This window comes from Dermacentor variabilis, chromosome 5, assembly GCF_050947875.1.
Source record: "Dermacentor variabilis isolate Ectoservices chromosome 5, ASM5094787v1, whole genome shotgun sequence".
NCBI classification, from domain to species: domain Eukaryota; kingdom Metazoa; phylum Arthropoda; class Arachnida; order Ixodida; family Ixodidae; genus Dermacentor; species Dermacentor variabilis.
The window spans coordinates 32,116,021-32,260,199 of NC_134572.1; the positions used below are offsets into that span (position 1 = coordinate 32,116,021).

Here is a 144,179-nt window from a genome sequence, read left to right on the forward strand (position 1 = left end):
GCGCTTAAGCCTGCTTCACCTCTGCCGCGGGTCGGCCCAGCAGCGTATTTCCGCCGCTTTCATTTTCTTGTGTTGCCCTCTGCCGCACGCCGCTGAAAACGTTTTGGAAGGGTCCCGGATCTTTCGCCGGTTGATTTGTGTACCTGCGCCCACATTGAGTGCGCGTCGGTTCTGCGTTTCGTGGATCGCGAATCATTATTAATGGCTTCTTCGGGACAGCATGTACTTCCTGAAGCCATGTAGCACTCAATGACTACAGGGTGAGCAGGCCTGAGTGCGCTGTTCTGCAAAAAGTGCGGCCGATAAAGGCACGCTGAGTTCCGTTTGGCGGCACGGCTGCCTTGGAATTTGTCACTGATTTCTGCATTTGGACATCACTTTTCGTATTCTTTTTACGCATTGTTTAGATGTTTCGCATATTCAAAAAGTCTTCGAGCGCAGCCTTCAGCGACGGATTTATTAAAGCGGTGCAATTGTTTACACCGATATCTACAGCCGCAGGTCGTTGCTATCGTCAAATATTGTGGAAAAGGTCCATCGCTGATATAAAATAGTGTAAAAATGTAGCAAAACATGCATATCTGCGCATATGGCACGCATGTTGTTACTCCCTGAGACGAGTAAATATGAGCGGCCGAACCACTTAAACAACAGCAACTGTGATACAGATACATATATTACGGGCTGTTAATTAACTCATTCTCGCTTTTCTTTAGCTCCATCATACAGCTTTAGCGTGCCATAGAGCATTATTAGAGAAAACTGTGCTCGCATAAGTGCTCATTTGCAGGCCATGTTGTTCTCTCACGAAAACGCGCGGATGCCATCGCTCACGCGGCGTTGGTATAAATAAGGCGGTTGTTTATGCTGCTGTATACCGAATACACCGTTTCTTGTTTGCCGCTTGACGCAGAGGCAAACAGTGCATCTCTGAAATTGAGAAATGTGTCGGCAAAGCAACACGTACAAGCTCACCGATATACGTAGCGCATGCGGCCGACAGCCTACAGGTACGGTGACGTACAGATGTTGGCACAGTGCTGTGTCGCCGCTTACTGCTTATTGTGTACGCGCCGTGCGAAGTGAAGTGTAGCCGATTTCAAATCGCTAAGGCCAGAATTGAACTATAAACGCAGTTTCTTTCTACCTAACTGCTCACATTTCAGTTCAGGTCCGCCGGTAGCGAGTGCACGAACTCGACGGCGCCAGGTTAACCTTCACTGAACAGGATCGGCATTGGCTCATACATCGTGGGCACGGCTTGAGAGGGTTAAAGCTTGTGCATTTCAACTTGGTAGGCGTGGTTGACTCATTTTGAGCACGATTAATTATATATATACAAGCGAAGGCGCTGTCGCTATTGTGTTGTCGGTTCGACGGCCGATCGCGCGGGGTTCGGTCGAACGATGGTCGGCACGCTGATTTTGCCGCTGCCTTCGACAAGAAAGCCTGTCGCAGTACAACTCGCGCTCGTCGGTTGCGTCGTTATCGAACTGGTATGATAAAAAGGTTTCGGTGACGCACAATAGTCGGTCAATCATTGGAGTGAGCGTCTTGTCGGTCTCGTATCGACCCAGTGTTGTCGGGCCTTACGGGTACGTGCAGTCAGGAACGCGTTGCCACCACCAGCAAGTGAAGACTGGCGCTGCAAAAAAGACTTCGTCAGCAACTTGATGTACTTAAGTGTCGCCCAAGTGTAACGCACGGGTTTTTCGTTAAATTAGCGAGCCATTCATCAAAGGCGGCAACTACCTGGCTCACGGTGCATTCCGGACAAACTTGGACGATGCCCTGGCCGCTTTCTCTTTTAAAGTGGAGTTGCGGTCTTACGCTACGCACGTTTTCGGCACCGCACCGACGTCGAGCTACCAGTAGAGTTTCAACTCGGTCCACTGCACCAGTGTTTGCAGCAGCGCGCGTCCGAGCGCTTTTCTTTTTCGGGGGACTTCCCGACGCGCGGCCACGCGCGCGACCCTTCCAAAACGTTTCGCGACTAATCCGCTAAGGGCAGGGCGCATGCGCTGTCGCGCCATGAAAGAGGCTAGTAAATATAGCGGGGCGCGGCACTTGCGGAAACGACGGACGTTTGCGCGCATGCGTGAGTAAGAGCGGGTGCGAGAGAGGAAATGTGGGGAGTTTTGCTCCTTGAAAATACGACTCTGCCTAGGTACTACGGAGGAGTTTCTTGGCGCGCGTTGTATGCGCTTGTGTCGGCAAAGGCATGCCCTAAGCGTGCTGGCAGAAGTCGCGGGGCGCGGTAGTGCTGAACTTAGCATCGCAAGTTGACGGCTCGACGCAAATATATTTATTCGATCATGTTTTTACTAATGAAAACAACGTGTCATTATTTCGCATTATTGGAGGCGCCTCCAGGACACCAAAGCGGCAACGGGGACATCAAAGCTAGAAGCCGGACTGGTCCGTGGGTTGGGGCTCGCAGAGGCCTGTGCGTGCCAGGGGAGTATAAGATCGGCTATCCGCCATCGCGGATAGCCAATTTTTTATGCCAACACCTCCTGGCACGCTTCGGCCTCTGGGGCCCCAACCCACCGGCCGCCCTGCTTCCCGCTTTGATCCCCCCGCTACCGCTTGGGTGCCCCGGAGATCCTGCGCCGCCTGCTTTATTATAATCTCAGGTGCTCTCCTGAGGCCTCCATTTGCCGGTTACATGTGCCCTTCTGGAGCAGTGCTTGTAAAAAAAAATCCGATCTCTCGTCGCGACGAAAAAAACGACCCGCGACTTATACATCATCAGTCAGAACATTGTCCCTTCAGACACAGCGATCACCAAGCGGCGTCCGCGCCCACTGCCTCACCGCGCGGGCAGCCAGCGGCGGAGCGTATAAACCAACTCGACCGCACTCCGCAATGCCGGCATGTCTAGGGGACAAACGAATACAACGCGCTCTAACAAACCTCCTCCGTAGTGCCTAGGCTCAGTCATATATTCAAGGAGCAAACGCTCCCAGATTTTCTCTCGCATCCGCTCTTACTCGCGCCTGCGCAGAAACGTCGAGCGCCGTCAAAAGCGCCACGCCACGCTGTACCTACTAGCAAGTGTAAAAACGCTGCCGGACTGACCAGCGGCGGCGGTGAAGCAGGCGTTAATCACTCGCCATGCGAGGGCGGATCCCTAAGATAGAGAAATGCCTGGCCGATCCCTAAGATAGCACAATGCCTGCTGACCTGCGGCGGAGGTGCAGTTCGCCATTAAGGGCGAACTGCTATCTTCGCCTTCGCAGTGTGGAAGGGCACTGAGATTTTTTTCTTCATATAAGTACCGTTTTGTCGCGACGCTTATCTGCAGTGCACGTGTGTACGTCCATCGGCTCCGATCCCCACTACAGCGACTCCGCGCCCAACAGGCAATAGTCAAGTCCGGCCCGTGCCTTCTCTCTTCCAACACTGCCATGCACATTCTGCCATTCCACTGAGTAGGATTTCAACACTGGCGGCTGTGCTCTCCTCAGTTTTCATCGCTCCTTCCGTCTCCCCTCGTGCAGTGTTCCGGTTGACGTGTAACACCTCGGGCAAAAAGGATGCTCAAAGACCATGCCTAATCGAAACGCAGGATGGATTCCTAATTTGCTATGGTTGTCTCGAATGGTTGCCGGTCTGGCTGGCGCCCCGCAGTGATGACAGGTCCCTTTGTGCGTGCGCGACTCTGGGGGAGAACCCTTTTCACAACCTGTGCGAGTCTAGGCGAAGACCCTCTCCGCAAATTGTGCGACCAAGGGGAGAACTTTCCGCGAACTGTCCGACTCTGGAGAAAGGATCAGCCACCCATCCCCGACCAGTCTACGCGGGTTACCGCCCGAGGAGGCAAGCACGTGTAACATCGCCCGGGAGAAAATTAGCATCCGCAAACAACGACGGGGACGTGCAACATCGCCCAGGAGAGAAGGAGCAGCCGCAAAGCAACGACGAAGACGTGCAACATCGCCCAGGAGAATAGGAGCAGCCGCAAAGCAACGACAGGGACTCAGTGCATGTCACGTGACGTTGACGTGAGCAAGATCCCGCCTACAATTTTAGTGGGCCTATTTAAGGTGCCGCGCAATGTACTTTTTCAATTCATTCATTCTCTTCTTCTATATCCTTCACCAACCATTGAATAAACCGTGCAAGTTTTGCACTAGAAATCGTCTCGTCCCTAGCTGCCTGGTCACCATGATCTACCGGACGCCCGCAGCCTGCCAACAACGCCACGCTATCCAATAGTAACGCCGGTCGAGGTTCGAGAAACGGCGTCGCAACAGCCGGCGCATGAAAAGTTCTTGTACTCGGTCCTAGTACGGCTGCCGTGGCCGGAAATGTAACCCTGGATCTCCTGTTCAGCAGTAACGCGGACATGCCTATTACACGACTATTACATGCCTACACGACGTTACGTCGCCGCTTGTGAACTTTGCCAACGACGCAAGAAGCCTTCCCAGCCCCCCGCTGGTTACCTGCAGCCGCTCGACATCCCTGCCGATCCCTACCATCGTGTTGGCTTAGACCTTCTCGGCCCATTCCGGAATCTACATCAGGAAACAAGTGGGTTGCAGTCGCGGCTGACTACGCGACCCGCTACGCCGTAACCCGCGCTCTTCCGACCAGTTGCGCAACTGACGTTGCGGACTTCCTTCTACATGATATCATTTTGATGCATGGTGCTCCGCGTCAATTGCTAACAGACCGTGGCCGTCCGTTTTTGGCGAAAGTCATTGACGACATCATGCGGGCCTGCTCCATTCAGCATAAATGTACTACCTCCTACCACCCTCAAACGAACGGCTTCACTGAGCGTTTAAACCGCACCCTTACAGACATGCTATCCAAATACGTTTCAGACGACCACCGTAACTGGGACCTAGCTCTACCCTACATTACCTTTGCATACAACTCTTCCCGTCTCGAAACTGCCGGCTTTTCCCCGTTTTACCTCTTGTATGGCCGCGAACCGACGCTACTACTAGACAACGTGCTTCCGTCCACCACAGCTTCAACTAGCGCTTATGCCCGTGATGCAATCGCCCATGCTGACCATGCTCGTCAACTTGCGCGCGTTCGTCTACAAGTCTCTCAAGACAAACAGAAGCGACGCTACGACCTCCGTCACCGTGATGTCCATTTTGCGCCCGGCACCCTCGTGTTGCTTTGGTCACCATCGCGTAAACTTGGCCTTTGTTAGAAACTGCTTTCATGTTATACCGGCCTATATCGCGTGCTCCGCCAAGTGACCGATGGCACCTATGAAATTGTTCTAGCCACGCCCACTACGTCCTCCGGTGTGACAACCAGTGACATTGTCCACGTCACCCGACTCAAGCCCTACAGCTCTCCATGTGCCTTGGATATTTAAAAGCACCGTAACGGCGCTTTTGCCGCCGGGGGGTAATATTACGATATTATCGGTAGATACCCGAGAGACGAGCCGCCGCGAGAACGACGACGAAGGGGGGCTGTGCTCTTGGCGCGAGAAAAATGTCGGCCTGGTGCTCTGGCTCCAGTCCATTGTAAATAGCTTGTAAATAGCCTCTTCCGTCTGTATCTTTCTACACGTAACAATATATATACTCGTGTGTTCCTGCAGATGCGTGGCGCCATCTCTCGAGGCGACGCAAAACCCGCGCCGCGGAACTCATGGACCGCTAGCGTTCAAAGGAGCACAGGCAACCCCGTCTCAGCGCCAAAAGATGAAAATGAAGTGTATGATGCCCTGCACCTGCCTTTTGAACGTCGCTATTGGAAATGACAAATAATACTTCAGCGTACTAGAAGTTACAGCTTAAGTGACAGTGTGAACAAAAATTAAGAACTCGTAAGCAATATTTTTGGTAATTTGTATGGGCAGTAACTAGCGTATGTAATGTGGTCTTGTACGAAGGGTTGGGGGTCAGAGACCGCATTTTCTTAATTTTTGACTGATTCCCCGGATGACCTCGTTTTGTTCTTGTTTGAGTACCCGGATAACCACTGGTTTTTGGCTCAAGGTTAGTTGAAGGCCGCCGACAACGGAAGCTGAAAGCATGTCATGCTTAAAGGGACACTAAAGGTTAATATTAAGTCAACGTGGACTGTTGAAATACCATCCCAGAAACCTCGAAACGCTTGTTTTTTTGCGAAGAAGAGACTTGTTTTAAGGGAAAATGCATTCTGAAGCGTCCGCATACCTCTAGCGCAGTTCAAATCACCCGCCCTCCGATCGAGGAGTATTGACGTCATGGTCTCATAGTGACGTTGCGCCGTCGGCGAGTAAAACGGCTCCCGCAGACGGCGCTACGGCTTTTCTGCGCAAAATGTAAACGCGCGGCCAGAAACAGCCAAGACAGAGCCGACATAACGCGAAAGCGGAACTATGGTCGCTAGCGGAAGGGAAAGCGCGCGACGATAAGCTTGTTCTTTATTTTATGACGCCAACTTCGACGCTCGTTGCAATGGACGACCCTGACAACGACACATTGACTCGCGATGCTGGGCTCGAGTTCAACGATTTAAGCACTGATGAACGTGACCTGCTGCTGAGGGCTCGCGCTGCCGGCGTCGTTGCGTACTACTACGCCGGCGGCCTGCTTTGAAAGACACTCCACGCGACTTCAGTAAGTCGGCGTTGAACTCGTAATCCTCTGGACGAAAGTGCAGCGAGCACATTATGTGATTTTTCGGCTCTTTGCCAGCGCGCTGTGACAGAGGTACGGCACTTAACCATTTCGAACGGAGAGGTTCACCCGTTGACACACAGTAATAAGTAACGTTGGATTCGCCGCTGCAAACGGCCCTTAGCAAAGTTCCGCGGACCGTTCGCGCATCCCACGACATCACATGGACGTGGCATTCTCGCTGCTTGTTCCAAATGCAAGTTTCGCGAGCCAACAGGACCACCGCAGCACGACGCGATAAAGAAACAACTGAAACTCCAAAGCGCGCGTGGCGCGAAGTCGAGCGCGCAGAGTCGAGTGAAGACGAAACCTTTCGATCACCCATACTACTCACGGGTAACGTCAAAATGTTATTTTTTCTTAGAATCGAATAGAAGTAAGCAAGCAGCATTTTCTTCCTTCTTATAATCTAATGAAATGATCTTTTTAATACGAGTAGTTGAGTACTAGTGAAATAAATTACGATGAGGAGTGCTTTCGTCATCGGGCTAGTACCGGAATGTCGCTGGGGGGTCTCAAATCGCGTCATGCATTTACCTCAATTTCTCGGTTACTAAAGCTCTGTTCGTGATAATATTGACGCCTTAGACGTTCTAGAGCATTGCTTTATCACTTGAACTTGACTTTCTGGTAACCTTTAGTGTCCCTTTAAAAAGGTATCTTGAAACGGTTCAGGGCATTTTTCTGCCGTCAAAGCTCCGTTGGCCTGACATGTTGACACGCTTTCCGAAGCGACTATGCCATTTTAATGCGGTTGCAATCACACATATTCAAAACTCGGTCTTAGGTTTGTATACCTTTATCTTTAAAGCGGGGCTATCCTGGAAGCGGCGTACACTCTTAAGCAAGATTACACCCTTTCGGTCGTATCTTGCCACACAACGACAATCGTCATCTGTCTTGCCCGCATTTGCTTTCTTTAACGATGCGAGCCTGGAACTTTCAAGTCACGAACGGCATGCGCGTTATCAGCATGACAGAGCATTCTCGACAGGGAAGTAGCGAGCGCGGCGTTTCCAAGAAAGTAAAAGCAAGCAAGACAGATGACGATTATTGTGTGGCAAGTATACACCCCAAAGGATGTACTTACATTTGTTTAAGAGTGCACGTATTACACTCTAAAGAAAGTTTACAACCTTTCCTAGTGTAGCTAGTGAGGTTGCAAGGCATAGCGACATAAACGAATTTGAGGATGGCACCGTTATAGAGATATGCGCCGTCAAACTTACGGTAAAAATACACTGTTATTCCACTTACTTTTTAAAAGAAAACGCTGTTATACACATTGAAGTAAGAAAGTATCCGGAACGCCAATGCATTTCGCCGGACACTTTGAAAATTAATATATCGAAACTAGTGTAGTCCTGACAATTCGTTCCAAGTGGATATGCCTTGCAATCTCATTAGCTACAAATTGTAGATTGAAATATATGCAGTAACGTAATTAGCTAAAAAGATGATCATTAGTGTAAATATGGCAATAATTCAATTGAGCATCTCTCGAGACAAGTTAGCTCAAGAGCTAGAATTGTGCTATTTATTACAGGCAATTTTTAGAAACTTGATGGAGCTAAGAAAAATAAAGAAAGAAACGTAAGCGCGCATGTTATACAGGGTGATCATTTTCAATCTCTACGGAATTAAAAAAAAAATGCCTGTGACAGATAACATAAATATTGTCCTTGAGCTGAACTATTCGAAGAGGTAGACACGAGAAATCGAAATACATGTCTATCCAATTAACAACAAATTGCTAATTTACTTAATTACATTATGGCACATGTTACGATGAGCGAATTTAGCCGGTGAGTTTGGAAGACGTATCTACTTGAAATGAATTTCCAGGATGACACCAGTTTCGGGATATTATTTTCCACAATGTTGGGCGAAATAAGTGAGCATTCTAGTTACTTTTGAGCTTCAATGCATAAAAAAAAAATGTTATGGTAAAAATGCAAGTTGACCAAAAGTGCATTATTGCGGCGAGTTTTATGGCGCGTTTCCCCAAACTGCCGCCATTCTGGAAATTAATTCTGCGTGGATACGCCTAAAAACCTCACCTGCCACAATTAGTAAATTGTAATATATCCCGTCAGGTAATTAATTAAGATGTTAATTAGTGATATTTTGATAATTAGTTCAAGATTGGGTTTCGATTTCTCGTGCAGGCAATGTCCGCTTTCCTGAAATATCCAGCTCAAGGACTAGAATTATGTTACTTGACAGGTGATTAAAAAATTCATAAAGCTTAAGAATGATGTATTTAGCGATATGGTCTGTGTGAAACGAGTTCTGTAGCGAAAGTTGGCATGAAACGTTATATAGTGATACATTCCATGTTAAAAACCATCAAGAAAGCAGCTGTGAACTTCTGGGGTGTAGTCGAGCATAGGTGACGACGTATACGCTATTAGCAGCAGCGCTATAGACAGCGGCCGTGTAACGAGAAACACATAGCTGAGTATGGAGTAGAAGTCGTATGGTAATCGACAACTATTCACCACATGACGGGATCTCGTACTTCTGCCTCATTAAAGTCTGTCGAGCGGAGCTAAATACGTCTGTTTTCTTTTTTCTTCTTCTTTATTTGTGTGTGGTCAAACTAGCTCCGGGGCCTTATCACTGTCTTCGCTGACGCGATCAACCCACCTCGGTCGAGTCTTCTCCGCCGGCGGCTTCGGCTTGTGCAAACGGCTCAGGAAGCCGATCAGCCTGAACCGCCTGCCCCCACTCGCCGGTGCGCTGGCGTCGGCGTCCGAGGCACCGTTTCGACGTCGCCCCAGGCGCCCGGGCGCCTCCTCGGGCCCGCTGTGCGTGTAGCGAGGGTCGGCCGGAACCTGGAGCAGTTTCTGGCAGCACTCGACCAGCTCGTCCGTGATGCCGTCACCGGAGCCGCTGTACTGGAAGCCAGTGACACTGTCAGTTTGGCAAGAGCGGCTTACGTAGCAGTTGGGCTCTACCCCAGCCATGCCCACCACCGGTTCGCTGCGCGCCGTCGGTGCTGCAGGAATTCTCGGCTTGCGCTACTCGTGCACGGACCGCTTGACCGCCGCACGCATTCGATGCGTCTTTGTCTTTTCCAATGGCTGTGAGCTCGTGTCCCATTCCGCGAAAGCTGTGCCTGCTTGTGCTGACGGCGGTGGTTAACCGCTAAAAAACGTGTGACTACCGAAAAAGAGGCGTCAGCAGTGCAGGCCTTTGGTAGCGCTTCGAGGTTTTATGACTTTGCTCGGTCGTTGTAAGTTTGCACGCAAGTCCGCCATAATGCGGTGGACCACAGTTGTTGCTGCTGTCGGTGCTGTTGCCCAACATAATCGAAGCGCCAATGCCCCGCTCCCTTTTTCCACATTATTTGCGGAGTTAGGGGAAATATGATGCGCGTAGAAGAAAAGGTAGTATTTTACTGTGATGCTTGAGGAATTTGGTTTACATATTCGAGCATTTTATTAAAATTGAAGATCACCAAATATCAAGAAAATCGTTATGCCAGATTCGTAACTCTCCGACGAAAAGGGCTATTGCGTCTTTTTAAACAGCATGTGACAAAATTTAAAGATGTTGTACCTGAGTAACTTAGTCTGATAAACAGTACGAACATTTTGTAAAAAGAACTTAGGACGAAATTACGTAACCGATGTGACAAATATACGCAACCGGTATAAGTCACTTTTCTACGACCATCAGCCACAAGAATTCGAGCTTTTCTTCGATATGCAACAAATTTCGTTTATGTCCGTTCTGCAGTTGCATTACGAGGGCATATTTTTTTTTAATTTTCACGTGAGTTTGTATAAAGGACCGGAGCTAAATGTTAGCTTTTTGCCGATATCATGTTGCTGGCTGGCGTTTCCTATACGCTTCGTGCTTATATACACGCAATTCAGGCTACGAAGCTGGCGCTCATTTTAATTCCTCAAATTAAGCGTGCGACTCTTCATATAACGTGTCTCGAGCTCTGTCGCTTATTGCGATAGCATTTAAGGCGAATCACACGATTTATATGGGCTTGATTCTGCGGATTTTCTGGATATACAAAGCGACGTCTGCCGGGAGCACGCCAGAAGTGCCGGAAAGTGAGATACAACGGGCTTATATTGTGCAAACTGAAAGGGGTCCGTCTGCATCAGCTAACTGCCAATGTGATAAAACACTCGTGCCTCGAGATTTAATCCTGTGTGTCAAACCGAAAAAAAAAGACAGTTCCGTTTTGGTTCGGGTTCAACGCGCTCCGATTTTGTTCCGGTCCAGTTCCAGTTCGGAGAAATGAAAATTTATAAGGATTCGTGAACCGGTTCGCAACACTGAACCGGTTCACAATCCAGTTAATGGTGCAGTGCGTTTCATCCCTGGCAATATGCTGTATAGTACTATCGACTTGTCGACATGGAGCATGTGCAAGTTTCACCAAAAGGAGGCATAAATTTACGAATGAATACAGATACGGCGGAATTCTTATGTACATATATAAGACGGAGGTAATTAGTGAGAAACCCTGTGTCAACGTATAAGCTAGGTCCGTGTAGCTTCCATACTCGTTACTTTTACAGTAGCAGAGCCAGTTAATTTTCGTTTTTTTTCCTACAGGTTTTTACAGCAGGACTGGTGGTGAGTGCACTGTGGCATGTGACCTATGGTGTCGAAGACAGCGCGAATTCGCATTGTATTACATAAATCGCAACTTCAAACTTCTAGTATGTAGCAAAGAAAGAAGCCAGAATTTGACATCGAACAGCCTGCTGCTTCTTTAGAAGCAGGTAAGAACATTCATGCTTCTGTGTAAACAAGGCGTGGTTTGTGCTGAACCATGGGTCGATATTTCGTGTGCATCTGCACGGGGCGCATAGTTTTGCGCTGGCTAAGAGCGGGACAAAGCAGTCAAAAGCACGCACATTGTGCCCCACGAATAAATTGATTATGGGGTTTTACGTGCCAAAACCAATTTCTGATTAGGAGGCACGCCGTAGTGAGGGTCTCCGGAAATTTTGACCACCTGGGGTTCTTGCACCAGGTGGTCGTGCACCTAAATCTAAGTACACGGGTGTTTTCGCATTTCGCCCCCATCGAAATGCGGCCGCCGTGGCCGGGATTCGATCCCGCGACCTTGTGCTCAGCAGCCCAACGCCATAGCCACTGAGCAACCACGGCGGGTCACGAATAAATCCTACAACTCTACCAAGGTTATACTGTGCTTGGCTAGGCACCAAACGTTCGTTGAACCGTGGCACGTAAAAAAATCACATTTGTCTTGCCGTTCATACAACCGCGATTACCGCTCACTCAAGGTGATGTTATTCGTTAGCGACCACAGTGTTATGGTTACAATAAGTCATTCAGCATAACTTTTTGATATCCATCCCTTTTACCCAGTTTTAGTAACAAGTTGACTTAACGGCCGAATTGGGAGGTTACCAGAAATGTTGATTCCGCGAAGCCCTTTAAAACAACTTTTCGGGCACGGAACATAGTGGCATGGCCGACTTCAAAAGTGCAAGCGTCTTTGTCAAGGTGTCCGTATATAGTTACCACAACGTACCCATCGTCTATCCCCATTCTCGTACACAACGCAACTCGTGAGTCGTAACAACATGCTAGTGAGGTGCGCCGATTGAAGTTGTCGCCTTATATGCTTGAACCAGTCTCCTTATATGTTTGAAGCATTTCGTGTCGAACCGGTAGCTGTCATATTTTTAGGTTCAGGCACGCTCAAAAAATATTGGTTTGGGTTCAGTCAGTATCACCGTTGCGGTTCGGGTATCGAGTTTGGATTCATCATCAAGGATGATTGTGATGATTTATTGGCATCATCTTTGAAACGGTGCGGTGACAAATAACCCCCTTGCCTGCTTGAGTTAATCAGATATGCTATTCATGCTTTTCATTTTAGCGTTTTTTTAAACATCTTAATCTTTCTCTTCCTCAAAAATTCTCTACCTCGTACCACTACCTATGCGGTACAAATACGCTATCTATGCGCTATGAAATTAGTCATCGCCAGTGGGTTTTCTCATTTCCGCCGGTTACTGTTAACATGCAAGCCGCGGAGTTCCGCATGCAATCAACAGCACTTAACCCTTGAGTGATCAAGCCAGGAAACACGGATGCTTTTCACGCCGTCGATCCTTCAGGTGACGGGACCATTTCTCTGACGGCCATGGAATAACGTTACCTCGTGCTGTTATTTCGACATAGTTTGGTTTTGTGACAGCCATAGAATACGAACCTTCGGGCTAGTTCCATGGATGGCGGACTCGCCACTGCTATTATCAACATTCCAGGACGCGGCTCGCGGTAGTTAGCAATAGTTGTAAACCTTTTTAATGTAACAGTTGTAAAGCTCATACTTTGGCATTTCGCGATGGATTCAGAAAACTACACAATAAGGAAAATTGCACCCTTACATGTGTTGTCTCGTGTCTATATAACTCACCCCCTTACATACATAGAAAAGGGCGTTTAGGCAAGCTAATACCTTCATTTGAAGGGTGGTTTTTTGAATTGTACCCTTTCCCCAATGTGTTTTGTCAAAACGCACTCTACGTTTAATTCTCAATTGCAGGGATATATTTTGTTCTGTCGGTGCCCTAATCTATTGGACGTCATCAGAGGTAATCTCGAAGTGTTTTCCGAGACGCTTATAAAAAAGTAAAGCAAAAAGTAAATATAAAAGCCGCACAGCCTGGATTTCCAGCTGCGGACTTATAGCTTGCGATTCAAAGATGTTTTCTTTTGACCACTCCACCTTTTCTCTTTATTGCATGGGAGCGGAATTTTTATCAAAACAAGAAAGACAAAGCGCTACAGACATTTAAGGTGACTGAAAACTCATTTTAAGAAATTGCCGTGGTTGAACACGGTTAAACCAAGTTTGTTAAACAAAAGCACGGTTTTGCTTGTTTAGGGAAAGGACACAGATGCTACTCGGTGCCGTCAGCAACTACCGCATCTACAAGTACACCACTAGACAACACACCGGCGCAATTCGGCGCGGCAGCTGCAGCGAGCAAATTGACCTTCATGCTGCGTCTCGCTTCAACCTGCGTCTCGCTTCAACACAAACTAAGCGTTGAAAACACGGCGCATACGAAGCTGCCAGCACTCGGCGCACTTGGTCCACATCGCAGATGGCTTTCAATATATGGGCGCTCACCCAGCGTACGAAGCAGCCGCCGCTAGTGGCAGGCCGTTTGACCTTGGCTGAGCTGGAAGGTGAAATCTACGGAAGCAGGCGTTTTCGGAGTTTGTACCTGGAGTAGTAGAACTACCATTCTAAAAGCTATGTCTTTTCACTTCACCACCACTGACGCCATGTACACGAAGTAGCAGGGGCGCGATCGGAGATATTTTGTTCGATACGCGTTCTGTTCAGTTGCTGCAACGTCACAGAGTTGCAGTATGCAAAATTTGTGACAGCGGGGCGGAGAGAGCAGCCAATCAGGAAGCGGTGACCTCCCCGGAAGTTTACTTGCGTCGTTTGTCGTCTGCTTGCAAACAGTGTACTACAAAACCAAATGTTTCTCGTCTTCCAAGTGAATTAAATCTTTATCTAAAGAAATGTATTTGTTTCTTCTCAAGCCCAAACACGTTTTCAAATAGTAGTACGTGTGACTACTGCAATTTATAACTATTAGGTTCTTTGCGTCGTCCCTAGGTGGTGTCGCCCACAGCGAGAAGGAAAAAAAAACGACGGGAAGAGTGGCGCACATTTCAAGAGGCAGCGACAACATCCCAGTGGCTCGCTGGCACCGATGATCTTGTCGATTTCTCTGTACAACCAACGAATTATTTGTTTCGAGAAACAAAAACGACGCCGGAATTCACTTTCTGCCATCTCTTCAAACGCGTTTCGCACCGCCACCCGCTCTCCTCCTTCCTCTAGAAAAGCCAGCGCAACAACCTAAGTTTCCAACGGAAGCGCCATTTTCTAGAATTAAACTATGAATTGGATTAAAACCTGCCATATCGCAGCCGAAAAGGCCGCCTGTTGGATCCAATCCAATCCACCAGACGCGCCATGCGAAGCCGTATGATCGCTCCAAACTTCTCAACTCCCGTCGCGTTCGGACGAAATGCTCGGTGGGCGGATGATTGACAGGAGCGTGTCGTCATTTTGACGTCACCAAAAACGGGGCGGCGCCCCGCGGCTGGCGACGTCGGCGCGGAGTAGGCCAATCGCGCGCACCGGTAACCGAACGAACGCGCCGAACAACCATCTCCGATCGCACCCCAGGTTGACATCCATAGCCTACTGCGAGCATATGACGTGCTCGAACAAGGATTTGGCGCAAATCACTGGAAATTACACACATGGCTTTCTGATGCGAAGGCATCAAATGGCTCATTGAGCGAAAAAGACGGCATTTGTAGCAGTGAAACGGCGCCTAAATTCCCATTGGCTCCGACACCTCGTCACGTGCGCGCCTCGACCCCACAGCTCGCTCCGCCCCGTAAATCTCTCCCTACCCCTTCCCCTATTACCAATTCGTTATCAAATCCCGATCGTCTAATAGAAATAGCCCGCCTACGTCGTGACATGGAGGCGCGCTGTGAGCGCCTGCAAAAACAAATGGACGCGCTGGTGGCAGACATGAGCACTAGCATGCAGGCAGCTCTGGACAGGATAGAACGCCAAATGGAGGCCCTTCAAATAGGGATTACGGAGCAGGTGAAATCATGTATAGCGTGTACTTTCGCACGCATGCAAGTTCCTGAGCTTAGCGGTAACAACGAAAGCGTACTTTCCGACCAAGGCTCTCGGCCGCAACCTTCAAATGTGGGCACCCGGCGCCCGCATTCCTATGCACGACCGCCTGCTTCCTCTCGCGATGATGATGGCGCCGCGTAACGCGGAGCAACTAGTGGTGTGGCAATGGAATTGTAGGGGATTCTGCCGAAAACGAGGTTCCCTACAGCAGTATATCGCCACATCCACGAGCCCTCCCGATGTCATCCTCTTACAGGAAGTCAATTGCACCCCCTCTTTATCCGGCTACAGCACGCTCTCGGGTGTCTCTCCTCTTGTGGGAGCCTTAGTTTCGAAACATGTTGCATGTTGCATGCATGCCACTAACATTGACATTCCTCACCAAATATCGGAAATAATTACGCAAGGTAAACGCAGCGAGAGACTGTTTATACTCAATGCATACACTTCCCCCCGTTCGCGAACGCACTGGTTTCACCACCTACTAACAGAATTTGGTGGTGGCCGGCGACTTTAACGTTCCGCATACTGCATGGGGTTACGTTAAATCGCAGGCTAACAGAGTTTGGTGGTGGCCGGCGACTTTAACGTTCCGCATACTGCATGGGGTTACGTTAAATCGCAGGCTAAAGGGACCCGCTTATGGACTGCCATCTGTAACATGAGATACACACTGCTCACAGACCCAAAGCACCCCACTCGGATAGGCAACAGCGTATCTCGTGACACCTGCCCTGACATTACCTTCGTGCGCAATACTGGCCCAGTCGTTGCGCACGGGCCTTTAGAGGAGCACCTTGGTAGTGACCACTACATTGTGGCGACCACCTTGTCATTACGGGGTGCGCGCAGGCCCGAGCGAAATGTACGTATAACGGATTGGGCGAAATTTAGGGAACGTCGCCAGGACCCACCTGAGCGCCAAGGGTACGAACGCTGGCTTGACTCTCTCGCACAAGATTTAGAGGCCACCACGAGCACACTGCGCACCACAACCGAGACACCAGACAGACCCGCATTCACTTCATCTTTGGAACGCCCGCAGAGGTTTGACACGACGATGAAAACGACAACGCCTCAATCGAAAACTTAGGAAACGTATAGATCAAATTACACGGGAATCTCAGGAGTATGCAGAGATCCTTACGAGGAATAACTGGCGATAATTTTGCGATCGCCTCTCAGGCACATTGAGCACAGCAAAAATGTGGTCGATTCTTCGCTCACTCATAGATCCCACCACAACAAAGGGAAAAACATTTCAACAGCTGCACATCCTAATACACGAGTACAGGGACGATGTCTCGACACTCCTCAGAGAGCTAGAGAAGCATTTCATACCCACAGGCCCGCCGCCGCAGTACCTTGACTATCCTTATGTAGGCGAGACGAACGAATTGCTCGATGCAGACATCACAACTGACGAGGTACGGGTGGTCTTACAAGACCTACGCCGCAACACGGCACCGGGAACCGACCACATCCGATTCGCCACCCTTCGTAACCTCAGTGACGCGGATATTAACCACCTCACCCATATCTTCAATGATAGCTGGCGCAAGGGCATGCTTCCCCAAGCATGGTGACACGCCGACATCACACTGATCCCCAAACCGGGCAAGCCTGTTAAGGTTGAAAACTTACGACCCACCTCCCTTACATCCTGCATTGGTAAGCTCATGGAGCATGTGCTCTTGCGGCGTCTGCAGCCCTTCCTCGAAGAAAAATCATTCTTTTCTAACTCTCAATTCGGATATCGGGCTCATCTGTCTGCCAAAGATGTGCTTTTACAATTGCGGGAGGAAGTCATAGGACCTCCGTCGTCCGCCCAAAGGAGAGCACTCATCGTCTTAGACCTAAAAGGGGCATTCGATAATGGTGAACATGAGCTCATCCTTCACAATGTTGCACATTCACATTGTGAAATTCGTATGTACAACTATATCCGCGCATTTCTTCGAGATCGCACAGCCACCGTAGGAATGGGGCCACATCGATCTGGTACGATTCGCCTTGTAGCACGTGGGACACCCCAGGGCTCAATTCTTTCCCCTACTCTATTCAATATCGCGCTCGCAGGGCTCCCCCGGCTACTTGACCAGATCTCTGATGTCGCCCACTCTATTTATGCGGGCGACATTACTATCTGGTCTACACGGGGTTCCGACGGAGCCATCCAGGACCGACTGCAGCAAGAAGTCGATACAGTTTCCGAGTACGCGAGAAAATGCGGCTTAAGATGTGCTCCGGAAAAGTCGGAGCTCATAATCATTCGCCCCCAGAGCCGTTCCTCTACTCCCCCTATCACTGTGCACGTGGATGGCACACCGATACCACAGGTTAATCGTGCTCGTATCCTCGGCCTACACGTCCAAGCGGATGGCAGGTCAAACTACACTGTTTCCCTTCTATCCAGACAGATTGAGCAAATTCTGGTCATGATCCGGAGGGTCTCCAACAGGCGCTCGGGCCTTCGAGAAGAGGACCTGCTGCGCTTGGTGGATGCATGCGTAATCAGCCGTCTTACATACCATCTCCCATTTCAGCGGTTGACCCAAGCGCAAAAACTTCGCATAGACGCAATGATTCGCAAAGCGACGAAGCTGGCCCATGGCTTCCCGAATTTTGCTTCCACACGCCGTCTCCTTAACTTAGGGACACATAACACACTAGGCGAGCTGCTAGAGGCGCATTGGGCGAGCCATCGCCAGCGCCTCCTACTCAGTCCTACTGGCCGCCATCTTCTCACACGGCTAGGATACTCTGTCCCACCCCTTGAGTCTGAAAACCGTCCAATGATCTTGTCGTCAGCGATACGCCAAGCACTAATTATTCATCCATTGCCACGTAATATGCACGCCGAGCATGACAAAGGGCGGCGCAAAGCCCGTGTACGATACATTGGCCGCATGATTGCAAACATCCCGAAAACACATACTTTATACACGGACACACGCACTCAAGAGGGCTATACCTCGGTAGTTTTGGATGGCACCGAATCCCTGAGAGACTCTGCTGCAATGCGCGGAACAAATGCCGCTTACGGAGAAATTGTCGGTGTTGCTCTTGCAATTCGATACGCCATCCGTGTTCCCGAGGAAGTGTATATATTGACGGACTCGCAACAGGCATGCCGGGCGTTCCTATCAGGACATGGAATCCCGAGAGCGGCGCACCAAATTCTCAAACAGATCCCGCAAAATACACCAACCACACCTCCCCGCATCCACTTACTCTGGACCCCTGGTCATACCTCGCTGCCGGGTAACGAACGCGCACATGCGGTTTCCCGAGAAATTTCCCTCCGGGCGTCTCGGCGTGGTGAGGCGACTAGTTCAGAGTGGGGGGATCCCTTGCTCCGTTACAAAGACATACTCCCTCATTATACACGCATTCGTCTCACCCACGCCCCACCACCGCCGCCCTTCTCGCGGGAGGAAGCAGTGGCATTACGCCAGTTACAAACCGCAACTTTTCCAAATCTTGTCTCTCTCAATAAATTCTACCCACACTGTTATGCAGATCGTTGCCCTGGTTGTGGCAGCTCGCCCACAATCTTCCACGTCACAATTGAGTGCACTGCAAACCTCTTTCCTCCCTTGCCAACTCTCCTTTACCCCCTACGCAACAAAGAGCTGTGGGACGATGCCCTCCGCGACGGACCTCCCGAGGTCCTCCGAGCTGTGATACAACGGGCTCGAAACATCGCCGGAATCATCTTGGGGACCCTGGACTGAGGGTTCCTCCCACACTGCTCTCGCCATTCAAATATTATTAATAAAGATGTTTTACTCTCTCTCGATGGAGCAGAGAGGGCGAGAGGGAACACTTTCTACAGAGCTGGGGCGCCAGGTGTCGCGTGAGGAGAGAGGGCATCCCGCAACGCCACGTCACCCTCCCTCTTGCGAGTCTGTGTTACCCTTGCGTTCCTTGTCCGCGCAAGTTCTCACCTGCGTTCTAACTTCACCTCGGTAATGGCTATAAGGAAGTTGATCCATAAATTAAGAACAATGAATTAGAAAGGACAAAATGGCAGGTGATCCTAATCTTTGACATAGGTGTCTCTTAGTGGGACTGGCCAACACCTTCTAGACAAGAAGGTTCTGTAGTTCTCTAGAGGATGTTGGACTGGCACGTCGGCGTTTGTGTTCATTAGGTTAAGCGAGCGAACATCTTTCCTCTGGCACGACATGCGGGCGAGGAGCGAGGAACGGTGAAGAGGACGCGCCCCGCATCACCTGGCGGAGCATAGCCCCCTAACGAGAGGCGTACGAAGCGTACCTTACGCGCGCTCTCAGGTGCTGACGTCAGAGCGTGTAACAAGCGCGTGCAGCTGTTGCGGGCAAGCGAGCGAGCAGGTGAGCGCCGGGAGAGGAGAAGCGAGGGAGGAGGGAGTGACGTTACGTCGGCTTTGCCAAGCAAATGTTTTGCATTAATTAACCGGTTAAATATGCCACCTTCATGTGCGTGACGTCATTAGTGACGTCAATACTTCCGCTATCTACTTCCGGGTTTCCAGGAACCTCGCCAAAGTCGTGCTCACGTGACGGGTCTCTAAGGTATACGAGTCTGTACTTTGGAGTGTAGTAACCAGTGATTCCTAATTAATTCCAATTAATAATTAATTAATTCCAACTTATGCAACTAAACTTATGTTCTGATATCATATCTATAATGAAACCCATGAACTTTGTACTCTACTATTTTTTCTGATTTATTTTTAATTTCGTCCCCTGTCGTCTCAGGAGATGAACCGGAAGTGCTGCGCAAAAAACAAGAGTGTCACTCGATGCTCGTGCAACTAAAACGTTGGTGGTAGAGAGTTTCCAACCTGCGAGCCCACGCTCAGAGGCCGATCCTGTGCAGGAGGTTATTTCGGGTTTTCAAGTAAGATCGATGTGGCATCCGTGGGCATGTGAGTAATGCCTTGCAGTGTTGTGCTTTTAACGTCTTGCTTATGTTCTAGTGACGCCTTCTTGTTTTCCTTATTAGCAGTTCCACTTTTCTGCGTGCAGGAATTTTAGGGGCAAGGGAGATAAGGTGCTGCGCCGTACTTCGCTATGTTCCTTACCGTGTGCATTCTGCTCCTAAGGGAGACGAAATCATGCAGAACATACACACAATGGTACAGAAATAATGGTAGCTATATTTACATAACGCTAAGCATTATTACCACGAATTCATCAAAGCAAGTCACAATATACTCAATACACAACAGAAATTCATCGATGTTTAATCATCATTCAGTAATGCAAAATCGCCAATTATCAAAACATCAATCCACTACGCCCGACAAAAGAACCCGCAACAATATTACTCTTTTACAATGGTCGAAACCTGGAAGCGCCGAGATATCAGAACCGACAGTTGGTGCTTATATCACCAATGCAGTCCGCATCGTTCGCTTATGACCAATAGCGTAAAAAATGCAGGACTGTCTCTTAGTCTGTATTGTGAAGAGCATGGGTCTCGTGTTTGGCGTCCACCGCATAATTCCCAGACCGATCGATGACAATGCGCTCGTTAGCGGCTCGCGCCCTTATCTTTATCACCGATCTCTGCACTCGATGCGGAATCAAGCCAGCGTGCGCCACAACCGCGGTTACAGACCACCACTCATGTCTTTCGCAATAGACTTCTGGATGGAAGACGGCCGTTTACTCCTGCCTGATTGCGTCATCGCTGATAGCACCGGTAGTTGCCACGAGATGGCACGGACGCACATTGCCCATACTGCCTGCCGCAGCTCCCGAGCCTGCCCGAGCTTAGTACGTTATCATTGCTGCAACAGTTGGCGAAGCTTTCACAGGAGATCTTAACATAGCGTCCTCCTGATCCGGACCTCACGCTATAATGAAGAAACATCTGGTGAGTAAAATATTGCATCTGCAAATCCGAAAATCGGCTGGCTTTAATAAGGGCTTTTTGAAATAATTTCATTTCATTCACGGTGGTTTGAATCGTGTAACGGCGCAGCAAGATTAAATGACTGGGCGAAAATTTAAGCATTCTTAGGGTTTTGAGCTTGAGAATTTCTGTGTAGAGTTGTCATCAATTAGCTTCTTCTAGATCGTGCCTGCAAATTATGTAAACATGCATTCTTTTAGTAAGCCAGTTGATCTGAAGGCGTGTGCACATTCAGAATTCTGGCGATCCTGCGCTGCACTACGTCGCTTTAAAAATTGTGATGCGAGTGCTTGGCAGACACACGAGATTTTTGTCCGCAGTGTGTGGTAGACACACTGCGGACTTGTTTTGTAGCATTCTTGTCGCGTATCTAGCCTGAAAATGTCGGCGCACTAGCATAGCTCTTGCGCGAAGCAAAATAAGTTAACCACACGCGTGTCTGGCATCCTCTTATTTGGCTCGAGAGCGTTGTTGTCGGTCTGATGAAAGTCTGCAATCTGCTTTTCTGTGTCAGCTGACCGCACCTTGAACTTACTTCCAAAACAAGGTGCAGCAATTAGTGACAACCATATGAAATTAACAGACAAGCTTACGGGAAATAATTATGTCTAGTTGAAGCGTAGAAATAGTAAGAAAACGTTGAAGTGCATGGAAAGACAACTTGCAACAGGCGAGAGCAGAGCTCGCATCTTCCACATTACACGTGCGGCGCTTTACCGATTAACCTACCGCTGCGGCCATTTTTGGATACAATTTCGTAGGTATTTGCGTATGTGTACTGGAGCAGCCCTGGGAGTCGCCAACGCCACTCATGGCTGTGGCGGCGATATGCGCACTCCAGCTGTAGTTTTGAATGGAAAAGTGCATACATCTAGTGGTCGGCGTTTTCAAGCGCCCGTTTGGGTTCTACAATTCTGCAGAGCTTTGAGGAAAGGCACCGCGGCGCAACGAAGATGGTCGCTTTATTACACAACTGAAGCGTGCGTTTATATCTCGGTGTAGGATATACCATTTAGGTATATAGCGCGCCTTGCAGGAAGGCCTGATAAAGTCCCTTATTTCGAAAAGTCGCCACCAGATGACTATCCGATCACAGGTATATGGTGTCACAGGCGGTAATGCTTTTTTTATGATAAATGTCTGCTGTTCTGACGTTGTTTTGTGCAAGCCCCCTCCCCCCCTCCCCCCCCCCCCATCTTCTTTTACGCGATAGCGTTAAAGAGCCCGTGTTGCAGAAAATCCGGCATCCCGCGTCGGCCTCCAGCGTCCGGCGTGTATATATATATGAAAAGGCCGCGTCGGAGTTGGGCCCGAGCTTAAGCTTCCTCTTAAGAGGAAGGTTTAGCTCGGGCCCAACTCCGACGCGGCTTGTTCAAATGCGTGTAAAACGCAAACACGCTTTCCTGAGATAACCTCTGGACCGATTTTAATGAAATTTGTTGCATTTGAGAGATAAAGTGAAATTCTAGTGACTGTTTCAAGCAGAATTTCGATTTAGGGTTTAATTTTGTTAGAAAAATTTTCAAAAATTTGAATGTTCGATAAACATAGAAGCACGATATTTACAAATTAATAGCTCTGCATCAAGAACAGCTATCGCGTTTCTGTAAATGCGATCCATTAGATCATTCAAGGTGGACAAATCCGATATAACAATCTATATATTACGTGAATTTGTTACGTTGTTTACAAGTGTTTTGCAAAAGCTGTATTTACATATTATTGAATTTCTTTAGATTCATATGTAACATATCACTTTTATCCGCTTTAGATGTACTATCATATGCAATTCACAGAATTGTGATATCATTGTTTTCTTGCTCAGTTAGAAAGTTGTAAACTTGATAGCTTTTCTTTGGAAATTTTCGATCTTTGCCAATTTTTAATAAAAGATTGACGATCTAAATAAAAAATTTGAAACCAACAGTCACTTTATTGTAAGTATTTCTTTTAAATGCAACATACTTCGTCAAATTTGGTGCAGTGGTTGCCGAGAAAAACGAATTCTGCTTTTACGTGTATCTTGATAGGAGCACCCGAGCTCAAGTTTCCTCTTAAGCGTCCTCAAAATTTTTCTTGTGCAACAAATAAAATGATATGAATGTGCTGCTTCGTCATATCTTCGTCTTCAGCGAAAGAAGTCCAATCTAGGAGCCACATAGAGACATACTTTTGGCGCGCTATTCAAGCAGATTCCGCGAATAACCATCTGCATCGTCCCATTTTGCCGCTCCCCAAGGCGTCACACCGGGCTGGCGCCACACGCTAAAGACAACGGCGTCCCGGCCACTGACGAAGCAGAAACATTCGCACCGGTCCTGTGCGCGGTAAGCGAGCGTACTGTTTGGCAGTTGCCCATGATGACTAGACCATGTACTTTCGTCCTTCTTTTCGCTTGTATGTTGACCCAATTTTTCACCGAGTGACGGTGCGATCGTCGGTCTGATTAAGGGCTATATATTTATGCACTCCTTAGGTGTGGATACGTCGCAACAAATGGCGTCGCCAGAGCGTCCAGTCTCTTCACGATGTCGCCGACAGTCAGCAGACCGAAATGGGTGCCCGGTCGGCATAGTGTGAGTGAGCTTTAACCGACCGAGCTTTGAACTCAGTTGAATCCTGGCCCAAACCACGAATCCTGGCCACGAATCCTGACCCAAACCAGGTGCCCAAACCACGATTTATGAGATACGCCGTGGGGGGGGGGGGGGGAGGGGAGTGGTACTCCGGATTAATTTAGATCACCAGGGGATCTTTAACGTACCCCTAATGCATCGGACACGGCCGTTTTTTCATTTCGCCCCCATCGAAATGCGGCCGCCGCGGCCGAGATTTGATCTTGTGATCTCGTGCTTAGCAGCGCAACACCATAGCCGCTAAGCCATCGCGGTGGTTACCGGCCTAGCTGAGGGAGAGCGTCTAGTAGGGCCTTGAGCAAGTTCATTTGCACTGAGTAGATTTGCTCAGATGTACTGAGTTCCAGGGTGCATATTAGGGTAGTCGGGCTGGGTTGGCCGTAAAGATTCGGCATCTAAGAACAGGATGGACTACTTGCTCGATGCCTTTTTCTAGAATCGATGCAGCCATGTTTGCAACCTCGTCCTGAAGAGAACAAGCTCATGTATGCTCTATGGCTTGGGTTGTCTTAGCCAAACTTCTTAATCAACCTGCTTTTGTTAGGTTCATGTAAATGAACGGTAAATCTTTAGAACAATTAGCATACTCCTGTCTGTTCTCGCTGTTATTTGACTGGGAATGTGTACCAACTTGCGTCAGCGGAAATTCTATAGATCAATACGCATTGTCATGTTATGATTTTTTGTAATTACGTATATACCGGGTGTCCCAGTTAACTTGGACGAAGATTTAAAAAAAAAGAAAAGAAACCGAGAGCCCAACGTGAACGACTCTCCCGCACCGCAACTGGCAGAGTTATTCTAAGTAAACTCGGGCTGAATCCCGTTATGAATTCAGCAGGAAGAACAACATTACTCGGTGCGGTCAAAAGCCGTTTGGTTATAAAACCATTACCCAAGAACATGCTCTCTGGGAGACACGACAAGAGGCGGTCTGCCAGAGCCAAGGCCCTTCAGGAAAGGTACCAAAACAACCAGCACACCGCTTATGTCGATGCAGCAAAGCAAAATCACCAAACTTACGTAGTGAGCGTCGTGACCGGAGAGGGAAGTATCCTCAACGCCGCGACCATAAAAACAGCGTCCACCGTGGAAGCGGAAGAGACTGCCATTGCTTTGGCCATCATGAATCCCTCCGTGCAAACAATCATAAGCGACTCCAAAAGGGCAATAGTCAACTTTTCGAGAGGCAGCATAGGCGTATGTGCAGCGCGAGTCCTACGGGACTTTAATAATGAAAACACTGTTGAACTCGTATGGGTCCCTGCCCATTCGGGGAATCAAGGGAATGAGGAGGCGCACTGGGTAGCCCGAGGTCTAATCAACCGGGAGATGTGCCCCTCAGACTCGGATCCCATGGATGAGGCACCGACGACATACCAGGAAATAACAAACTATTACAAGCAAAAAAGGCGAATTTACCCGCCTCCAAACGCAAGCCTCACGCGAGCGCTAGCCTCGATCCTGCGTCGAATCCAAACTAAATCGTTCCCCAACCCACATTGGCTAGCCATAATTACCAAGGGGCAATGGAACCCAATATGTCAAAATTGCACAAATCAAACATTGGCTACCCAAAATCACATTCTTTGGGGGTGCGAGGGCTTACCCCCTCCCAGGTCGCTCCTGCCAGCTCCCTCACAACAGACGTGGGAAGAGCTGCTCAGAACGCCGGAAGAAAAAGTACAAAAAGCCCTCGTTGCCTGGGCCGAAAGGGTCGCTCCTCGTGAGGGGCCATTCTAGGACTCGGGCCTGCCAGGTCATAACTGAGCAGGGTGTCAATAAAGTTGTTACCACCACCTCTAGAGAAATCCTACCGACTGCATAGTTGCAGCAGTCGTGTGTACTTACAGCCAGTTTTTTTTTAATCACGAAGTATTAATAAATAATGATTTCTAATTAGTGAAGTCCTTAATTATTGCTTGAATCGCAAACATGTCAATTACGAAGTTGTAGGGCACCTTAAGTAACCTCTGAATCAAGCATTTATTTCGTGCTGAAGTGTGCCTGGTTCATGGTACCTCATGGTACAAGGCTTCGTCATGTAGGATGGCTCGAGAGGTTTCACGATTTAACTAACGTGATGCGATAAGCGTCAGTATCTGCAGACGCGAATGTTTCTGCTTCGTCAGTGGCCGGGATGCCGTTGTTTTTAGCGTGTGGCGCTAGCACGGTGTGAAATATATATATATATATATATATATATATATATATATATATATATATATATATATATTAGTGCGAAAGTGAGACGATACTCGTAGATACAAGGGAAAGTCAAAAAGTTCATGGAATGGTGGTTCAGCCTGCTAATGTTACAACCCATGGCAATGCTTACCTAATCACCTTCGAAGTCCAGTCTTTTCTTCCACCGCAGGGTTCTACGAATACTGTCCGCTACAATGCAATGGTATTAAGCATGTCATCGTGACGGGATTTCAGGAAAGTTCACCTTTCCTGCTTTCTAAGTGCGGCGAAGAAGATGTGGATATGTGGTGTAACAATTGCCACAGTATAACACCGCGTGGCACCATGCCAGTTCAAACACGACGAGCGCGCGTTTGTTGAAGGTGTGGCGGAAGTGGAGCAGCGCGCGGGCTGTACTTCAGCCCTCATTGAACTCTCTCCTGCGTCGACGGATCCACGTTTTACGGAACGCGTTTCACGCACGGAGATTCACGTAAGCTCGGTTTTCACGTAAGCACGTAACGCGGAAAACATTTCTTGCACATTTACATACGTTGCTGCGTCGTTGTGTTTATTGCACGCTGAGCGACGCTTACCGCTAAATCTCGGATGAATTTTCGCTTTAATTTGTTGTTACTTTAATGCAAGTTTACTCGTAGCGGTATTCAGGTCTGATATTGTGGCTAATGCACGCCAGGACTATACCGGCCATATCGTAGGCGCTTTGTGAGTCAGGGTGTATGGCACAATGCCAGATAACACACACGCACACACGCACTAACGCACGCTATGAAGTTACCAGTCAGTGTTCAGGATGTGATATGGATATAACAAGGTTCAGTGTTTTATTCTAGGGGTACTGCATCCGGCAGTCAATAAAAGATTCAAATAACTATACAACAAAGAAGACGAGCATCACACCCACGTAACGCTGGTACGCCTTTCGCGCCACTTACGACTAGGGATGCAGAGCCCGCATTCACCAGACATCTCTTACGCAAGAGCCTTTCCTCTTTAGCCAGCGCTCGGGAGTCTGACTCTCAAGGAATCAATCGGCGTGTTACGTGGACGACCACCACGGTTACGGCCAATCGCAGACGGCATCTAATTAAGAGAAGTTTCGTGAATATGAGCCCAGAACGGCAGCTGCGTAAATAAAACCAAAAAAGAAGATGTCACGCACTGCTGTAATCGTGTGGCATCGTTCCTGTGCACCAAGAGCGCCGCTAATAGCGGAACGTAGCATTCTCATTAAGACTCGTAGAGCAGGAAACGTTAACTATAGCATGGTGGCAATACCGTTAGTAAATAAAGAACAGATAACATGGCTCAGAAACAATCAACATTAAGGCATGGTGTAAGACCATAACTTGGGTTGTCAAGTGGCACTGGTGAAACCGTAGAAAAAATATAGCGCCTATTGCACGCGCACGCAATGTTAAGAAAGACATAGCGAAACAAAAACGCTTAACATGTGCTCCTATGCAAACGTCAACAAATAAAACCACACCACGACTGTACAACATACAAAGTCACTGTGCATTTGTGGAGTCACGTATTCTGAATACTGCAGATTTGCAACCATTTGCTGTCCTGGGAACAGTTATAAGATTCCTTGTGGTATGTTTTAGAATCCGAATGCCCAGGAAATTAAGGTGATGTGCTCCGCAATCGCCTGGGTAGTGATTACAACGGGCCTCTTTTTGAAAGCCGCCCTTCAGTAGGAAAGTGTGTTTTACGAAACGCGCATTTTCAAACACGTCCAAGACAACGGTTAAAGATGAAACATAAACAATGAGTGCTTTGCGGTAAAGCTGACATTGCTGACACATCTTTAGCATACCTTATGGAGAACCACGACACACACGCTGCCATTCTTAGCAGAAAGGCGTTACGTTGAGAAGGAAAGAACAAAAAGTAGCAGTGTTTTTTTTCCTCTGCAGGTTGAAATAATGCATACTTAACTGTCTTAGACGTGTAGGTTAGCAGAAGAACGTGACCATTAAATTTATACTACTGTAGCCTAATTACCACTACAGCGCAACTTTTCACAAGCGTTTCTCATGTTTGTAACAGTAGTCTGCAAAAACTGCAGAAAGGTTCAATTCTGCGTGAAAACAAAACATATTTCTTTGTACTTGCTATGTCGATGCGCACCGTTTATGTGCTACAAAACATACCCGCCTATCGCTTTTACGTGCCAGAATTAATTCAGGCACAAGGGCAACAACCGGAAGAACTTTGGCCTGGCAAGGAAACAAAATAGTGATGGCCACAGATTTTTCCACAAGGAAAGACGTATAACACTATGTCGTTGGTGTATCCAACTTAGGGTAGCAACGAGACGCCTGGTTAACGTTCCTGCCTTCTCCCTTTCTTTCCTCCTCCTCCTCTTCCTCCTGCATCTCAAGGTGCACTGAGCTTTCCGATGTAATGCGAGTGGGACGAAATACGATAGGAAAAAGCAAAATTTGTTTCGGTTCACCACTGTTGTGCAATGGTTTAAGTCCCCAGTTGGAACACGAAACGAAGTGGTACGAGCATCTGGGTTAGATGTTGTATGACTGACAGTAGCCAAACATTACAAAATGACGAAAGTGGCAACACAAACAAGAACTATAGTTCACTGAGTTCTTGTAACACGTCGCTCTCGGAGAAGAAGTCATGTTCCGAGGATCTTCGACGGTAACGTCAATGTGATCAGCGTCTTTGAAGCTTCACATCGATGCAGAGGCTCGGCAGTACTGGAAGCTATGGGTTGATCTATAGGCAGCCAGTCAAACTGAGGCACATTCTCTCGTGCCTCCTGTTTTGGCACTTGGGCAGATTTGAACAGTGGGTCGCGCCCTCAGCCGTCTAACTTGAAGTAGCGCCTCCAGAAGTTGCAGTTCTCTTCCTGCGGTCCTTTCTTGATGGTGAGGACCTTGAGGTTGATGTCCACCATGTAGGGTCCCGCCGCCGAGTACCGGGGCCACGCGATCTTGCCCAGCGTTGGCATGCGCCTGGAAAATGAAGTGGGAGAGGGAATGTCAGGATACGTTAAGATACTTAGCAAGTTACCGAAGAAAAATTAAGAAAATTGTAATTCTCTGATTTCAAAAGCAATGTAGAGGTAAACCCTGTGTTGCAAATGTGACAGGTGTTCTGAGAAAAGGTATGCACCTTAAGCGTATTATGTCACTGTATATACCTCTCTCAATGATTGAAATGTGCGTTTTTAAATATATGTTTTCTATGGAAATCACTTGGGCGACGATGCAACAACGAAAAGCAGCCAACCGAAACTCTTCGTTCCGAACATAAAATACTCAGCACAGTGCCAGTGGCGTATAGCTGACATGACAGGCAACCTACTGCAAATCAGTGTGGCGTTTTGCCCATATACGTAGATTCTCCTGCCCTTGTTTGTCCGAACGTGAACCTTTGGCGTAGCCACGAGCTTGCTCAGTTCAGGCTGGCTTTGAAGAGAAGCTTTCTCGGCGAAACCTCGCACACTTTCCTGAGCGTATCTGCTGCTGTTTTCTGAATGGGCGCGTGCCTCTCGTTGCGTAGCACGTTTGCGCGACTGAGCGCGCGCGTGCGCGCCACCTTCCTTTAGGCCATGGACGCAGGAATTAAAGGGGTAAAATAATGGTCGCGTGTTGTACTTCTCCTTGGCATACATCTCCGTCCTCACCCTTCCTCCCTCGACAAACACCACCTTCGTCCTCGTGCCATCACTGCGTCTATGCCTCTCAGTGTGCAGTCATGTGAACTGCTGTTTTCTTTTCGGCTTGCATTGTGAACGGAGAAGCGCATAAGCATTAGGAATGTATCACATCAATGTTGTAACCGGTGCCGTGCATAAACATAAACATTGCGTGATACTACGTGTCGCATGTATGACAATAAAGATAATTGTACGCATCGTATTTAGTTTTATAGCATTTAAGTAACCGCTTCGCCATAGCTTCGCGTCACAGAGATTCCAACATGTACATTGGATCTGCATACATAAATTTTATTATCATTGTTACGGATCTTTTGTGCGTATACGTTAACGTCGACTACATTATAATAGATAGAGCCTCTTGGCTAAATCTTTCTGCATGAGGGTGTCTGCTCTAAAATCATTTCAGCTTCACACATATGAGTTCTTCGTTGAGGGCGCCTTCCCTCTAATGTAAGCTTCCACTTCATTGTCGTTAAGGTCCTTCCATAGTGTATAAGAACTCGATAGGGATCAAGGAACAGTTGAACGCATTTTAAACCGCTCATACAGTAGAACCTTCCACCATCGCCGCTGATTCACGTTTCCTCATGTGGAGTTTCCGCTCTTTCAGGTAGCACAAAAATTGAGTAACGTCAAGCCTCCCCGAATAATTCGCGACGTCGTTACAAAGCGGCAATGTTTTCACCTCATGTCGACATGCCGGCGACGCCGCAATCGGGTAGCTGCCGCCAAGGTCACAATACTCCGCCCGATGATTGAGCTCAGCTATAAGAAAAAAATGACCGAAGGCGGAGTCGCGTGTGTTTTGCTATTTTCTTTGACCTATTGTCTATGCCTTCTTGCGATGATTCTTCAGCTCTTATTCGCATTTAAGTGTAGTCGATGTCAGAAGCTCACAGACCGTGGCATTTGAGAAGAAACAGTGCCCGTATTCACAAAAAGCTGTTTAGCTAGAATTCTGAGGAAGAAGAAAATTGCAACCAATCTTGATGCTGGATATATCATTAGCGAAGGTGGCCGCTCAGTGACAATGAACACTTACGAACGAAAAGCTTTGTTAATGCTGCCTCTTATTAGTTCCTCATCCTGGGAACACAGCCTGATATTTGAGGACCCTATTCACAAAAGAAGGTTCTTACATTAGAGAACGTAAATATTATTAGCGTAAAAAAGTCCTTACGTTTGAAGTGTTCGTGAGAGCAGATGCTGCAGTCAACGCTGATGTCATACATATCATTAGCTAAGGTGGCCGGCCAATGACAAACAGCCTTTAGGAACAAGAACAGTGGCAATTCTATCCCCGATTTCCAACCTGCGTTAGACTGTACATGCGAACGACATATTGTCGTACTCTTTTGCTCGTTATAATCAGAGACTGCTGGGGGATTCAACGTTTTCACAGATCGAAATTTTGACGCCATCTGTAATTGTGAAACTCATTATACTCATTATTCAGTCGCCAAACCAACTTGAATAGAATTTGTTGCTGAAAAAGAAAGAGCTAAATTCCAATCGCTTTGCGGCATATATCATTTATTTACGTTTCTTGAGAAAATAGAATTAAAGGTATCGACGAATTGTTACGAAATCGAGGAATGAGTTTTATAGCTTTCTAACTATACCAGACAAAAGCACATGTCGATATTCCTTAAACTACAGAGGATATTGAGTTGCTGGAACACAAATCGGACTTATCAGTTTAAAAATTACGTTCAGTATAGTAACATATAGATTAACAAGGTCTAACAACATTCTTATTAATGATATAGAAGTGTGTTCGGCACTCACGTATTATATGCTAACCTCATCCTTTTCATACGCCTTAACACAAATCACTTTACAAAATGTGAAACCTCTTTTTGCTGAAAAATATAATGCATAACGTACACGTTATCAACGTGTAACACATGTTTTTTTTATTCGGCTTGGATTCTAGTGTCCATTCAAAAGTTATATTGAGTAGCAGGAACCAAACCTTTGCAACCTGTTCATCTGATTCTCCAAATAATATTACTTAATTTGTAAAGTTGATGTTCTATATCTTAAAGTTTCGAACATTTGCCAGTTTAGGGAAATGTATTCCATAGCATACATAAAGAAAAAGGAGTCTGCTGCCACCAGAATTAGTCACCAGAATTTGATTTCCTTTCTTCTCATCCGACAAAGTTTATGCATATTGGTTCAGCCGTTGCAGTATAATAGAAAGTCAGTGAGAAGGATAAATGAAAGGCCAGGACTAAGCCCTGCTGGCTACCCTGCACTAAGCGAAAGGGGAGCAATATATTGACAGCAAAATGAGAAAATCAACAGCTGACGTGCACTGAAATCGCCGGCGTAAAGAAAATTCTCAGCGCATTCTCGCGAACGGTCGACCAGTCCGGTTGCCTTCAGGAATTGCCGCAGCGCTTTTGTGGCCTTCTGCAAACGTGATATGCGAGACCATGTTCTCAATATCTCCTACGACGAGAAAGGTGTCTTTTACCTCGTTTAGAGCGGCACGGAGTGCGGACCTTTCATTTTAGAAGGACAGGCAGCAGCATAGAGGGCGTTTTAAAGTTTCTTAGTCATGACAGGCATTGCGTCGGCCTCGGACAAGAGCATTTATGCGCTTCAGGTGTGTGTGGGTAAGGAAAGAACGAGTTGAATTTAGGCTTCCTGACTTTGCCTTGTATGGCTAATGACATGTTCGCGGCACCTCCTGACGGCCTGCTAAAACGTTTCTCTGGGAAAACATAGGCCGCGTATGTCACGGTCTAATGTTGCACAGCCTCTTACAATAACACGGTGCTTTAGGCATAAAAGAAGTCGTTACACATGTGCGGTGTCTGTCTAGATGATGCTTCCTCGTCGATCGATCCGTGGTTTCCAATACACCAGAATGAACTATTCCTAATGTTCTCATAGACACTTAGTGAACGGAGAGGCTTCCGGGCTCGTATTCGCGAAAAGCTGTTACGCTATAATTGTTCGTGTGAGGAAAGACAAGTTAATCCTGATACTGGACATCCTGCGCAGCCTCTCATTATCAAGAAACACTTGCGAACGAAAGGCTTTGTGAATTCGGCCCTGTATATAGGCGCAAGTTACGCTAGTTTCCAGCGCTCAAGAACAGGAACTCCTGTACAGCGAACGCACGTGTGGCCTTTCTAAGTGAAAGTTTTGTTAGTGAGTGACTTACTGTTGACATACTGATCACGAACGTAGCAAACGACCAAATATGTACCCTGATATCTCACTTCGGCTCCGTTACGGCCCAGAATGGCATTTCTTTTCTTTATTTAACGTGGAATGAGTGTGCTTCTCGCTGTTGGCATTCACAAGTGCCATGTAGTTTCATTTGTGCCCGTCCCTAGGCAGACGCCGATTTCAGTTCACCGCACATCTGGCCTGAGGAAACCATCATAACCATTATGCAGATTACCACGATAACTTCTTCCGCCGGAACTAAACGAAACGCTGGAGAGATAAAACGCCGAAGCTTTTTTCCTATTCGTTATTGCACAAATTCATGACATAATATCGCTCTTAGTTAATTACTCCGTCTTCATCACGCATATGTCCTCGCACCTGAACGTGAATCACGTGAATTACGGGTGACAACATGTGGTACAGATAGGCCCGCGAACGTGCTCCGGCTTGTACAAATTGTTCGAGTTTCATGCCGGTCTGACGACATCCACAACCCTTTGAGGAGATAATCTACTGCGTTCTCCGAAAATAAATATGATCTAGTACTTTGCCCGGGCATTCGTCGAAGCGGCGCTGTAACAAAGCAGCTGGTGGCTAGAAGGCGTATACCGAACACTCCCGTCATGCGTCGTTGAGTAGTGCATTGTATTCAGATAGAGGGTTCAATTTTGCCCCGAAATTCTTTTCTCTCCATTTATGCCTGCGCACGAAAACGTCCGGTCACCTGATGTAGCCAGTCGGGCATCGTCGTTTCGGAGAACGCTGTTACTTCGTGACAAAAACAAAGAGGGCATCTCGGCGCTCGTAAACCCGTCCGGGAATGAGTTGCCCGAGGCGCCGCTTTCACGTGCGTTCACAGCTATATAGTCACGGTCTCTGCACTGCGTTAAAGTAGCGAGAGTGTGGCGGCGACTGTGAGCAGCCTTGAATTTCGCCCGCAAACAGCCGTCCGACCACAGCCGTTGAGCGTATGCCGCACGGCGGTAATTGCGGCTTCATATGTCTCAGAAAACGCTGACCACGAAGCGTCATGTCTGTCATTCTCAGGGGTCTACTCGTACCGAGAAGAAGGCGCTGTTCGTGACCTCTGAAACGACTGATCCGGACCGTCTTAGCTGCCAGCTTACTAGAGGCATATTCATGTTTTATTTTTATTTTTTATTTTTTTCGCATCCGAGATCGACGGGTGCAATGTCTCAGTAAAAGGACTACGAAAATAAAAAGGAGAGCTGTCTTTAAAAACTTTCCCGCACAGACTTCGATCTGATTGGGGTGAAGGTAACACGCTTTTCTAACGATGCATTAATAGGAAGGGTGCTTGAACACGTGTCTTCTCAAGCGTGGTATTTGCGGCCTGTCAGTAACGTTGTGCCAGCGCATACGATAGTCCTTCTTGCGAGTGCGCAAACGGTGGTTTTTAACTGCCGTCTGTATGAGTGGGCTGTACATTTCTTTATTTTTGTGCAGTGCGTGGGAACCCTCACTGGCCTTGTCCTACACAGCAGGCGTACGCGTTTTAAGAATAAAGCGCTAAGGCAAGACCTAAGCACCACTTTATATGGGTGGCAGAGGCAGCCACACAATGCTAATGGAGCATTGTAAGCTGTAGAGTCAACAGCGGCTCTGCGTGGGATACGGAAGGAGTTTCATGCAGTCAGTCCATATCTTTCATACACGTCTGATGCATCGCGCAAGAGCAAATGTTAGTCTTCCTCGCGTATACTCTGCAAATCACCGACGGGCATGGCAGTGCGCGCTTGGTTTTCGTCTCCATGCGCCCCTCGAGAAGGTGTTTTCACTCGGGCTCTGCTGGCCTCACTTTCCTTTTGCACCTTCTAACGATAAAATGGGATAAATTTGACAAAGATTTTCTTTCGTATAAGCACTTAGTCATTGGCCGGGATTGGCTGGAAGTTTTTTTTTTACGAACAGTTCAAGGGGAACAGCTTCTTTGTGAATATGGGGCGTGGTATTAATCTCTCGCGCATAAAATGAGTAGTATTAGATCGTCTAAACTGCGTCAATGAACTTGTTAATTTCTTTCTCTTCTTCTCAAAGTAGTACGTATTGCAGCTGCTACGCGACTTCCTGTAACGAAGGCTGCACCTATCGAACACCTACCATGCATGAGATGTGCTTGCAGAAACAGTTGATGTAATTGTTTGTTCCGTAAGAGGAAGCTTTATAAGGGGGGCTCCGATACAAATACTTGGGAATCGAGAATTCATTTTTCTCTTCATCCATTGGATCAATTCTGATGAGGTTTGTTGAACTTAAAAAAAGTAAAGATCTAGTGAGTATAGCAATCAAAGTTTATTTTGCGCTTGTCGTCGTCTATCACACTGTGTACGTTGCGTCCTTTACTTAGCTATAACTCTAGATAATTATGGCATACCAAGTAGCCCAAACCACTACCCTGTACGGCTTTATTTTAGGCCATTACTTTCTTTAACGATAATTGTTTAAACTACAAACTTGTAAAGAAAAGTGATGAAATTCATGCACAAAGTTTTAAACTGTGTTAGTCAGTAATGAACAACGTTATCAAACTTATGTAGACTCCACCCTTCAAGTCATCTATAAAGGACACATGATGCGTGTACTATACAGCGCTCTGAAATACACCGATACCACTCATTTGTGAGCAGGACTTTTGAGAAGCCCTCGTCAATATCGTAACGATTGCACGGAAGTGGCATACTCGTACAATAAATTTGTCCGACTTAGACGCTGTAAAAGATGCGGTTTACAGAACATGGAGTATCCGTGTTTGGGGCAGAGTTACGGATTTGTAAATTTTATGATGCTTCGATGTTGTTGTATTCTAACCTACAGATTTTCAGCAATACTTGCAAAAAAAAATTTGAGCTCACAATCTCAAACTTTTTTTTATATAGTTGCTAGAATTTAAATTCATTTCTCAAATTCAACAAATCTCATTAAATTTGGTCGAACGGTTGTTTCATGAGATCGCTGCGCTTTACACGTGTCTGACTAGGGAAATGGGAGATTTCCATTATTACATCTGCAGGCCTGTTCGTTTGTCCAGCCGTTAGTCGCCTGAAATTCCTTCTCGCACATCTACTCGACTTCATAACCATCTCAGTTTCAGGCGCATTTTTGGCCGCACACAATCATTCAATGACTCTGCATTATCGAGCGCCATCGCACTATGGAATAGCCTTCCAAATGATATTGTTTCATTAAAAGATTGTGCCAAATTTCGTGAACATTTGGAACTTACTTGACTATGTTGTACGACTTTGTATTGTATTCGCCTTTGTATCGTTTTTTGTCTTTGTTTTGTATTGTATTCCCTTGACTTTGTTTCTTTTTCAATGTTTACCCGTGTTCCTTTTTTTCCATTGTACAAGTTTACTTGTTTCTCCTACTATGTAGTTCCCTTTTTGCCTTAATTATTGTCACTTTTCTGTAACCCCCCTACGCGATGCTCCTCCGAGCCTGTAGAGTAAACTGAATGAATGAATGAATGAATGAATGAATGAATGAATGAATGAATGAATGAATGAATGAATGACAGCCGGGTGACCAATCTGTGATACGAACTCAGCATTTGGATTCCGCTGTCACCGAACTGCCGCGTCTTCCTAATTTGCCAGGAATGTCACAACAAAACTCGTTAAAAGCAGCTGAGTCTCATGGTATAGGCTAAGTCGCTATGAATCCTGGAGTCTACGACCCGTTCATTGATTTCAAAGCTCTTACCCGTTAACATTTAACAGTGAAGAAAGCTTCAGGCTATCTAGTGAATTCAAGCCTTGTAACACTAGCTATCGCTGTGACAATTTTATTTTGTAGCAGCAAAGATCCTATAGCGAAATGGTAATTTGAGTGCTCGAAACAAGTCTCGAACGAAGAGATGACGATGACAAACACTAACGCCAGTGCTAGTGATTTTTTACAAAGCGTTTGTTATTGTATCACAAGTGGCTATTGTTCTTGTTTTTTTTTTCGCTTACCACTACTTCTTTGGTTCCATTGCGTTGTAGCTAACGCTTAACAAGATCAGCAGCTGGAAGTCAGCGTGCATATTTGGGCTTCGTCGGTGTCTCAGTTTCTGAAGCAGAGTTCATACTGCGACGTATCAACTAGTTCAGTCCCCCAAGTTGTGGTCTTAGCGCAATGGAAGATCGAAGGTGGCCAGGCTAGCTGTGTGAAAGCAACAGCTTTAGGTAAACTCACTGATACCTCCTAGGCATGTTTCCCGAGGCATACAACTGCTCGAATGCGGCGATAACAATGATATTGGGCGAGAAAAATCACTGGATGTCACATAGTTCCTTGCGTTTTTCTTCTTTTTTTTCTTTCTCCCAGCAATGGCTCATACCCATCACTGGCGATTGGTGAAGAAGCAGGTGGTTCTCCAAGTGCCTTCTTTGTTTAAATTATATTATAATCAAAATCAAAAATAACATATTAGAGCTCAGGTAAAAGAAAAAGAAAGGAGAGTAAAGATGAAAAGAAAGGCTACAAGCAATTTTGAGAGAAAATTATTTAAGATTAAATAAATGAAATGAAAGAACCAATAGATAATTTTCTAGAGCAGCAGTCCATTCCTACTTATCGTGTAACAATAAAGAGACGCCGTAAGGGCCCGGCGCACGATGGCTTGCGTAAAAGGCACACTCAGGCACTCAGGCAGCCTCCGCTTTAATTGAAGCGCCGCGCGGAAAAGCGAAAGAAGCAGCCGCACGGTCGCAATATTAGGTGAAACAAGTTCGCCTTCGTTTTTGTTCGTTCGTCTATATCGCCGACACGCTAGCTGAAAATGAGAGCAAATGGATAAGGTTCCTCGTTTATGTAAGCAGGGTAGCAAGTCGAACAGCATTCTGACAGCCAGCACAGGACAGACGCGAATCGTGATCACGGAGATCACTCTCACTCCTCGGTTTAAGTATGCCAGGTGAAATGATGTTCACCTTTCTGCTGTGCGCCCCGTTTGCCTTCGTTTACTCTTCATTTCTTACCCTTGCTTTTCGCGCGCTCAGTGAACTGACTCGCATTCGAAGCACGTGTGCGTGACGCTGAGAGACAGAAACGCGGCATTGTTGACCGTAACAAACGTAAAAGAGGAAATCATGCGCAAGGTTGACTGCCCACCTAAATCTACGTCACCTCGGTGGGCCTAACTACTATATGAGGAAAAGTGAGGGTACGATGAGAGGAAAGCTGTCGGCAGAATAGGAGCAACCTTAAGGAGGTTAAGAAGCCTAACGTGTAAAACCTTTGCGACAGCTCGGGTGTAGAAATACCCTCTGCCAAAAGTTGGCCACTCGACACCATTGTTTATTTTTATTTTGTAAGGGACACGATGTTACGACATCATTACTGTGCTATGCAAAGTGCGTCGCGTAGCACCGCTACAAAACTAGGGCAGACGTTTTGATGTTCTCAACAGGTGGAAGCCAGCATTCGTTCATGTTTTTATACCGAGTAATGTTCCGCAAGGCTTTATTTGAAAGAACAAATAAAAGCGAGCAAAAGAAAAAAAGAAAGTAATAGAAATGCGTGGGATTCTGCGCTGCAAACTCCGCAGTGCCTTTGCAAACTAGCGCTGCAGTCGACTTTATGCAGTCGGCGTCACTTACCCGATTTTGGCAAATGTCGTCCAGATCTCGACCAGCTGCCTGCTGAGCGCGACCTCCTCGGGCGTCACCAGCTCTGGAAAGGCCATCACGTGGGCGAATACGAACGGGAACTCGTCGAAGTGCGTCGCGCCCATCCACGGCGGCCATACGCTGAAGCTGGGCTTGTGCGAGAACTGGTAGTAGTACACCGGCTGACCCTTGCGCTGGTACTTTTCCGCGAAGTAGCGGCTGGGACACGTGATAAGGAAGTCACCCACGGCGTCCGATCCGCGCTGCAATACCACTTCGGGATCGGTGCTGTTCAGCTTGTCCAGGTAGAACTCGCGGATTTCGTTCACGCCTGACTGCAGCATAGTCCGGAAGAAAAGCACCATGTAGAAGCCGAGCTCGTCTTTAGTGATGTGCGCCAGATTGTGGAACTTGAGTCCCTTGGCGAGGAAGTTGTAAACGAAGTAGGTGCCTTCGTTTTTGTTGTTCCCGATGAGCAGTTCCACTCCGGAACTCTTCATGGCGTCCATCAGAACATTGGCGTCGTCCGGAAAGAGCTCGCCGTCGCGACTTGGGAAGAACGTCTCGGCCTGGGGCCCCAGCACCGCCGTGGCCACACTCACGATCTCGCCGGCATCTTTCGAGCGCAGACAGGCCATCACCTGAGGGTCGTCGATAACCTTGTCGAAGCCCGTCGTGCAGCCGAGCGCGTTGGCCAGCGAGAAGCTCTTTTGGAGCGCAATGTCGCTATTGTCGTGGAACATCCAGAAGGGACTTCCGCTCTCCATGATGGCCCGCCGGAACAGTCCACGGCTGAGTGGCGACACAAGCAGGTAGCCCACGGAGATGGCTCCCGCGCTCTGCCCGAACACGGTGATGAGCTCTGGGTCGCCACCAAAGTGCTTGATGTTGGACTTGACCCACGTGAGCGCGAGGATCTGATCGTACATGCCCTGGTTGCCGTTCAGACCATCGAGTCGCGAGCTGAAGAAGCCGAAAGGCCCGACCCGGTAGTTCAGCGTGACGACAACCACATCTCCAGTCGCAGCGAAGTGGATGCCGTCGTAGAAGGACCAGCTGCTGCTCCCATACGTGAATGCCCCTCCGTGGATGAAAACCATGACGGCCTTGGGGCCACACGTCTTGATGTCGCGGCAGTATCTCGCGGGTGTCCACACGTTCAGGTAGAGACAGTCCTCCGTGGAGTTTCGCGTCTGTATCGTGTAGTTTTGGTGCACGAAGAAGTCTGGCTGCTTGCACGGGAACGGCGGCGCTGACGCGTCGCGCAGGCCCTTCCAGGGCGTCACTGGCACGGGCTTCTGGAATCTGAGTTCATCCAGCGGTGGTTGTGCGTACGGTATTCCGTAGAACACGTCTATGGGCCGACCAAACGCTTCTTTCTTGAGCCCGACCAGCTTTCCTGAGGTCGTGTACACGGCGGGTCGGTATATCTTCGCGCCAGAGGCGAAGGCCACTGCGGCGGCGGCCGCGGTTAGGAAAATGGCAAGCCGTGTGGCGCCCATATTTCCTGCGCAAGAAAAAAGAAACATACGCTTCGTCTCACTGATTTTTGCACTTTCATGTGCATTACCAATAATGTGTGCCTTTGCATCTAACTAGCGCCATTCGCTTCCTCTTGTGCATAGACGTCTGCCTAGTGCGTCAGATAGGACTTTCTAAATTACGTCTTGTTACGAAAGAAATGTTGCAGTTACAGTTTCTTTATTATGAATTAGTGGTTTGCTTTATGACTCAACCATACCCCATAAAGTCACGAATTATGATTCAGTGCGCTTAAAGCCTGCAAATATTTTTTGGAAATACGATCGAAAGGGTGCAGAAAACATTTTGGACCTGTTACATGAACATTCAATTCAGTCGAGTCTCTAAATTAAAAAAAGATATTTGCGCTTGGTGACCTTTTATAGGGTACGCATTGTATCAATAAAAGAAGTGGCTGAAAAAAATACGGGCGAAGACCTTCTGACTCGCCTTCGTAGATAAGGAGAAGCATGAAGCGGGGGCACAGCATGTTCAACAGGTTTTTTATATTTATTTACTTATTTTTTGCGGTTTGTGCTTCCCGTAACTATACCAGCGCTCAAAGCTGGTCGAATTTTATGGCCCAATCATGGCAGACACTGTATTGCTGAGCGAGAGGGCAATGTGCTGAAATATTCGCGCCGAGACAACCACCAATGCAGTGTCGAAATATTACAGGCGAAGAACGCGAAACTGCGGCCCAGCCAAGGAGGCCTCAGTAGACTAACAGGTCTGTAGCAATAAATGAGTTTAACTTGGTGGTATGTTGGCTTCCACAAGAGCTAATAAATAACAGTCACACACCGCTCTGATGTAGACTTGCTGCCCATATACGGTGAACTGAAAATTGCCACTTGTAAAGGAGCGCCGTCGGTTCTAGGTGACTAAACAGAAAAGGAACTGCGAAATAAAATCAACAATAGTAGTCTTTCACTGCATATCAGCGCCTTTTCTTTTTTATGCTTTCGGCTCCTCGCGGTTCTCCCGACTTGTCATTACGAAAGGTATGAAGCGTTCTTACATTATTTTAAAAAAGCTTAAATTATTTTCTTTCACTCGCGAAGCTGAAGGCCGACGACAAGTTTTGCGCCGTTATCCTTCGTCCTTGCGTTGTCTGCCGTTATGGCAGGAACTCTCAAGCACGTACGCTTGTGCTACGAATTGCTGAGACTCAGGAGTTCGGAATATGCGAAGTTTTACACCACTTTCACATTGAGCATATTTTCCTAACGTATATATATTGGCTAGTGTTCCTCGAGCACAAAATAACGAATAGACCATTCGTTATTCTTGCGCGAAAACTCCAGTATGCTTAACCAACTAGCCCTCTGGAATTTTTTTTTTAATGGCGCATGCGTACATATCGCGTCGCGTAATGCTTGTGGCGTTTCACGAGCCTTTAGGTTCGAACTAAAAGGAAGCGTTAGATTGGACCGTCCCTAATCAAACACACGCGGCTCTCAGCAGACATGCGCCTAACTATAATCTAAATAATGTTTGTTGGATTTGATACCTTAAAAAGAATAATTTAAAAAGAAAGCTTTCGGGAACAACCTGAAAGTGTAATAAACACAGTTACGCCTCGTCTAAATAATTTCCTGCGGTGTTAATAATGCAATGCCATCTTTAGTACTATATTTAGCTCGTCTGAACAATCCTTCGAGGGATTTCGCAGATTGTTTGAAAATCTCGTCTGCTTTCTTTGGTGAAGGGCCTCATGAATGCCCTCCTACATATCTACATTACGCAATTTCATTAATTTTGTTTCAATGAAAAGGCGATAAACCTCGTGGCATCAGAATTACACATCGTGCTAGCACTACTCTAATGCTGCAAGTCTGGAATAAAACATACTAAGTGGGTGATAAGGGCAAATGCTTTTACGTTTGCTGCTTTTAGCTACGACCGACTCGCAAATACATGATCGGCGTGACGCCCACGCTGAAAATGGTTAAGCCTAGTGCATCGGTTTGCACTGTAGCCCTCTATCAGTTCCGGCGACTTCTAATAGAATCAACTACTGTTCATTAGAAGAGCTCCATGACCACTGGGCCGCCGCATCGAGAACATAAACGCACGACATTACAAAACTCACCTGAAAAAATGCAAAGATACCCAAACTGCACAGGGTGTTACCATGGAAGCCGTAATGAAGGGCCCCGGAGAAACGCTTGAAAGGGCGAGCTTCAGCGAAGTGCCACTCACTTGTAAGTCAAATCAGACGCCGGAGGGACTGGCAGCCTTGGCGTATGCGTTGACTGTATTGGTCGCACGCTATGTACACCAGTGATACGGATGAGCCGCTTCCGTGGAGGGACCGTCGTGCCGCAGGCTGGGGCCGCCTGTGCGCGGCTGGCTACCGACCGCGAGTGCTGCGCGCGACCCAGTGACGTACGACCGGCCGGCCCACTGCCGTGCACTTCCTTAGCCTCCGGCGATTGCTAACCGCCGCAGTGCATGCAGCAGCAGCTAGCAGCTCCGGGATGGTGTCCTCCTGCTGCCGGCTCTGCAGTGCTGCCGGCTCTGACGGTGGCTGGCCTCTTCCACGGCGCACGCACGTGCGGCAACGCGTGGTGGTGCGGTGCTGCCTACGTCGGAGGTCGACTCGCGGCAAGGGCCCCGGCGCCAAGCTACAGCCGCTTCCGGATTCGCGCGCGCTTTCCGAGACTCACTGTTCCGACGCAACCTCGAGAGCACGCGGCACGCGCGCGCGTTTGCGGTCGCTCCCTTATTGCCTCGCGGCCCTCAATTCTGTCGTTTCTCTTTCTTTCCTCTTCTCAAAACCGGCGACGCTGCATTTTTTTCGCCGAGTAAACGAAAGCGGTCGCGGCAACGGCGCGCGCGAACGATGGTGAAAGTGGAACGCCTGGTACCCTTCTTGCCCCTTTCTCCTTCTAGAAGTAAGCATGCTTGTAAATGCGTGTGTGTGTGTGTGTGCGTGCGTGCGTGCGTGCGTGTGTGTGTGTGTGTGTGTGTGTGTGTTTGTGCGTGTGTGTGTGTGTGTGTGTGTGTGTGTGTGTGTGTGTGTGTGTGTGTGTGTGTGTGTGTGTGTGTGTGTGTGTGTGTGTGTGTGTGTGTGTGTGTGTGTGTGTGTGTGTGTGTGTGTGTGTGTGTGTGTACTTGTCTGTGTGTACTCGTCTGCGTGTAACGCTTTTTCAGTCGCTGCAACCGATGCCGGCACTGAAGTACTATACCAACCGCCCTCTCACCTCTCCCATTTCTTCTGAATCTGGCTCAACGTGCGCTCTATCACCTCGGGTGGATTAGTGGCGAGGGTGCATGCAGTAGGCGCGGTGCGCGCTTCGCCCGCCCGCCATCAATTGCGTCATTTCGCGCGATCGACCGGGAGCCTCCGAGACGAAGCTACATCGATGCGATGAAAGCGCGCGGAGATGATATGCGGGCCGTAGAACCGAGGGAAAGCGCGCGCTGGCTGGCGCCCTCCACGATGCCGATGCGAGGTAACGAGCTATCGGTAGCCGCGATGAGTTTTTTTCTTGTCTCTTGAGAGAAACAGGCAGCCTTGCAAGTGGCTTGCGACACCGAATCAGTATCCAACTCGCTCATTTTGCCTTCTCCAGTTCCCACTTCATTGCAGCCGTCAGCACGAGAACGACTAGAGGGTGTTGTGATGTGTCGTGCCTTGTAGGGCCAGCGTTGGAAATATAGACGACCTCTAGTGTGTCGGGGTGGATTCACAACATGGACATCTGTCTTTGTGTTTGCGGGGAAAATCTTTGTCGAGTCTATGTAACTTACCAATGCACGCAGCGTCCGGCAGACGCGGTCTCGCCGCTACTTAATGGCACAATCAACAATTGGTCGTGGGAGGCGCGGTTATCTGAAGCGAACTGACGACCCTCGACCAGGCCCGGTGAGCCGCAGTACCCAGTGGGGCCCTGGAGGAGGGCTCCACCTGCAGTAACCAAACACAGTCTTTATTTCAATAAAGTGGCTTCTCTCTGTCTCTCTCTCTCTCTCTGTAGAGAGAGGTGTTGCAGAAACTTGCATGGCGTTTGCCATAAGTGTTTTTCGTCCATGTTATGTGCTCGAATACAGTGCCCCCCTCACTCACTCACTCACTCACTCACTCACTCACTCACTCACTCACTCACTCACTCACTCACTCACTCACTCACTCACTCACTCACTCACTCACTCACTCACTCACTCACTCTCTCTCTCACTCTCTCTCTCTCATTCTCTCTCTCTATCTCAATCTAGCTCTCTTTGTATCAAAACAGGTGTTCATCAAGCGCCATGTTCTTGTCTAACGGGCGTTTTCACCGCACATGACATTATTAGACGTCCTTTATTTCCATACAATTAAGAGCGAAAGCTTATTGCCTATAGCCGGCAGATAAGCCGATGGTAATTAACCAATAACTTATTGAATGTGGCGTCTTTGTTTCCTATTAGTATATCGCTTTTCGTCCTAGCCCCAGCTGCGAGAGCTGAGGTACGAACCCTTTTTACAGCAGCGGCAGTTTGCATCCCACATATGGGCTCTTTGTGTCCATCCGCTCCGTTACGCAGACGTCAATTTTATTCATACGAGTCACCTCCTCAACCGCAGCTTCACTTTCCTCGAATTAAAACACATCTTTGCGTATACTACACCCATTGGGAATAGAACTTACTCCCCTGCGCCAAAGTGCAGCTGAGGGCTCGATGCGCTAAGCACCGCGATTTCGCGCAGCTATGCAGTTTCGTAATTAGTGCGTTTTTTTGGGGCACCACACAGAATCCGAAAATGTTTGCGTCTGCGCATATATTTCGGAGGCCCGAACAGGCAGTGATGTAGCGGACGAAGAAGACGTTACATGAATGGCGATGAACCACGTGATAGGAAACAACAACAACAACAACAACAACAACAACAACAACAACAACAACAACAACAACAACAACAACAACAACAACAACAACAACAACAACAACAACAACAACAACAACAACAACAACAACAACAACAACAACAACCGATTCATGGCCTATCCTCCTTAGTGGGCTGAGCCATAACACTAGCCACGAAACCACACCAAACCAAATCCTGAGGAGGTAGTGGTGCCCGCTGTGTGAGCCTGCATGATGTAAATCAGAGCTGAAGAAGTCGGTGAACTCTGCTGATTTTCGCTTGACGCGTCGCCAATTATATATAAAACGTAGTGATAGTAGAAGTGAAGCAGGCTTTAAGCACTTCCCATACGTGGGCCGATACCGAAGATAGTGAAATACCTGGCCGACCCGCGGCGGAGGGGCTGTTCGCCATTAAGGGGCCCACATACGCAGCTTCACTGGTCATCCTTCTTCACAAAGTGGAAGGGCATTGAGTGTTTTTCGTTATTTTTTGTATGTGTATATAATCTGGGTTGATCCCAATAAAAATTCAGTTATGAGACAGCGCTCGTGTTGTGCACTTCCTTTCTTTTGTCCTTTCTCATTGCGCTGAAGTATCGTAAGCACGAATGCAACATTACAACTCGCCCGATTAGCAGTATTGATTCACCTCTCTATATTGTTTCACGTAACCTGAAGTTTCTGCTTTTCAGTTCGCTTGTGATCGCTCAACCAATACTGTCTATTTGGGATTTCAGTATCTGCTATTCTTGGTAATGTACGCTAGGGCTATAGCTTGGAGGTTCAGAATCTTCAACGTACGATGCCTTCAGCGATTTTTCTTATCCATTAAGCAACGTTTAATTAACTCGTTATTAAATCAGTCTGATATATAAAGTGCTCCATTTTAAACACAATAAACTTTTGTCAAGCAGTGGAACATTTTCTTGTCGAGATTGCGGTTGCGAGCAGCACGTATACTCACACGTCAAAATGGTAGTTGGGAATCAAATTAATTGTTTGTTCGTAATGCATTTTTTCCTTCCAGCACGCGCTGAAACAGGGTGACATAACAAAGAACAGTTGGAAGGTTATTCAGCCCCCAGTTATTATCGATGAAAGACGATGTCTTCCTGAGTGGGATGGTGGTGAGAATTAGGGGGAAAGAATGAGAACAGCCCTTTATGCGTCACTCCTCGCGTGAGGTGAGTAGGAGGAATGTTGCGCTGGTTAAATTTTTTTACTGCACTACCTTCAGGTTCGGTCTATATTTAGACTGTGCACCCATTAGAAGAAGTACACGGGCCACAGGGTTGCCGAAAAAACATAATTTCTTCGTAGTTAACATGCATAAACAAAAACCCACGAGTGCACTAGAAAATTTGTAATGCCAAGTTTGGATTGCAGCATTTAATTTCAAGTTGCTTTCACAGACAGAGCAGACAATGAGTTTTATCGCGGAAACCCTGGTCCGTGTACTTTTGCTCACGGGGGTACATACCAACGGAGACGGCCCACATTTTAGCATTGCTTTGTCTTCGGGATCGACCCACATTTTATGGCTGCACTATCTTCGGGATCGGCGCACGAAAGAGGCTAGAAACCAATACATCCGACACGAAAAAGCGTAGGTAACTTTCCGAGGATGACGTTCTCATTAATACTGTTTTCTACTGATGTGAAGTACCAATGGGAAGCGCATGGGCGTTCCTAGCACAACGCACTCGGGGAGGAACGTCATCAGCGATTGTAAGCAGGAAATGTGTAAGGAATGGAGAAAAAGAATGCCACCACGGTAATGGAATCCGCGGCCCTCATTTGTTATGGCCGTGGCGTTACTAGAGCGCTTAAGCGTATGATAACAGCGATCGGTAGCTGTACATATACGAAAGTGACGACGCCACTATAGGGCAGTGTAGAGACACTGCGCGCAAAATAAAATGTATAATTGAAAAACGCGAGGTAGCACTTGCCGAGCACGTCATCTCGTTGTTAGTGTTAACTATTCAGATTGCAGTAGCATTGATAGCTGTTGCCGGGATTTTCGCTGCCGAGGTGACGTTGACAAGCTCCGAGGGTATCCCCTCACGCCGACTGACAGACGTGGTATGTTCTGCAAGAACAACGGACCGACACGTCAGTGAGGTCGTAACTCTGCTCGCTGAATTTTCTGCTTGCTGAAATTTTCGATTCCGTGCAAGAAGGTACTCTCGCGTCAGTTCAGCAACGTAAGTATTTATATTGTTGCTTTGTACAAGCAGCTACATTCTGCCAAAAGTTTAGTTCGGTAAGTGTCGTGGTTTAATGGGGGAATTTTTTATAAAATTCTAGCATTTGAAGGGGCAAAACGGGACAGAAAGGCGTTGAATCGGCATAATGTTTTTTACTAAGCGAATCATTTTTCTACGAACATCATATAATATTCTGATTTGTTCGGGATAGTGCTGACGTACAAGAGAAAATCATCTGGATTTCAAAAGTGTGGTGCGTGGCCATTTTCCCGCGCTGTTCTAGATGACCCAAAGTTTGACGAGCGGCCATGCACTACCCTAACAAGAGAGAATGTGGAAAAAAGATTAAAACACTAGTGCTGACATAGCCTTGTCGAGTGACACCAAGAACAACCAGAAAGTTATTCTGACAGGTTTCACTTTCCATGGGATTTCGTCACTGCCTGAATTAGGAGAGACCATGGCAAGGAGATAGATAGATAGAATAAACTTTATTTTCCAACGGATAAGGTGGTCTACCCACCCCCGACACGCAGGTCAGTGGGCGAGTGCCGCCGCCTCAGATGCAGGCTGGGAGGTCTTGGGTCCCAGCAGCCTCTTCAGCCAGTTTGACGAGCCGGAACTGGAGCTCAGAGTCCGAGCTGCGCAGCAGGGTCTCCCAGGTATCTCTACTACCTATTTTGTGCGTTCCCCCGGGAGAGTACGGACATTCCCATATTATGTGGTCGAGGGTCCCTCTCGCCCCACAAAGATTACATCTATCGCTCCTGGCCTCGGGGAACATGTGGTTCGCCATAACCGGGTGCGGATACGTATAAAGAACTCTGAAGCTAGCAAAGTTCTAACTTCATCGTCTCACAAAGCCAAGTTGATCATGATACAAGCCGTGAAACGCCTGCGCAGCTCTACATCTAGAAAACAAGAAGAGGCGAAAAAGACTTGTGAGAAGTGATCTAGCCTTCATTCGTTGAATGAGTCAGTAAAGCGCAAGAGTCCAAAAAAATGAAACAATAGCACTAAGAAGTGGTGGTGGTGTTTGACCTACAAGCCCTGGTGGAGAACCACAGTGCCAGCCTCTGTTTGCATTCATTTCCTGGAGTGTAAAGAGTGGGTTCGTGAAGACTGCGTAAGTGCTCGCGGAGTGAACTTCAAGTGCTCCTCCTGCAAGAACTGACCTACCTAAATTTTTGAGACGGTCTCGTTCAGCCCCACGCAGTGTCTCATATTACCCCGCAGGTTGGGGCGAAATGACACATTTGTGTCATTTCTTATTTTTTCTTAAACGTTTGAACAGCGGGAACATAGCCATTGTTAATGTACCGCATACCTTGTACCCAAGAGTGTTTCTGTTTTGTTGTTTTATGGTATTGGATGAAATAATAAAATAGTCACCATTTGCAAATTTCTGTCGCATTTTGCGCCGCCTTACCCAACAATGCAGAATGCCGAGCTGCTTTGGTGAGCAGCCAACGCTATATAAGCTTGCGTCTAGTCCGATAGTACCACTTTGCTTGGCATTATACATATTAAGTAGACTTGTTATAGACCCATGGGTTTGGTAGATTTATATATAATTCGTAGTATACCTCAAGCCAGCGATAAAACGCTCACAGCCGTGTTACATTTGAGCTTCGACATGGTTCCCGTGGTAAAATGTGCTCAGCGGCCACATGACGCCGCTAACATGTGAGAAATTGGTTTCACACGCTGTTAGTATACGCTGTTGACGCTTTGGCCATGGGCATGGGCACTGTCTTGTAGATAATAGTGAACGCGGCTTTACATGCCTGAGTCGTCTATTTTTGCTGCAAAAGTTTTAACGAAGCAGTGCTCAGCGTGCTTTTCAATTAGCTGAAATTAAGAACATTTTGTTTGGGGGAACAACAAAACTTATTTGCATTCATGCTGTTAAAGGAAGTTGCAAGGAGCGCGGGCTGACGAAGATGGCGCTCAAACGCGTGCTATTCCAGTTTCAGACGAGTGCATGCATAGCTTCAGAAATCGCACTACAAGTATCCGCTTGCAAGATGAAGGCATTTCTCAAACTGAGGGTAGCGGCGCTGATATAGTAGCCGTGACAAACCCCGCAGTTTGTGAACTGAAAGGAGCGACAGGAAAAGACTTTGTCACGCCATGCTTTCTCTTCTGTGTTGCGTCGCTAACTAGCCCGTATAGTGACAACCCATGAGTTGTTTTCGTGCGCCTGGCGAACAGCCTTTGAAAAGCCTGGCCTATAGACGGCTGTGAATCACGACAAATCCTTAACAAAACATTCCTCGTGACGCTTTCACGCCGATTTCACTTGCGACGATCGAAGTCGGTATACTTTCCACATCACTGGCTGCCGGATCATGCGGAGTACTCCGACTGTATTAGCTGCGATATAATATGATAAATTCCACGCGTGACATTTTTGCATTGCTGTTTATTCGATCCGAAATAGAAAAGTCCGTGGTACCGAAGAAACCGAAAGATAGGGAAAGGGATCGTGACCTGGTGTTTTATGTTTAAGAATCCTAATTATGTAACTTAAGAAGCGACAGATTTATGGAATTTATATGTAGATATTGTAGAGATTGGTCGCAGCAGCGAAAGTGTTTGGAGTGACCTCGGAGATTTCGAGATGACGTGTAGCGCAGTTTTTGTAGATGGCGCGGCGTGTAACACGACAGCCTCACACCGTGGAACGCCAAGCGGACCCCGCGTTCTGAACGTAAAAAAGTATAAGCCTTTCGTGCCAAGAACTGCAGACGACAAGGTTATGTACACGGAAGCTCCGTTCACATTTCGTATTTCACTTTGAAGAGCGACAGGTGTGGCCTTGGCTTTACATCTGCGTCGTGCATTGTGACTGAAGAGGCTTACTTCCTGCTTCTGTAATCCATTAACATCTTCAGACATCATTCTGATTAGCCTCCAAGTCGCTTTGGAAAACGAGAGACTCTGCAAGAATTTATAGACTCCGCCCCTCGCACAAAACGAAAAAGTATCCACTTACACAACGAACAGCTGTGAACATATGCAACCCTACATTGCTATCTACACCACAGCACGAACTTGTTCGTATATTGTGTAATAAAATGTATGTGCGTGTAATAAAGAAAGAAAGAAAGAAAGAAAGAAAGAAAGAAAGAAAGAAAGAAACGAAGAAAGGAAGAAAGAAAGAGCAACACAACACTCCCGCTATTGGGGGGTGACATGTGCCAATGCAAACCATTTGAGAGCAGTTGAAGTTGATCGCACAATAACTTATAAGAGATCATGTTCGAAACGGAAGCTGAAGCTCAATGAAGCGGACTCCCGTGTTCTGTGATTACTGTGCACGTTATTCCCCGTGTGCTGAGAGCTAACCCGGAACAGTTGAATAAGCAGCTGATCAGAATTTTACAGTTTTGGCATGCCTCTTGGCTTTCATTTCATATGGAACTTCATTGTTTAATATCAGTCAGTAAACATATCTAGCACACGGCGCTTCACCGCACTAATGTTTATGTTCAGCGTAAACAATACTTGTCAACAAGGTATCGCAATGCAGCCACCTTGACCAAGATGCTATACTTTTGGCTTAGTGACGCCCAATCGTAGTTGCATGTCTCTTTTACTCATACACGCTTGTAGAGCATTTGAACTTTATTACGCCAATCGAGACGGCATCGTGAACCTCGAGTAGCGAGCTGCTGCCGAAATGGTATTATTGGTTAGCCAATTGAATCGCAGCCCGCGCGTGTAGCGCCGACTGAAGACGAGCGAGCCATCGGCAAATTGCTGTCTTCACGTGTTGCTTAACGTAAGTAACGAAGTCAAAAATGGCGCAGTGGCCGACTCGCCGGTCTACATATGTAACTTCCAGTCGGACTTTTGCTCAGCTGACGCGGGGTGGCCTTAATCTTTGTTGGTATGCCGCGAACACGATGTGTCTTAGTGTAAGTTGTACCCGATGCCTCGTCGTTTTGAAAAGTATTTTTGTTCGAAATTTAGTCTTGCGGCATAAAACGGATGACGCGTCTTCTATGTATACATATAGCTTGTTCTCTTCAATAAAGTCCAGATTGGATCTAAATATAAAGGTGAAAGTGGCGAGTTAAATGGCAGCATTCGATTAAAGTATAAAGACTGAAGGCTCCAACAGATTCTGATGCCCAGTAACTGAGATAAGCAATGCGAAACGCTGTCTGCACAGTTGGTTAATCTGAGAATCGTTTAAAGAGAATTTAGAGAACGACGCTCTTAAGACCTCTTTGCGAGCTCATCAGCGTTAGTTACTCCTTGTTAAGAGCGTAGACCGTGTCAGAAGACGAGGCAGCCGCCCATGCAACAAAGTGTTCTATGTGGCGATTTATTTTTCCCTCAAGAGAGCGGTAGCATAAGATGACGTGTCAGAGGTGAAGGTAATGTCGTCACACATGGAAAAACGAGGCAATAGCTCGGGTTCTTCCAGCTAGGGCATGGCGATGAGCATTATTAGCTTGCGCAAGTAATGGAGTAACAAACATTTCCGCGTATTTGCAGAGAGTTAGTATTTTGTACCCGCTTGTGCTTCTTTCCACCGCAGAATGCATACAAAAGGAATGAATGTTGGCGCATTAAATAGATAAGGTGGGCTCCCCGGGCAAGAACACAAGATAAAGTGAAAATAAACTGGAACTTCACTTGTGGCTGTGCCCTGACTCTCAGAATATAACAGCCGAACTATGAGTTTCTCCTAGAAGTATATTTGTGAGAAGCAAGAACGTTGGAAATTTTGGGTTTTAAGAAAGTACTTTAAGGTAATATGCAAGCGAAAGCGACAGAAAATACCGATAGAGTGAATGCTACACGACGACGAGTCTAAACGCCTCGTCTATGCAACGTCATGGCAGTGTACAGCTGCCACGAGACTTACCCCGAACAACGAAGATACATGTCTAGTGGTTTAATTTTAACAAATACATGCTGTAAAGACCAAACATCAAATGTATTGGAAGAGTATCCGTTAGGCTAACACTATTCAATGCTCCCGAACCCCAAATATGCAGCACTCTCTGCACGCGAAGCAAAAAGGCGCTTAAATGATAGACGTTGTTTACCCATCTGGGTTACCGCATCCGTGAGCAGTGCAACGGATCGTCGGCAACTACTAAAGAGCGAGTGCGTCTGTTGAAACACTTCACCTGAAAGCGATACTTGATACTGCCTCTTACAGGCTTATGTAAATAACTCCTCGCAGCTTCAGCAAAATAAAGCTGCCACTGGGTATCAGAGCGACCTACTTTAACTTGTAGACAGTTGTGGGATTCAGGTATCCATGGCGGCAACAATTCTCCGTCGAACGTACCGACAGACATTCTTTTGTGTGTGTTTGTACGTGCATCAGAAACCTCTGCAGAGAGTTCTCATTTAGTTCTTGCTGATGCAATCGAGGGGAGACCCAAACGGTGCATTTTTTTGACGAACCGCCTAGCATCTGCCTCTGCAGTCCTGCCGGTGGAAGCGAGAAAGGGCTGAATAAAACAAGCGCTTCTTGTCTGATGGTGGAGACCCTCTTTGCATTTTCATCTTGCTTATCGATACCTGAGAGCCGGGTGCCCTTGACGTTGTTCTATCCGAGCATTGTGCTGTATCGAATGGTACGATGGAATCGACAGCACGCTGCCGGCAAGGTTCTCTTAAAGAAAAAAAAAGGAAAGAAAGCAGTTAATTGGGGCAGGGTTAACAGCTTCTGGACTTGACGGTGTCCGCAAAGACACGCACTCCGCTTTTAAAGAGAGTATAAGGGTGTAGAGGGGCTTGATGCATCGATCAGGCAGTAACAAAAAGGAAAATACCGGCCCTTCAGCGACTGAATACGCCGTAGACGCAACCATGAGCCAGAACAATCTACCTCGTGGATTTTTTAAAAGTTTTCTACGCTCCCTTCATGCTTTGCACCTGAACCAGTGCATCACATGTGCAGTTTGTGATGGGTGTCAGGCGCTTAGAGAAACCGTGACCAGCGTCGGGGGCTCGCTGCCTGTGGTATCCTGCTGCTGAGCACAAGATTGCGAGTTCGCTACCCGGCGTTTGCCACCACATGCCGACTGGAACAGAACGCAGGGACACCCACGTAGTTAGATTAACATGCACGTTGAAGAATCGGAGATGCTACAAATTAACCCGTTGTCCTCATCCTAATCTTCTCGCATAGCCCCAGTATTAGTTCGACCTGCGAAACCTGGCCAATTTATCAACCCTATCACCTCCACACCACTCCACCAGAAAAAAAAAAAAAAAAAAACCACCATGAGCTGTATTACGAAGCCTGGTCTAGGCATATGGAAGAGTTAATCGAACAAAACACTGGTCAATTATAATAGCGACACAGATTGCAGCACAAATATTGGTCGGGAAAAACAGCTGCGAGCGAAATGTGTTTGAGTTTCCCTGCTGTTTCTTCGTTTTAAGACCAGTATGCATTGCTAACTTTTGTCGGATCAGTAGTTTTATTTTCTTTATGCTGTAATGCTAAAGGATTTACGTTCATAGACCGATGAAAATGTCATGTGGTGATCAATACTGAGTCTACTTCATATATTTGGATTGGACGTTGCTTCACAAATCACTTAGGAGACGAGTTTTTCTCGCACCATCTGGCAATGGCTAGCTTTCCTGGAACCACTATAACCATGCTCTCTCGCTACTTCACCTTTTATTTGTAAGAACTACACTGAAACTTGAAGTTTGCCGCAAAGCGTAGTGTACAGTGAAGCTACGATTTAGAAGAAGTGGGAAAGGTGAGGTAATTAACAGTAATTTTTCCTCAGTTGCTGACAGAAAGCTATAAAACGAAAGTATACAACGCTCCACAAAAAGTGACATGTTGTAACTCTTAATCTGAACGAAAGTTGGGTCGACAGACATTTTAATCTTCTGTCTGAATTTCAGGGTTTATTATCGAAGAAAACCTTCGACAGTTCTCATTCTATACTGTTCAACGTGTTAGTGAAGTATATGAAAATATGGTGAGATTTCTTGTCATTGCGAACAGCTGTGCGTTACTGACCATCCCAACTGTTAAGTCTATATCAAGGAAGCCTACAACGTCAGAAGGAGTAAATGGCTACCAAGCTGGAAACGGCGCGCTCGCAATTCGGAACTCTCGACGTGTAGCGCTGTTTGTCTTGCAGAATAAAAATGCTTGGGAAATGCAATGCGCACCGCAAGGAAGGACGTCGCAACCTCGTTTCTTTTGCTCAGCTGGTGTCCGCGTGCAAGGTCACAGGTAGGCGGCTGAAATAGCCGGAATGCACGGCAAAGAAAAGACACTGGGTAATTTTCCAACAGGCGCTTGACCAGCTTACTGACTGCAAAGAGACTCGAGTAAGGAGAGTATTCGTCTTTTCTTTGAATGCAAACCACTTATACTCTAATGAGTTAGCGGCAGGGTTTGCGTTCCAGCGTAGTTTATGTCTGCTTCATATCTCTCACGTCGCGCCTATGCATCGTTTGCGGTCGTGGTCATCGTCGTTGTTGCTTGTTTGTTTATTTGTCGATGTTTAACAGTGGTAACTACTGAGCGGACTACATCTAGTTAAAAGAAGTCGCCATACGGAGAAATGTTCTTCCTTCCATTACAAAATTCGACCACCAGTACTAGCTGCGATAATCACCATGCCGCCGTCGTCTTGGTCGTCGTGCCATTGGCAATGTCCTTATCGTCTCCGGCCAGCTACTGGCGTTATCGGGGCCACTTTGCGTATTTGCTTTAAGTGGTCCTCAACCATGTTTTATTCGTGTTGCAGTTTACTGTGCACAGTTTGAGAACAGCGTACACCTGCCACTGCATAAGTATATGCAGTTATAAACCGGTGTTTCATTAGACGAATTTAATGTCCATTCGTCCGCCTATTTGCACAGATTGACAGGCTTTTGCCAAACATTTTATTGCGGTAGCAATTATGTGGACTCTCCAGACGAATTTTTGCCGTCATCTTCGCCGTGAAGTTCCGTATATATTTAGGTATACGTATTCTATATGCCACGCCGGTATCTGCGCTTTATATTGCCAAACAATTCTATCACCAATGTTGCTCATACAAGGTATTACGTTCTCGACAAAATTAATCCTCACAATTTTGAAAATAGCAGCCCACAAACAAATGTCATGAAAAAAAATCCTCGTTAGTAATGAGTAAGAAAATAAGTACAGTAATCTTGAAAGCAGAGTCAGGAGTACTGTTTCATAACAGTTTCTTTTAAGTGAGTGCCAACTTTAGAACACACACACACACACACACACACACACACACACACACACACACACACACACACACACACACACACGCACACGCACACGCACACACACACACACACACACACACACACACACACACACACACACACACACACACACACACACACACACACAAAAGGCTGCTATCGCTCTCGGGTTGTTTACGGCCACGCCTAGTAATGGCGCCGCATTGTTTGGCGGAACGCGTTTTTACTGGTACTGGTCAAGTCTTGTTGTCTTGCCTTGGTCCATGGTGCTTAATCTTGTTATTGAGGTTGCAATGAATTTCTTTACTTGCACTTAAGTTGATTGTAGATGCTGTTTCCAACAATAACAAGCTGCTTATGTGCATGCATATTTAAGTTAAGAAACGCATGCTTTGCCTGCTGACTCCCGATCGCCATCGCTGCCAATTTGAAAAAAAAAAACAATTTTCTTTCTCGTGTAACAGCGCGTCGCCAAAATGACACTCAGCGCGCTGAAGTGCACTTGCTTAAAGTGCACTTTAGGTTGCCCGTGTGACAGGGGTATTAATTACACTTCGTGTAATATTCTAACATGTTGCTCTCACACTGATTGCTTCGCGCTTACGGCGAAACTGCGATATTAAAAAAAAAAAAACTGACGCGCATCAGGCGCACAGGTAACCTTCCAAACTGCCCTTTCCCTTTCCACCTAAGGCGACATTGGTTAAAAGGTGTGGCCTTAATTATGTAAATGGTTGCGTCTAAACAGCAAACAATGTAGCCGTCTAGGTTTCTAGCTGCTGACCATGGTGCTTAGAGTGAACCACCTTGGATGCTTGATCATCTTGGAACTGACCGTGGGGGAAAGCTTTTACTTGGCGTTTGCACACCACGCAAAGAAAGGAGATAACTCAAAGCAGAGAGATAGTGTTTGCAGGCCAGCAAACATCCACGCCGAAAGAAAGGAGAAGTCGGAGGTCGTTTCGTTAGCAACCTCCTCGCAAACAGCGGGCGCAGCCTGAACGAGCCTTTGTTTGCGTTCAGAGTTTTTGCTACGCCCGAGCATCTCGCTATGTCTACTATCAGACGAGGCGGTCGGTTCTCATTGTGTAGCTCGTGCTCGCATGCAAGGCCCTTCCCGCGCCGCGATGAGCGCTGCGTCTCAGCCGAGACGAGACACTTGGCGTGGGAAAGGGTAAGAGCGAAAAAGGAAATGTGAGAGGCCAAGATACCGCATTTACTCACGCAAGGCCTCCCTTCGCACAAGGCCTGTAGCCGGTATATCGGAGTTCAAAATTGAGAATAAGATATTACAAGCTCTCAACGAAGATAATATTGGAGATCGCCCAAAATAATATATTAGCTTAATTTAAAGAGGTAGCCAATTAGCTCAACTTCACAGGCTAGTCACCGCCCATGAAGTTGTTCATGTAAAAACAGTTTATCCAACCGTGGCTTCGACGGCAACAACGATCTGGTGAGAGGAAGGCGTCCCTGTAAATATACACCTCTTTTTCATTTTTCTGTGTATTATTTGATGTTATCGTTACCTTCGCGGAATGTTGGGAATAGTTTATTGGCAAGATGTGTGAATGAATGTGTCAGGGTGCAAAGTGATCCATGACGGTTACCGTCGTAAATGTTTGCGTAAAGGACATTGCACCAACAGGGAGGGCAGTGTTCGGCGATAGCGACGAAGAGTATTTAATAACAGTTTTCGTGCTCTATGGTTATAGCGGCTGCATATTCCGTGTAGGAGCCACTATGCATTATACAGGTTTTCCCAGCTAATATGGACTAATATTTCTAAAGCGATGAGTCATTTCGCACGAACTAGACTAAGTACGTGCATTGTCCATTCCAGTTAAGAAGCCACCAGTGTATTTTTGTTTGACATTCAATTAGGTGATAAGCAATAATCATGTAACGCACTAATTACCATCCTGATCGAAAAGAAGTTACTTGCAATACACAAGGTTCATAAGGAATATTTCATGTATCGCACGCTTTCGTTTTCAGTTGAAAAAGATTAAGCGCTCTAATTGTACCTTGCTGAAAACATCCCGGATCGATGTTTCTTATAAGTGCCTACAACTAGGGTCCTCATTTACTACTCTTACGAGAGTTACGGGGTTCCACCTATATATGATGCCCAACATGTAACCCTTCGTGCAATAAAGAATTTATTAACTTCTTTATTAAGCATTCTCAATTAGGAGACTAATTACCAGGTTAGGACTCACGGCGGCTTCTCAAGTGAATTGTTGACGCTATCTACTTGGCTTTGTACGCTTAAAATGGTCTATCTTTTCTGAAGACTCGCTCCTTATTAGCTAGGGCACCCTGTGTATCAGGATATAACCATAAGCTTGACTTATGTATCCAACCCATTTCCTGCGAAGACTTTGAAAAAAGAAACAGGAGTATTCCACGAGAAAATACGGTGCAAGCTAGATGACAGTTACTTTCTTCTTTTCATTTTGTGCAGCGAGGCCATTAAGCTACGGGAGTATAATACATACATGCCGTGCTTGCTATATTAACGTCGAAATGCACTTGTACAATACGTTGTTGTGGTTCTATATATAGAGAGTTACATCCGTGTTGCTTCTTCGAGGCAAACACCGACCGGCAGCTTCGTAGCCTGTGTTGCGCAAGCAACGCGCGATGAGTGGACATTGTAAAAAGTAAACGAAGCGAAATGAAGACTTTTGCTTGAATTATTGAAGCTGTCATCTGCGGGAGTGTGCCGTATGTATGACTGAGCGAAACGTGCGCCAAGGTGGCGGTAATTTCTCTGGAGAGGCGGATATAAAAGCGCTGGTGCTGCTGTCGCGAAGAATAACACGAGTGAATTTGGCTGCGGTCGTAAAGAAGGCCCTTACATAAAGATGAACATTACTTAAAGACCTATAGGCAAATGGAATGAGCGTTGAATGCCTAAGTGAAAAAAGAAACAAGTACAAGGTTGAGGGATTCGGAACGGTGGGCAAGCGTATAGGATTTTCATTTTTAGGTTTCGCTTGCAGCTGTCTTTCGCAACCTGAGCGATGTGCTGAAGCCAGGAAACTTCAACAATTCTGCGCTGGTATATGTGTGTTTGTCGTACGGTCTACCACTGGCGTTGAGTTAAGCATTACTGAACGCTCGGGTTTACGAGACAGACTGATCCTGTACGTATAGTACAATTTCGCAATGCCTCAATTGTCGGTAAGAACGTGTCCGTGGAATCTGATGGCAGATACTCTGTGCCGCAAACGTTAGCCTAAAGCTCTCCCTACCTGACCGGGCGCAAGGGTGTTTAATGGCACTGTCGTCACATAGGCGGGGCTGATCTAGCGTTATAGAGACGTCTAGACTCTTGTATAGCTCTAAAGCATATACATACCTTAGTGTCGTCGTACGAATACACAGCAATGGGGGTCATAGCGCTGGAAGACGCGGACAAGAGCGAGACACCAAGGATGAGCGCTGTATCTAAACAACTAGCCCAAGCAACCATACTTCTAAACTTCATTTATAGTATGAATACATGCCGACTGCGAGTACTTTAACGTGGGAGCTCTCGCGACAGATAACAGCTGACGGGAGAGCGATAGCACACTGTATAATTACACTCCCGAACAACTTTGTTCTTCAGCTTCTGTAATTCAATTTTTAGGCATAATTCGCTGAACACCCGGGCCCGCTTCATGCAAAAAGACTGCTATATATACGTGTACGTATTGCAACATGCTTCACCCAAGTTCAAAACATGCTTTGTATAGAAAGGAATGAACACTCTACATATAGAGAGCATGAGAAGCTGCTCTCGTTTTATTCGTTTTCATGAGGCGTCTCCAACGATGTGCTTTCTCCAGTACCGGCATCTGTGCTCGTGCACACCGCGGCCCACGTGGAAGTGCTTCGGGTTGAGTTCCATGTAGTACGGGGCCTGCTCCGAGTACTTCGGCCATTCAGTACCATTGACTCTGGGAGGTCTCCTGCAGAAAAGGTACAAGGAGAGACAAAAAAAAATGGAATCACGTTAGATGGTCATACAATTTCTTCTTGTCTACTTCGTTTTGTCTTCTAAAGAAGAAATCGCAATAAACAACTTGACGTCTATGATTCCTACAAGAAAGTAGTCCGAGGAGCCTGCACTAACTGAAAGTCAGAGAGTATTTATAATAAAGTGGAAGCGTTCTTGCCCGGTTCTCCCTGTTATACCTTTTTACAAAATTCTTAATGCAACACGCCTTACAGCTGTAGCACAGTTCAATCACAAAACCATGTCAAGGCGAGTTATAGCGCAATAAACTACGAGGCAGAACACATACAAATATGACACATTTAATGCACACGGTAAAATGTGCCATATCTGTAAGTAAGTGCCCCCTGGGTCTTCACGTGTTCTCAAGGTGATTTTTTTTTTTACAAGACGAGTCAACAAGCCCACAACGAAAACATGGTAAATCACGAAAAGAGATTTAAATAAAGAATCACTATCTATACCTCTTTCCGAACAGTGTAAAAAGTTACTGCTTTCACTGCAATAAAGTCAGGCAAACTTTGCCAACTGCGCGTCCCTTGTGTTTGTTGCTCTTCTTTCCGTTCATAAAGTTTTTAATTAATATGGAATTTAAGAGTTGGTTGGCCCCATTACAGACGGCGGCTACTCCTTTTCGCAGGGTAAGCAAAACTAAAAGCACCAAGGAGGGATATACACAGGCGACAGTCAAATGGCACGAACATTCGCAAAGTTCTACTCCCAGAAGAAAGTAAAAGCACATCTAAGAGACATAACCCAGTTTCGTAAACGAGCGAAAGTGTACAGAAGAGTCTGAAAACATGCACATTAGTTAGGTGCATATATGCACTTAATTATAGCACTCACATCAGAAGTGAGCTGTACACACGTACCACATAGTACACAACAACTGCGCCATTCAAAGGAAATGTAATAGTTGGTCGGTAGTACCATTCACTCCGAAGTTCCTTAGGGGCTACTCTCGTCTTGTCTATATTAAGGCGAAAGCCTTAAGCGGCTCATTGCTATGGCTCATACCGGAAGAACCCGTCGTCCCCTCCAATGGTGCAAAAACTATCATCATCAGCAATGGCACATATCCCTTAAGAAAGCAAAAAAATGCTAGGCTGATCCCTCTCACAGCAAGCTGGGAGAGTTAGCGCTGCCCACCCCTAGGAATATGATCCCTTTCGTAATGCAGAGACTACAAGCACTCACCAAAGTTAAGCGTGCAGTGCATACATTCATTAGAATCACGCATATAACGTACGCAAGAGCGTCACTACAAACAGGGGAACATGCGTAGACGTGGTGTTCCGTAACCACGACGCCGTTAAAAAGTTGCAGTACATCGCCTGCTACTTCACAGACCGTAAAGCCATGATTACGTCTCTGAACGTCGAGAAGCCACCGCGGAGCCCTAGTGAACGTGTGTGGTTAGAGGATCGGTTACCACCAGACGACACTAAAAATAGACTTTGACAAATAAAGAACCATGAAGTACGACAATCATGTGTGTCTTTAATTGCGTGCTGGTTGTGTTACACATTCGTAACTGGCGATAAGCAAGCTGCGCCTTTACGTAGTGCATTAAGCGCTCGCAAGTGTCGTTTAGGAGGTCGACCTACAGCGCCTTGCGTTTGCTTCACAGTGCGGCTCGTTATATCACGCAAGCAGTCTGACCCCTCAGATCGAATAGACTAATGCGTTACCAAGTGTGCTGCAGGCTTTCACCTTCACGTGTTAGAGAAGTGTAACATGCTACCGAACTTTTCTTTTAACCCAGACGAAGTTTTGCATGGTCCCATGTCCTATTTATTTACGCAATAAGTAATATGACTTACGTCACCGTTGGCGTATGGTTTAGTCGTCGTACTCCTTACCTTGGCGATTGACGCGATCAATATACACTGTGCCATACGCAGTGGGTTCTACAACTTATATCAGATGACTCTACACCCGTTTTTTCTTTTTCGGCCAGCAGTCCTATTTTCAAATCTACTCAAATTTACCTGGCAGCCATTTCGAGCCGCACCGCATTCGTGGAGATTGAAAGAGCACTGCTGGTGCTAAGCGCGTCAGCCATGGTGCTCTTCTGCAGTTTTCCTCCAGGAGACTGGACTGGACTAGACTAAAGCAGACAACCTTGTTGCTTTGAAAAACAAATAATTTTGGGGGTTTTTACGAAACAAAAACATGATCTGTTAGTAAGGCACGCCGAAGTGAGAGGCTCCGGATTAATTTTGACCACCTGGGGTTAATCAACGTGCAGCTAAATCTAACTACACGACTGTTATTGCATTTAGCCCTTCGCCGCTACGGCGCGGGGAGCGAGCTTACGACCTCGAGCTCAGCAGCGCAACGCCATAGACTCTGGGCTACCGCGGTGTGTGCTCTAGTTACATGTTACGACGTGCGCACAGGACACATTCTAGAATTTACCTCGTCGCCACCAGCACATCTGGAAGATTTTATGACGCATGCATAAAATTATGCAGATCTAACAATTATGTTGGAATTTACGTGAAGCGAAGCTTTCGGGAAGAAGTTAATTAATTGATATAAAACTAATTTCAACATGAACAAATGTGCTTATTGTCATCCTATGCAACATGAAATGTCATGCAACATTTATGTTTAGGAACCACGCAGGTCACATCTTTAATTTCGTGTAATGTTTATGCGCTATACTGCCCGCAAGCTCTGCCGAAGTGCGAGAAGTTCGCGAGAACGTACACTGTGAGATATGAATGCTGTGATAATCACAAGGACGAAAACGATGCTTGGTGTCTGTTCAGGGAAGACCCTTATACCGAACTTTGCTTACAGTAGCTGGTGCTGCTGTTTTGTTGCATAGCTCACACAAAGACGTGTTCGATGGTGGAATCGATTCTCGGTCTCCCAACACAATATCCCGATGCTGTCACACTTTTTTTATTTGTTTCACGCATACTTCTCTCGTGTCATCCCCAGGTATTTCTGAAACGATGGCCGAACAGGTATAGCAAGTGTGTGCAAAAGCACGTGCGCATCGTATTTAGCTTTATAACAGTTAATTAAGCGCTTAACGGGAGCTCCGCTTTGCATAGATTCAAATATGCGCGTGAGGTCTGCAGAATTGTGCTTTCTGTGTGTGAACTGCTTGACAAGGCAGCATCAGAAGCCGCCACTGCTTGCAGAGGCCGGAAGAATGGGGCCGCACGCAGGCAGCCGTCATTCGATTCGTTTGATTTGTTGAACGCCGTCCGCACTTGCTGATATAGACACCGCCGCCGAACGGTACCTCCATTTAGAGGCCACAATGACGCCTAATAAGCTACATACCCTTAATTCTGTCTCTGCCTACCTGCCTGACTGCCTGCATACGTGCCTGTGCGCCGTCGCAAACACGTAACAATAGGGTGTGTCTGCATACTATGTATAAGAGGGTCATTTCATCCATCGACCTCGTCATATGAAGTAGCGTGCTAGGCTTCTGGTGAGACAAACATCTCAAACATCCCGTTAATGAATTGCCCTCCCTCTCTCCCTAGGCTGGCACGCCAATTACCATGAGGGTTCCTAAAAAAAAGGATATCACTAGGTTTTCTTTTGTTCCCCTGCCTTCATCTTTCACCTTTCCTCTGTGACAAGTATGATATGGCTTCTTCAGTTGACTCAAATAAATTCAAGGCAAATTTGACGATGCGCGACTATTTATACACCACAACCTACAGAGCGCCCACCCCCGGATGAACGTGTAACCAAGGGATCATAACCTACACCAATCTCTGATCATGCTTTAACTTGCCGCAGTAGGTGTCAACCGCTCAAGTTACGTATTAGGTGTGTTAATGTGGCACATCGTCTTCACCAACAAGGACGTGCGCCGAGCCATTGGTGCTTTACTTATGTACACTACAGCGAAACGCTTGAGCACTTGCTGTTAGAATGTCCAACATTCTAAAGCATTCGATGTGTGCTACTGAGAAAGTTTCATCAACTTAATCTTGCTCGAACTGAACTTAATGACTGATAGCTTGTTTGTTAGTCCTTCAACGCGATATGAGGCTCACAAAACTGTACAGGAATTCTTGTCAACCACCAGACTATACTCTCGTCTCAAATGCTCGTACTCTGTGTCTGAATGTGTGATGCGTTGTGGTGCCTTCCTCTCCCCTTTTTCCTTCTATTATCGCCTTGTTCTCTTTATCTCTTTTTTTTCTTCTCGTCTTCAAGTAGATGGGCGTGGTGTCCCTTTTAGGAGACAATTGTTAGCCCGCTTTTCTGTCTGCTTGGGTTTTTTGTATATGTTTACATGGTTAATAATAATAAGAAATAACGTAACTGTAAGAAGAGCAGAACTTGCCTTTGTCTGCGCTTACTTAGGGAAAACGCAGGGATGTAAACCAAATTTAGGCTCGTTGTCCCCAGTCCTCAACATTGGCGGTATTGAAGTAAATGTCGCATTTCAGTTCATTCCTTTTATTTCTGGAACTGCCCAAGAACAACTATACGCTTTAGTATTGGTGTACTTGTGTTACACAAAGAACAGAAACAGAAAACAAAACAGAAAACCTGAAAGAACAGTGGTACAAGATGCAACAAAACCTAATTTATATTAAAGACAGAAGTCATGCAGATAAAGAGCAACTACAAAAGCTGAGAATGTCAAGATAATAGCGCAGGATATTTTCTTGTATTACAAGACGTGCTATAGCGCTAGAGGTGCAAGCTGAATTCACGTAAGTTTGGGAGAGGCACGCAGAATGTTGCAGCCGACAGTAACCACGGACAGGAGAAGTAGTTGTGAATTAGTTTATGTAGGAATAAGTAAGCACAATATTGTCGCCTTGTTCCCAGGGGTCTAATATTAAACAAGCACAGTACACGCTCATAGGCATAAAATACACGGCGTCCCAGAAATCTATCGCACCGGATACGAATGAAACGTTAATTCACATTGAATTTTTGCCACATCGGTCAAATTAACACAGTTCTATACAACAGAACTAAATTCTAACTTCGAGTGGACAAAGGAAGAATACAAGAGAACAACGCAGTTGACAGCCGTAAACTTTCCTGTCATTCTTGGTATGAGAGCTAACTTTTTGTAGGATGCATTAACAATGCTTGAACCATGTTCTTCGAAATTTAGTCGGGAGTCAACCAATATTCATAAGTCCCGCGTACAACTCGCTCTCTTCAAAGGAACGTCATTACGTGAGTATTCTTACAGTAAAGTGTAAATCTTGCGGCTAAAGCAAACAAGTTTCTTAGTTGGATTAATACGCAAAAAGTGGGAAGCACACCACTGCGCGACAGAATTCACATCTTCCTGTAATAATTCACAATCCTGCGCTGATTCTTTTTTACGGCAAAGTTTAATATTGTCAGCGTACAAAAGGAGACACGAATGACGCAAAAACCTTCGAAGTTTATTAACAAAAAATATCGAAAAATATTTAACCTAAGATGGACGCTTGCGTAACATCGGAAGTTTATTCATAAGGCTAAGAGTACTTAGCGCCAACGCGAACGTAATTTTATCAAGTGAACAAGTAGTCTTTAATCAGCGTACTTCTAACCTCATGCGGCGAACCAGCGTTGAGTAGGTGGCGCTAAGACAGTCAGAGTGCGCGGTCAAAATATGCTGACGCCGTGCTACCGTTAAGGAGGCTACGAAAATACCGCGACATTTTGAGCGATTAACAGATGTGCGCCTGCATCAACGTTTGCTTCAGCAGGATGAGTGCAGCCATGCTGCGTCCAAGGGCATGAGCGTTCCGAGGAGAACAAGCGCTCCTAGGTTCCAGCACGACTGTGCCAAATCATGTCAGAAGCTGGAAACATGTACCTCGATGAGCTGTAAATTTGCCTACGCCAAATTGAAGCATGTACTACTGAAAACTGCCACCTTAGCTTGCTGAGCTATGATAGGGTTCAGCACTGGTTGCCTCTAACGGCTTTTAAAGTTCTCTCTCATTCTCTCTCATTCTCTCTCTCTCTCTCTCTCGCGCACACACACACACACACACACACACACACACACACACACACACACACACACACACACACACACACACACACACACACACACACACACACACACACACACACACACACACACACACACACACACACACACACACACACACACACACACACACACACACACACACACACACACACGCACATGAAAATAAATAAATAAATAAATAAATAAATAAACCATAGGACAACAGACGTGGTACTTCAGTAGATTATCGCTTCACATATCCATTTCTTCCTTCCTGCTTTCGCCGCCTCGCCAATACCACAATCGTTGAAAAAGCAAACATCGCGTTATATCCATGTGGAGAAACGCCTGGCAAGGCTCTCGCGGAGCGTCGGAAACTTGGAAAAAAATGAGACCACCCGCTCGGCCATGCGGGTCTTACAAATACGCTACGTGTCGAAACTCTCGCTCACGAGACGGCGCACACGCTTTCTGTTTGCGTCACCTGGCAATGCGACGCATCGAACGGAAAAGTATCGGCCGAGGCGATGTAAGAGGGGAGGCCCCGAGATGGGAGGCGATCGGTCGCACATACTGCACGTGTCATCGACGCCTAGGCACGCGTGGCGTTCATGCGGGGGGCCCCCAGCCCACTTCATAATCTCCTCCGGGAAGGTTTGCAACACACCTGCTCGAGGACTCCACATTGGCGCTTGCGTTAACTTTGACCTGCCGTACTTGCGCAATCGTAAGATGGCGGTGTTCACTTTTTCCTCATTTGCGATACTTGTAACCCGAGCAGTTGCTTAGAATCTACTCGTGTGCCTAATTACCTGAATGCCATAATCAGCTGGGCAATTCGAGCTTACGCCCTGCGGTACGAAAAGCAGCAGAGTACAGGAAATGAGCTTGAAAGAACCTGCGGGCCATTCATTCAACAACCGATGGGTTAGACAACGTATGCGAGCTGTTGGTAATATAGTTGAAGTCAAGGGGATCGAGTGGACGCGAACAAGATAAAATATAAACGCAGTCGTGGCTTGCCGCCGATTAGATCGAGTGATGAGATGAGGCAATTCGCAGACACGCAGTGGACGCTGTTTGCGCAAGGCACAAGTGACTGGGAGTCCTTGCCCAGCAGCGAGCTTAACTTCAAGCACCAACTTGGGGACAGAATATTACTACTGTTCGATCTCGGACGTATATGTAGCAGAAGACTGGTCCGTGAGCTGGAAAATCTTGGTGACATTGGACCCGCCGCAGACACACATGCACAAATGGTTATTAATTTCGCAGGGACGCGTTCCCATCAAGAGGCTTGAGAGTAAAAATATATATAATTGATTTTCACCACCATCAGCGCTTTCCATAGAAGGGATGCGCCTATACGTCAATGCTGGCTACACATATGCACACGCATTTTCGCTAGCTGGCGTAAAAGGTGTACATCTTCCATCCGAAATATCGCTTCCTCTTTCTGTTAGAAGACAGTGTTAGCAATATTATAAACAGCAGCAACCGACACTGTCACTTCCGGTTCGCGCATGAAATCTTGTGAACGAAACATAAGGTCAAAAACAAACCTAAATAATGATCGAAGCCTAGTGATTACTGTTGTGGCAGTTATGCGAGCAAAACACTGTATTCAGTTGTGTCTCTTCTTGCTTACGCTTGCTACTAAAATTGTTGACGATGTGCGCTACGTAGCACACACATGCTGCGGCATCAAGGCGGCATTAAGTCTCCAGTATCGGAGTACCTCCACTTCCTTGGGAACCATGGCGTGCTCATTGCCGTCACTGGGAAGCACTCGCGCACTCGGCGAACGCGCAGAACGTCACAAACGCTACCCGCCTTTAGAGATTATTCTTTAAATCACTGCCATAGAATACCTATAAGGGCGCCAAGCTAAACAGGAAGAAATAATGATTTGGGATTAGTAGACTATTCTTTAAAGTCGGTATTTGCATTTCTTCGAGTGAAAAGTGTTTACACTTGAGGAGATAGTGAAGGCGAAACTTCGTATTGTGAACTTCGCTCACAAGCTGCAACGCCAATGACGTCAACCCTGACGCCACGCATTTTACTGTAATTTGCATATTCTTCCCCCACCTCAGTGCTGGGTAAATAACCGGAAATTCTCATCTCGTTAAGCTCCCTGACTTTCAAGTTTTTCTATCTATAGTGCACATTCTGACGGCTTCCGCTGCCACCGAACGTAGAGATAAACAGAGAGTCCGCACCAAGGCCGAAAGTGCTCTGTGGGGTTGGAGCATGCAGACCTGCACGCGGGCTGCGAACCCAACGGAAAGCGACGGCCGAGCTCGATCGGCGCGCGCATCTTTGGTCGACTTGTTCGCAGTGTTTACAAAGTCGCGCTGTGTAGCATCGTTTTACAGTGGTGGAGCCTGCTGCATCCATTCGTGCATTGCCAGGATCGAATGAATATCTAAGAGTTGCTTTGTCGTTTAACGCAACGCGCTTGTGAAGAGGTCCGCGTGGGTGTTCTTTCCACAAACAATGCGAAGGCAGCCGTGGGCCTTGAGAAATATTAAAATGGGGGGTTTAGAGTCTCGAAACTGCGCAGTGGGTTACGACGGCGTCCACAGTGGAGGGCTCCGGATTATTGTTGACCACGCGGGACTCTTTAAGGTGCACTTAATGCATGGTACCCCGATAACTTTTGCGTAACACCCCGACCGCGGCCAACACGGCCGGGGTCGCATCCGCAGGCTTATGCTCAGCAGCGTAACGCCATAGCACCTGCGCCACCGGGGTAGGTCTTCAAAAGAATAAATATATAAAAGGCAAATCATTGCTTGTTTGTCTGCTTCCAAGCAATGGCCCCGACTCACTGCGTGAGATTGATTAAAATGTGGGACTTAATTGGAAGAACAGAAAAGGCCAAAAGCTAAATGAGTGGTATGCAATCAATGGAGATAAACAGTAAAATTGACTAATCAGAAGATAAGTGGCTGTTGTTTTCTTTCACTTGACACTTTTCTAACCTTCAGGACACTATACCGGGACAATCTATATAGGTGTCCAGAACGGACGCTGCGAGAAAACTCGGGTCCCTAGCTCGTACGCTATAGCTGACTGGAACTCTCTCTGTTTCTCAAACTGTCGTGTATACGAACTTTCAACGCTTCCATCAACCTCCAGCTACCACGAGGCCTCTCCTTCCGCTGTGATGCATCGTTATTGCATCGCTGGTGGCTGTGTGTAGCGTTCACGAAGAGCTATTAGTCCCTCACTGCGGCGACAGATCTCCCCGCGAAAGCTGCGTGCGTCATAAGTCTATCGAGTGCTTCCTCTGCGCCTGTCCCCGCGACCAGCGTCTTCTACTACGCGGAACGTTAGATCATCTGGTTCAGAAGGAGACAGACGAACCACTACTAGTTGAGCGAGTCGGTACAATTGCCATATTTATATCCACAGCGTGAACAAAAGAGTCTGGACGCTGAGCGAGGACGACACGACACGAGAGCTGCCTCTCGACTGGAAGTTAATATTGCTAATAAACCACATATAAATGTCTCCGGGGACACTTTGCAGTGTTATGCAGGTTTTTATTGTTATTTTGTATGCGTTTTTGTCTTCTTTCTTCTTTTTTTTGGGGGGGGGGGCGCGGTAGGAGTTGGTACTTTAGGTTTCGTTGTCCTGTGCATGCGCAAGTTCTTTACCATATATAGGGTGTTTTTTTTTTTTTCAGCTGCACCAAATTGTTAAATTTGCGTCTGGCAGGTAGCACAATTCTAACCGTCGAGCTAAATTACTCGTTGAGGGGGCCCATTACTTCTACAAGCAATCAAAATTATTGATTAACTAATTAACATAATATCATTAAATAAACTCTTAATTAATTACTTTACGGCACATACTGCCATCTACGAATTAAAGCCCGGTAAGTTGCAAGGCATGTCGACTAAAGGGAATTGTGAAGATGGCACCGGTTTTGAGATATGCGCCGTCAAACTTGCGGTTAAAGTGCATTGTTGTTCCACATACCATAAAAAAAAAACATTGTTTTATGCACTGAGGCACAAAAGTAACTGGAACGCCAATGCATTTCGTTGGACGCATTGAAAATTATTATCTCGAAACTGTTATATAGTCCTCAAAATTCGTTCCAAGTGAATACGCCTTGCAAACTCGCCGGCTACAATTTGTACATTAATATATGTGTCGTAAAGTAATCATTTTCAAGATTCATTAGTGTACTTATGTTAATTTTTATTTAAGCATGTTGAGTTCACATAGAAGTAATGGCCCGCTCTCCGAATAATTTAGCTCAAGAGTTAGAATTGCGCTACCTGCTACAGACAATTAAAAAAATAATGGTGCAGCATGAAAAAAAGAAAGAAAACCTAGTATATGGTTTTAATGTGCACCTCTCGACGGTGTGACACGTTCAGTGTTTTCTATTCTTCCTTTCTTTCTTTATTTCTATCTTTCCTTCTTTCTTTCTTTGGCCTAACCACCCTTGATACGCGTCGGGCAGCAGATCAGACATGCGTCTGATTGTACTCCCTGCCTTTTCTTCACTTCTCTCTGTCTCTTTTCTCTTCATAGCCGGAGTACCCTGTATTACGTCATGATCGCCCTCTACGTGTTCGTGACATTGTATTGGCACAAAAACAACAACAAGTTCATCATCCTCCACTATTTAACGGGAACAGGCATGGTGCACAAAGGACGCGCCTGTCGTCATCCACAAAAATACAGACATTCTTCACGCCCTCTATCAGGCGCCAGTAGCATTAGCTCTTGCAGTAACGCGCTATACCAGCGGCGGGAACAACTCTGATATGAATGCTTATTTGCTGTTGTCTAGAAAGCCTCTAGAGCTGCACCAACTAATAGCCTTATTTTCCCGTGCCGCTGAATAAATCACTGTAATTATATCTTTCTGGTGGTGATGTGGCCGTAGACACGCCAGTAATACGCGTGTGCCTCTTGCAATAAGGCTAAGTACTGGGCCAGTTGAACTGGTCTTCTTTATGTTGTCTTCATGATCGCAAACAGTGAAAACATGTGTAGCCACCTTTCAGGTGCGTCGCCAAGGTGACGCCTTTGAGTACTGGGCTATATATACATTTTTTACTGCGGAATATTTCCTCGTTGCCGCTATAATGAAGCATTAAATAAATAGCTTATAAGCATCTCGAAAGGTGCACAGTATTTCGCACTCGAATAGATCACAAACGTCGTTTCTGATGTATCTGCGGTAATGGGTTTTATTTAGAAAGACAGATGGCTGGGCGAGTTGTTAAGGATTTATAGCTTGAGAGATTTAACGTTGAAGGGAAGGACAGAGAAGGACAAACGGCATCAAAACACCGGCTGAAAGGTCGCACTGTGGCGGAAAAGAAGGGCGCACGTCGTTTCGTACGTGCCATATTGGCACAGATATGTTATTTTTACCTGTGGACGACCTCTGTCCTTTCAGGAAAACATTCTGGGAAAGGATAAGGGGGGTGGGAGGAGATCCCGACGAATGAAAATTAAGCTTTGCGTTTGCTTGTCTGAGCCCTGTTGTTCTCTTTTCTTTCTTTTCTTTCTCTCTTCTTTCTTTTTTTATGTCGCTGCGGGTTTGTGCCCATTGATGTGACTCTGACCCGATTTGTAGCAAATATTTTCAGCTTTCAGCAATGCAGCTGTGCTATCTCCATGCAGTAAGGTAAAGTGTTGGCGTATGACTAACTTGCTAAAGTGCGAGTCCCTAAATCAAATGTTTGACTATAAGCTTTGCTGTCAAACAAGGCTTTAGGAGTCGTATATCTTCTGCATAGAGTGAACGACGGCTTTTCAGGCTTAACTATATATAGTATAGATGTATTGCGAGGCTTCGCCGAAACTTGGCAGGCTAACGCTGACTATGGAAGCTCTTCTTATTGAGAACAGTTGTATAGGAATAATGTACGGACTTGCCAAATTTTCTGTAAGGCAATCAAATGTAGCAGAACTTTAGCACAACAAAACAATAATGCAACGCATGCTCGATGCGAGACAAGCTCTCACGAATCAGGCATTAGTCAGGCATTGAAAAGCGATGAAGGCTCACCCGTTTTTGGCGAATGTTACCCAGATGTCCATCACTTGCCGGCTGAAACGTATCTCCTCCTCGGGGTAGTGAAGATCGCACCAAAATGGCAGGCCGACGACAAACGGAAACTCCTCGAAGTGGGCCACTCCCATCCACTCTGACCTGTTGGTGCGGGCTGAACGGTGCGTGTAATAGTAGTAATAGACATCGCCGCCTCTGCGAGACACGGCCTTGGCGAAGTAGTTCACGGGGCACGTGAAAGCGTAGTCACCCACGGCGTCCGACGCTGCCGTGAGTACGGCGGAGGTGTTGGGATTGTGCATGTGTTTGAAGTAGAAGTCTCTCACTTCAGTGGTCGTCTTGCCCATGAGATACTGAAACATCAAGATGAGGTAGAATCCGGCTTCGTCCTTTGACAACTCGACGACACCGTCGTGGGGGAAGATCTCTGGAAGGATCGTGGTCAGGAATACAGAACCTTCGTCTTGGTTGGTGCCCAACAGCACGGGTGTGTTAAGATCGAAGTCACCGCTTTCGAAGCTCTTCACGGGGTCTTGGGGTAGGAACTCGTCACCGTAGCTCGGGAAGAAAGCGCTCGAGTGCTTCTTGCCGTACATCTGACGACCGGCTTCGAGGATCGCCTCTCCGGAAACTTTTGTTCGCATGCAATGCATGACGCTCTCGTGGTCCCGCTGGAAGTCCACGGCGGCGTCAGCACAGCCGACTTTCTTCGCCATGTCGAGAAGCTTTTGAGGTCCGCTGTCAGTGTTGTCGCCGATTCTCCAGTACGGACTGCCGCTCTGCATGATGACCCGATTGACGATGCCCCTGGCCAGGGGAGAGACCAGGAAGTAGCCAACGGTAACCGCTCCGGCACTTTCGCCGAACAGCGTGATCTTGTCGGGGTTACCGCCAAAGGCCACGGCGTTTTCCTTGATCCACTTTACGGCCAGAAGGGTGTCGAAAAGCCCCTGGTTCCCAGGAGCTTCTGGAACCTTGCCGTTGAGGAAGCCGAAAGCACCGACTCGGTAGTTCATATTGGCGTACACGACGTCTCCGATGGACGCCAGAGCAGCGCCGTCGTAGATGTCCCAGTCGCTCGAGCCCACGCTGTAGCCGCCTCCGTACACGTTGACGAGGATGTTCTTGAGCGAACAGTTGCAGTCCTCTTGCGAGCATGGCGGTGCCCACACGTTCAGGTACAGACAATCCTCGGACGCGGGCTGTTTGCTCTTGGTCCAGGTCATGGGGAGCTCGAGCTCTATTTGAGCACACGGTGGTGGAATCCGGGTCGCGTTTCGGATTCCGCCCCACGGTTTGATCGGGACGGGCTTCCTGAAGCGCAGGTCCCCTACGGGTGGCTGTGCGAATGGTACGCCGAAGTAGGTGTCTACGGGTTTTCCCATGACCATCTGCGTGCTGCCACGTAGAACGCCCGACTTTGTGTAGGCCAACACATCGCTCGACGGCTGCTCCCGCCGCACGCAGAATGTGGAGAGTGGGCATAGGAGGAGACAGATGAAAACTGATTTACCCATTTCGCCTGACGACCCTGAAGTAAAGAAAAAAAAAGAAATTAAGAGGCAATCAAATTTAGAGTATAATTTATGCGATCTATCAAATGGCTGCTTTCTCGAAAACTCGGCATGGCTTCCACGTACAATGTCTGCATAAACATATTTTCGTATGCGTCTGCATTGCTGTTTAAGTGAAAACAACGATTACAGGCAATAAAATATTTTGCCCGTTGAAATAGCGATTATTCAAGGTGAGTGCTAACAGATCTGTGAAAAAGAAAAGGATTTTCCAACTTATAATTGATAACTGCAGAACGCGACCATCGGGCAAGTAATATTAGCAAACAAAGTACCGTGTTTGAGGAGCCAGCCCGTGAAGTGCTTCGAGAATCAGATCCCCACCTCGTCTCCTTGCGCGCGCGAATCTCATTCTACGCAGTTCTCTTCATGCTTCCGAAAGATAGCTATTGTAAACTGTTGCAGTGTCGAGCGTGGGCTCGGAGCCACGCCGTGATTATGCGGGAAGCGGTTGGCAAGATCTCTGCGTTTGAGCAGTGATCCCGACTCCATCTCGCGAGCAAAGCTCGGACTGCATCGCCGTTCTGCTACGTCACTGCATTGTTGACGGTAAAGCAATGCTCCGTTCAAGCTAGACACGTGCGTATTGTATAGAAGGAATATATCGATGCTTACCTGCGGTCTTCTTGACAGAAAGGTGCATTCCACCCGTTCCATTCAAGGGAGCCGCATACGCTGCGGCCGACAGTGCGGGCGGCGACTGGCCGAAAAAAAGAAAAGAGAAAAGGCCGCTATCTAGGTTAGTTCCTATATATACACACTCCACTCAGAGATTGGCCCACGCGTTCGCTTGTCAGTAGGCATGACCTGAATCCAGAAGAGCCAGTGAAAGTCCCCTGGCGTGCATCGTGAAAGCGAGAGAAAAAAAAAGAATAACAGTAGTAGAGAGGGTACACATAGCCTGTTTTTAAACGCTGCCTACTATCCGCCAGGCGCGCACACCGCCCTTGCACACCCGCTTGGCAAGAGAGATAGATGGTTTCGACGGTCATTGTCACGGTCATTCGATTGAGGCGCTTCCGTCTCATTTAACTGCGACGAACAAACTTCGCGAGTTGTACTTATGAAAATGGTGCAGTGGACTTTCGCAGGGTAAGGCGATTATATGTCACGGTTTCTGCTGATTACAAATAGGGCTTTACGTCAGTTTTGGCTGTCAGAAACCGGCTCTGTTCATTCACTTCGGAAACATTTTTTTCCCCGAATGTTTGTGCGTTTCTCTACCCGCCGTGGGGGAGTAGTGGCTTTGGCGTTGTGCTGCTAGGCCCGGGGGCGCGGGATCAAATCCCTCGCCCTCGTTTGCAGCCTAATTTTCAGCGGAATGCAAGAACACCCGTGTACTGAGCATTGGGTGCAGGTTAAAGAACCCCGATTGGCAAAAACTAATTCGTAGTCGCCTAAAGTCTACTGTCGCCTACTGTAGTCGCCTCGCAATCATATATTGGGGTTGTGGCGCGTAAAATCTCAGAGTATATATATATATATATATATATATATATATATATATATATATATATATATATATATAAACGAGAAGAAAGGGGGTTAACCGAGGGGCTCAATTATTATTAGTCATATCATAAGAAGCCAACAAATACTGACACCAAGGACAACATAGGGGAAATTACTTGTGCTTAATAAATGAAAATAAAGAAACGATAAACTAATGGAAATTAAAGTGGATGACAAAACAACTTGTCGCAGGTAGGAACCGAACCCACAACCTTCGCATTTCGCGTGCGATGCTCTACCATTTGCGCTACCGTGGCGCGGTTTTCCCATCCACTTCATTGGGTATTTATGTGTCCTTGTAGAACCCTGGGAGTGTTAGCCAGCGCCACCACTCCCAGACCTGGCGGCACACGTGGAACGTCCTTTTTGCCGCAGGCGTCATGAGAACGTGATCTCTATGGGTGAAGGCAACTGGTCAATAAACCCACACATGCTACCTGAATGCATCAATATTGCCGGATTCGAGACCCTCATTATGTAATAAACGAGAAGAGAGGGGGTTAACCGAGGGACTCGATTATTATTAGTCATATCATAAGAAGCCAACAAACACTGACACCAAAGACAACATAAGGGAAATTACTAGTGCTTAATCAATGAAAATAAAGAAACGATAAATTAATGGAAATTAACGCTCCCAGGGTTCTAGGGTACATAGGATACTAGGATACATAAATACCTAAGAAAGTGGATGGGAAAACCGTGCCGCGGTAGCTCAAATGGTAGAGCGTCGCACGCGAAATGCGAAGGTTGTGGGTTCGGTTCCCACCTGCGAAAAGTTGTTTCTTCATCCACTTGAATTTCCATTAATTTATCGTTTCTTTATTTTTATTTATTAAGCACAAGTAATTTCCCCTATGTTGTCCTTGGTGTCAGTGTTTGTTGTCTTCTTATGATATATATATATATATATATATATATATATATATATATATATGTATATATATTGCAGGTGCAAGTTGAAATCAGCTAAGGCAGAGTAATCAGCGCATGACAAGGCTAATTAGAGATCGCTGAGGGAGGCGAGCGCCCTGCAGTGGACATAAAGAATAGGCTGATTATAAATAGATATATCATTTATGTCGCGGCTTCCACAGCTGGGAGTCAACCCCTGCTATAACAGAGCTCAGCTGCAGACAGCCTCTGTGGAGGATGACTTCGTGTCACAGAGACCTTATTGGAAGACCTTGTGCGGAAAAGAAGGCGCTATCACTATGGTAAAATCTGGCCAAAGTAAACCGAAGCAAGCTGATGCCGAAGAGCCAAAGTAAACACAGTCAGCTGAGAGACGATGCTCACTAGTGGGCATGGGGTCGTTATCATATTTCGCAGAGACAAGGTTTTATCGTTTGTAGTCAGACTACTCGCTAACTAAATAAATACGGCTAAATTTCAACAAACCATACGCTTCACGAATGGAGAACAACACGGCATCGCCAAGGTTTAAAAGCTCGTGAAGTTCGTTTCTTCTAACTACTGAGTGTTGATTCCACGTTTTCCAGTCTGCGAAAAATGATGCATGTCGTGCAATCGGCCACACAACTACGCCATGTCGGGCTCAAGATTGATTTAAGATGACGCGTAACGCGTTGATGCGAAAGTATCAAGTGACCCATTGAGTGATAAAGCCGGCGTCTGTAGCAGGGAAACGGCACCTATGTTCTTATTGGCTGCGACGCTACGTCACGTGCGCGCCTCGGCGGAGCATAGCAGACGAAAAGGAACACCTACTGCACGCTATCGCGCCGGGTGTTGCGTGAGAGGAGAGGGCATCAACGCGACGCCACGTCACTCTCGAAGGCCTGCGTTATCCGCGCAAGCTCTCGCCTGCGTTCTAACTTCCCCTCGATAATCACTATAAAGTAGTTAATGTAAAAAAATTCGGAATAAATTCGAAAGGAAAAATGTCGACGATGGTGAGTTTCGAACCTATGACTCTACGCTCAGAAGCCGAGCGTCTTACCCACTGGGCGAAACCAAGGTCTCCTAGATAGCAGGCCTGTGCACTGTGCTTTATGACATAATGCTACCTGTACCGACATTTCCATTGATAAGCCCGGCCTGACGAAAGGAGGGACATGAAAATCACAGCGGCTTACCCGGGGGCGTCCCCATTAGATTCTATGGCAGTCGGGCAAGGTGGCATGACGTCACGATCGAAGTGCACCGGCCTTGTGCTATCTGCGAGGCGTTGGCCAAGCGTCTCAACGCGCTCGCTTGCCCTCGAGGTGTTCGTAACCCGAAAGACCGCTCAGCGGCGTTCAATTGAACATTAATGCTTTCTGATAAGAAGTGCTTAGGTGTCCTCAGAAATTTCTTTCATTAATTTTGATTGATTGGTTGATTAGCAGTTGAAGTGAGAATCAGTACTGCAACTTAGCTAAAGCACTAAAGCAGAGAGTCTTGTCGCCTGGCGTCACGATGCAGCTCAACACATTGTGGACCGCGTGCCACCCAATACCTATGTGTTTTCTAATCACCTGATACAGCACGGCGATGGTGAAAACTTCTTTAATTTACAGAGATGACCTAGGGCTATGAAGAAATGGGGCAAAGTAGTGTACTTCTAATGCCAGGGAGTCTAAATTGACTTGCCGTATGCGACACGACCGCGGGATACGATGGACTATTTAGCCATTCTTGCAGGCCATTTTCATCATTTTTTGAATTGGGCTACGCCAAATAATGGTGGTTGCCTGACAAGCCCATAGTCGATGTTATGAGTAACCACACCGCATTGCGAAGGCCACCGCTATAGCAGCAAACGTCACCTGTGTCTTTCAAAGCAAACCATTCTTTAGGCTTCCGGGTTGGTCGTGGTTGCTGCTGCCAGTGGCTTCTGCTGGGCGTGTTTGTGGGTAGATATACAAAGGTTATCCGTGATCCGATTGTAGATACCAGAAAGCAGCCTTATACCGGGTATTTCTACGAAGGCTTGAAGTAATATATGAAAATAACCGTTCTGAAATGAAAAGACGACCACGGTGTGACGGATGATAAGAGGGTAGTTAGTCGCTGCTTAACAAAAATCCATTAACTAATTTTTATACTTTCACTTTCAGCAGGCTCATTGTAATTGAGAAATTGAAGCGACCAGCTATATGAATATTTGGATCTGACCAAAAACAAAAAGCGATTACCCGCAGAACTCTGGCACGGCACCCACCGTGGCTTCTTAGTGGCTATGGTGTCGGACTGCTAAGCACGAGGTCACGGGATCGAACCCCGACCATGGCGGTCGTATTTCGATGGGTGCGAAATGCGAAAACAACCGCGTACTTAGATTTAGGTGCACGTTAAAGAAGCCCAGGTGGTACAAATTTCCGGAGTCCCCCACTATGGCGAGCTGCATAATGAAATCGTGGTTTTGGGATGTAAAACCCCGTAATTTAATTTTTAACTTTGGCACGGCGAAATTCCCCTATCAGAGCGCGCGAAATCGAAACTGGGAGGCTGCAGCGAGTGCAAAGCCACGCCTCTCGAGGCGACATTCTGCTTATGTCACCCAGCAGCGGGGAGCCAGCGCGCTGCGTCAGGGTTGGCTGCGCGCTACTGAGTGTAGTCCAGGATAACGTAGCCAATTTGAAGGATGAGAAAAATTTCGGTTAATTTTTCTTGAACATATTCCTGATGCAACCAGCATAGCAATTTACGAGGTGGTGCTACCACTTTGCATAGTAACGCACCGCGGTTGCTTAGGAGCTATGGTGTTATATATTACCGAAATTTATGTCTCAAACTTTCATTATTTAAGTATTGTATGACAGAAGACAGAGACAGGTAAAAAGTGACGCAAACACATAATTACACGCACGCGTTTCCCGAGCACAGAGGTAAGCGCGGAGTGCATACAGCTCTATGAATGCTTCCTGAAGTAAGCTGTATTTGATGCCACAGTCCCAGACAGTGACAGAGGAGGACTCTGGCGGTGGCGTTGCTTTCCAGTTCTTCCTATGAGATTACGCTTCCCAAAGATGATTCGCGCCAAGCGTCTATGGTTATCTTCAAGGAAGCACCGTGGAAAGGCGACGCTTGCCTCGCGTTTTCAGTTATCAAAACTGCCGCCTCTAGCTCCCTCCTCAAAAGAGCGCCTACTTCGTTTTCCTCTAGGCCCCGAGAGGCCGCTGCGACGACATCCGTCACACGCGGTCATTGTGTAAAGGTTCTCCACACAGTTGTGCGCAGTCGCCAGCACTGCTTTCGCCTACGTCTTGCTCCGTGGCCTACGTACACCCCGTCGATGCGTACTTCTGTTAAACGACGCCAGCCGGCGCTCTCGCCGAGGTGGCTTGCCCACGCTCGAGAACGTAAGCTGCGACCAGAGCGCTTGATTCAAATTATGTACATACGAAAAAGGTGAGGATCGTGGTGATGGTGGTGGTGGTGACGTTGGTACAGAAGGGATCAGCCTTGCAGACCTGGCTTTTTCTTGCGCTTTCCTAGTCCCCAGATAGCCTCTTATAGATTCAGTAATTCACTAATGGCCGCACTGTTTGGCACATATGACACTGTTTGATCGCTCCATCGGGACATGGGTGTATTCACCTGGGTGAACACGATTGTTACAATCTGTTCCTGGGACAGTGCTCGAATTTAGGACCAATGTACGACATTTCTTGCGTTCGTAACTGCCCTGTTCACCCTGCATACCAAACGTTCAAGAATAATTTTATCGCTCCAATTTTCACTATAGTTTCTTTAAATAATTGTGCTCCGTTCATCCCTCAATGTTGAGGGTGAGATTTGCCCCTGTCCTGTAGGCGCATTTGCATCCCTACATTCATTTACGCTCCCCAGCTATTCACGCATAGACTGTGCACCATTACCAACCATGTCCTTTATGTTCTTACTCATATTACAAGACGTGCAGCGGAAATGAACACAAATAAGAGACAGAAGATCTAAGTATTGCTGATATTGCTTGGTTTGATAGAATTTTCCGCAAGAAAATTTTGCAAAGAAGTGGTCTATGAGGAAGCTAGTCTATTGCTTTCGGTGTTCCATACCGCCATGTTGTTTTTACCCAAGCGCTACCAACTTCTTTAATTAAGCGTGCAGGTTAGTAATGGGTTTTCGATGCCCAGCAACTCATTGCCTTTTCACATTATGAATTGTATCTTTTCTAATAACATTCATCATCCTTCATCGTGTATTAATGATGGGTGTTCGTGAGCCCACTCGGTGCTTCTTCAAACAAATGTAGTAGTTATGAACTTCATGTGTAGTTAAATGCACTAACGAAGTAAACTGCAGTGTGATACTTCTTTCCGTCTCTGATTTGATACTTTTCTATTTGACCACATAATATTTTATTGCTTACAAATAAAGCACGCCTTCAATAAACAGCAACAAATAAACGTACTAAGGCTTGTATAAGTAGGATTTTACATTGCAAGTTACGCGCATTTGTTATCTCTATTAGCTGCGTTTTTCAGTATTCTTGTTGACAAAATATGGTTCTGGCTTGAAGCGCATTACAGTGAGACAACACTGCCCAATCGAAACGCTCTTACAGGCGTGGTTTAAAAATTTCTGACATCTATATTTCCTGCTCATTTACTTTTGTCGTGCGGACTTTCGTGCAGTCCGCTGTCCTCACTGTCCATGCAAACTCGCTACTTCGGCAGCCGGAGGTACAGCAACTGTACTCACCCGAGTCTCCATGTTCTCCTTTTCCTCTCTGTGTCTGGGGACTGAAATACAACTGTTGTTCCTGGTGCAAAGTTTTACACAACCCAAGCCGTATTGTTTTGCGAATGCTACGATCAATCTTAGATCACTGGCACCTCCTCCTCTAGTGCGAAGTTGACGTATTTAGACAGGTGCAAACGAACGGTCTGCTTATTAGAATAGGAAGTTTGAGAATTTAACATTTATACATATTAGCGTCACAAAGCAAAACTTGAAGTCGCGCACGAAATTTATCTCTTCATTGAATGCAAAAATGATATACATTGTGTAACTGGAAAGCTCAAGCGTTTCCACTGAAACAGAAACCTACAAAACAAAGTGAAAAAGTCAAGCGATCTTCTCAACACAGGAATACTTGAGCACAAACATTCATTGCAGCCTCAGAGCGCAGTTCATATGTGACCGATATCTTGGTGGGGTTGGCACACTCTACATAAACAAATTATTCCCATGTTCCAACCAGCACTGCTGATCCAGCGAGCTCAGAACATGATAGGAATGGGCTCGTGAGATCTCTTTAGGGAGCGCTGGAATGAACTTATGAACAAAATAAGTTCGCAGATTCATGTCGCATCCGTTACCTTTCTTTCTTTTTTCACCCAGAATTTTAGAGAATTCCAACAGTCAACAATATCAGCGTATTTGAGCTGCGTTGTCTTGTAGTCCGCACGCTACAGGCTCGTATTTTATTAGGACAGCTTGTCACCGCAAAATCTGACGGGTTACACTGCTGTCGAGCAGTTTTATCAACATCAGGAGTGATTAAAGGACGATCCAGTGGTCATTAGAAGTCTCCGTAGTGGAACTCTTCGTCTTCTTCAATTACGTAGCCGATGCAGGAGATGCCCTTGCGCACCTTTGCCGGTGGTGTCTTCCAGTCTAGGACTTCACACTTGAGTTTGATCGTCAGGAAAAGCTTGGGTTGCTCGCACGTCTCCAACTGCAGCTCCGGGAGGTCCTTGGACGCCAATATTAGCAACGAGGCCTGTATAGAGATCGGAAAGGCAATTTATTCAAAATGGCGGGGACATGAACTGCACACTTCGTTTCGTTAGCATGCTATAATGACATTAAGAATGGCAACATATTCACGGAATTTTGTCCGCTTCCTAGTGAGGCACTGGGGACGATTGGCTTGTTTAATTTTGTGCCCGACAGCAGCACCTGGCCTATGAGAACCGCCGTAATAAAAGGTTTTGGGAGCCGAATTTACAAAACTTTTCGTTTGTAAGTGCGTTTTTCCATTGGCCAGCTATCTTCGCTAATAGTATGTCGGCCATCACAGCGAGCATCCGGTCTTATGAATAGTTCAAGCGTAAGTACTTTTTTTGTGGATTCGGGCCATAATTCTTCGAACAAGTTTAACAAAATTATGACTTATGTGAATTCATAACCCTTTTGGGTATCTTGCTTGCAAGTCTGTCAGGTACGGCGTGCTCGGACCGAGGGCAAGAGACGCCTGTGCATGCATGCTCGAAGGCGCTTTCGGCCTTCTTAAGAACTAGACTCAAGAGACTCATGAGATATTCGCGAATTCCTTTAAGAGCGCTCGGAAAGCGCTTCAATGGTGGTGTAAAATAGTAACAAAGCTTTACTCAGAGCATAAAGATGGCTCGAATGGCAATAATGACACAGAATTAACCTTACGCTCTTATTATCGTTTAATAGCTTTAGATCTTTAGATCTCACTTTCACAACCGTAGTTGCACTGCCGTGGCCCTCAGAAATGACCAGTCGGATATATTATATGCATTAGTAGACATATTAAACTACGCCGGCGTGTATGTCTGTAGTGCGGATTTTCATTATATATACGCATATTATGACAGATTTTATCAAAGTTATCATCTCTCTCTCTCTGCTACCATGTGGTCCTGCCACCATCGTTGGCAGTTAGAACAATGCAGCATGCATAACTCGTTGCCAACTGCACACTGCGGTAGCCGAGTGGCTATGGCATTCTACTACTGAGTATGAGGTCCCAGGCTCGATTTCCGGCCACGCTTATATGGAGGCGCAATTATAAAACGCTTGTGTACTTAATTTAGCTGCACGGTACAGAACCACGGGTGGTCAAAATTAACCAGAAGCCCTCTACGAGGGCGTCTCACATAGCCCTAATGTTGCTTTGTGGCGTCAACCCCCATGAATGAGTCAGTTGTTCGTACAACTTTGTGTTAGAAAAAACTGCGTTCTCGTGAACTGAAAAAGGACACAAGAGCAATCATTCGCTTTCAAGAATATACCTCGTAGTGCCCCTTGGCGATGTCGATGAGCCTGAGCTGCTGCAGGCGGACGGTAGGTGCCTGCTCGGCGCTGACGCAGTAAGTGGTGGACTTGCGACCCTCGATGAAGAACTGGAAGCGGACGTCGTACCAGTACCGCTCGATAAGCTCACCGAGGTCAGCTTCTGCACAGGAGGATGCGATGTCGACAGAGAGAGGAAACTTACGCAAGAAAATTCTAAAATGCTTTGGGATCATCTAGCCCGCGATGGGCTAAAAGGGCGAAGGGGCAAAGAGCACGGCGTGACGATGAGGACACAGGTATAGGGTGCTTCCAATATGAGCTTACACAACATATTTACCTAGCGGTCATTCATTATCGCGGGTTGCTTACTAAATAAACTAGGACAGTGCCGGCTCGGTAAGCTTATTTGCAGTCTTGTCAAAAGCTGACCGGGACATCTAAATTACTGGTCTCTATGGTACAAGGCAATGAAAGCGACATGAATGCCATACGTGAGCACCCAATGTAAGAACAAACATAGTTTCATAGAGAATTCACGAAACTAATACGCGTGTCGCACGTGATTTCTAAATGATCATTGGCCGCTATCACTGTTGAATTCGCTGAAGTCTGTAAGCACTGAAAATGGCTTTATCACCATGAAGACAGGAAATAAATGTCATATATTCGGTCTAAGAGCATCTAACGGAGTGAACCGGGCAAAGGCGAGTTCTGCATCTTCAGTGACGACTACAAGTTCAACTTTAGCAATCATCATTTGGAGCGCGCATGTCGCCTGTTAACATAGATAACTTCGTGGGCGCTGTTTAAACTGGCGTTCACAAAGGTGTGCCCTCGATTCGAAATCAGTGCCCAAGCTGTTGAAATTTGCTCTCGTCAGCTTTTACTACTTTAACTATGAGCTATTTTGTCGGGCATGCCATACTCTCGATTATTTCGTGCCACTGCTGTGACCGTTAAATCCATTTCAATAAAACTCAGCCAGAACTTCAACCAGCTGTTTAATGCTGACCTCTATAACTACAGAACTGATGGGGCGCGTGTTACTCATAGGTAAGATGTTGGTGACATCTTTTTCACGAAAAACTGAAAAAAAAATTATTGCGTTATTTCCATCAAACAGCTGAAATGGAGTTGGCAGTGGCCGCGTTTAAACTTTTCCACTTCAACTAGGCTGTGGCGCCATAGTTACGAGATAGCCGTATCTTCGCCAGCAAGCTCGGTTAATGGTCACTCTAGGAAAACCGCATCTGTGAGATGTGAAAAGCACACTATGGCAGCATCTTCCCTATGCTACTTTTGCAGCAAATATATGTATTGCGTTTTTAAGGCTTTTATAACAAGATTACATTGAAATTGAAATTTCATGCGGAATATTGTTTGCAGACGTGCGCTATCGGCTCCATAAAGGCGGTACGGCCAGGAAACAGTATAACAGAAGCTTTGCGCTAGCGCCGAGAGCGATCACCAACGCACAATGTCTTGGCATCGTGCGAGTCCTACACTGCAGTAGAGAAGGCACAGAAATAGCGCTTACCCGCAGCATTTCTTCCGGTAAACCTGACTACGATGTCTCCTTCCTGTGGCACACGCTGGGGTTCAGCTTGAATCATTGAGGAAGCCGCGATCTTGTTCTGTTGTTGTTGACCAGACAGTACATGGTGATGATGATGATGACCTTGTTGTGTTCGGTGCATACCCACTCACGGGCATTGGCCGTGTCGCATGCCCACAATAGGGGATCGGGCAAGAATGCAGTGATTACCCCATTCGGAAAGAAGCGTGGTTGATTAGCGACTTGGACGTTATCAGATAAAGGGGAAAAAATGAAGGGTGCGTTGTGCCTTCAAACACCCTGTTGTGACGTGAGCAGAAGCTGTCTTTCTTCTCATGTTCGGCGGCTGTGGAAATAGGTCACCTGCATTAGCTGTAGGTCACACACACACACACACACATACACACACACACACACACACACACACACACACACACACACACACACACACACACACACACACACACACACACACACACACACACACACACACACACACACACACACACACACACACACACACACACGCACACACACACACACACACATACACACACACACACACACACACACACACACACACACACACACACACACACACACACACACACACACAAAATGGCGAGTGGATGTCAGAGAAGGTAGGCATTAAACAACACCATCCCCGTTATGGCTTTAACAGTGTGTAAACAAAATTGCTGCTATGTATACAAGTTCAGCATTTAATGCGGCAATATATTTAGGGTGCACTGAATACAATAGCAATAAAATATACAGGTCTTTCAAGAACTCGAAACATCTGGTAGACCTCAAGGAAACATGAATTCACAGATTTCATGACTTTGACTTCGCAACGTTATGTACAAGCAATCGGCTCTACACTGAAACTTTTGATGCCTTTTGCATTGAATATTATGTCACTTCTATAAGATGAGTGTTAGTGGGAGCCATGCGTCCTGTGGTACTATTGTATTTACCCATGTAAATCAGTATGTAAAGCTATATTAAAAATGTATGTAAATCAATACTTTCCAAACATCAGGACACCACAGACAGTATGAGTGGTGCTCTCGCCTGTGTAGAAATTGCATGTTGCTACTTGTAGGCATGACTTCTTTCATATTAATTTACCTTTACCCTCCTTAAAAGTAGAACGAATGGTACCGTGTATGTTTGACTGCCTGCAGGAAACGACCCATTTATCAATATAGCTCTAGTCCTGCAGCAGCACCGTCGATCGTCCTACTCACTGTGGTATTCAGCGTAATAGCGCAGAACGCAGTGGCACATATAGCAAACAAAAGGAATACGCCAGCGCTGAAACGAAAACATGGACACCAGCTGCTTACTCTCGTTTTCTTTCTTGTCACTTACAAGCGTATAAATAATACGTTTCTGCTTACAAGCACTGACCATGCAGTGGACTCCAACAACCTGAGAGGGCTGCACCTTAAAGCTAGCCAACACTGTCGTTGAAATCACATGTAATAACACATTGAAAGAGAAAGAAAACAGCCCTGCTACACACCATTTAACACATCTTTTGAAGGGACAATATAGGAAGAATCGTGTACAAGCAGATGAAGTAAAGTAAATCAGCATAAGACTCTTCTGATAATTTATTGAGAACACAGACATTACAGTATTGCGGTAATCGGTGGCTTCACAAAATGCGATATATAAGCTGTGAGGGGTAGTACGATTCTTTGGAGTATGGTTAGTGCTTCTGGTAATAACTTATGCGTTCTTTGCAAAGGGACGAAAAATGAGATTACAATGCGTCAAAAGGGGCACCTAAAATTGAACAATGCATACGGAACAAAAGCCAGTTAATAGTTTTGTCCTAACTTATTCAGGAAAAACTTAGCAAAATGAGAACTCGTAAGGATTTGTCGTCGCAATACCAAGTGTACGCGTCCATTCGCATGAGTGGCTTTTAATCTTTCATTTTAATTATTTAAGACGTGTTATGAGTGTTGGAAGCGCTTCTTTGGCACAACTGGGTGTTCGCATGGAAACATTTCACAGATGGCTTATTGGAAAGTCGCTACGGAACCTCGCACCTACATGTTGCTCATTCGTGAATTTTTAGACACCGCTGCGAAACAATAACCGTAGTAAGTTGTATTCAGTTAAGCACTTTCTGCTAGTCCTTACGCAGAATTGTCGTTTGAAAAGTCCTGTCTTCATTGTGGCGTAGTTTCTAATGAAACGATAACCTTTCATTGCAGGTAGTATCTGATCAGATAAGGCAAAATGAAGATTAAGGACATTAATTGGCCGGAAACCTCGTGAGCCACTCCAGATACGCGAACTAGAAGAGGCATAAGCCAGTGATAATATGTAGGTCGGCCGTGGTGCTTGAAGTTAAAGATAGAAACAGTCGGTACCCTCGAGCTACGGCTAGTCTTCACGGCGCCAAACTAAAAGCTTCTCAATGCCCAAAAAACGCTGCAACTTCTTTACCTTTTCCTATTTTCAATTACACAATTCTCAACTATTCCAATACGCAATTAAATCAAATTTTTGCATGCAAAGGAGCTTTCAATGTAACTGTTCGACGCTTGAGATGCGGAACCGTTTACCTATTTCTACCTCAAATAATGCGCTATTCACTGGGACATACATGGTGGGCTTCGATACCCTTAAATGCAAATTTTGAGCGCGCTTCATTTAGTTTCTTATCGTTATTTCCAAAGTATTTGAACGCAGTTTTTTTTTTTTTTTGCGAGAACAGTTCATTTGTTTGCAATCTTTGTTCTTTGTCTCACAAGCGCTTTTCTGTGTGCGAACTCTTCTTTATTCACGTTCTGGCACTTCAGAGCGCTAATTATCTATGCGAGGTTACGACGTCACGCTTACGTCAACAGCCAACCTGTGTTTGTGTTCTTGCGTCACCCCAATGAAGTATTGAGCAGCCACCATCCTTTCTTCACTTGCCTTCAGTGAACGCAATTTATAAATAGCCACAAGGATAATTTTTCAGGTCAACAATATTACGTTGAATACGTTTTCGTAACAATGCTTCAGTTACAGTACAAGCCGATACAATATTCGTTACAAGGTGAATTAGACCGAAATATCGAATATAGAAAGCTGTGTAAGCGCAAAATGGGCTTCGAGTAATAACAAAATCCTGTAGCAATAACGAATTAGAGTATTGGCTAAGGAAAACAAGTGATTGCCCCTTCACCTTACATTTGTAGTGGCTATAAAATCTAGAAACAATTGAATACCAAACAATTGAAGGTCACTTTTGCTGTTGATCGATCGTTACGTTGAGTAAACGACAATCTTAAGCATTGACGGAATAGCCGAAGGATTTTCCTGGTTTTAAGAAAAATTTACTCTTCTTAACCCAGAATTCCGCGGTGCTACGGAGAACATGGTGCAGCATTTGCGTATGTTCGGTAGCAACTTAACTTTGGCACTAAAAAAAAATTGGGGGACGCTTAAGCTTCGCCTTTAAGAGTGGAACGTAATGTCATTCGAAAATCCCTGACTGCTTGTTACGCTTCCCGGCAACCGCAGATTTCTTGCGGACGCGCAGATGCGAGCGTCATCTGGATGGTGTTGTTGCAAGGAACCGAGCGGGTCGCGCCGCTTTATGAATGGCAGAGATGCTGGAAAAGCGGTTTGTGTTTGAGTTACCGCGTAACAGAATTACATTTTCTGGTACATTCAAATTACAATCCGACGCTATCGTGTCTTTAATTTGTGTTTGGGTCGTATTTCACGATTTTTCAGACGCATTATACTTCGAGGAATTCAAATAGTTCAGTAACGCCCGTGCGTCACACGGAGAGCCTGCGTGGTTGTGGTTCGGAGTGATTCCTTCCCGATCGACGTCCGAAGCCTGCAGTGAACTATTCACGACACGGGATCTTAACGCTATCACGGTAAAGGTGTCTTCTAGTGCCGGCATTTTATGCGCTGAATGAACGACAAAAAAAAAAAGAAATTCAGAGCAAATGTTAAATTGCGAAACGTCTCATCCACATCGTCGTAACGAAGGCATAATGGAGGAAGCATTGATTCTGGTGGTGTTTTCGAAAATACTAATTCATATACAATGATATATGCGCAAAGCATGATAAGCGAAGACATGTATGTACAAGACAAGCAGTTAAAACTCTCCGCAAAACACAGTTCTCGAGCTACAAGGTATGTACAATAAAGCACCTTAACAAACAACAGGTGGCCCTGCACTTGCGGCTGACTTTGAAGACGTCCGTGCGCTTGTCCAGCTGCTTGTTAGTATAAACGGTCACACAGCTTATACCTACGTGAGAAACCTAGTATTTAGAATGATCACAAGCCTAAAGAGGAACGTTTGAGTTTATGTTATGGTTAAAGCTTTAGGCCACTAACTGCAGGATGGGTGCTTTATATGTACGCTAGGAGGGGAAATTTTCGCGAGTGTGGAGTAACAAAAAAAAAGCAATTTATTCTGTTTGTGCAGACGGCTTTTGAGTATTATAATTCTTACTAACCATTCAAGCTAATCAAAGGAAAGATTCCAGGGGTTGCTCTTATATGATTGAATATTAAAGTCTACGTATTTATCGCGTTACCTCACTCACCTCATCCTTTTTCACACGATTTCTCATGGTTTTTATCCTTGTTTTGTCTTTAAATATACTGTGTTACATGCGTCTACCTGAAAGTCTCGCTGCCGTTTCACAAATGGTAGACGTATATGTCATATAAATGTAAATTAAGACGTGCATGCCACATATTTTTTTCATAATTATCTAATACGTATCACTGAGAATGCTCATAGCATATAATCAATAACAAGACTGTACAAAGACTGCAGAAATATTTGTCATTTGCAAGCGCATTTTATACCGGTTAAGGTATGTTCCGGTTTAGCAAAATTCGCGGCTCGTTCGGCTTGAGCTGAAAGAACGCTTTGCTCAATTTCGTCCGTACGTCTGCCAAAATTTCTTGCTAAAGAATGGGACAGTGCAGCACAGGGTCGGAGGCGAAGCCTTCCTATATTTCGGCCCTCTCCGATATGTTATATGGGCATGCATGCCCTTCAGTGCACGCCACATGGGGCGCGATCGTAGATCGTTGTTCGGCACGTTCGTTCTATTACCGGCGCGCGCGATTGGCCTACTCCGCGCCGTCGTCGCCAGCCGCGGGGCGCGGCCACATTTTTGGTGACGTCAAAATGACGACACGTTCCTGTCAATCATCGTGCAACCAACCACGTCGTCTGCTAGGCGCCGAACCCGACGGTAGTTGGGAAGTTTGGAGCGATCATACGCTCGTTACGAGACCGGCTTGGCATGGCACGCCTGGTGGATTGGATTGGATCCAACCAGCAGCTACGGCTGCGGCATGGCACGCTTGGATACAATCCATAGTTTAATTCGAGAAAATGGCGCTTGCGTTGGGAACTTCGGTTGTTGCGCTGGCGTTGCTCGAGGAGGAAGAAGAGCGGGTGGAGGTTCGAAATGCGTTTGAAGAAATGGCAGAAAGCAAATTCCGGCGTCGCTTTCGTTTCTTAAAACAAATAGTGCGTTGTTTGTACAGCGAAATCGACCCCATCATCGGCTGCCAGCGAGCCGCTGGAATGTTGTTACTGCCTCTTGAAAAGTGTGCCACTGTTCCCATCGTTCTTTTTTTTTTCTTGCTGTGCGTGACACCACCTAGGGACGACGCAGAGAAACTAATAGTTATAAATTGCAGTAGGTCACCCGTATTACTATTTGAAAACGTGTTTAAGCTTGAGAAGAAAAAAATACATTTTTAGATAATGATTTCATTCATTGGAAGACGAGAAACATTTCGTTGTGTAGTATACAGTCTGCAAGCAGACGACAAACGAGGGAAGTAAACATCCGGGGAGTTCACCGCCTGCCGATTGGCTGCTCTCTCCGCCCCGTTATCACAAATTTTGCATACTGACACTTTGTGACGTTGCAGCAACCGAACAGAACGCGTATCGAACAAAGATCTCCGATCGCGCCCATGGTCGGCGACATATATGTACGTCCGAATCACTGAGCACATCGTTTTAAGTTTTGCGTTACGAGAAGTGCCCTACTAGATGCCTCTTTTGCATGAACGCAAAGTTTTGTTTTATCTCGTGACGACATATATTGCTTTGACTTTTGCGGTTAGGCTGCTACGTTCACTGGAATCGTAATGATAGCCGACTGAAGCCGCCGAAGGAACGCGGAGTCCTAAGATGACGTTTCTGTCCAATATAGCTTATTGGTACATTCTGTTCCCTATACCACATATTCAACGCAAGCCTAAACACTACTCATACAGTAGCTCGCACTGCGTTTTTCCACAATCTGCGGACGTTTTTTAAGGATACGCAAAAAAAAGTGTTGTTGTAGACATTGCACTTGATCATGACTTATACGTAAAGAATAGGCCTGCGAAAAGATGTCTTGCGCCTTTATCGCGGTAGACTTCAGAAACTATAGAGTACTCATTTCACAATACTCATTTGCGTAATCCTCGGCAGGTTCCATAGAAACCAAATCAACACAGTGTAGTTTCCACATTATCACGTATACTTTATCAGCATTTCCAATTATATATGATATTTGTCATGCTTCTCTAATAGCTGTGCGCTTAAGTTGCGAATATTGGCAATACCGCAGAGTGTGATCCTCCTAGTTGTTATGTTTTGCTTTTGGTTATCAGAAGGGTCAAAATTCGAACAAGAGGGGTGTTGGAGTATTTCATCAGCTTACACTACTGCTGCTTGTTTTCTACGCTCTCTATAATTATCTTGATACCGTGCGTGTCACGTAGATTGTTTTAGTGTGCGGACTCAAACGTGTAATGCACTAAGTATGTGTATATATTTACACGATACTGTTCTGCAGTATCGTCATGTCGTACGGTCACGTACTTCGCGTAGTGACCACGACTCATCTTCAGCTTTATCCGTTGTCGATAGTGATCTAATGCCGCCATTAGCCTCATCCTCTATAAATAGTTATGCATACTATATTGGCTGAGTTAAGGCATAGCAAACGCACCGCGAAAGGAGTGGTGGTGGGCAACGGACCACCACGTTTTCTGCAGTGTTCTCTTAGTCTACGTGACCCCCGTCTTATGTGGTGAGATTCTATCACATAATTTTTCACTGCAGGCGGCTCCTAATTCTTAGAGAGATTTTACAAACCACGCACCCGATATCAGTGTATGAAATGATGAACGAAGTAATATAATACTGCGCGCGATGTCGAGAACGCATCCGGACGTCAGCGTAGAAATGAAATACAGTGTGATTGAGTGATGCTTAGTCTTTACAAGCGCACAGGAGTCTTCGAGAGCCACTCAGGCACGCTGACAGGTCGTGGTTTACCGCAGCGATGAAGTGACGACACAATGACGCTGCACGTTGCTGTGAGAGTGCTCGCTGGCACGAGCACTCCAGAACGCGACGAAAGGTGTGGCATGTTGGCCTACTTGCCTCGCACTGATGGGCATGCCAGACAAACCAACAAGGCTGTTGCCAGGCTGGTGAGCGATGCTCGTGTGTCTTCGCAAACACACGCACACGCACCTGATTGTGGGGATATGCTCACACGCACACATACACTATCACACGCGCACTCATTGTGCCTCAAGGTGTCTGTTTGCCTCCTTTTGATGATGTATCTTCGCCGTTCGGCATCTTGGCTATGGGCGCCTCGAGAAGAATCCACGGATGGTGGAGGTATTCTTGTGAACCTGCATGCAAAAGAATTAGTCGCAGCTGTCTTCGTATTGGTTTCATGATTTAAAACAGTGTGAAACACCGATCACTGCTTTAAATGCAGTGTGCGGCACGCTCTTTTGTAGAAGAGTCGCGCTTATATAAGCGTTACTCAGTGTGCTAGTAGCTTCGGCTTAGTCGGCTTGCCGCCAGACATTAATGTGACCAGCAAAGCGCTTATCTCGCCTACACAGGTTAGACAAAAGACAAGACAGCATGATTAGCGTGCTCATATTCGCCCACATGGGCACGTGCTGCGCTGCGTCGAGCAAGCAGTGCACATTACACCAACCAATCAAATTAACACATGAGTTGCAGTGTTGTAGCAATTTCTTTATATAGTTTTTTGGTAATGATCATATCACCTGCTATGGCAGCTTGTTTAACCCAAACGACAACTCACATAACGAACCGTGAAGGTTTTACTATGGCTATTATACATCCTCTATGAGTACATAAGCTGCGACTGCTCGGTTACGACTTGGTGCTTAATGGCGGTGGTAGGAAGCTGTGATAGGCCTGATGCACGAGTTTGATGAGCCTAGGAATTGTGGTGGGCACAAATGCTTCACTGACCATGGGTGCTATAACGTAAAGCTATTCCAAACTTTTCTATTCCAATTGTGCAATCAGCCCTCCGCGATTGGTCAAGGAGTTTTTTTGAACCACCCCCACTTCGCCTGTCTGTCACACGACGTCACAAAAACTGCGAGAACTCACCGCGTCAAAGGAACGTGTACGCGTTAAGGATAGATTAATATGCTGAACAAAACTGAGTTTTTTCCTGAATAGGCACAGGCTGTCCCGTTCTGAAAGGAATAAAAGGTGGCTGCTGCCGATAGCTCGAGCACTGGCTACTTGCACCTGCCGGAGAGCATGCATGGGTGTATTTGCGTACAATAAACCTTTGTAACGTTTTCGAGCATTTTGGACACTTTTACGACCTCGCTCTGCCAATTCTTCGTGCCGAGGATCTGTTTTATCGGCATTTTTAACCTTCTGTTGCATGCCGCGGCGATTTTCGATCAGCCACCTCAATCTAACTAAGGGAAAGCGGGCCAATCAAAGTCACCGGCACCACTCTCTTCATCCGGTGGTAGATTTTCAGTGCAGTGACTCGGCCCTATCTATTCCCTATCGACTTGAGCGTGCTCCTCGCCTCTTGTCAGCGGATTAGATAAGACAAGCCGCTCAGTGTAGGCGATGTTATTCGTTTTTAAAGCAAACAAAAGTGACCTCCTATAAACGAGGACAGCGTTTGATTGGTCTGTTCAGACAATCCTGCGGGTCAGCGCCTGATGCTTGCGTTGGCGGTTACGCAAATTTGACGCCATGAGATTGAAATAAAACCATATTGGATTAGATTTAAGTCATAGGGCCCCATGCTTCGGCAACTTGCTTTCTAAATGTATTGACGCAACAAGCAAAGACAGCGACAAAAAATTGTGTGTCTGGTCATTATAGAATCGTTCAATCAAATTAAATCCGAAATGGCTAAATTTACCTTCTCTGAAACTCGCTATCCGTCATGACACTTTGCCTTTAACGTACGTTACATTAATTAGTATACAGTCCACGTCGAAAGCGGCATATGTCCCAATTCTTCCCAATCCAGGTCTCTGTTTACAGGAGGTATTCAGAGACCTGGATTGGGAAGAATTGGGGATAAAAGTTAATGGAGAATACCTTAGTAACTTGCGATTCGCTGATGATATTGCCTTGCTTAGTAACTCAGGGGACCAATTGCAATGCATGCTCACTGACCTGGAGAGGCAAAGCAGAAGAGTGGGTCTAAAAATTAATCTGCAGAAAACTAAAGTAATGCTGAACAGTCTCGGGAGAGAACAGCAATTTACAATAGGCAGCGAGGCACTGGAAGTCGTAAGGGAATACATCTACTTAGGGCAGGTAGTGACGGCGGATCCGGATCATGAGACAGAAATAATCAGAAGAATGAGAATAGGCTGGGGTGCGTTTGGCAGGCATTCCCAAATCATGAACAGCAGGTTGCCATTATCCCTCAAAAGAAAAGTATATAATAGCTGTGTCTTACCAGTACTCACCTACGGGGCAGAAACCTGGAGGCTTACTAAAAGGGTTCTACTCAAATTGAGGACGACACAACGAGCTATGGAAAGAAGAATGATAGGTGTAACGTTAAGGGATAAGAAAAGAGCAGATTGGGTGAGGGAACAAACGCGAGTTAATGACATCTTAGTTGAAATCAAGAAAAAGAAATGGGCATGGGCAGGACATGTAATGAGGAGGGAAGATAACCGATGGTCATTAAGGGTTACGGACTGGATCCCAAGGGAAGGTAAGCGTAGCAGGGGGCGGCAGAAAGTTAGGTGGGCGGATGAGATTAAGAAGTTTGCAGGGACGGCATGGCCACAATTAGTACATGACCGGGGTTGTTGGAGAAGTATGGGAGAGGCCTTTGCCCTGCAGTGGGCGTAACCAGGCTGATGATGATGATGATGATGATGATTTAGGATTGGCGCCATCTTTGCGCTATGTAAGACCACACTCTCCTGCTTTTCTACAAGTATGCCGCACCACATGACACTTAAGAGTTACTTTACACAATAGTTCATACCCTGGAAGCGCACCTTGTTCCTCTGCTTGTTTCATTGAAGACCGGCGCTGGAAGAGCATTACGAAAAATGTTTTGCATGTCCAGAGCTGATCAATTCAAACACAATAATCGGACCGCATGGCGGTCGGCGCTTTTTGTGGCATCGGTGAGCACAGACTGATCGCTGGGGGAGGGGGGGGGCAAGTGTAGTCACAATGCGTCGCAAATGCTCTCGCTTTCATGGCGTCCTAATTCGTCATCTAGGCGTCCGCAGCGGCCATCGGTAACGCAAAATGCGCAGCCACTCCATGAGCTTCGGACATCGCGTTTGAATCGCTGAGCAATGTCCATCTTATCCATTGGAACTTTCTAGCAAATTAACACCGTAGGCCTCATGTGTTAACCATTCAACTTGCAGCTTAATGGAACTGGCGGGTCTTTGGGCCGAAAATATCCCAGGGTAGCATCTAGACGAATCATAAGCGTATGAATCCGCAATATTTTGCACAGAGCTTTGACGTACGTCCTTCCCTCAGATCGTCCCGCACGAATTGTCTCCGAAGACGGCAAACATTGACCTAGTTGATTCTGCTCGACTCAAAGTATAACAGCGCGACTTCTCAAACCAGGATAAAAACTAACAACATACAAGGACAAGCGCCTGTCTTTGTCTGTTCTTCGGTTTTGTCCTCGCTCAAGAAGCAGCGCTCTTATACACCCGTACCCCTTGAAGAATATGCCAATGTTTGGCGCCGAATGTTGCGGATGTCACTCTTTTGAATACATTATTATTATTATTATTATTATTATTATTATTATTATTATTATTATTATTATTATTATTATTATTATTATTATTATTATTATTATTATTAATTTCTATGTGGTGAGTCGACAGTCTCGACAAAACCGATTGTGCGCACGAGCTTCCACAGTGTAAATCGCGCGGGCAAGACGCAACACTTTACGCTAGGTTCCACAGCAGCTAGAAAAACCAAAAGAAGCAATTATGAACGTTCCAGCCAGTCTCCATCTTAGTGGTCTCTGAGTGAACTATACGGAAGCTGGGTGAGTATGAATATATCTGAAAACCCTTCGGTAATTACGTGGAAGTCACGTACACGTTGAAAGAGGTGCGGTGACTAGGCACAAACGTCGCGTCGTAACCGGAGATTGGCAGCACAGGAACTGCAATAAAACTCAGCTACTCCGATTTCCGAATGTTTGCTTGTCGGCTCTAGCACAGGAGCGTTACCTGGGTGCCGCGGCCGTTCACACTTGCCTTTGTAAATGGAAATGCACTACGATGAAGATGCGGCGTACGTCACTTGAGAATGAACTTCTTCCAGAACCGGCAGTGGTCGGCGTGTAGCCCTTTGCCCAGCCGGAACCGCTTGGGACTCAGTTCCATGTGCACCGGGTTAAGTTCCGAGAAGCGAGGCCACGGCGTGCCGTCCATGGCTGGCGGCTTGCTGCGGGTAACATTTCGGGACACGGAAAGAAGTATGAGTATATACTCACGAGCGATGAGAAATGCCGTGGTGCGCACGGTGGCCTACAGAAGCGGGTATTCTTTAGTATTTATCTTTATATATATATATCTGTATCTGTATAGATCATTAGTATATAGCTTGAGTAAGTAAGTAAATTTGGGTTTTATTAGCGCAGCAGCCGGTTCCGGCTATAATGCACCAAGAACAGTGTGATCGCGTTATAAAACAGAAAAGTGTGTAACCAAGACTCAGAGGCATTATTTCTCAGTGTTCTAAATGAGTAAAGCTATTTCAGAGTTCCTATAGTTTGCAAATATTTGGAAATGTCCTGTAATGAGTATCATAGTAATAGTGCTGGGTGTACTGATTTCTGATTTGTAAAAAACGCAGTACAAAAGGTTCGTCTTTCCATTTCATAATGTTGGCAAGAAATTACAGCCTGAAGAATTGCTAATGGTCTTTGGTATGTCATCTAGGCTGTTCATTTAGTCGAAGAAAGCTGTGGGTTAGCCCTGCCGGTCTTGTTCTAAGGAGACAAAGAACTAGTTCCTAGAAGCGGTCCCTGTGTCTACAGCTTGTACATTCTGCTAGTACTGGTTGCAAGATGTGGAGTTTGTTGTTCGTCAGTTCATCCCAGTCGAGTTGACAAGATTTATGGATATTCGCCTTAAAGTGCAATCTATGGTCTTGGTGTGGTATGGGGAAATTGCTTATCGGTAAATCTCTGCCTATATTTGCTAACGCATTGGCTCTTTCATTTCTTTTATATCTACATGGCTCAATAAAACATAGTTTGTTGTCCATTGCATAGGTCTGTTGTTTTAGCATACAAACTGAAATAAAGTAGGGTCTCTCCGTTGAGACAGTGCTGGAGACGTCTGGGATAGTCGATTCTGCACAGCGGTGTATACGAAGCTGTGTCCTCTATGTAGTAGTCTGTGCATTACGTTCAAACTGAGCTGCTTGCCTGGACCTTGCCTGTGATAGAGCTTAGTACAAGCGCAGTAAACTCGACGTGTGGTATCTATAGTTGCCAGATAAAGCCGAATGTTCGGAAAATTTTATGAAGAACAATCCCGGTTACTATCCAAGAATGCTTTAAGCAGGCTTTGGGAGTTGGTTATTTGTGGCACTATGGTTGCACTATGTGTAATCTGTGGCATTCTCCTTACCACCGGGCCTTACCCGTACGCGGGAGCCAGCCGGTACTTCGAACGCCATTTCCTCAAGAACCATAGGCGCAGCATCATAACAACAGCGTCTAAAAAAGCTAGCTGTGGCGAGGGAACAACACGAGAATGCTTTCCCTACCACCGTGCGATACAAGCGGTACCACCAGTACTACCGTAGGGTTTCTACCGCCGTGCTCTACCGACCGCACTATCTGAGGGATCGGCCCACGAAAACGGTTCGTAGCGACAACAAATTCCGGTTAGTTTTCAAAGAATCCTAAACGCATTAAACATTTTCGAGCATCACTGGGCGTGTGGTGAACCGCTCCGTTGTTAAAATTATGCAGATTTTCATTTCTTTTTTCCTCTTCATATATATTGTAATAGTGTGCGTGTGTACGTGCGAGATGTTTCTGTACAAAGAAAATCTGGATGTAATGTGACGGCTTCCATTCCAATACGTTTCCTTCGCGCGTTTCACAATTCCTAGCAGCGCTCCGCCTGCGTTATCGCTAGAATCAGCGGGTCGTGAGCGGAGGGGGATGAAAACAAATGAATAGAATCGAGCGAAAGCTATTCTCGTACGTTATTCTGGTTATTCTGGCCTTGACGTACTTAATCGTGGTTCACAGCATTTCATCCGTCTAATGCAATAATTTTATTGTGTGTTCGTTGTCGTTTGCCGGTGGCCCCGTGGTTCCTAGAGTTGTTTTATTGATGCTTTATGGCTGATGAGCGGAGGCAATGAACATACATATACGTGCATGATTATGGACAGCGCTAATAACGAGGGGAAAAAAAGAATTTACGCAGGACGAGTGGCTCCACGTTGAAGAAAAATCAAACAATCGCTCACTCACTCACCTAATCGCTCACTCCTGCTACCTATTTATCTGTCTGTCTGGCTGTCTGTCTGTTGTTCGGCATTTCTTTCTATCTTCGTCTTGTCTTTGTCTGTCTGCCAGACACACGCACAAACTGACCACCACTTGCTAAGTGTTTTGTTATTGCCCCGTACTGAGCGCTTCGCCACAACTCCTGCAAAGCCGACCTCGATCTTTTCCTCTGTCCCAGAGGCAAAGCACGTCCGCAGAGCGGTTATATAACCGCCGAGAAAACAAGGCCGCCTCAGCGGGCGCGATCGAGTAACCTTGCGCGCCAAGGGAGGGGAAAGCGGCGGCCCCCGGCTTCTGTTTAACAACCGCTGGCTCCCTCCTCTTTAGCCCCCTCCTCCTTGCAACGCGGAGCACGTGGTGGTAGTTGCCGGACATTTCCTCGAGTGCTTCCGGTGGCGAGGAGAAATGACGCGAACGGGGATGGCCTGGCCTCTTAGCCCCAATTTGGTTACGGCGGCGGGAAACGATGGCGTTCGCTCGCAACGATCATCCCGGTATATTTGACTTTCCAGCTCGTCTTCACCAGACCAATTTTCGCAGCTTTTGTGAGTGCGAGTATTTAAACCATAGCTTTGAAGAAAATAGTAATTGATATATTCAAGGAGTCTTAGTCCAGGCTCACTCGAGCGCTCAGCCAACCCGGACGCAAAAGTGGACTTTCAGTTGTAAACAAATTGTTGTTTTAAAACATACGCATCGCTTCTTGACGACACTAACTCGGCGCGAAGCATTCAATTGCACACTCTAGAGTCTTATAACGTCCCTATCGGTGCTTCCTTTGCCACATGTAGGGTCTCATCTAATCACTTGCCCAGTGAATTCACTCATTCACTATATGATCTATACAGACTAAAGTACGTGCTGTGAACAGTGGGCTTGTTTTGCAACATTTAGAATTTATGTTTTGTTTTACAGCTGCTTTATCTACCCGATAGCACATTCATCCAAGCTATCTTCTCTGCAATAAGAATCTTCGTATGGAGAAGCCGCTCTTGCAATAGATTTTCATAGAACTACTGACGAAGCTATGCTTCGGCACCAAGAGCGTAATTACGCACTTAAAGGTAAGCAAATTTAACCAGGAAGATTATATTGAATAAAAAATAAGCACTGAATAAGCTAACACAGGAGAAAATGCGAAAATGCATCCTAGTGATTCTGCGATTGGCACTAAGCTGGCTGAACCGCGCTTTGAAGACATGGAACGTGTTGGCGATGCATTTGCGGCATGGCGGCGTCGCGTTCATTCAACACCATACGATGAGTGAGAACCAAAGTACGTACTAAGAAGTGGGATATCTTATATATCTTGCAGCATGAAAAAACGTGAAACGTATTACGTGCCTCAACTGAGAAAACAGTGTAGAGGAGATAATGCTGTCGTTACTTCTTTTGCAGCAGCGCGCTACTATAGGACGCGCGGACTCCACTAAATGACCATCATGGATTTACTAATAAGTTAATCTTATGCCACTGATAACCATTTATTTGTTTAGGCATATGTTGTTATTGCGTAACTCAAGCTTGATAGGATACTCCAAGCACAGACGCTTAGCATTAATCCTGAGACTAGCACCGCTTTTAACATATCTCTCCCCAAACATAAGGAAAAACGCCCTGACGTGCAGGGTAATATATCCCAAAACATCTTCCCTTGCTCAATACGGGTCAAAGCTAACAAGAATACCAATATATTTTCCGGAAGCGTTTGAGAACGAACACCTCGAAACTGGCTTCGACATCATGATTCCTGCCAAGTGTACATGCCTTGAGCGGTGACTGGCTTAAATTGTGCATGTGCGAATGCTTTAGTGTAACTAATAGTGAAGTTAACCAGCAGAATTTACTTCGTTATTACGTTAATTAGTGATCAGCATATACTTATTAATATCAGTAGCCCTTACTAATGCTTTGACGACGAAATAAAGACATGATTATTTCCACTGCAATGCGTCTAATAGGTTTCATTCTCCATGGGAGTTGAGCGTAAGGTCGCTGCACCACACAAAATAGAAGCACACGCGAGGCGTTTGCCAACGCGCCACCTTAAATAAGACTGGAAACATGTTTTGTGAGGTTACTGCATAAAAAGAGACGCTTTGCTACGAAGCCTGATAAAGCTTTAGCCATGGGCCGAACGATTGTTGATTAAGTTAAAGAAATAAATATTGTATTTTACGTGCCAAAACCACGACTTGATGATGAGGCACATCATAGTGGCGGAAGTCGCGATTCATTTCGAACAGCCGTGGTTCTTTATAGCATGCACCCAATTCACGCTACACGCGCGTTTTTTGCATTTCGCCTCCATCGGAGTGTGGGCCAGGTATCGAGTCCGCGATCTTGTGCTCAGTAGCGCAATGCCTCAGCCGCTAAGCCACCGCCGCGGGTAACGATTATTGGTTGTTGCGTCACTGAGTAACAGGCTAGTAGCGTGAGAAATTAAGACTATCAAGTACAAGGTGTGCCATTATGAAAGGGAACACCAGAGTTTCTTTCAAAGTCGGATATTTTTCTTGTTTCTACGCTAAAGTAAAAAGCTCCATCGTAAGGATTCTTCGTCGCGTGAACCATAGTATCATTCAGGAAAGCTGAAATTGAATCGCTTACAATAATCACTATTAGAACACAGATTAGATGTTCCGTTTTATGTTGGCGAACTGTGCACGTTTCAGGTGGATCGGACACGTATAAGTTAGTGTAGAGGGTAACTTCCGAAGTGACCTCGACTTTCTAAAAGATGTTGGGTTTCGCCCGTCCGTCTTACAACGCTCTACTGCGAAGATTTTTGTTTTCTTCTCACCTCGCACGCAGGTACTCGAAAGAAGAGCTATGAGTAAGGCGCACGTTACGGTAGTGCCCGTCAGATGATTTGGTCTGATCTGGCGCGCTCCATCGCTCCGCGTGCCGTCTAACGGGGGCGTCACCCAAGCCGAAGAAACCCAGCACACAATCATTAGCCGGTACCCTCGATATATTCGAGAACAACGCGACGTATACGAAGAAAGGCTCCCGCTCTCTATGCGTTCGGCGCTCAGCGGCACGGGAAATACGCCGTGACCTCCACGAATCCCGCGGAAGGTGAACTAAGCCGAGCCGGAAGTAATCGCGCTGGCTCGGGGCATGCAGACGACCCCTTGGTTCCGTTCCCACTTCCCGGTCGACGGTGCAGCTGCCACACACACAAGCGCACGCGTGTTCCAAGAGCGCTTTCTCGCTGCTTAACCCGGGGCGCGTCGTGCCGTCACTGACCAGTCGGCACGTGCGCTTGCCGCAGGGAGAGCTGGTCCCTTCCTGTCGATCCTGTCCCATCTTATTTGCCAAGCGGTCGACTTCCTTTGTTTTCGCCAGCACCTCGTTTTCTTCTCGTTCCCCGTCGACGACGCCCTCGGCAACAAGTTCGAGGGGCGTGGCTGTAGACACCCGTAGAAATAGGAAGGGGGTCGCGGCTTATGACTCGTGCGGTTATTAGGTTCGGGGAAGCCTGCTATTGCCAGCAGCTTGCGTATAAGTCGAAATGATCCCACGCACTCGTTCTCACGACCTGATTATAGCTGGCTCGATTGATTGAACGACGGAAGCGTGCGTTGGAGATTGCTTCGTCGGGCGTAAAAAAGGAAGACAACGGGCGAGGTCGGTGACCTCCCAAAAGAAGCGTGGAGACAAATTGTTTCTAAGTGGCCGTGTCCAAGCGAACTTTCGCTTTGTTTCCCAGGAATTTTCATTTGCTCGCATGGTTATTGAGTTAACTGGCTGTCGTAGACTCAACAGAACTACCTTTATCATACGCTAATGAATAATCGCCATTGAAAATTTAGTTTCACCACATTTCTTGCATGCATCTTCAAAAGTGTGAAAAGCGTATAGCTGCATAACAAATTAGGAACTTGCAATTCAGACAGTTCTTTCGGGGTTACAGAATGTGGTTTCTATGCGAGCGCTCTGTACAGGAATTTGAGATACTAGATCATCGGTTATTTCATGCCTAGCATACTTAGATGGCATCTATATCGAGCCCGATGTAAACCAGTGCGAAAAATCACGAAATACGTGAACCCGCTACATGACGTCACACTGACACCTAGAGCAAACAACCAACAGTCTATAACTTCCAATTCGTTTGTGAAGTTAAAATTGATCATAAGTAACTGCGCTATCATTAATTATATGTTATTTCAGAGCATTTATGGTTTCATTACATGATTATCAAACAAACATAAACCCATTCAAACATAGGAGTCACTAACAAATATTTAGCTGTCGGTAGCCTTTTAACTAACCACGTAAAAACTTTTCGTACTCTGCAAATATGTATTTAAGAGTGATTGACGTTATGTCTTAAACATTAATTGACTCATTAATTAACTAAATAATCATTCATTTAATAATTAATTCAGTCTCCAATCAAGGTACCCGCCGTAGTAGAGTGTAGTTAGCAGTGGTTGTGTTCGGGTGGGTACCATGCACGAGGTAGCAGGTTCAATACCCAGCTTCGGAGGCCACATTCTAATGGGGCCGACACGCAAGAAAAAGAAAGCTATTCTATTTTGCGTCCCATTGTACCTCGGCAAGCACAATAGCAGAGCGTTTCTTCTTTTTTTTTGCGTGCCGGCCTTCTCTACCGCACTGACCGATACATCCAGACACGGGCCTTGGCACGAGCTGAAGACGTCATCGAGAAGCACAGCATAGCAGCCTACGTAGCTTGGCCTCCCTTACCTCTTGCCCCTTCGATTAATAAAGTTGTCACTCACTCACTCACTCACTCACTCACTCACTCACTCACTCACTCACTCACTCACTCACTCACTCACTCACTCACTCACTCACTCACTCACTCACTCACTCACTCACTCACTCACTCACTCACTCACTCACTCACTCACTCACTCACTCACTCACCCACTCACTCACTCACTCACTCACTCGCGCTCCACCACGGCGTTCGGCCTATTAACCCACTGTGCAGTTTCGAGACATTACGAACTCCAATTCTTTTTTTATTAAACTGCCAATGTCAATTGCTCAGCTGCTATAACTTCGACTGCACAAGGTCACGGGTTGTGACACCGGGCCTCATCCAGGTGGGGGTGGAATGCTAAAACGCTAACGTAGCGTGCTCTGGCTGCACGTTGGGACCCAAGGTGGTCGAAGATACTTTGAAACCTCCCTCTGCGGCGTGGAAAACCTAGCTCCTTGTGCAGTCGAAATTAGCGTAAATAATAAATAATTATCTCTCATTCACTCATATATAGCGGGGTGCAAGACCGATACAAACGCGTACGTCCTTACAATGCAATTCCTGATAAAGGTGCGCTATGGAAACATATAGGATGTGGGTGCGCGTTTCCGGCAGCTCGAGAGTTCTGGGTAGTATGTGGGCACCTCGCATTTTTTTCCTGCGCCACTGCCTCGGCGACCTATAATGTTTTGCCGAAGGCGGCAACGGTGCTATAACAGATTGCATTAGAGAAGCCAGTATTTTTACCCTTCCTCTTGTCTGTTTTGAGTGCCACTTTAGCACAATCCTTGATTCTTTTACCATTGCTGCTTTTTTTGCTACACAAAGCTGCCTAAGCAGACCCTTCGATCCAACATTGGCCATCTGTATGCCTCTGATTGGGGCCTCCACGATGGACCCGTTCGGATCGCTTCTTGTTTCGCCTGACCCCAAAACGCGCCGACGCTCGCTGCGGGATCTGCGAGGCGGAAGAAATGACTGAACTGTGATCCACGTCGTGTCTTCGTGTCGAGGAAATCTCTAACGATCTGCCTATTGTTTGGACGACAAGATGTCAGCGGTGGTACAAGTGGTCCCCACCCGACCCCTCTCCCATCTTATATCGCGTATGATGCGCGCATATATAATTATAGCGCGAGCAAGCGGTCGTGTCTCGTGGGACTATAGGTGGAAACTTCCGTTGTTACACACGTGGTACGAGCCGATGTCGTGTGATCTGACGTGCGACTTGCCCTATACTAAATAAATTAACCAAACTAGTTGCTAACGTGTTGGGACATATTAGAAGCACAAAAAATAATAATAATAACACCGAGCTAAGTGGAGTCGTCAAAGGGGGTTCACGTTTCGGTTCCCTACCAGACGAAACATTTTGCAGTTATCTATTTCATGCTGGTTCCGACGTGCTACGCCTCCATTCAGACACCGCGTCGTATCACGCGTCTCGTGCACCGTGATGAACAATGTGTTTACCGTGTCCGTTGGAACGTGTCGAAAACTTACATGTGCATGTAGGTGCGATTACTCGTGTACGTCAGATCGCACGGGGTATCGTACCGTGCGTCTTCTGTATTAAGATCTTCGACGCATTCGTGGAGTCATACATCTGTTTCCCGCCATCGTCGTGGATATGATACGACCGCTGTATGGACGAGGGTTTCATTTTACATACGGAGTGAGGAAAGCCGTTGACTTGATATTGTAATTACAGAGTGCTTATCAGATGCTTATCAATGAGAAATTAAAAAAGTGACCTTCTGAACACAACAATATATTCGCCTACCACAACTCCGCTAACTGAGGCTTTACAGAGTTCTTAACGATGGCGGATAGTAGATGGGCACAAAGTCGCCACTACTTGGGCTACATAACTGTAGGAGGAGGGCAGGCATTCGGCGCAGACAAATTACGACGTCTAATTAGCTAAATATAAGAAGCCATTTACCGTTTGAGTCAAGAATTTAGTAAGCACGTTATAATTGATAAGTTACAAACATTTCTGTGCTCGAGGAGTGTCGGTTTAGCAAGAGTAGTGCCACCAGCACCATTCACAAGATATGTGTCTCTAAAATGAGACATGCATTCAGTCTTTCTGCTTTAAATGAGTGCAAGTTTGTTTTTAGTTTATTGCACGTTGTGGTTTGTTTCACAATTACTGTCACTTTCAGTCGATATTTAGCTATATGCTGCAGGCGACTATTAAAGCTTCTGTAAATAATAAAACAAGAAAGGCATGACATATTGCGGATTTTAGTCATGGTACATGAAATTCTGGTTTGTTTTGACAAATTATCCATTATTCTATAGAAATGTCACAGTAGGTCATCTGAAGCTTGTAACCTACGACGCACATTATACTTGAACTTATAACTTTTCAGGAGCAGTAGGCGTTTATAATGTGCAAGGCTACATGGCGTAATTAAGTAATATTGATACCCCCTAGTCACGACACTTAATAACGCCGTCGGAAAAGTCTGCCACAACAACTTTACTAATCTTGACGCACCGCACTAGTCTCTACATGCTGGAATAGAGTGTTCAGGCTTAAAGGGACACTGAAGCGAAACAATAGATCAGTTTAGACTAATAAAGCATTATTTCAGAACACTGCAGGCAGTCATTTCAAAATAATAGTTTGATTATTAGATGAGAAAATGAAGGTCGAAGTATCAGTATTTGAATTTCGCGCCGAAACCCCGGCGCCGGTTCGTCAGTGTGACGTCAGGGATTCCAAAGTATGTTTTCGCATTTGGGCCGCGTTGGCTGAGTAAAGGTTCCCGAAACTTGCCATGTTTAATATCTGGTTCCTTTAGAAAACAATGCAGTCATTCTGTACCGCTATATAATTAAGTAGGCCCTAGAAGATGCCATCAAAATCCATGACGTGACAGCGACCAGGTGCGGGAACTTCAAGGAGGCGTCGCCACCCGCCTTTCATTCTTGCGCTTTTTCTGGCTTACCGAGCGTCTTATCATAGTAAGAGTGGTGTTTTTGGTGTCCTAGAGGGGTAATTGACTGATGCACAAGATATCATTTTTCTATTTAGTGTCCCTTTAACTAACTGTAATGTTGGAAACCATTTTTAGCACCAGCGAACAAGGACAGAAGGGAGACGACACCCTCTGTCCTTGTCCGCTGGCGCTAAATATGCTTTCCAAGTCGATTTACCGACACGCCCAACAAATGGAAATGCTGTAACGTTAATCGACTCACAGCTGGCCCTGCAAATACCGCAACCGCTAAACTACGTACGAAGAAACAACTATAATCAATAATGGGCGTCAGTTACAATAGGGAGTTACTCTGCGAAGGCCGCCAGCCAGGTGCACGATGGCGAGCAACGCCCAGACTGCCATAACCACCGGAACCACGGGTAGAACCTTGCCTGCGTGAACACGAATTGCTTTGAAATAAGAAACGCCCCCGGCTCGCGCACTATTTTTCCATGACTTTTAATGCGAATACGCATTTCGATTGTCGCTGACATGAAGACATGGTGCTTGGTGTCCGCAATCCGTCGCAAAACGCGAGAATCTATATTTCACTAGCACGAGTAAACTGAAGCTGGCCCTTCTCTCCGAGCACATACAAACTGAGAATAATATTTTTATGTTCATGTTACCCATAAAGCAGCAATCGTAAGTGCTTCTGTGAGATACCATTCCGATTCACAATTGGCATACTACCGTGATCACGAAGCCTGAAAGGCATCACAAACGTAAATCTAAGATGATATCCCATGACCACATGCTGTCCTAAGAAATCGGTTTCGCAAGTTCGTGGCATGATAATGTGAAACTAAAGCTTCGTCAACCCACCGTGGTTGCTCAGTGGCTATGGTGTTGGGCTGCTGGGCACGATGTCGCGGGATCGAATCCCGGCCATGGCGGCCGCATATCGATGGGGGCGAAATGCAAAAGCACCCGTGTACTTACATTTAGGTGCACGTTAAAAATGCCCAGGTGGTCGAAATTTCCGGAGTCCTCCACTACGGCGTGCCTCCTAATCTGAAGGTGGTTTTGGCACGTAAACCCCATAATTTAATTTAAAGCTTCGTCACACAAAGGAAAGTGAGGGAAGCGACAGCAACAGGTAAAAGAAGAGTATGAGGCTGCCGAGAGCTATCTGTTGACGCAGCCAACTGTTACACACGTTCTTCGCGTACTCGCGGTTCCCTCACTTTCTCTTCACCATGCAGTGTATCTGCGGGGCTGCTTCCACCAGTTACAAAACGCACTGCAAAGTTTCTCCTCCTCCGAATTCGTGCGCTTTTTCTTTTACTGTTTTGTTTTATCATTGACGTATTTCCTGCTTCTGCATTTTTCCCAGGCGAGACATTCGCAATGCCCTCCGGAATCCCGGCTCGCGCGCCAGATTACGCGCCGCGTGTTGAAATGTAAATCTGGCGCGACGTAAGAGGAGTCTCCGCCGCCCTCAGGGAATCGCGGAAGAGGAAAAGAAAACGACACGTTTTACTTCCTCCACGTGTGCGCGCATCAGCGCCTCGGCTGCCTGAGCTCGTCTTCTGTCACGTGGGTGACAGAGGCGTTTCCGTGACGCCGCCTTCCGCACGTTTCTCAGGGCGAAGTACGGCACTAGGCGCGAACTTGATGACTTCTTCAGTGTTAAAGACATCGGAAGAAGAGATTATACATGTGAATAAAAACGTGTTATTGAAGAAGGGGAAAACAATGCCCATATATATGCGCGAGTTATTCAATACTTGATAGTAATTCCTTGCAGCTGCTGATAACAGACTTTATGGAGCCCCGCGCCGCCTTGTGGATATTAGAGTTGCATGTGGCGTAGATATGCACATGCATGTTATGTATGTATAGTATATTTATATGTACAGTATGTTATTACGCCATTATTACGTATGCTAGGCTTGTCTCTCACAGTTTTTGTACTGCGTGATTCTCCACCGTCACTACAACGTGGCAATATGCACAGCATGTTTATGGGTATATGTTAAGTGCACAACAATATCAGAGCTACGACTAAGGGTGCATATGAAGGAACATATGTGTAAAGCTCGATCTCTTAATGAGACATAGGGTAGCGGGTTAAAAATATTAATTATAATATGACCTCCGTCGTCGCTATCACCGTCACCTTATTAATGTCCACTTCAGGATGAAGACTTCTTCCAGGAATCTACCGTAATTCCTCTCTTGCCTCACCTGGCTCTACCCTGTTGTGTCTTCGGCTGCATTTCACTTCCCTCGTCACCAGGGCCCGTATTTACTAAAAGAGTTTACACTAGAATTGTTCGTAAGAATGAATTTCGGCCAATCGCACAGTGCTGGATATATTATTAGAGAAGGTGACCGACAAATGGCAGTGATCCCTTACACTAACGAAAGGATTCGTGAATTCATGCGCAGTTCTGCTATTCTATTATACCCCCGATTGTCTGCTCCACGTGTTGCATGACTTCCCCAACTTCTTTTGATCTCGACTAGAACATCAACAACAGCAGCGCTCACTTACTAATCTAAACTGTCGTTTTCAGATCTTCTCATCAGTCTCGGCACCATAGCTCCTTGCGCAGCCTTCTTTTGTGCCTTATCGCTTATTCTAGTGGTGAATTAAGAGCGCACGTAAGAAAGCGCATGCCATTTTTGCCGATCAGGAGTGAGATCGGTCGGACGTATTGAAAGTGATTTGCTTCAATGCCGCTAATGACACATGCCATTCTCTCCTGGAGTCGAGCAAATTGAGTTCAGGACAACGAACATGTGGGGCCGTGCTAACAAAGCTTCTAAATCGTAAGTTTCCACTGGCTGGCCGCGTTCCCTAATAATATGTTTAGCATTAGGATTGGCTGGAAGTTGCACTTACCAAATAACTGTAGCGTAAGAGCTTTTTGTGAATACGGGCCCTATTCTCAAGTGCTCTACGACAAAGCAGCGACAAATTAACCAGCGAGCTTTGTCACAGTGGCTTCACAACCCCATCTTGCGCCTGCGAAAGCAAGGCACTGACATAACCTCGCTTTCATGCACCCAAACGCACCGAGGCTGCAAGTGCCGTCTAAGCGCACCTGCCGGACGGGTGCGGAATAGCAGAGAAGGAACGGGAGGAGGAGGAGGAGCAGGAGGAGGTGATCGCTATGTGGATGTTCGTGGATCACGGAAACGGCATCATTTTACACACTAAATCATTCGAAGCGCTGCACTTTTTCATTCCTCAATGGATCCATGCAGGCCCAGCGTTTATTCGTTCCTTTACACACAAAAAGAGCTTTTCTGTGTATTTTATGGCAGCTGCGTGTCGCTTCCCTGCATAACACACTAATGTAGATCAATCCTTCAAAGAAAAAATGAAAGGAAAAGAAAACACATGAAAACAATTTTGTGTGAACCCTCCAAGAATAACAAGGAAACAATTAAGACAGGAGAAAATTAATAAAGGGAAAATGAGACATTAAGAACGTGAAAACATCCTTAACATCCATCAGAAGACGAGAATATGAGAGCACGAGAACATCTTTAAATGTCCGCACATCAACGCAGCTACACTAGTGAAATGGAGGACAACTCCTCTGTGAGCTGCGCTGATAAATGGAAGATATTTATTGACTTATTGAGGGGTTATAAATATGAAAAATCTCCCACTCTACTCTAGCGGTTAGAACTTAAAGAAAGAATTTTGGTACAGCTCACTCAATTAAGGCAAAGCCTGCTGCCGTGACGATTGATTTGTAGTTGCGGTTGTGTGTTCATTTGAGACATGTTGTTTCCTACTCTCCCTGGAAAGCCGAGACAAAGTTAAGAGAATAGCGTGATTTGTGCACCGGCGATAAAGTACAGATGGACATCAAAATGGCGCGGTGCCCTCCTTCACCGGCTTCACGACTTTCACCCCTGCGCACCTAGTTGGGCTGAGAATTTGGGTGAGCCAAAGATAACCGTACGTGGGGAAAGCGCCTTGTCGCAGACAGCACCACTGTTCACAAAATTACCAGCGCCTGCCTCGCTTCCGGTAGTAATTACCGAGATGCTCATTCTGAAGCAGGCGATTGCCTCAGAGTCAACGTCCATAGATCGCCATCAGCGCTGTCTGTGTCCGTAAGTGAGATTCTTGCGTAAAACAAACGGCCATAGAAAGAATACACACATAAACAAGACAGCGCTTGCCCTCTGTATGTGTATACTCCTCTCGCGGTCGTCTGTTCCTCGCACGAATCTACTATTTATTGCCATGCACTAACTAGCCATACTATATGTTCTTATGTTCCTCCTTCAGGGTAGCCAACCGGAACTACTTCTGGTTAACCTCTCTGCCTTTCTATGCATCCTCTTCTCTTTCTATGTTCGCTGCAAGAGGGCGGGGGATCACCTGGTGTGCCACTCGCCCATCCCTTCCCCCGAAATTTTTGTGTTAGTATGCCGCCTTAATGGTCCCCCTCTCCTATTATTCCGTCTTCTCCGTCAAGTGGGTGAAACCCTCTCTCGAATAAAATTTTTGGTTACGCCCCTCTATGTGCATAATGCTCCCACCAAAAATTTCGCGTAACGAAATCTGCTGCAAGGCAACCGATCACGCCGGCGATCGTGAGGTACCTCTAACACGTTTACGTTAAACAATGTGTACCAATGAGTTGAGCACTTTACACGTGTTTAGTTTCTATTGTTTTCATTTTACTTTCCCAATTGTGACAGACTGTTGCGCTTCATTACTTATTGTGCTTAGTCTTCACACACATTTGTTTAAATGACCTTTGTCAAGGATAGATTTCTTTCACTTTAGGGAGCAATGACTTGTTTGGAACGTATGCTAGCTTGCGGCATTTTGATTGTCTGAGGCACTTCATGCTAATTGCATGCGATGGGATTCCGAGCTGACGTGTCTATAGGAAATACTCAGAAATTTCATCCGCAAGTGAAATGAATCAAAAGTGCCATAATATTACAAATGTAACGCAAGAATGTTGAGGTTGCGTGTGTACTTCTTGAGAAAAACATAGACTAAAGCAACAAAGACCTTAAAACCTTCCAAAATCGGCATGCTAATAGCCAAACTGCTTAGACACAGTATGCGCGTTCACTCTGCCCTTATCGTTTTACTTTTTTGTCGTGTGTCCTAGAATAGTTCTAGCTCTCCGTGGTACTCTTCAACTGTCATAACGCTAGATTATCGTTACATTTGTACAACGGAGGTACTTAATCAGTACATGGAACTTAATTAAAAAGGATACAAACGCACTGTCAGGGCAAAATGCACCTGCTAAACATTGTTAGTAGCTCACAGGGGATCAGTGCTCTTGAGGCAAACAGTAAGAAACAATAAGCCGTCAGGCTAGTTGGATATATTTCCCATCTCTGCATGCGAACCTTGAAGCATTGTACTTACCCTGTTTTCGCGAAGGTCATCCAGATATCCATAATTTGACGCGAGAACAGCACCTCTTCTTCTGTGAACTGCTTGGGGAACCTGAGTGGCACACCAAACACAAACTCCACCTCGTCGAAGTGCGCCGTGCCCAACCACTCAGGCCAGTAGCTGTTGCTGGGTCGGTGCAAGAAGTGGTAGAAATAGACGCTGTTGTTGAACTCCGAGTACACCTCGCCGTAGTAAATGGTAGGGCAAATTTGAAGATAATCGCCGATGGCCTCGATGAATGCGTTTCGAACGCTCGGGTAGTCTCGGTCCTTGATGTTTTTGAAGTAGTGGTCCCTGATGTCACGAGTACCTGTCCGGATGATGTACTGGAAAAAGAAGATGAGGTAGAACGCCGCTTCATCTTTGGTTATGTTTGGCGCTAGGCTGTTGAGGAAAATGTAAGGCAGCGTGTTTGCGACGAAGATGCTGCCTTCATCCTTGTTAACACCCAGAAGCACATCCGAGTCCTTGAAGAGTCCTTTCCTGAGAGCCTCATGCGCGTTGATTGGCATGAAGTCATCACCGTGCCGAGGGTGGTACGTCAGCACACGTTTTCCCAGGGCCTTCTCGGCCGTGCGGAAGAGCGTGTTAGCATCGATATCGCGCAGACAGCGAACTACGTCGTCTGCTGCGGCCCCATCCTGAAAGTTGTATGTGGAGTTGGCGCACTTGAAGATCTCTGCGAACTCTGTGGCCTTCTTAATTCCGTCGGCCGTGTTGTCCGGTGTGTCCCACAACGGGCTGCCACTCTGCAGGATGACGCGCTTCACCATGTTGCGGCTCATGGGCGAAATTAGGTGAAGGCCGGCAGAAACTGCGCCGGCGCTTTCGCCCATGAGCACCACATGAGCAGGATCGGCACCGAAGGATCTCGCGTTCTCGTATAGCCAGCGTAGAGCCAGATGCTGATCGTACAGCCCCATATTACCGGGGATGTCTTCGATGTCCGCGTTGAGGAACCCCAGTGCCCCTAGTCGGTAGTTCATGGACGCCACCACTACGTCACCGTAAGCTGCAAGCACACCACCATCGTAGAACTCCCAGTCAGTGGAGCCGATGTTGAAACCTCCACCGTAAATGAATACGACCATGGGTCTCAGTCTTGTAGAGCCATTTGTCGCATTGCGTCCTGTTGTGTCGGGAGACCACACGTTCAAGTGCAAGCAGTCTTCGCTTTCAGGTTTTTTGCTGGCAGCCCAATTCCAGCTGGATGCGAAAGAAATGTGGTAGCACGGTGGTCCCATCTCTTTAGCCTCCAGAACGTTGTCCCATGGTCGCACTGGCAGCGGCTTCTTAAATCTGAGCTCTCCTAGGGGCGGCGTAGCGAAGGGAATACCAAGGAAAACGTCCAGCTTGCGACCGAGCACCTCCGTTTTAAACCCCGCCACCCTGCCGGTCGTAGTATTGACGAGTGGGCGGCCGTCTTCGGTGGTCTCGGGAAACCTAGGCAACGATGTAACCGGAGTGGGCGCGGTTGTTTCTGCTTCAACTGCGATGCTTATGTCCGTGGCGCTGAGTACGTCTACGTTCGTCTCCAAGTCATTGTTGCCACCTCCTCGGCTGGGCGTGTCTGGGGAACTGCCCGCCGAAGGAACCAGATAGGCGTCGGGTAACGGGTCCTGTGGCGCCAGCAGCGATTGCGGTGGCCCCGCTCCAGTGTCTCTGTCAACGCCATCAAAAGTGTCGGACACGTCATTTACAGGCCCGATGATGGTTAGGTCTCCCTTTCGCTTCTGCGGCAGCAGAGGTGGGCTGTCCTGGCCCGGATCATTTTCGGGCCCAGAGCTAGCCAGGAGTTCGGGCGGGAGCTGAAGCACCAGGGTGGCGATGGAAATGGCGATAAGGCACACAAGCCCCAGCAGCAGGCACAGCACCCATGTCCGCATTGCGCCTTTCGGTCTCCACTCTGCGCTCGAGAGGAAAGGTGAGAGTTACGCGCGTGCGTCTTTGATGCTGATACGTGTTTTTTTTTTCTTAGCCGAGAAAGGAAAGAAGGCGTCGCTCAGGAAGGAAGCACGCTCGGCCCCCTTCCGGAAGAATCTGCGGCAAGAAAACATTAAAATGCCGGAGAGAAAGAGAGTGGGGTACCGATGTAACAGGGTCTGATTTGGGAGTCAGATAGCTGCCTTCCACTTACGTGTCTTATGTTTTGATGCAGTGCATCTGCTGTAGCGCACACCCATTCGCATTTCTATATTCCTTCCCCGTAAGTGTCGCTTTACGAAGTGCAGTAGCGCGCACAAATCGCGGCGGCATGCAACGGAAACTTAATAAAGATGCTAAAACGGTTCCTCAGCAAAGAAGAATTGGCAGAACGAGGCCGTAAACGTGCCAAAGTGCTCGAAAACGTTACGCAGCCACGCAAAAAGGTTTATTATAGGCAAATAAACCCATGCTCTCCGGCAGGTGCGAGTAGCCAGTGCCTGAGCGATCGGCGACAGCCATCTTTTATTCCTTTCGGAACGGGGCAGCCTGCGGCTATTCAGAAGAAAATTCAGTTTCGTTCTGCATATTAATGCTCTTTATCGCGTACACGTCACTTTGACGGGTGAGTTTTTGCAGTTTTGTGAAGTCGCGTGACAGGCAGGTGAAGTGGGGGCAGCCCGAAAACTTTTGACCAATAGCCGAAGGCTAATGGCGAAAAGGGGTCGAATAAAAAAAATACTATTTTTCTTTTGTTCTAGCAAATCATGCATAATCAGTGTGTACACGTAATGCCAGATGGGGAGCTGTCACGGTTTTCGTGACGTCAGATTAAGGGGGGTGGTCCAAAAACGTTTTGACCAATCGCGGAGGGCTGATTGCAGAATTGGAATAGAAAAGTTTGGAATAGCTTTACGTTATAGCGCCCAAGCTCATTCTGCGATGATGCAGTTTGATCAAAACCCCGTTGATACCTCCTTTCTGAGGAACATGCTTACCCAACATTTTGGAGAAAATACAAGCCAAGTCTAACCGACAAAAGTATCATCGTATAGCTGTACTATCACATTCGCTCGGCATATTTTTTTCGCAGCATCGAACCAACAGCCTTATGTATGCACGCAAGCAGAACGGAATTGGAAAACTATAGGCGGCACTTCTTCGACTCATGTTTTGAAACAGGGAAGCAAAAAACGTCTGCTCACTCTGGCTTTCAAGTTTTAACTTTGTGCGACATGCGTATGCCAGATACAGCCCAGCCGCTGCTTACAGCGTGCAATGTTGCACGCTATGTGTAAAAGCTTAGATGTCGCAAGCATACAAAACAAGAGTTACACCACCGCGAGCTAAGCGCACACATTATGCACATCAATTTGAGGTCGCCTCTCTTCGTGCAATGCGTGCAGAAGTTTATATTCGCCACATGTCGTGCAAAGTCGTCACGGGGCAACCATTCGTAACGAACGGTAGAGTGATTAGCGAGCATTGGCTATGCAAGCGATCAAGCTCCTACTCTCCCGCGCATAGTATACTATGCTCGCTGGTCGTATGCGTGCAAGCTCTGCTGGATGATGTAACAAATTTATATTTCCATTGGGGTTATCGGAATGCAGCGCACCGTGGCCTTGCTCCGGCAGCCACGCAATCCACGCGTGTTGCGCGCGAAGCCCGAAGCAAGGGAGAGTCGAGAGCAAACGCAGACAAGGAGGGCAGGTTGCTGGCCGACTGCCTGTGCTTGATCTGGTCAAGGACAACGAAGAAAGCAATGCGTAACCTCTTGCTTGAGTAAACGCAAAGGGGGAGTTCGCACTAAAAACATCGGAGGGACTCGGTATGTCGGCAGAGTGCTTACAGTACTACTACCCCAGATCTTCGAGAACGCACAAAAAAAAAAAAGAAGGAACTGATAAAACGCTTGCCAGAAACCTTCTTGTCACCGTGGGTGCTGCCGCCGTGCTTGCCAGGCCTTCTGCTCACAGCTTTCACACTGTAGATGGTTTAAAACGCTAGCGAACGGTGTATGTGTCCTTCTAAACTATTTAGTAGACACTAACGTACATTGAGTAATAGCTCGTTCGCAGTTTTACCGATCCTAGCCGTTCTTCAGCGACCCGTTCACGGTGTGCGGTAATAGCTTTTCTGCGGGACACAACATCTATGTTATTCGGTCGGTTAGCTACTCTGAGACATGCAACATGCATGAGTACCTGCGACCGATGATATATATATATATATATATATGTGTTCTTTCTTGCTCCATCGCATATTATCTCTGTGGTTTCCATTGTTCCTGCAAAACAATGCAATGTACACGACTTGAAACTGCCGTTCTCAGCATAATCGGTCATCATTTCGAGATTGCCCTATCATTTGAACTCGTTGAGAAAGCCAGAAGGAAAACTTAAGCACAGAAAAATTTATGCAAAGCACTTCAGTGGCTACAACGTAATACCAGTGTAAGATTATCTGCCAAATGTATCTCTGTGATGAGGTTGTAGTTATTGCGTGTAAGGAGAAGAGGCACTGATACCACAAGCGCACAAGATTGATGGCGTTACAGTCACCTTTCCATTATCACGAGCTTACGGAGCTTTGCTGTGCCACACGACATCATTTCTTTCAAGGAATGAGCTTCCTCTTTAGAGAACTGATTTGTACTGCTGGCATTGACGCTTTCCTCTGCACTATAGAAGATAAAGAAAGTTGTTTGTTTACTAAAGTGCATGCATATACGTGACAAGGAGGGTCTCATTTTCAGTATGGTGAGGAAATAATAGTTGTTCGGAACACTATAAGCGAATTCTTTATCAAGGAGACTGGGCGTCCTGTGACATAATTCTTATTGACTGGTGTAGAGACTCGCAAATATGTTTTATCCGCCCGTTACTTTCCTAGAGGACCTGTGACCTAGCGTAGAGAATGTTCACCGTTTGCCAAAATTATTGAAGTCATTTCGATAGTGCGAAGATGCACTGTTAACAAACAAATGGGAAGAGCTTCCGGTTAGGTACAAACATTCTATATCCTGTCTATTTATTCTCTCTCTTTTCTGTGATATTCTGACATATATAATGTTGAAGCACTATGGAATCCTTATCAATTCTGTAAGGACGATAAATAGAAATCTGGAAAACATTTGTAATTGTTGGATTGTTTAGGGAAGTGTTTCACCCGCCGTGGTTGCTCAAAGGCTATGGTGTTAGGTTGCTGAGCACGAGGTCGTGGGATCGAATCCCGGCCATGGCGGCCGCATTTCGATGGAGGCGAAATGCGAGAACACCCGTGTACTTAGGTTTAGGTGCACGTTAAAGATCCCCAGGTGGTCGAAATTTCCGGAGTCCTCCACTACGGCGTGCCTCATAATCAGAAAGTGGTTTCGGCACGTAAAAACCCATAATTAAGAAGAAAGGGAAGCGTTTCAGTGCGGAGAACATTGCACATATGTCCGTAGTACTTGCAGGACCATGTGGTTGAACTGCTGTGGCACCTTTGGCGCTGAAAAAAATTGTGTAAGGGGAAGACGATACTTTACTGAATACTATAGAGTTTCGTGTCAATATCGTGGCAACAGCAGCCCGTCAGGATGACTTAGAGTGAGCTATGACAAAACAAGTTGGGGCTATAGTAACATAAAGATAAAGATGTTGCGTTCGAAAAGGACAGTTTCGCTAGACTTCTTTTGTAGAGGAAGTGAACCTATGGAGACCCGTTTATTTTTATTTATACGAGCAGCCTTCGTCACTTCCATCACCATGAAGTCCTTCTATAGATTTAAGAAGTTACCGCAAAGAACGCACGGGACGAATAAAGGGGCAACACGAAGCGGTTGCTGGAGTTATATTTGGATTATATTGGGACTATTGGGGCTTCGCCCCGTGTGTTCTTTGCGGTAACTTCACAAATAATGATTCACCAACTGGCCTACACCCACACTTTTGTAAGTTCCATTCTATAGCTTCATTACTCATGGCAAGGCAAATGCATGTGTCAAGGCATCTTTTTCACGCTGCTCGAGTAAAACACAAACACATGACTGTCAAGCAGCCTGCAGCATTCCTAGCGAATGCGAGCACTCCGGATTGCCTTACTATCAAAGGTCTAAGGCTGCTTGAATGGTCCCAATTCGCGGAGAACGGCTGAGCGCCATACCTTTATTACCTTACGAAACTCGCATCAAGACAGCGATGTCGACAATGTTTACGAACCTATTGCGCCACCGGCAATCGCCATATCGAACCGGCCGCTCGTTAGGCAAGGAAGAAGGCGTGCATGCTACGAGACCAATGATTCTGCTTTACCACGCGATAAACAGGAACCGCGACGCACGCGAGGGCGGCGTTCTTTGCGGAGGTCAAGGCAGTCCACAAACAGCACAGGCACAATTGAGTCATTTATCATACACAGCCCTGTTCTAAAACTTCGCTTTTAAGATGAGGCAACTGCTTCGGAAGCAGGGGGTTGGACGCTTTCCAAGATAAGCAAGGACTCTTTCGTACAGTTTTCTTACTCCGTTGTGTACGTTTCACTTCCTACGAGCTCCCGCTGGCTTTCGGTTCATTTGCTGCGGCTCGCGTATTGTATTACGTGTCTGCGAGAAAGGTAGGTTTCCAGTCCAAGGCCAGTCACTGGCATGGGGGAATTCCGACACGTGAGAAAAAGCTTCCGTGACCATTCCAGCTGTCGATTGTATCAGTATAGTCACGGAACTGCCGAGATAAATGGCTCGAAAGGAAGAACGCAAATTGCGCCAATCACGTTGCTTCACCCCTGCGTTGCAACTTGCGATTCTCTTCGCAATAACACGCGAGCAAGTGTTACGCGCGTTTCATCATTTTGTAAAGTGACTGCTTTGAATATGTTGCCCCTAACGTGGCGCCTGCTAGTCCGATCAGGAAAAACATGTTTCTTCGATTGCAAACCTTTCCTTCGACGAAGCCGGATAAGTTATCTTTGTGTAGCTTCTCGCGGATACCTGTGAATGACAGCTTTATGTTTTCTGGAGGAAGCTTATTGACAGATTATTTTAGTACAATTAGTAACTGTGATAGAGAGAGAAGAAAACTAAAATAACTAAAGAAAGAAATGTTACCCAGAGATGATTTCGGTTGAGTTACTATACTATACTTATTGCCTGTACTATAGGCAATAAGAAGATATAGATAGAAAGAAAACTCAGATCGAGGAAGAGCTTGAAGCGCACACGCAAACTATGGGTAGCATGCTCTCAAGTTGTACGTTACGGCACGTGACTGACCACTGCATTGAGCTGAAATCTATATTCCGCCGATATACTCAATATCCTACCGCCTTTAATATCAATGTTGTCCTTGTGCGGGCGCTGATATACGGTGTTTTTCCGTTCAGGGGAGTACCACTCAGAAGACTGGCCTTTATACGAAGTTCATTTCTCGGCAAGACGTCGCGATGCCGAGTTTATTGGTGCAGTGAATCTGTTCCATGATTACATGATGAAGACATTTCTTGGCACTACGTTTCAGCTAATACATCACTAGCTGAAACAAGAAAGAGTCGACACATGAAAAACCAATACAATTGCGAATGATTATGGCCTAATTAGGAACTCAACAACGGGTGGCTCTGAAAGTGACATCCTAGCTTTTCAGAAAAATTGCCAAGAAAGGAATTCTTCCGAATGCAAAAAATAAACCTAGCTGACACATTAATATTTTCTCCCTGATAGGCTTCGCTGAAGCAATGACCTGTAAGTACAGTCGTGTAGGATTTTTGAAAGCGCAAGGATAAGGAAAGCACTGCTGACATCGCGGAAACATATAATTCTACCTGGAAGCAGTTATTGATCGTCACAGGTCAGTTAGAGGAAAAGCATAAAGAAGGCAGCTTGCATTTCCGCGTCATAAGCATGCTTCATATGCGTCGTCCGTGCTGTGCGTTCTGTCCATCTTGCTTCATGTCTTAGTTGATAAGATGCCCCCCCCCCCCCCCGTCATGTATATAAATAACCTAATGACAACTTCTAAAGAACTGTTTACAGGCAAATAATTTTTTTTCTTCATAACTGGAACGACGATTGCTCACAAATACAAGACTAATGTGAAGGAAGAGTCTCAAAATCCAATGTACATACCTGAAGCTATTTGTTCTTTCATTCAAGAATGCAAACGACCGCACTGAGACTTAAGGCCGGGCAAAGAGCCCTGTCCATCTGTTCGGACGTGCACACTACAGAGAAACACAAACACTCAGACGTCCCACGGAACAACGCTTGACTCTCCAACCACGCCCTGGCGTGATCTAGTGACCCACGAACTGCAATCATGGCACGGTGAATGGACTGACAGCTCATAGTGAGCATTCTCCGAACATAATCTCTGTGATTCTAAAGAATGAAGCTGAAAAAAAAACTAAAACATAAACGCAAATACCGAAGCAATCACTAGGGCACTTGGACTGTTCAATTGTTGGCAGCCCCTCAGAAGAACGGTTGGCGCGTTGAGGTGCTTCCGGGTTCTCAGTATTGACATTTATGGGCGGCCGCGTCTGTTGACAATGCAACGAAGGCATTGACAAATGTTCCTCCCGCAGTCGTTTCTTCACAAACAAAGCTACTGTCGCGGAAGGCAGCTATCGGCTGCACACTCACGTTTGATAGAAACTGTGGCAATAAGTGCTTTGTTCTGCCCGAGTCGACATTGTTCCGTCGGTAAATCAAACAAGAGAAGGCAGCCAGACTTTCAGTTTTCTCGCAGCTATTCCCGCGAGTATGCGTCATTCTAATTCACTTTCGTGCGAACGTTTGCAGTTTTGTTGTCGTGTTTTATGCTTCTACTCGGCAAGTCTCGATTGGAATATTCGGAATGGACGCAGACAGCGTGATATAAGAACACGTGAAAAATACTCGCGAGGATGACGCGTTGCCTCCGTGCACGTGAGGTTGTCCCCTGATGCGTCATCTATGCGCTTTATTGGAGTTTGTTTCTTTTCAAGGATTGGCTTTCTGGTGCTGAAAAATGCCGACTGGCATGAGTCGAAATACAATAACAGGCAGCGCAAGAAGTACGTGCAAATGTCCTGCTGCGCTCACGCAAGTTTCAGTGGCCAAAGAACAGCAGTGTTCATCATGCTGTGCACTAGTTGAAGAAAAATTGATGAGAGAGTGGTGGGGACAAACGACATCGGCACACAGAAGGTAATGCATTGTCAGGATTCGGTGACCAGCTGTGATGTCTATTACGAGATCACGAGCTATCGCCAGTGTTAAAGATCACGTGTGTTCCCACACATCCATCCTTCTGTCCTTTCTTTTCATTTGGTCAAATTACGTCTTTGATGATGTTAAAGATATCCTAAGGAATATTTGCTTCAGTAAACTTTAGGCCCACACTTTGTCTGATTGTCTTTCTGTCAACATACTAAGTAATGAAATTTTAACAGAAATAAAACGATGGCTAAGTGCGGCGTTGCTTCAGTTCCTGAGACATGTTGATATTATCAGGAAAATTACCTAAGAATACTTTAAAGCTAAATAAACGAGGAATATTCTACACTCCATGATCTGCAGGACATGCGGGCGGCAGCTAGACCTTCATTGGATTAGCATAAAACTGTTACTGAAAATCACAATGGGCGAAATAGTAAAATATTGACAGTGGTAACAATGTAGACTACTAAACTTGTTTACAGTGGAATTCCCGTGCTGTAGGGTTAGCTCGTTGCAGATGCTCCGATTGGGTCACAGCTGGAAGTTTGGTAGAAAACTGTTCTTTTTTTTTTTTTTGGTGCAGACTGGAACGAATTAGAAACTTTGATCCGGGAAAGTTAAGATACAATTTCGTTTGAATGAGATATATGCATAGATGGGAAGCAGCATGATGGAGGGTGTTTACAGTTAACTTGCAAAGACGGTTTCAATGGAAGAATGAGGCGCAGACAGAAACAAATCAGCTTGCGATCATGCGAGGGCATCAAGAGAACAGACGCGAAATCGAACTTACGGAACTCCTTAGCGAAGCGAGACAGTATATACGAAACGATTAGCCGCGGACAGCGAGCCAGGGAAAACAGGAAGCTTTCCGTTTCAAGTCTTTCTTTCACGAACAGCACATAACCGACAGAGAGACGTAGGACCCGGTCGTCGCATCGCTACTCACCGACACTGCACCGTCTGCTGCATGCGTATCCGACGTCGTGTTCACGTCCCGGCAAAACCAGCACACACTGGCCTGTTAGAGTGCGCGCACGTGTACACGACTTCTTGCTCGGTGGTAACAATCCGCCTGGTCGCCGCCCTCTGTGAGAGGAAAGTCTAGGCAGCCACTGCGGTCACGCCACGCCGGTTGTTGCCCGCTCGACTGCGCATGTGCGCGGCTAAGGAAATGACCAGGCAATTAAAGTTAACCTGTACCTCGTTTCCATGTACTGCCGCGGAAGGCAGAAGAAGCCGGAAAGGCGGGCAGTCCTGGCACTGCACGGCGAACACATTCCAAACACAACGTCTAGCCGCTGTAATGCCGACATTATTGCTCGAGAGGTGAAGCCGCGTTAGGCAAAATGTTGCTGGTAGTACTTGCTCTCATGGCGACGCGTTTTCGGAGTTAATTTTGCAGCAAGAGCGAAGGGCATTCGGCAGCTTACTTTTCACGAAAAACCTCGAGCTTCTTGAGTCTTAGAATCGTCATAATCACGAATGCCTTGTGGCAGAGCTGCCAATGATCTTCAATCACCCTGTCTTGCGTCAACTGACTTCATCCTGTGCTTAATTCGTTTCCTTTTGTGTGTGTTTTGCTGATATTGTTACGTAAATGATGCTTCATTTTTTTTTTCGGACTCGCTGCCAATACGATGTGTGCTCGCAAATCGTGCTGAGCTCCTCAAAGAGAGAGCCAAAAAGTACACAGTGACATTTTAGCTCTGATATATCTAATGGCGCTGAATGTTTTGTTAAAGTGGAACTTTTCTATCCACCTGATTGTGCCATAAAACTACTAGGAAAACTGAACCGGATTCTTGAGAAACAGAGTGCCGCATTTATAGTAAAATTATTCCTGGTCCAGGGAACGAACTTGAGACCACCACGTGTCTGGGGCAGTTGCACTCTCAACAGAGCCAAACAGGAAGCTATCAGCTGGCAGTCTGGTGTAGATGTGATCGACGTATCTCCAACTTGCGCATTTCCGCGGAAAACATTCGGTAGACAAGGTTTGAGATCACACCCTGCATCCGCGGTAGCCCACTAGTTAAGCATTTCTGGCGGTGTGGAACTATATGGGAGCGTACCTGCTACCCTACACGTCACTGCAGATCCCCGCCCTCTACTGAAAGAGACGTAAGAAAGAAAGAAAAGAAATAAAAGAAAGAAACAAAAGAAACAAAAGAAAGAAAGAAATAAAGAAAGAAAGAAAGAAATCCCTGGCTTCACCTCTCATTCATCAACTACGACAAAATTTGCACGGCAGACAGGCTTTCTTTAAAACGGAAGAGTCGTGAATGTACTCCTCGAAGCTCCTGCTCCTTTTCCTACCGAATACACAAACGTGTTGCTACTCGCATCTTGAGTACCCGCTCTCTACGGCAAGTCTTTAATTTCCATTAAGATTTCTCTATCTCTCTCTGTTTATGCTAAGCTGGTGCGCCCTCTTTGACTGGTACCGTTAAATGCCATAAAACTTAAGCGCAGCTTCAATGCTCGTCACGACGAATGTGCGCTTATTTAACACAGGAAACTTTAGACGAGAGGAAAGTAACGTGACAGTGCTGCTCTGCACAGCTGCGACGAAGCTTACAGTTCCGCTTCCGGGAGTGTGGAAACGAATGACGGGCAGCCGTCCTTCGGCGCTTGGACGACCCGGAGCAGTGCACCACCGCCTACCGGAAGGAAGATATCCGATCTTCGTGCACACAAAGGAAGCGTAACCAGCAGGCTCTCTCCATACACAAGCGGGTCCACGTGTGTGCGAGCGCGTGCCTCACGCTGGTTTGCTCTGGCGCCTTTTGTTTCGCTGCTTGTCAGTCGTCACTTTGCTCGTCCCCTCTGTTGGAACCGACACGTCAGAGCACAGACGGTTACGAGCTGTGAACAACTTATACACACACACACACTCTCTCTCTCTCTTTAGTTTCTTTTTTTATTTGCCCGTTCTCAAAATGGTCGTAAAAATGTGTTGCTCGAACAGCGTCTCGAGCGCGCTGTTCAGATCTCTCGGCGTTTAGTGAGCAAGGAGGTGCAAGCTTGCCCTACTGGAAGAACGGTGTTCATGATGCCAGGAGTCAATATGTTTTGAACCTAGAATATGTTTGATGTTTTTGGACATAGCAAGAGTGTTCTGTTCTTCTCGTACTCCGCGTTTCAAAGAAAAAGGGCGTGCATTCACTGGAGATGGTGCACATTCCCCACATATTCGATTGAAATTTCTTTATTTTGAATAATATTTCTCAACCCACCCACTGGGCTCTTGTACTTATTCATTTTTTTTTTTTGCAGCGGAGTTCTGCCTTTCGTCATGTAGAACGTCCCGCGCTGTAGTCAGAAGCACATTACCACCCCCTATTTCGCAACGACGTCGCAGTGAAATTCGACGTCGTTAAGAGGTGGGATGCACAGAAGAATTCATACACTCGTTTACACTCTTGTTGACAAAAAATTGTGCAGGTCAAGCCCACTTGTTGGAATCTGAGAAGCGAAGCTTTCGTGAAACGGTTAAAAAAAATCACACACGCACACACGCACACACGCACGTATTGTCATGCTCTAATAACACTCCGTTCACGTGCGAAGCTACACTCGCGCCTATAAATCGCAGCTCTATGGAAAACCCCCTAGCATCTTGTTTTTCACGCAACATGAACGCAGTATGCGTACGAAGCGGATATGGGCGCCTTGTCCGACTTGCGTGATCTGACTCGCAGCTTCGGTGGCCGCGCGCGAAACGACTCGACACCGAGCGACCGCCCCCGTTTTGCCGTATCGCGCGACTTGCATTCCATTCTCCGTCACATGAGCGCCATTTCTATTGCCTCTCTCGCCGCGCATGTTGCCCTCGCCATCCCCGTATATGAGCTGCGACCCAGGCGCATACGACGAGTAGGAAGCGCGATCTCAATTTCCGAAAATTTTATTTTGTCATGTATTTCCTTTGTTTGTTTCTGCAAGCACTTTCGCGTGCGCTTGGGTACTGAGAGAAGCGGAAGTTCTTATTAAAAAGGAGTACGGAATGCAGAATTAATAATGAAGCACCAAGTCATTGTAATGCGCGGCTTGGCATCTAAGTTCCCATTAATGCGTAGGCGGCTAGAGACACAAATACAGCGAATATGGGGGCACTCTTACATCAAAAGATTGAAGCTGTGTGCGAAGCGGTCTTCCCGGAAGCATTTAGGATTACCGCCGAGAGGCAAACACAGCATAAGAAGGTGACGCAATAGGAAAGAATTTACGTTTCTGGTTGTTCCCGATCAAAAGGCTCACACAGAAATACAGGTTGCCATAGTCAAGGCGGGATGTTACGTATCGTAGTTGCAGCGTGTGAACGAGGTTGTTGATCCATCAATTGAGCAGCTTATTTAACGCTAACGACAGTACGGGCGCTAGAACGTTCAGCTATTCCAAAATTTTCTATACCAATTCTGCAATTAGCCCTCCGCGATTGGTGAAAAACTTTTTTGGACCGCTCCCACTTCAGCTCTGTCTCATGCGACGTCACGAAAGCCGTGATAGCTCCCAATCTGCCATGACATGTGCCCGCTGATTATGCATGATTGGACCGAACAAAAGTGAAATAATAATTTCTGATTCGACGCCTTTTCGCCATTAGCCCTCTGCTATTGCTCAAAAGGTTTGAGGCTGTACCCACTTCACCTGTCTGCCACTCGACGTCACGAAACCGCGAAAACTCATTGCATCAAAGTGACGTGTACGCGTTAAAGATGCGTTAATATTCCGAACAAAACAGGATTTTTTTTTCTGAATAGCCGGAGACTGCCCCGTTTTGAAAGAAATCGAGGATGACTGCCGCCGATCGCTCAGGCACTGGCTACTGCACCTGCCGGAGAGTATGGGTTTATTTGCGTATAACAAAATTTATCGAGTCCTGTCAGCACGTATGCGACATCGCTCTGCCAGCTCTTCATTGCTGAGGATCCGTTTTAGCGGCCTTTTTAACTGTCCGTTACATGTCGCCGGGATTTTAGACAAGTCACGGCAAGCTAAGTAAGGGAAAGCGGACCAATCGCAGAAGCCGGCACCTCCCTCTTCGTCCGGTCATCTTTTTTCAGTGCGCTGGCCCGGCCCCATCCAATCCCTTTCCACTTGATGTGCTCTTCGCCTCTTGTCAGCCAATCAAATAACAAAAACCCCTCAATGTAGGCAAACGTATTCGTTTTTAAAGCAAACAAAAGTGACCTCCTGTAAACGAGTAGAGCGTTTGATTGGGCGGTTCAGTCAACGTTACGGGTCACCGCCTGTTGATTACGTCGGCGGTTACGTAAGTTTGACGTCAGAAGATTGGAATAAAAACATATTGGAATAGTTTTACGTTATAGTGCCCCAGATGAGCCATTCGGCAACAACGAGTGCTTTTGTTTTTCGAGCAGGATTTTTGCTGATGCTATGCTTTGCTGGCACGGTGCTGAAATTGAGGAAAGTGGACGGCAGCAGGTCTTCACGATCTCACGCATCGAGAACACTAATCTCGGGTGACGAGAAACAAATCAAGGCACAGGCAAAAATTAATTCCTACAATGCGTAGTTTCGTTTTCAGTAATTGAATTCCTTCCTTGCTTCGTTTCTCCACTGGAGATTACGAATCCGTATATAACGAATTCGTCACAACATCGTACTTAAAGAAAAGAGCGCTACGAATACGCGGACTAAAACAGGAACATGTATAAAAGAGGAACATGTCTGTCGTACATGTTCCTCTTTTATCCCGCGTCTTCGTAGCGCTCTTTTCCTCAAGTATGCAAAACCAACTCGCCCACATCAAGCTTCTGCTGTCACAATATCGTGTTTAAGTTCTTTATAGGGAGCTTTGGTATACTGTATTACCTCATATATTGAACCATTTTTATCGCATGAGCTTGTTCGTTATATACAGGTTCGACAACATAGTAATGCGTATTGGACTGCTGCTCTTAAGCCGGGCAGAAGAGGACTGTAATTTTGCTTCGACCAGTTCGTTCACTTGTTGTCGCTTTGCGCAAGTCATCGAAGGACGCGAATGCGGTCTCTCAGGGTCCCGAAGACAGGCTGTAGCCTTCGCCGACGGCAAAACGATTTGCGCGGGAACCACTGCCAATCGGCGTTTGTGGTTAATATTCAGCGCTGAGACGCGTTCTTCGGTATGTATATATACAACCACTGAAACGCGGCGGGTGCTTGAACTGTATCGCATGTTACCTGATATCGACGACACCACCCACGCTGCCATCTCCGCAATCGATAATGTAACAAGCATTCGCAGAAAATGAAAAATAAAAGAAACGATACGACGATTTCGTCGGACTGGGCTGACAAGAAGAAGCCAGACCCGACCAGACAACGCGGCCAGCGGCATTCGGCGGCGGCGCGGCACCCAAGTTCAAGGTGTTGGGCCGCCGCCGCCGCAGCGTCGGAGCGCGCTCATTGTCCGCGCTGGCGCGCAGCACTTCCTTCCTTTCGCCATGATCTTGACTTGCGCGCGCGCCGTTCGCCTTTCGCTGTCTTTTCTTTCCGTCGGACCCGCTGTGGCCTGCAACAGCCATCGCACTCTCTCTCTCTCGGTCTATTACCCACTCCCTGCTGCGTCCATCTCTTCCTTTCCGCGTTTCCTGGTTGACCGGCGGAGAAGGCCGCAGCTGGCGGCTGCGCTGTCCTCGCCCGTCGTCTCTCACCGCCGCTTCACACGATAGTGGGCGCTGGCCAGTATTACGCGGACGTTACGCGGCGTACAAGTTCTTGGCGTGCTAGCGGCGGGCGGCGTCGCGCTCACGTAATCCCGAATACGCCAAGTGGAGCGCCACCACGGCGCGCGCTCGCGGGAACGCGCCGAAGGCTCGCTTACTTCCACGGCACTTTCTTCCGTCCTCCTCCTCGACACCCCTCGCGATAGCGAACTTCCGCGTCCGCGATGACCGGACGCTGATCGCTTTCCTTCTTTTACTTACTGTGTTTCTTGTGCTTGTTTTTTTCCCGTCCCTGATTTCTTTCTACTTGACCTGCCGCGATACCAGGAAGTAGAGACGGCGCGAGGTTCTCTCCGAAGCACGAGCACGTGTTGTCGGCGCCCGATGCCGATGTGCGCTGAGAGCGGCTGGCGAACCAGGGAGCACGCTTTTGGGACGCGCCCTCTCGACGGTGCCTTCGGGTGTATGCACTCCTGCTCTGTCGTGAGGCGATGACGAGGAAGTAGAGGATTAAAGGTCGTGGCGCGCGCTCGGCCGCGCGTCGTTCTTCCGATCGAATGAGGAAAGGTCGCGCGTGAACTGGAAAAATGGCCGCTGCGGGCATTGTTTGTTGCGCGGCTCCCGACGCACTTAACGCGAAGCGCATGCGGTTAGGTACGATAGCGTTTCTAGGCCCCACAGACGTAAGTACGCACGAAGTTGTCACCTCTTCCACGTTGCTGCGTCGCCTAAGTGGAAGGAATGAAGGAGAACAAGAGGTGAAAGGCAGAGAGGTTAAGCAGCTCAAGTGTCCGGTTGGCTATTCTGCACAGGGGATGGTGTAAGGGCAGAAAAGATAAGGAAACAAAAGATAAAAAAGAAGCCTAAGTGGAATAGAACATATGTATGAAGAGGTCTGAGCAGAGCTAAAGCCCTTTGACAAGTCTTTCCTGACGAGTAAGATGACTGAATATGGCAAGACCAAGAGCACGAGGCTGAGTTGCTTTCGTTCATCCATTAAAATTTAATCTATATAATACCCTGGTCCGGTTCCTTCTTGTCATTCTATTCATTCCATTGCGGATATAAAACAATTGATCGTACCTTGTTGTCTCACTCACTGTCGCAGACTTTCTTTGCATTGATCTGTAACTGTTGCCTCACCTTTCTTAGGTTCAGCGACAGGGATAATTTACCCGCGATTCAAGGCTATCACTTTGATACCAATCGCTTACTTCGCTAGTTCCCTTCTTTTTTTTCGCAGCTCATATTTCCCAGATTTTTCCTCGTTTTCAACGTCCATCTCGTGAAGCCCAAACCGACAACCGCGACAACAAACAGGTCCATTGATGGCCCATCGCCCGTACTGTGAGACCGAAAACGACAGAAAGCTGCGGAACTGTATACACTTCATAGCGTATGCGTTAATTTCTTGCGTTCTCGCTGCCGGATTTCTGCTCCATCCCTCAGACTGGGTTTGTCTCGGAAAAACAGCTACTGCAGGATAGTACTGCCCGATGTAACTATAGCTGCCGAGCAAAATTAAGAACTCGCCTATTACAAGCAGCACGTGAGACGTCGAAGCGTAGCACGCACGTCAGGGATCCTGGGGATGCTCTCGCGAAGCGACGATCCCTCGCAATGAGAGCTCCCGTCATTACAGGGGTATGCACTAAACGGCTTTTGCTAATACTTAGCATATTTTCTGTGTTCCTTTTTACTAATAATTTCTAATTTGTAATTGGATTGACTTGTCTGCAATCGAAGATGCGACAGGAAATGACATTTAGCTGCTGTTCTTCTTTTGTATATTATATTTATTGCGTAAGCACGTTTGTGAAAAGTGCTTTATAGCAAGGACGTTGTTTACGTCATCTGATGTTAGCATATTTTGATCACACCCAATTTATTGTTTCTGGAAATGTCTGAGTTACTTTCCAACAATCGATAGTGTCTACGTGAACATTAGTGCATGAGCATTCTTAATTTCCGCTATGTTTCCATTACCTGTACATACTTGTGTTATTCTTGTAGTATGATAACTTTTTTTTTTGCTTCGTTACCTACGGACTTGCTCTGTTATTGTTTTCCCATTTTCTTATAGACTTGACAGCGCGTTGTATTTTCACTTGTTCTTTTGTGGTTATTTAACATATTTAGGATCTTGGGATCGGCGACCCTACTTGTGGCCAAACTTCCCAATTTGGACATTTAATAAAGAAGAAAAAAAACATATTAAAACAGCTAGCGTCTGAACTTCTCCGCTCGTGCATCAAACCGAAATGGCCCCTGAACCCTGCCCTATCCTCTTATCGAGGCACAGTTGGGCTGGCAATAATGCTCAAAATAAATTGCCACTTCCAATCAGCAGCACTGTCAGCTTCGAATACATGCCACCTAACCTCGATCGAAAACAGATGTAGATAAATGTTTTGAAGTAGCAATGTGAAACCCGTAATCTCCTGCAGTTTGTTATTCTCAACGGTATCTCAGCGCAGAATAAGTGAGCCTTAAACCGCCCGTGTATTGTTCTTGAACACGATGTGGACCGATGACGTCAAAAGATGATGATGATACTACTACTACTACTACTACTACTACTGCTACTACTACTACTACTACTACTACTAATAATAATAATAATAATAATAATAATAATATTAATAATAATAATAATAATGAAACCATTGTTTGACTATCGTTTAAACACGTTCGCTGAATCGAACTCGGAAGTAAACAGGCATCTGTTTTGTGGTATCTCCTTGAGGCTTGACCTCCCGGTCCCAACATGGGATTAGCCAGGCAGGTGGCAAACCCTTGTACAGGACCTGAACAAAGTGTTTTCCTCCTCTTCCTCTTCCTCCTCTTGTTTACGTATGTTATCTGTGGACAAAGTTCGGAGTATTTGGTAGTAGAATAAAATCTGCTACTCACCATAACTTCTAATCTGGACTCTCCTTCGAAGTAGGCAACTAAAGCATGAATACAGAGATCGCAGCGTTTCTCCGACAATTCCATGCATATGTGGAAGCTTTCAGGTGTGAGTGTGTTGAGGACCTCCTGCGATTCTGACTAGATATCTTCAGATGTTCTAAACTGGCGCCGTTTTAGCCTCAATTTCATTTTCGGGGAGAAGAAAAAGCCACAGGTGGCAAGGTCAGACGAATAGGGTGGGAGCGGAAGCACTGCGACGTGAAGTCAGCAGCTGTCGAACAACGAGTAATGTATGAGCGGGCGCCTTGTCGTGGTGGAGAAGCCAGTTGTTTTTTCACTTCTACGCGTGTTTGCGCCGAATTCTTTCACTTTTGTGCTTCAAAACCTCACAGTGAAACATGCTATTGACGGTTGATCTCCAGAAGGTGCGAGTTCTTTGTGGACAATTCCATGAAGATCGTAGAAAACAATTCGCATGGACTTCTTGAGATGGGCATAAACTTGACGTTCCTTTTTCGAGCGTGGTGAAATGGGTAACTTCTATTGCGACGAAGGCTGATTGATTTCCGGATCATAACTGTAAACCCACGTTTCATACCGGTTATGAGATTGGAGATGAAGCTCGGGTCGTCTGTGACTTGTTGCATCAATTTCGTACAGACAGAAAGACGGTGGGGCTTCTGTTCGTCACTGAGCAAACTCTGGCATAAATTTTGTTCAATATGTCCAGCGTCATGTTCAAAACGTCAAGCGAAATTCGCCGAACTGTGCCGTATCACTCTTAAAATATCACAGGCATCATTTATAGTTAGCGTGGTATTTGCAAGGATAGCCACGCTAACGTCTGTTATCGTTTCCGATGTCGGTGCTCGTTGACGGGTGTCCAGAAAGCTCATCGTCAACTGACCTTAGGCCGTGTTTGAAGCGTTTATACCTCATAAACGTCCTGCTTTGTGTCATGTCATTGACTACGAAAGGTTTCTGTAACCCCCCAATTGGTTTCTTCCGCGTTTTATGTTTGAAACAAAACTTGAAGCAGATTTTTTGCCCGTTAAAATCCACCATGTTCATTAAAAAGAAGTGTGCCGAATCAATCAGAAATAGCGTTGCAAGACGACACCCAGCAAAACAACACTTCCTCTGAGGTTCACGGCTCTCAGTACACTAATACACAAGGTGTTACCTCTCGTCACATCTAGCGGTGGAAAGGTGTACTACACCCTGTTCGCGTGTTCTACTTAAATTCCCCTGAACTTTTGGGTAGCACCTCGTATACCGCGAACTTCAATTAGCAGTTGTTTTAGAACGACAGAAAGCTGAGCTAGTTGGTAAGGATTCATAATGCAAAAAAGAGGTGAGGCGTGCAGACAGGACACCAGTTTTGTGTCTTCTTTCTTTTTTCGTCTCAGTGCTCCCTTCAGTTGATAGTCGGCGTTCGTGTTGTCCACTTCTCTATTCTTGTGTCCTGTTTGCACGCCTCACCTCTTTTTTGCAGTTGTTTTCACTGTCGTTCCAAGCACTTGTCGGGGTGTTAGACCGTAATTTCTGTGTGCGCTCTTATTACCAAAAACATTGGTCATACTGCGCTTAGTAAGTTACTTGCCGATCACGATAGCGAGCGTACTATTAGCGAAGGAGCTGGATGACTTAGAAACTGGGTACGTATCCTCAAATACGCTCTTACATGAAACCGTCTAAGTACTGGCCGGCGTTATAATTGCGTGAATAAGCACCTCGTTCGTAATTGCGAGTCAAAGGCACACAACTTCTGCGTTCACACTCAGTCGCTGTTTCAGCGGATTAGGCGAAAGCTTTATCTCAGGCCCAATTGCGATGCCGTCTATTCAAATACATGTAAAACGCAGAAATGCTTTTCAGAGATGACCCCTGTAGCAATTTAAGCGAAATTTGTTGCATTTGAGAGAGAAAGTTAAATTGTAGGGACTGTCGGAAACGTAATTTTGACCTATGGCCTCAATTCTTTTACAAAGTTTGACGAAAAGTTTGACCGGAAGCGGACAAACCTGATATATTTTCTTTTTATATCCTATGTGAATTTGTTACAATGTGTACAAGGTTTTGCAAAAGTCCTGCTCACGTAATAGTTCTGAATGTAATCGCCCTGTTTGATACATAAGGTTTGTCCACTTTATATGTATTATTAGATGCAATTTACAGAATTGTGATATAATTTTTCATTGCTGAGTTACAGAGTTCTAAACCTGATAATTTCGTGTTTTCTTATCATTTGAAATTTGTAACAATTGTTATAAAAAAATCGAAGGCTTAAATCAAAACTACGCTTCCAACAGTCACTGGATTTTACATTTTTCTTTTAAATGTAACAAGAAACTCATCAAATTCGGTGCAGCAGTTTCCGAGAAAAACAATTTTTTCATTCCCATGTATTTCGATAGGAACCCTCGAGCTAAAGCTTCATCTTAACGCCATTTCATTTGGCAGTTTTGGCAGTTTACACATAGAATATGGTTGGCTCACCGGACTAAGAGTTGAATCATGGTTTAGCCTGCTGACTGCACACGCAAATATGCGGAAAAGGTATGATGTACATGCGCTTCTAGTTTTTCAAATTAAATACCAGCGGTTGGAATTGTTTTTCTCGAGAACATCAACCTACTATTCTTAGTGACTGATAGTTCTTTCTCACCGAGAAATGACATATTGTGGCCTATTGTGGCCACTCCTATCGAGCCTTCGTTTCTCAAAGCAAATACAACGTCGGCTGAAGACAACTATTCTAGCTTGCAAAAATGTCATAATGAATTAATTACTCTGGTTTAACTAGAAGTTTGTTGCAAGTTTCCCGAGAACCACAGAAGTTACCACAAATATGTATATAGACTTACTGCCAGTTAGATGTCTAAGTACAATGCGGCAGCCTTATATAACCTAACGCTGCGTCTACTCTACGATTTATCTACGATAAAAAAAGAAAACCTGAAGGATGTTTTCTGTAGAGCTATGCGAACAAATAGAACCTTTTGTAACATCACAACGTGAGCACGAAAGAAATGTGCGCGAGAATCGTAGGTTGGTGTAATTAACATCAATGAAAGAAAATAACGGCCGTTACGTACGGGTGCAGCAGGAATGGAATAAACCAACGGGAATTCCTTGCGTCAGGCCGGTCGCTGCAAAACACATGGCGCCAGCCAGGGCTGGTGTCTCTTCAACAGCTCGGTCTGTTCACGTGCAGCGTAAGAGTCGGGTAACGCACGGAAGTGCCGCAAGCTACGGGGATTCCTTCTGTCTTCGCTCGCAGGCGGTGTTTATTTCGCATCGATGTCAGCTACCGGCTGCTCCCCATGCGCAGTCTAGTTTCAAGCTTCCCTCTCGGATCCGACCTCGCTTGTATTTTGTGTTTTGCATTTTTAAAGCGCGTCCGCGGGAAATCTCGTTATCGTTTGAGGAAAGGTCGCGTTTTAAAAAGGAATCAGCGCGTGAGAAAGACCCCACTCTCCCACCCTCTCCCTTGCTTTCTCAGGGTGGGCGGGGACCCAGCAACCGCACATTTCACCGCCGGTGTTTATTCCTTTCACGCAACACAGGCCGGTGCCCCTCGAAATGGCTGGTTCAGCTTTTATCTCGGGATATAAACGCAAGAAACAGCAGCAGCAGCAACAAATGAACCAATGCTGGGCTAGCGTGAAGCCCGGCGCAGAGCGCGCACATTTGTCTACGAGCAACAGGCTCTCTCTCTGACCATCGTTGGTGCGTGACGTAATGGGTCGGGCCGGATGGCGTGCGTCCGGACGTGTTAGGACGCACCGTGGTGTTGGGCTTCGCTTCCTGATCCAGTGACCTTAAAGGGCCACTCAAAAGTGGCTGCTAGTCCGCGTCGTTCCCCTCTCTCTTCTTCATATCCTTCCTCCTACTTACCGACTAAGTATACGGCGAGCAATACGGACCGTGCAGATGAATGGTCTTGCGTAACGCCAATCGCCACGGTGGCCTCGAGACAGCGGTGGTATAGCGCAAGTACAAAGGGCGCCTCGCCAATGGGTCTGTTCCCTTATTCGATGATTCATCGCGAATGTAAGCGGTACCTTGGTGCCTTTACATTAGAATCTTAGAAGGGCTTGACACTTGAACTAAAGAAGGCAATACGGAAGCTTTCGAACCTTTTTTATACACACTACTTCGGGTCGCGCTCAGCGTTCGCAGTTGACGGAGCGCCCGAGGCATCACGCGGAACGCTATAGGCTAAAGCTGCATTGCTGTACCTGAAAGGTTTCTTAATACGAAAGAACACCGCCAGTTGAAGAGGGCGTATGTAATAGCCCCTTCCATCTTATCCAGCATTTCCGGGTTTTCCATGGGGGAAACGGAAATGGAGAGGCCGAAAAGAAGTACACCTTCTCAACAATACCAGCGACGAGTAAACGGTCGCGGTAGCGCCTTTCTCAGCCCTTTCTCACACCATCACGGCGAAGTCATGCACCTGAGGTGTAGGCAGTTTTCGGTGAAAAACAGCTATTTTCTGGCGGACATGCCTTTGTGTTCTTTGCATTGAAGACAGACCTTTGTATTCTTTGTATTGAGCTAAACACATGTTGATCAGACATATATATATATATATATATATAAACTTAAATGATATGCTGGAGATGTTATAGAGCAGGTGTATGAACGCCATCGAGCTGTGAGCCAAGAGTGAAGCGAGCGACTGCACTACTTGAAGCTATAGACCATTTCGCAGCCTCAAGCCGACAATTGCTGTGAACAAAGCCCAAGGAATATGCCACGTAAACGTTGAAAAGGGCGAGTTCTGCTGGCAACGTGCACTTATAAAGCAGCATACCCTTCAGATATGGCAAAAGAAAAGCAGAAACCCGAGATGCGCGAGTGACAGCGACTCTTTTCGTACTTATAAGGCACTTCGTCTACGGAATGCATGACAGAAATGACAATGCTTGTCGGAAGCTGCACTATATTTTCGTTACATGGTACGAGTACACTTACGGTTTTCCAAGTGAGCGTCATACGCAACTCTTTATTATTTTCTTTGTATTTTCCTCTATAAACCTTTTCACGTCTAAGAGGGCGGAAGTTTCCGGATGTCTCGAAAAGAGCAAATACAATATTAATTTTTTTCTCAGTTAATTTCGTCGTGTGCCTCCCGACCCGCTTATGCTCTGCTTCGCGTGCAAGTATTTGTTGGTTCACTTGACTATTCACAGCCATTTCATGTCAAAGGCACGCGTGAAGGCGTTTAGTTTTAAGCCCGAAAAACGCTGCTTGATTCACATCTGAACTTAAATTCCTATGTCCATCTTCTTGGCCGTTGTCGTAGACATATAAGTCATCTGGTCACAGTTTTTTTCCGCCTTGTATACGTGAACAAGGTGTATAATGGATAAAAACTAACATTTAACTGAACAGTTTCGGTCTTACATACATGAATTATTATTTTCATACTCATGGTGTCTCATCGTACAAATCTCTGTACTGGTCGACAGCAGAACTTCATCTATCTGCTTTGTCAACACTGAGTCGGTGCAGCGCGTCATGCTCTACGTCTAACATATGAAGACACTGCTTAATATTGTTTTCCACAACTTCCAGAGACCTGACCGTGATGCAGAAGTGGCACATCGAGACGAGGAAGTACACATGTAATTATCTGGACCTAGAAACTTGGCTCGCACTTAGCAGAAACTGTTATTCTTGTGCTTGGGGCTCTGTGATTCCGCCACAGGGATGCATGCTCCGCTGTCCAGATATTTCTTATGGAATCCAACCGAATGCCCCGTTAAAATTATTATTTTTCTTTTTTTGTATGTGCTTTTCAATTATTAATAATTTATTCTTCTATTATTGCGCTCACCTTTAACAGATAATTTCAGCTTCTACAGAACTTAGTCGATAGCAATTGAGAAATTTTATTTTTCAACATATCTTGGAGTAACCCACCAATTCTATGGCCAACAGGTTGGTAGGAGCCATATGTTCGATAAGCAACAACAACAACATCAACCACAAATCAAACGAATCCCGGGAGCAAATGACTCTCAATGCTGTGTCGTGGACAGCGCGACTGTCTAGCTTGTGCAGGAGTCGCCATGTGTATACAAAGAAACTAAACATCTGAACAGAGCGCAACGGGAGCTCGATTTGTCGGTACTAATGCACGATGCACCTTCCATTAAAGTAAATGACTATTTTCTTGTTGTTGTTGTTGTTGTTGTTGTTGTTGTTGTTGTTGTAAATTTGTTCTTGGGGACAGAGCTAGATAGAGAAAGAAGCAATGGAAAGGCAGGGAGGTTAACCAGAAAAAAAACATGTCCGGTTTGTTACCTTAGACAGGGGAAAATGGATTTAAAGAGATAAACAGGGACAAAGATGGCTTGCGAAGCAGAAATCGGCACAAAAAAAATTGTGATGCACCTCTCATCCCTATTACAGCATTTATCGCAGGTCTGCAGACTGCAGGAAGTAAACAAGCACTCTGGTAGCCCTGAAATCCACTTGCATCCTGAATGTCTCAGTCTGCTCCAAGGAAGTACTGTTGATACCTATCGGCAAATAAATGAGAAAGGCGCATGTTCTAGCATTGCTTATATTGCTTTCGAAAACGTATGCGTCAATTCTGTTGAGAGAGCCAGCAAACGCTGCAGCGCTTCGCCCTGTTGTCAGTGTCGTTGGTGTAGTGTCGATTTATAACTTTTTTTTGTAGTCATTAACTCGGTGAACGCACTGTGGCAAAGCGCTACCAAACTCGGAAGGGAGGTTTCCGCGTATTTAGCTCAGCTGCAGATGCAAGTACCCTCCCGCACCTTATTTGTTGCTCATCGGCAAGGGAACAACCGCGGTGACCCGGTGACTGCTTCTGAGCACGAGGTCTGGGGCTCGAATCTCGCTCGGGGTGGCTGCATTTAGATGGGGGCGAAATGCGAAAACGTTCGTCTCCTTTGATTCTAATACGTGCACGTACTTTTAAAGGGCGTCAGGTGGTCGAAATTATTCCGGAGCCCTCCCTTGCGTCATCTCCCAAAGTGCTGTTTTTAATACCTCAATAATGAATGAATTAATAAATTAAAGAATGAAATAAAGTCCTGAAATAATTATTTTTATGGGGTACTGGCCCCGACGAACCATAAATGGGAAGAAAGACATAAATAAATGGACAGAAAGAAAGTAAGCAATTTATGTCAAGATGTTTGCCGAGTTCCTGCTTAAGCGTTACAAGTCGGTCAAACGAGTCTTCCGTATAGCTAAATAGGGCACGGCACCGATAATCTATGGCTTCGTTACGACTTGCGAGCGCGTTCACTTTCGATATGAACGTTGGCGTGCTCGCGCGACCACCTATAGAACCACTCCAGCGGCGGCTAAGCATGCACTAAACTGAGCTAAACTAGACTGAACACGAGCGCTGAACTAAATCGCTAAGTATGGACAGCTGGGCTAGTTGGTTGTGATTAACATTATGAAACATCGTTCCAGCGCACAATTGAACACGGACGAGAAGAGAAAGACAACACGAACGCCGGACTTCAACTGAATTTTATTCATGGAAAACAGGGCTTTATGTACACAGGGGTAGGTGGGGGCGGGGGGGGATGCTGTTAGTGCGCTGGATATCTTTGGGTGGTCCTGCGCACTAGCAGCCCCCCCCCCCCACCCCTGTGTACATAAAGCGTGTCGTTATGGGGTGTCGATTGCGTTGATCCAGTGAACTTCCGCGGTGTAGCGGAACTACGAACAAACAACACCGCAGTGAGCGATATGCTTGGCATGACGGCGGCCTCCCCGACATACACAATTACATTTACCTGCCGCCATAATAGCACCAAGTAAATGTTCGCGCACTGAAACAGGGGTCATCGAAGTCTCAATGCCATGGTTTTTTTTTTCAGAATGCAACGAAGTTCGTAAAACTCAAGAAAGCAATGTTGTAAAAAGAATCTGTGTAGATGCTGGGTAAGCTGGGTAAGCTGAATTATTGCAACTCTGTTTTTGGTACGGCGCCTCGAGTGTCCGCAAAGTTGCTATAGCAATAAAAAAGAAAGAAAGAAGTAAGTTACATTAGGCTTTTCACTGGCTTCATAAGTGGCTTCATATGGTTGCGAATAACAAAAATTGGGCCCCTGAGTTCCCCATCTTGTGTCTCAGTACAACAAACAGTCATATTTATTTATTTATTTTTGCAATAACATTTATGCGAACACTTGAGGCGCGTTTGCGACGTTGGCGTTGTCGTGTTTTCACGGTATGGACGCACGTGCGCGGCCCGTGCGTGGAGGCCGCAAGAGACGCGCAGTGCCGTTGGCTGCAAAAGCGACGAAGCCAAGTGGACGCACCATCACTCTCTGTGCGCACGCACAACACACTGTGCGTGCACATTAGAGTTACATTAGAGTTACTGATGCAACACAACACTGTGCGCACGCACATTAGAGTTACTGTTGAGCAGTGTGAGCAAACCACATCGTGTGGTGCATACACTGGCGTGATGCAAACGGGCCAGTAAACATCGAGATCGATCTACCTAACCTTTCTTTGGGCGCTGATGAACGACGATGGCTTTTCCTTCGGTCTCATCTCGCGCACCATCGAGATGCGACGTTCGCGACGCCATCGGCGGTGCTCTTCATCACGCAAGCCATCCAGACGCCTTCAGCAAAATGCTGAACCTTGCTATCGCTTTCAATGCCTCGCCTTCGGGTGAAACCATGTTTTATTTATTTCCCATTGTAATCCACCCTATTCCCATCTCATCGCAACCGCTGCGGGCGGGAATTATTTGACACGATTTTTATCTTTCAACCCTCGACCTAGAGGGGCGCTTTTGTGGACCTTGTCTTGATTATTCCGCGGCAGTCGTCGACTCCGGGTTAATCTAATACCTTGACTGAAACCGATTAACGGCGTATGGGGCATTCCAAAGTGTTCTGCAGCCTCGTTACATATGATTTCGCTGTCACCGACAACCTCCAGAGAGTGTTCTACTCCTTTATTTTGTAGATTTTCACCTTGCTCTGACGGCATATGACGGCCGCATTGTATTGAGGATAGTTAACCGTTCAGAGGTAGTGTGATGATTCTCCTCGTCAGTTCCACGTCACGACTGTCGCGAAACGGATGCTTGCGGTCTGCGCGCGCGCGCGCGTACGTGCGTGCGCGTGCGTGTGTGTGCGTGCGTGCGTGTGTGCGTGTGTGTGTGTGTGTGCGTGTGTGTGTGTGTGTGTGTGTGTGCGTGTGTGTGTGTGTGTGTGTGTGTGTGTGTGTGTGTGTGTGTGTGTGTGTGTGTGTGTGTGTGTGTGTGTGTGTGTGTGTGTGTGTGTGTGTGTGTGTGTGTGTGTGTGTGTGTGTGTGTGTGTGTGTGTGTTCTCTCGCGCTGCACGCGTGTTTTTTGTGTCTGTACGCGCTTCACAAAAGCACTTCCTGGTCTGCGGGATTACCCGCCACCCTCGCACCACGGGGAACACGGCCAGCCACACGCGCCCACGTGAACGCGCGAACGGACGCCGTGTGATACAAGCTGGCTGGATGGAGCCACTCCCTCGCAACGCCAAGCAGTGCCGGTCGTCACGCCTGGGATCAAGGCTTCTTATATAACACTGCTGTTGCTCGTCCACGCGAAACAATGGAGACAATGGAGTCTCGCTGCCACGGGGACTCTCGACTCGTTACAAAGCTTGGCGCGAAAAGGGGGACGAGCTGTGCTTATTTACTTGCGATTTCGCTCGACTTCGTAATTTACGACGCCGTGCCGAGCGCGCGGTATTGGCTCTGGGTTCGCCCCGGTTTCTTTTAATGCTCCATTAGAGCGAACCAGGAAGCTGCGAAGTTTTGTCTCTAAGCGCGCGAGGACTTTGGCCTTGCTGCGCAATTACGATGAATTAGATACAGGGTAATCATTGTGTGATTACCCGTCCGAGCGCACCATAAAACTGTTCGCGCATTGCATTCTTTTTCTCCTGGCGCGCCCCCACTATACTCTGCACTTCGACATAAACTTCATAAAGCAGGCTCTTGCTCTTTCCGAAGGAAATCCTCCTTTTTTGAGTGTCGGCAGTTTCTTTCGGAGCTGCGATTACATTGACAGGATAGCAAATAAAAATATTATTCATGTTGACAGCTATCTTTTTATTTTTCTCAGAACGTTGCTGGATTGACTGCTGGATTCCTCTGCCTATATATAGATGTGTTTGCACAGTGGACTTTTGTTGCGTAAAGAAAACTCCAGTTGTGGTATAACGTTTAAATTATTTTCCATCCTTTACCCTCTGTAGTAGTCGGCGCGTTGCTTGTAAGTTCAGAGTCCACATACGATGTTGTTATGCAGTTGGCTTATCGTTCAAGCTTTTGATGATGATGATTAACATGAACTTCTGGTTAGAAGGCGCCCGGCGGTGCGAATCGTCATGACAGGTGAAATTATATTTTTGAAACCTTATTTTTTATTTACATCAAAAAATAAAGAAACAGAATTTTTCTCAACACACGCGCGAATCCTATACGTTTGTAAATATTGTGGTGTTCATTAAGACTGTCCAACTATAGCACTGTGTATCGCAAAAACCCGCGAAAACGGCAGTGTGTTGTCAATTTCTCACATGTCAGCGGTCACGCTTTTACTTAAAGCAGCTAGCCGCTCTCGACTTCTGGCACGATCCCGAAGGCTATTTCGAAATTACGGACCCATAGGTTTGGGGATCGTATATAGTGGTGTGGCTTCCAAAAGAGTTTGGGTTCCTGCACACGGTGTTCCGTCGGCGCTTTAAATCCCTAAAACAAAATATCTGTTCATGAATATCGTCTTCATTTCCGTCCTCGTGTACATAAGATGAAGCCCATGAATATACTTTATCGTTGGATCCGTCTGACGGCGGCCGACAGTGCCCAATGAGTGTTCTACGCCTTTGCTGTGGAATGGGGCATCCGTCGCAGGACATCAACGAGTGGAGCGGCAATTGTGCTTCATGAGGCCGGTGAGCCATCATCATCACCATCAAAATATTGTGGTGTATGTTGCAGGTATCATCAGTGCGCTATGCTTCGCGGAGTAAGTAGCTAGAGACGAACAACCACGTTTTCGTGTAAGCGAATTCATATCAGTTTTCGTATCAGTTCCCGTATCATAGATACGGAAATCGTTTGCCCTGCAGATGCACAGTTTTACTAGTCGGAATGGTTCACTGTTCGACAAGGTGCTTTCCCGCACCCGCATAACACGACATGGCTAAATCTATCGTCGTCACGGCGTCACCGCTTTCAAAACCATGCCTTTTTTTTCTTCGTTGCTCTGTCATTTAGTAATCGGCTTCGAGCCATCGTCATCGTGTTGTTGTCGTTCAGCCGCTGCCATAGTCCACAGCCAGCTATCGTTATTTTGTCTGGCAATAGAGGTCTTCCTAGGGCAGCCATTTAAAAGATTTAGTTTACGTTAAGACCTACACCCACTGTTTCTAAATCTTCTTAACAACGAAATTGGGGCCACAATCGCAAACAACGCGCGTCCATTCCAACGAGCCTATAGCTGTGCACTTCGTCGAGTGGAAGGAATAAACGTGGCGTGCGCTACTTCAAATCCGCTCAGCACCCTCGTCTCCCCTGCCTGCGGCTCTAAATACGGTCATGCGGTCAACCATCGTCCCTGTTTGTTTGCCGTCAGCTTGCTTTCTCGTTCGCGTTCCACAATTCCTGTTCAAGCGCGACGGGACGCGGCGTACACGCGGAAGTAGCTTCCGCATGCGCGCGTTCCCTCCCCACCGTGCGCCGCAGTGCCCCCTCCCCCTCCCCCCGAAAAGAAAGTGGGGAGCCTTATATCCATTACCGGCCCGGCAGTGGGCGAGGTTCTCTGCACGGTGTCGTGCCCGTGAGACGCACCCGGCGCGGCACGCGAGTGCGTTGTTGCCACGGTCAGTTGACCCAGCGAGAATTGACTCTTTTCTCCCGTAACATGTTATGCCCGTTCCCCTTGTCTGCTTCCACTCGCGCCATCTGTAATTTCTCTTTTTTTTTTCCTTCTTTATATCTATGCCTTCGTCGCGGCTCCGTGCCAACGTCTTTCTGGGTCGAGGGACCAGCGCAGGGGAAAGCGCGATCATCATTTGTGACGCCGTCTTGGGGGCTGCGAACGCGTCTCCTTTCCATTGTCCGTTTCCACGACCGCGCTCCGTGCATCGGTGGAAACGCGAGACGTTGAGTCAAACGTACGCCTTACGCCTCTGCGCGCAGTCCGTTGTTCTTTCCGTTTGCTTACTTCCTACGGGGACTTCTTGAGGCCCCTTTTGGTGCTGTCCTTCGCCGTGACCTTCGTTCGGTCCCGGAACAGACCTTGCACGAGCCTTCGAACAGAAACAACATGACTCCTGGGAAATGCACACATACTTGTTGGTGATCCTGCAGTATATAACGGACTGCTTATGGCGGGAGGAAACGTTCAGGAGATGTGCCTCTAGAGTAATTTCTTGTGCTGGTGAAACATTGCGTGCCTACTGCTAATAGTTCTGCTCAATGAATCTAACGTGCAGTGATTGCACTATAAAAACGCTACACGATTTAAAGCATATAATAAAGGCTATAGGGTATGCTGAACAGGAAAAAAGTGTTTTCTTACATTTTGAAAAATCAGCAGCAAAAAATAAGTTTCCCGAAGAGCAGCCTTCCACTGCTACGTCTTCAATTTACTTTTGTTTCATGTGAACTCCAAAATATATATACGAGAGGTCGTTGCGATTGAGTTATATTGGGATTTCTTTAGCACCCTAAGAATTTTTCATTATTACGCTACTTCGTTAATGTGCACTACTTCTTAACCTCATAATCGTTGTAACATATTTAGAGCTAAAAAGCCGAAAGAGCATAAAAGCCCAAGTTTTACCAAGACTATGGCCAGCAAAACCGGCGATTACCCATTTCGTATAATTACTATGCAAAAGAGGGATGTCCAGGGAGACAAGTTTGAGTACGACGTCATTGCTTCACTGCGTTGTGTAACGCTTTCATATAACGCAGGTTGAATATGCTTCTTGTGAGTATAGGCTAAGAGAGATTTGGAGATTATAGTTTGAAATTTTAGGCAACGAAATGCCGTCGTCCTGCTCTCATCGTCGTCATCGTGTAAATCTCAGTGTCCTTCTCTGTCGTCGCAGTTTTCACACCGCTATCGTTGCCATCGGCGGTCCAGCGCATTAGCTACTTCGCGTAGTAAATGAATTAAGCCTACCTTCTGTGTCTAGGCATGCGTCCTCATCTTTTTTTTAATCTTATACCTAAATTCGTTACGTCTTGAGATTCGGAGAAGCCATTGTTTTCATACCCTAAGCAGGTCATAACGTGAAATTTTTTTCTTAAAAAATTTATTCACTCATTTACAGTTTCGCCAACTCTACCCCACCGATTAACGAAATGTTCCTATTACTCAAACCTTAAGGTCAACCCCAACTTCCACGCTCACCGCTCTTTATGCATACGTAAACTTTATCTCCATAAACTAACCGCCCGCGACATCGAGCCCTTAGCAGCCCAATGAATTAATTCTTACTTCCTAGTTTCTGAGGACGAAGTGTCTTTGGACACAGTGCTGTTCTTTCTAGTTCCGGCTCATTTCTGTGAAAATCAAAGTGCATCCGTGGGTCTTCGCTCCTTGCTCGGTGGTGATGGAAGTGGACCACCCCGGACGTCTGCGGGCGACGGCGGCGTCAGCGACGGCCGCCTCCAGGAAGCAGATCAGTCAACACAACGACAGCAACAGCTAGGACACCCATGTCTACTCTCTCAGCAGTAAGGGCCCGTCCGATGACGACTTAGAACTTGTGCAGAGCCACAAAACGAAGAGAAAGAACACCAGGACGTCTTCATCGTGAAGTACGCAAACAGTAAGCCACATGAAGAGGCCAGACGCCAATCCCATCATCTTTGTGCCTGTGCTTCCTATCGTCAAAATGAAGCTACTTAACAGGCAATCAGTGTCGATGTCATGGAAAGCCCTGGTGCCAGACAGTATATCGGGCGTTCGAGTGAATTAACACCCGAAAAAATCTACTGGCGGTTGATGTCCAGCATGAGAAGAACTTCAGTTTGGCCTAGTTGGTGCTTACTGCATATCACATTGACCACCCATGTTGTTACCGGCCGTGTACAGAATTACCGCCCGTGTTGTTTTTGTGTTCTCTTCCGCTGTCCCCGTCTTTATTTGCGGTCAATATAATGTCCATCATGAGGGTGCTCTGGCCACTACACGCAGTGTATACAGGCTTTGATGATATTCAGGTGCGCTCCCGCATCCCTCTAAGATCTGATGTAGTCACCGGCGTGATCTACGGCGTAGACATGACCATTCTTAATAAAGACTTGCCGATTCTTGTCAAGCCAGCAGAGCATCATATCATTGTTGATATTACTAGACAAGATTGCATTCAAGAGTAAATATCTACCTTCGCATGTTAAGATGAAACACTTCAGACATGCTGTGCAG

At 46.5% G+C, this 144,179-nt stretch overlaps 2 protein-coding genes across 2 annotated transcripts; both read right to left on the reverse strand.

The window, feature by feature from the left end:
• Positions 1–26,561: 26,561 nt before the first annotated feature.
• LOC142582412 (acetylcholinesterase-1-like) lies at positions 26,562–43,165 on the reverse strand. Its single transcript, XM_075692105.1, has 3 exons — positions 42,321–43,165; positions 38,586–40,101; positions 26,562–29,077 (listed from the first exon to the last, which is right to left on the reverse strand). Exons 2-3 carry the CDS (start codon positions 40,094–40,096, stop codon positions 28,924–28,926), a joined length of 1,665 nt encoding a protein of 554 aa, XP_075548220.1. The 5' UTR covers positions 40,097–40,101; positions 42,321–43,165; the 3' UTR covers positions 26,562–28,923.
• A 16,050-nt stretch (positions 43,166–59,215) lies between these two features.
• LOC142583486 (uncharacterized) lies at positions 59,216–112,934 on the reverse strand. Its single transcript, XM_075693974.1, has 8 exons — positions 111,008–112,934; positions 95,676–95,819; positions 91,495–91,580; positions 82,479–82,642; positions 81,059–81,217; positions 73,645–73,729; positions 71,453–72,986; positions 59,216–59,382 (listed from the first exon to the last, which is right to left on the reverse strand). The coding sequence occupies exons 1-8, from the start codon at positions 112,921–112,923 to the stop codon at positions 59,226–59,228; spliced, it is 4,245 nt and encodes a 1,414-aa protein (XP_075550089.1). The 5' UTR covers positions 112,924–112,934; the 3' UTR covers positions 59,216–59,225.
• Between the last annotated feature and the right edge of the window lie 31,245 nt (positions 112,935–144,179).

Bases quoted from the DNA above. Each gene is read 5' to 3' on its own strand.
- LOC142583486 (XM_075693974.1), bottom strand. From the start codon at position 112,923: ATGCGGACATGGGTGCTGTGCCTGCTGCTGGGGCTTGTGTGCCTTATC. The intron at 81,218-82,478 runs GTATATTCTTGA...ATCTCTATACAG, and splicing joins TCGCCAAGGGGCACTACGAG to GCCTCGTTGCTAATATTGGC. The intron at 59,383-71,452 runs GTGAGCCTTCAT...CCTTTTCTGCAG, and splicing joins GTAACATTCGCCAAAAACGG to GAGACCTCCCAGAGTCAATG.
- LOC142582412 (XM_075692105.1), bottom strand. From the start codon at position 40,096: ATGGGCGCCACACGGCTTGCCATTTTCCTAACCGCGGCCGCCGCCGCA. The intron at 29,078-38,585 runs GTAAGTGACGCC...TTCATTTTCCAG, and splicing joins ACGACATTTGCCAAAATCGG to GCGCATGCCAACGCTGGGCA.